Source organism: Crinia signifera, chromosome 2 (genome assembly GCF_055691185.1).
Source record: "Crinia signifera chromosome 2, ASM5569118v1, whole genome shotgun sequence".
NCBI lineage: Eukaryota > Metazoa > Chordata > Amphibia > Anura > Myobatrachidae > Crinia > Crinia signifera.
In genome coordinates, this window is record NC_139218.1 from 203,670,441 (window position 1) to 203,814,619 (window position 144,179).

The window sequence follows — 144,179 nt, forward strand, 5'->3', positions numbered from 1 at the left end:
GGGCCTTTGTCAATAAGTAGTCAATAAGTTTGTTAATAGATAAAAGATTAGGAATGTGACGGGAAGACTTGATCTTGCACATGGGGTATGTCCTCTGCAACCTCTCTTTTTTTCCCCAAATAGCCAGAGTCAGAGGAGATGCAAAATGGGAAAACAGTGGTTGGGCTCAGTTTAGAGCCCAACGATAGGTGCCATGTCAGGGCACCTCAATGACGCCACCATAAGAGGGATAAACCTTCTGTTTACCTATTGTTTTTTATCCCCTGTCCTTGTTCAATTCAAAACCCTGCTGTATGATAATAAAAAATAAAGTGTTGTAACTGTAACTACAGTATAACAGATGCTTTTGTCTATAGAGGACCTGATGCTTGAAGCATCCCATATGTAATCACTAACCACATAATGGGCCTAATTCAGGCCTGTTAACTATGCTGCAATGCAGGGGGGCAAATGTATGATGTGCAAAGAGAGTTAGATTTGGGTGGGGTTTGTAGTTCAAAGTAAAATCTAAATGGCAGTATAAAAATAAAGCAGCCAGTATTTGCCCTGCACAGAAACAAAATAACTCACCCAAATCTAACTCTCTCTGCAATTGTTACACTTGCCCCACCAGCAGTGCACATGTATTGTCCATCTTCAAAAATTGCAGCTTTTCTAACAGGTCAAATTAGGCCCAATGTACTTTGTGAACCATTAAAGTGTAATTCCAAAAAGTTTTTGGTTATCGAACCTGCCCTATTGACCTGCTTCTATAAGCTGTGAATGGAGTTTGCCTCAATATTGAATTGCAATTATTAGGGTGCCTCTTCATCCATTGTATGTCGTCTATTCGCGTATGGCAGACTATGTGGCCAGTTTAACTTGATCCCTGGGTATATTTGTACTCATTCTCATTTTCAGTATGCCAATGTCTAAATTGCAGTTACTCATCTCTCCATAGAGATAATGATTTTATTAAGTAATTTGTACTCAAGTTGAAATATTTGTAAATATATTCTGCTGTAATGGCATTCCAAACCCTCTCACTGACCAGTATACAGTAGATTTTGTATAATCGTTTATGTCTCAATACAATGCATCCGGTAATCGCTTTAATTATACTCAAGAATTAAAGATGTGTATTTATGTAAGCGCTGTATAATGCTAACATTGTCAAGGAATGAACCATACAAGAGTAAGATATCCAAACATTTTTTTTCTTTTAATATAAAAAGCAGATTTTTGCACAGGCATAATTGAAAAGCAGCTGAGAAAAATGATGCTATCAATCTTCTTGACAAGTAAGGGCTTTAAATTGGTGTTGCTCTCCCATTTATGTACTCATACTTGCCATTGCAAGTCATTTTTCCATGGTTTTTCTTGTAATATCTACAATAAAAGCTGAAGCCATCACCAAATATTAAATTATTATTTATAATACACTATTTTCTGCAGAAAATACTTAATCATACGCATGAAATAGAAAGAAATTTGCCCTTCACAACAACCTCTTTGGGTTGCTAGCCTGCTTTCTGGGGATTTAACGTCTAACAGCATAGCCTTAATACTACATGACTTTACTCAAGCATTCTGGGTAATGGTATCTATGCAAGTTAGTTAATGATCCAAATGATGCTGCATACATTTTTTCTCAATTTTTTTAAATTTCAACTTTATTTTTCCATTTTATCATCAACAATTCAAGATAAGAAAAAGAAAATAACAGAACATTTATGATCATGCTTCATTTCATTTCTCCTGTCGTTATTTCCATATAGGAATGCTTACTCTTCTCCAGATTTTTATTATATTGTTAGAAAAAATGGTAACAACCAGAGAGCGCACTGTATTGATCTAATTTTCTATTTTTATTTATATTTATTTGCATAAGTAATTAAATCGCATACATGATAATAAAAATGTATTTTTGGGAGCAGCAATTAAGCTGTGGTTGATAGCTAACGATATTAATTTAATTACATCAAAGTAGTGCGCCTGATTATACCTTGGATAGGTATATATCATATGGTTATTATATTGTTACACTTTGCTTTTTGTATCGTCGTGTGAGCTCCGCCCCCACCCTTATAGTCTCGAAGTATCATTTGTTTCATATTTGTGTTCTAACACCTAGTGATTTATTTCTAACCTTGGTTTACTCTCCCTTATCCCAATTTACCTTCTTTATATATTCCCACACTCATTTTCGGAGTAGGAAGTGCTCTTCCATCAATTTCCTAGTGATTTCAAGTTGTCGTAGTGACAACCTCACTAACTAAAAAACTAATGAAAAGATGCCCTAAGAGACATGAGATAGCCAGGAATTACACAACGACGACTTAATGGAATTAAGGGTTAAATGGGAGGGGGATGTAGGTCCAATAACCAGAGAAGATTGGCAGGGAGTTCTAGCAGATATCCAGTTGGCAACCAATCAAGCACAATTCCAACAAGTCCAATTTTATATAGTGCACTGCACCTATATGACTGGTTAAGATCGGAGGCAGAGAGAATGCTAACTGCCCTAGGTGTGCAGCTAACATGGGAACTTTCTGGCACTTGCTCTGGACTTGCCCAGAGGTGGCAGAGTTTTGGGAAGCGGTGATTAAGGAGTTAACTGCCAGGGGAGTCCCTAGGGAGATCTGAACACCGGTAGCATGTACTTTATCTATTATAGAGAGGGGCTTAGTGGATAAGTATTTAAGACAATTTGTTATCATAGCCTGCACCCTGGCTAAGATCTGCATAGCCAGGAAGTGGCTGGCTAAAGATGGGCCAGAACTAGAAACCTGGAAAACGTTGGTTAATGCAACTAAGGCACATGAAAAATATATCCATTTGTCGAGGGGCACAGAATACACCTTCTATAAAATCTGGAATATCTGGAGGGAAAGTATATAAGGAGAAGATGTAAAGAGGTCTAAAAATAATGGTAAAGTTAAGTCAATCTAACAGGGGGCAGGGAGGTAATAAATAAAAGTTTAATATGTTTTAATGGTTTTAATGGTTTTATAGTTTATGTATATGCATATCTGGAGGGAAAGTATATAAGGAGAAGATGTAAAGAGGTCTAAAAATAATGGTAAAGTTAAGTCAATCTAACAGGGGGCAGGGAGGTAATAAATAAAAGTTTAATATGTTTTAATGGTTTTAATGGTTTTATAGTTTATGTATATGCATAACCCCCCCCCCCCCCCCGAGAAAGGGGAATGGATAACTAAGAACACTTTTAGCTCACTTAAAGTAAAATCACAACACATGATCTATATGATTAATAAGTAAAGATAAATAGGAAAATATAATCAAGCCGAAGCCCGGCAAGCACTGTAAAATAAAATTATAGTCACTACATTTTTTCTTAATTGATATCAATCCTTGACACATAACTTTCTTGGGTACTAATACAACAAACACTTATTAAGGCCACTAATTTAACAGGATGAATCAAATATATATGTAGCAAAAACGATATTGGCATATTTATTATTGAGGTTTGGATAACTAATGTTTCCATACATTTATATTAAAATATATTTTGCAATAGTAAAAACAATGCCCTCAGAAACAAGAATGGCCTACTTGCAAAAGAGAGATGTGGATGAATTATTATGGGGGCAGGATCTGACATTTTGGTCAATAGTCCATGCCCCCTCCTTTCAATGGCAAAAGGCTGTCAATTATGGGTCCATGAAGAGTGGTGGGCCAATCCTGGTTTCAATAATGTCAGGGGTACATCAATTTAAGAGATTAGTGCACCTTGATTCAAATGATATGATCATCACACACTAACTTCCTGCACTGCAGTAAATATTACTGTACATTTTCAAAAGAATGCATCTAGACCAGTGATTTTCAACCTTTTTCAGGTCGCGGCACACCAGACAAGACTTCAAAATTGCCAAGGCACACCAACATTTTTTAATCAAATATAAGACATACTGTATCCCTCATAGTAATTCCACACACCTGCCCCCCCCCCCTAGTTATTCCACATACAGTACCTGCCCCTCCTTCAACAGTCCAAGCATCAACTCCCCCTTACAAATTACATAAACAAATGCCCCTCCTTTGTTATTACAAGCACTCACCTGCCCCCTCAGATATTCCAAAAATATTTTGCACTTGTAAGTAGGGTTACCACCTTTTTGTTGAGAGATTCCCGGACATTGGCCCACCCCTTGACAAACCCACTGACCCGCCCCAGTCCCGCCTTATGTTGATTTTGGTACTTGTGTATTTTGGCGGCACCCATCGCATCGCATACCATAAGGGATGCGATGGTATGCGATGCGACGCGATATCGCGCGATATTGTACAATGTCATACAATTTTAAAATTGTATGACATTGTATATGGCATATAATGCCATACAATGCGATGCGATGCGATTAAACATTGTATAAGCACCCTAATGGGTGCTTACAATGTTAAATGCACCCCCACGCCACCCCCCACTATAAACGTCCCTCGCCACACTTCGGGCTCAGTGGCTCGCTGCGCTCGCCACACTTTCTATTCTAAACTCCACGCCGTCGTGGATAGTGGGGGTATGAAAAGGTCGGAGGACGCGTACCGCCGCCCCTCACGGGCTCGCTGCGCTCGCCACGCTTCGGGTTCACGTTTATAGTGGGGGGGTGGCGTGGGGGTGCATTTAACATTGTAAGCACCCATTAGGGTGCTTAAAAGTACCCTTTAGGGTGCTTATACAATCTTTCATCACATAGGGGGCAAAAATCGCGTTGCATCGCATCGCATGCCATCGGGTGCATGGCATGCGATGCGATTAAAACATTGCGCGATGGACATTGGGGGCGCCGCCAAAATACACAAGTACCTTGATTTTTTTAAACCTTTGCTTCAATTTCATTCTTGATTTTGCATACCATAATGCCAGTTACATGTTATATCACACACATTAATGGCCATTACAAGTTATGCCACACATCGTGATGCCAATTACATGTTATGCCATATACCGCAATGGCCATTACACAACATAATGCTGACACACCGCACACCCATTATATAGTATACCACATGCCATAATGGCGATTACATGTTATGCCACACACCGTAATGCCCATTGCACATTTTAGTGAACTTTGTAATTTCCGATTACACATAAGCCCACACATGATGCCCATGATATACTATGTAACACTCCGCAATGCCCATGACATACTAAATAACACACCGCAATGCCCATGACATACTATATAACACTCCGCAATGCCCATGACATACTATATAACATACAGCAATGCCCATGACATACTATATAACACTCCGCAATGCCCATGACATACTATATAACACTCCGCAATGCCCATGACATACTATATAACACACCGCAATGCCCATGACATACTATATAACACACCATACACATTTGACACATAAGTGCCACTTACCTATATGCTCAATGCCAGGGGCTTCATGCTCGATGCCAAGGTGGACTGAATTTGCTCGTTGTCAAGGGGGACATGCGTCCATGTGCACACCGCCCGTCCGCTCACGGCTCCCCCGCTATGTACGGGAGAGAGACGTGCTGTGCTGCTATGTAATATTCATATCTCCCGCTGCTGGACCACTAGCCAATGGGCGCTTGCGGTCCAGCAGCCACCAGTTGATTGGCTGCTGGACCGCAGGCGCTCATTGGCTAGTGGTCCAGCGGGATATATGATTATTGCATAGCAGCACAGCACGTCTCTCGAGTCCTGGACAGTGCACAGCGGAGGAGCCGTGAGCGGGCGGGCGGTGCGCACATGGACGCACACTGACAGGGGGGACGGTCGGGGAAGCATTCCCGAACATTGTATAGTCCGGCTCAGCCACTCAGCGCCGCGCGACCACACACACAACCCACAACGTCCAGTATGATGCCGAGCCGCCCGCCCGTCCGTCTCCCCTGTCAAAGTGAAACTCCGCTGGTGAGTCGCCGTGACCCGAGGCATGGCGGCACACCAGTCAGCTGGCCGCGGCACACTAGTGTGCCGCGGCACACCGGTTGAAAATGTCTGATCTAGACACTTGAAGTGTCCTGTCTCACCCATGTTGGCATGCCTGCACTAGTGGGTAAACTAGGGACATATACACTGCAAAAATACATGGGTGTAGACTCTTGAGAAAGAGATGAAATGTTACACTTCAAAGTAGTACACCTTTATTCATGTTACACCACACAGTAGAACATCTTATGCACGTTATACCAAAATCAAGGCCAAATTTGCATGGAAATCCCATGTCAAACCCGACTTGACAGATTATAGTAATAATCACTATCTAATTAAACATTGGAAAAATAATATTGGTAATATGGGGGGGGGGGTATAGGGGATCTATGCATCTCCAAGACCAGCATCAGGCTCTTACTTATGGTGGGATAATGCCACAGCTAGGGGAGATACTTGATGGGGTCCCCCAGCCAAAGCATTCATCCCCTCATATGGTCACTCCAGCCTTGGGATTCCTCGGAAAGAGGGAATCCCCAATAATGGAGCCATCCTTGATGATAATCCCCCAGGTCTAGGGTGTAGCCTGGGGCTTTATCCTACAGCCTGGGTGTTGGGTACCGAGTTGATAGCAATTATAGTCAAAGTAAGAGTAATATTGTCTTTTATAGTAGGATTACAGGTTCCAGCAAGTCTCCAACACATGCCGATACTTGGAGAACCACAAGTTCAAACAAGTGTGTGCTGTACACCACACATAGATGCAGTGGTGTATGTGTGTGGTATATTAGGTTGACAATGTCTAGCTCAACTCCAAAAGGTTGACATGCACAAGGTCAATGCTGAAAAAAGGTAAGCATGAATAAAAGGTCAACACTGAAAAGGTTGACACCTGAACACATAGCCCCCCCAATTAGAATACCTCCTCCACTTGCATTGCTCTCTTTTCTCACCATGCTTTGGGTCTATACTGGGTATACTGGGTCGATACTGCTCCCAGTCCACATGGATGGTAAAGTGTGAAAAAGTAAACAAAAGAGAATGTAAAAAACATAACCTTTTCATGTGTCAACCATGTCCATAGACATTGTCTGCCAGCATTGGTGCCAAATGTATGTTTTTGCTGGTGGGTGCTCAAGCCAAAAATATATGGGAGTGGCTTCATGGTGAAGGGGCATGGCCAAAAAATAATACCAATTTATGTTATGGCAGCAGAGTCCCCCTTTTTGCACAATACGGCCAAATACATAAATGCCCCCTAAGTGCCAAATACATAAATGCCCCCATAGTGCAGGTACATAAATGCCCCCACAGTACCTGTGCCGGCGATGACAGAGAGGGAGTGTGCTAGCAAGTAAATACGGTGGCCCAGCAGTGGGACTCGAGCCTGTGGGTGCTCATCCATTTCTGTTGGTGCTCGGGCCTTTGAGCTCCCACAGAATCGGCGCCTATGCTGTCAGCCATTAGGATACTGTGGTATATAAACCAATATGTAGAGGTTCAAAAAGATGCTGAGCACCACAAACAACCAGTAGCAGAACTACCGAGGGTGCAAGGGGTGCAGCTGCTATGGGGCCTGAGATGTTTCCAGGGCCCGCAGCTCCCCCTGCACTTTCCTACCCTCTGCAGAGTTCTGCCGCTGCCCCGCAAACTGAATTGCTTCTTCTCTCCCAGCTTCTGCTGCTTGCGTGAGTCCGACATACTAGTCAGTGAAGCAAGGAGCACAGCATGAGCCCCCGTACCACGTGACTCAATCTGCTCTTCAGGCCCTGTGCTGGGCTGGTTGCTCCAAGACTGCTCCAAGAAATCCCCTGCAGTTCCCGGCCGATGGCAGCATACACTAAGACCTCAGTGACCCACAGGATTTATATAACAGAGGGTAGGCTTCTGTTTACAGAGATTTTTAACTGTGATGTCTTGCTTTTACTTTTTCCCCCACCCGCAGCACCCCCGACCCCCCCCCCTCCCCCACCCATGGCTATTTTGCTATGGGGCCCACAGTGATCTAGTTACGCCCCTGCAAACAACCTAACCCTCAGCCGCACTATGTATAATATAACAAATGCATCCAATCATACAGTTATCTGTTGTAGGGTAAAAACTAGCAAACATCACAACCATGAAAACATATTCCATCTCTGAAGAAGCATGACATTTGTTAATGTGTGTTCTTTGTTTTCTTGTATTTGCCATGCAGATGAAATGAATGTGAGGCAAGAAAGAAACTGAAGCTTGAAATGGAGAAAGCCATAAAAGTGTTAGTTGTAGAGAAAATACTGCTTTGTATTCAACAAATTGTTTCTCAAATGCTTACACATATGATAACTGAAGATAGTAATTAAGTATGGATTAAACAGGCAAGAAGTAATGTTGCCTGAAGTTTTTGTTTTACCATATTTTAGTTGGTATTTTTGTAGAATAAAATGATGACACTTGTAAGCACAATAAAAATGAATAAGAGTTAAACACTGTAACTTTACTAAAACATCTAAAAATTAAGAGGTGATGTTGTCCTTATCAACCAATCAGATTCTGGCTATCATTTTTCTATTGCATCCTACCACCTTTTTTATTTTTAGAATCATTATTAAACATACATATATTTAATATTCCTACTGAACAGCAACGCAAGTGTGTGTGTCCTGAACCACCAAGGCTGCAGCGGTATTGCAGGACTGGTCCAGGTCCCTTTGCCGAACTGACAGCGGGTGGATGCTGATACCCTTAAAGGGTAACCCTTTGCTGGCAAGATGTTAACCCCTACCCTTTATGTATGTGAGCTTTTATTTTTTCAAGTAAAACTATTGAACTGATTGCTCATTGGTGCGCTCTTTCTCCTAACTTCTTTTGCATGTCCTGTTGGGAATCGGAGCCGTGGTCTGGCCCCATGGAGTGAGCTGCACACATAATTTAACAAAAGGACTGATCAAATTCGGCTGTGCGCGCTGGAAACTTCTCTATACATATATTTAACTTGATAAATAAAAGAAGGAGCAATGTTATGTTTGTACAAAGGTCGTCTTATTCTGTGAAGGGTCAATTTTGGAGTAAAAATGAAAAAAATAATAATTGGGGTTTAACAAAGAAAGCAAAATACAGTATTTTTCAAATACAATTACCCATAATGGGGTGTATTCAATGGTTTCTGCAAGCTGTGACAGCGAGCAGCGCTGACTGCTCCATGTCACATCTCGCATTTAGCCACAAGACTCGCTGTATGGAGGAATCCTCACTGTCCTCTGACAGTGAGAATTCCCCCGGAACGTAGAATAGGGTGAGTGACCCGCCGTATAACCCCCTCGCTGGCTTAATTGAATACGGCCAATGTCTTTGCAGATGCAAGTAAGTACGGATGTATGATGCAGTTACAAGCAAAAATGTGCAAACTGGGCAAACAAGGGCTACAATAGCAAGTCACATCCTTCATGGATAATTGGATTGACACCTACTGTAAGTAGCAAAAAGTATTGCACAGTGGATCAACTCCAAATGGAAAAATAGCAAACACTAACATACTGTACTTGAGAATCAATTTTGAGATAAAATAGTAGATAGAGTGAGATTTTTTTTAATGGGGAAAAACCTGCTCAGAAATTAAACTTGGCCATGATAACTGTGGTAAACTATGTTTGTACATGTACTGTAAATAGGTTATTCTGTGAGACCTCTTTTGGGAAAATGTTGCCAATGGGCTACAATGAAAATGGACAAACTCAGAGAAATTAATCTGTGGTGAGTTTTACACATCTGTTTTAACAACATTCACTTGTTTCAGTAGATTGCTGCTCTCTCCCAATATACCAAATGGATAGAAAATCAGTTAGTATATACAAAACTGTATGCTAATAGTGCATGTGTATTGTGCTATGAGGCTTTATTAAAGCTGGAAAGGCTTTTGTTGAGTCCCCATGGAGACCTAACCACTAGTACAATCAATAGATGGTGTCAGCAGTACATTTAAAAGCAAACTAAGTATACAGTTATTTAATAAGCATACTACTCCCCCCCCCCCCCCCCCCACTTCCCAGTTATTCCACACACACCCACAGAACTGGCCATACCCTTGCAGTGGTACATAATTTGCCCTTTAGAATTTTCTGGACTTGTTTCCTAGAACGGCACCCACGAATTCCATCGTATGGGCTCCTAAAAATCTCATCACATCGCATCCCCCTGGAGTATTGCGGCATGCGATGCAATGCAATTCGATTTTTAATTGTAGAAGCACCCATGCCATGAGATGTGATGGGTGCTTACAATGAGATGCAACCCCCAGTATCCACGCCATCCCGAAGAGTGGCAAGCGTAGCGAGCCTCACGAGGGGCGGCGGTACACATCCTCCGACCTTTTCATACCCCCACTATCCACGTCGGCGTGGATAGTGGGCTCGCTGCGCTCGCCATGCTTCGGGATGGCGTGAATACTGGGGGTTACATCTTATTGTAAGCGCCCATCATATCTCATTGCATGGGTGCTTGCACAATTAGAAATCACATTGCATGCCATTTGCTGGCATGCGATGCTATGCGATATTTAATTGTACAAGCATTGCACGCATCGCACACTACTAAATAAGGTACACGATGCCATGCGATGGGTGCCATGCTAGGAAACAAGTACCGAATTTTCAGCTCCAGTTGCACCTTGATCTGGCCATGTTTAACAGTTAATAAAGACATTATATGGGCAAGACAATCTATCTTTTATATTTTATTTTGGGTATCCCTTCTCCTTGTTCTCCTTCCAACACACATATCATCATTTTGTTACCGAGCAACAAAATAACATGAACTCACTGTCTCAGTCAAAGGTTCCTTAACAGGGACAGATTGATGCCTTGAAACAGCCTTGGAATGATTAGTGGGGTTTGGGCAAGGCTCACAGGTGTTTGCCATGAGTCAGGAAGATCTGGTCTTGTAGCTTCCCCTATATACTGGCTCTTGGTATACAGGGCAAGTAGGCTGTGCTGTTCAGCCAACCCTACAACCCTCTTTGTGGCCAGACCTACCCACCCGGCCAGCAGCCCTTCTGGCATTTGCCAGAAATGCCATTTGGCCAGTCATGCTTTGTTCCCATCCACAGTTTTCAATCCACACTAACAGTCCAGGTTTTAAGGATAGTCCTACTTGAGCACAGGTACTTCAGCTATTTTGATTCATCCATCTGTGCTCAAGCACTGATATCACTAAAACCTGGCCTGTTAGTGTGCCTTGAGTACCGAGGTTGGAAAAATCAATTGGATTAAATCATTTCACTTTTAAGAACATATTTTTAAAGACACCCATCATCTGTAGTTTCCAGATATGGAATATTAATATAGGCAATCAAAAATAAATCTTTTTCAATCTTGCACTCACAAACCTACAAACTACAGATTAAACCAAAAAATTAGAAGTGAACTTTTAAATACTGTAGACTCACATGCAAGGGCATTAAAAATCTGGAGGGGGCCATGTGCACCTATCCTTGGGCCCGCTCCTTCATAGAAAAAAACTTGTGCTTCCAAAAAGGTTCTGGTACATGTGCATATTTCCAGTATTGTCTCCAGAATTCTGGCACTGATGCCAAATTTCTAGTGATTCATTACAGAATGCATTGTGGGGACTTCCAGTGGGTGGAACATCATGATGGCCGCATCTTAGTCCCCTCTCCATCTCCAGCATATTGAATCTTCCACCATCTCCCTCTTCTCCTCACATTCGGGAGATAATATTACAAGAAACTCTGTGTTACCCAAATTGCCATTTATTGTGGAGACAGGAGCAGCATTTTCCCTGGAATCCTGCCTAAAAAGTTGTAAGTCCTGCTGCACATGGGACGCTGGAGGAGCCATTACAGTTGTTGCCTATGGGCTCCCATTATTTCCCCTGTGGCTCCCCTCCTGCCGCAAACCCCCCACCCAACGGTGCCTCTTACCAAGATCGGAGATGGAGGAACTGTGAAGGACGGCTCTCCAGCACCCCCCTGGACGAGGTGCCGGCTTTGTTGCGGGGATGAGCCTGAGAGCCGCTGATGTCAGACACAAAGCAGTCGGCAGTTGAACATCCGGCTGCAGAACGTGGAGGTGCTGCCCGCATTAAGCCCCCTGCCAAGCCTGCTGGGACCGGAGGCAGAGGCGCCGCAAAAGTCACCATCTTGGTACCCTCTGGGCAGAGGAGCAGCCAGGCTGTGGCGGAGTGGTGGAACAGCATCACCTGGTCAGGCAGCAGGCTGTCACCGGGTCAGAGGGAGAGATTGCTGTGCAGTGTCCTGTAGCTTGGTGTCCTGCTGAGCAGCAAAGAGGGGGACACCGAGTCGACATCTGGTGGTGAATCGGCACTCTGGGAGTCCGGGTGGTGCTGCTGAGTCCCGTGAAGTGAAGTGCGGTAGAGTGTGGCAGGGACGGAGGCTGCTGAAACGGCTAGTAGATTCGCCTGGCCACTGGGGAGGGGACGCTGACCCTAGTTCTGACTAGTGAGGGCTTAATATTTTTTTTCACACTGGTCACCACGTTCACACTTTCTTTTGCCTAACTGGGCTGTATAGCCCTTGCACAGTGCTTAAACCCCCCTTTTTGGGAGACACTGCAACCCCATATAGATCCAGGGGTGACCTCCAAAGACTCCCAGCTCACTGGATCATAATTACCAGTTTCCATCCCCATTAACAACACTGGCTACCTTAATTGGTAAAATTATAAAGCACAACCCTGCTTGCTGTCGGTTCTCATCAGGGTAGACTCTACCAGCAAAGATCTCTATTACCCCTTATTATAAGGTTATTACTACAGACAACTTCTATCTTGCAAAATACAACTGATACTCCACTTCAGGGACAATTAAGTGGAAATCATTTGATCCTGCTCAGCCCCCCACAATGTTCAGAAGGTAAAATATTTGAGGTAAACCCCCCAGACAGACTACCAAGAAACTCATTGACACTTTCCCATTATTAATGATGTGATGAGAATCCACAGATTCACTGAATGTCACATACTATGCTATAGTTTGTTTCTGGATATTTCCATGTTTTACTCAATTATGGAAAATTACAATTCTCTTACGATATCTGCTGTTTTTCATACACAACTTATTTACCCCCTATCTTTCTCTTTTTCTAAATTGTTTCCTTCTATATCTTTTCTCTAAGCACTGGGTCTGGCTGTGTAAACTCATGTCCTTAGAGCCAAGTCGTCCAGCTTGTTGGGACAGGAGGAAGGCTCTAATATGGTATGAAAACTATACTCATAACAACTTTATAATTTCAGGTGGATAATCCCAACACGAACCATACACCTACTACGGTAACTAACTCCACTACTTCCATCCCCTACTTGTCATGGAACGTGGCGGGATTAAACTCAGCTATTAAGTGTAAAAAAAATTATATCTCACTTGAAATCTATGAAACTAGATATTATGTTGTTGCAGGAGACATACTGGTTAGAGGGTCCATATGCTAAACTAACAAGTCCTTGGCTGGGAGAATGCTTTTACGCATTCTGTATTCAAAGGAAAAGAGGAATGGCAATAATTTTTAATAAAAATCTACAGTATGAAGTAATTGACAAAATCATTGACTCGGAGGGTGAAATGTTTACCATTCTGAACATATATGCCCCTAACACTCCTAAATTTGAATTTTATTCCAAAATCTCTAACCTCCTAATGTCAAAAAATACTCCAAATCTTATTGTAGGTGGAGACTTACTCTTTGATCAAAACTTAGACAGATCCCCTTCACTTCCAAATCACACTTCTAAACACAAAGATGGCTTACGTTTACTACTATCCCACCACAATCTTATTGACCCGTGGCGATTATTACACCACAATAACAGAGAATTCACCTTTATTTCACACGTACATAAGACCTTCACTAGAATTGATTATATCATAGCATCAGATACCCTTTTACCAAGATTTCAACAAGCCAAAATAGGTAATATCCTGATTTCAGATCATGCCCCCATAAGTCTAGGTATAACACTCCAAAATCCCCTGAACAAAGATGTTACATGGTGTTTTCCTTCTTAGTTATATAATAACACAGAATATTGCACCTTTCTTAAAACTAAATGGAATGATTTTATAATCACAAATTCTATTCATCGTTCAGATCCGGTCCTTTTCTGGTCCACGTCAAAAGCAGTTATGCACGGCCATATTATTGCTTATATCTCTAAAATGAGGAAAGAACATAGAAAAAAAACACAACACTTACAGATAATTTAAATGATGCCTATCAATTATACCTCAATGACCCTTCTGAACCTAATAAAACCAATTACATGCAACATAAACTACAAATGGAAACTTTCTTGACCAACGACGCTCGTTTGATACTAGAGCATACAAAACATAAATATTTTAAATGGGGAGGCAAGGCCTGGAAATTACTGGCTTATATGGTACACCAGCAGACTAAAAGAAAATTGATACAAGACTAAAACATCTCCATGTTTTAGTCTTGTATCAATTTTCGTTACTTGTTTCCTAGCACGGCGACCACGATTTTCAATCGTATGGCATCTTATGCATTGTATCGCATCGCATGCCATATAGACGCATGCGATGCAATGCAATTTTGGCCCCCCTATACGAGCCAATAGGGGGGCCAACGAGCCTGAAGTGTGGCGAGGGGACGCGTATTACTTTTAATGTATTCCGCGTCCCCTCGCGGGGCTTGCTGCGCTCGCCACGCTTCGGGCTCGGTGGCTTGCTGTGCTCGCCACACTATCTAAAATCAACTCCACGCTGACGTGGATAGTGGGGGTATGAAAAGGTCGGAGGACGCGTACCGCTGCCCCGCTTCGGGTTGGCATTGATACTGGGGGTGGCATAGGGGTGCTTTTAACATTGTAAGCACCCATTACGGTGCTTATACAATTAATAATCTTATAGGGGGGGCATTTAACATTGAAAACCCCCATTAGGGTGTTTATACAATTTAAAATCGTATACCATTGTATATGGCATACAATGGCATACAATGTGATGGTATACGATTTTAAATTGTATAACATCGGGTCGCATACCATTGTAAGGCTTATGGTATACAATGTGATGGGCGCTGTTCTAGGAAACAAGTACCCAATTTTCTTTTAGTCTGCTGGTTTTAGTCGTTGATTTTTTTAACATCTCAGAATGATATTGCAGCTAAATTTCATTCATACTTTTCTAATCTATACTCTGCTGCACCAGACTACACTCATCTAGCATCGTATTTACTTTCTGAAACTTTTTCTGCAAATAATTCAAGAAACAAAAACAATATGTTTTCAACGCTGAAAAGGCATTTGATAAAATAGCATGGTCACATTTATATAGGGTTTTGGATAGGAGAGAATGTGCCCCTCGATTTATAAACCTCATTACATTTTTTTATAATAATCCATCTACAAAACTTTTAGTGAATGGATTAATTGGCCAACCTGTCCAACTTTTTAGAGGAACTCAACAGGGATGTCCCTTGTCGCCTCTGTTATTCAACCTCTGGACCCATTCCTACGTATATTAAACACATTTTCTATTCATAAAGGTATTCAAGTGGGAAGAAGGGAAGTAAAATTACTAGCATTTGCTGATGACCTACTACTATGCTTCTCTAATCCACAAGATAGTCTTGCCAAAGTGATGGAGAAAATCTCACAATATGGGGAAATATCAGGATTCACAATAAGCATTCAAAAATCTGTGGCATTACTCCTTTCACCTGACAGATACCGCCGATGGACACACAATTTAACTCTTACCTCGGGTTGTACTAATATCCCATATTTAGGCATACAACTACCTAAACACCTATAACAACTTTATTCTTTAAACATAACACTCTTTATAAACAAAGTTATCACCGATTTGAAACACTAGCATAACATTCAACTATCTTTTTTAGGTTGTGCACAAGTTATCAAAATTATCTCCTTTCCTAAACTTTTATACCCTATTCAGGTCTTGCCTCTATTAATTTAAATTAAAAAATGAACAAACAATTAATTTGGCCTTTTCATAGATTCATCTGGTCTGGTAAAAAAAACTAAAATCAGCATAAAAATCTTACAACGAAATAAACAGGAAGGAGGTATAAACTTCACTCAAATTTATGTGAGGATATACATCCTTTTATAATCAGGTTGCTATTTGCCATTATATTAAAGACTGGTTGTCATCTACAAACCAATATGCATATTCTGACCTAGAACAACAACTATTACCAAACATTCATATAATTGCTTTCTTACACATGCAAAAAAAAAAAAAAATACCTCCCCCAATCTTGGAAAACCCAATACTCTCATCAACTCGAGCGGTTTGGTATAAAATAAGACGCTCTAGGAAACTGTCTCCATTATACTCATTGGGGCAGATGTATTAAATGCAAGTTAGCAGGTGATTGGCTGGGCGTTTATCTCTCCTTATCACCCTTGCATTTATTTCTTGTTAAAGCTTAATACATCTGCCCCATTATTCCTTCCCTTATATCATATAGTAACCCAGCTTTTCAAAACAGAGGGAATAATTACCCCTTCTATATATGGGATAGCTCTGGCCTAAAGACAATTAGTCAATTAGTTGATACACACCTCCAAAAACCATTTTCTATAAACCAGATCATGGAAAAATATATTTTCACACCTAATAATACTTTTGCCTTGTTCCAGGCAACTCATTACATTCAAGACCTCTTAAAAAAAGAAATGCAGTGTGGCACCGAAACCATATTTGTAGGGCAGAAGTTAAGCAAAACTTTGGGTACAGGGTGTGTCCCCCTGGACTTAGGGGCCCATGTGCATCTATTATTGATATGCATCATTACAATCATGTATGCTAATAAATCTCTTTACTTGTGGTTACCGGATGCTGAAGATTGCATGTTTAATCTTTTTGAAACATATTGATAATTGTTCTCTGGTTGGCACTAAGTTCTGATGGTGACCAACCGCAGATAATTTTAGATGGTCCATTTGAACATAGATTGTGATGGTTAACCCCAGAATATTTCACCAAATCTAATTTGCTAGTACTTAAGGCCTGGCCATATAGCTAAATATGTGTAGAGCTATAGTACCAGGAACAAAGGCATATATATACTTTGTTTTGCATTAACAGTTCAGTTGCCTTCCCCAAATGGTGAATGCAGCTTAGAATGATTTTACCACTGGCTCATATAAATCCTTTGTATCTATATGACCCCCTAATGTTCATTTTGCTTGTATATAATGTACTTTAAATGCCAGGAGCCGGCTATTTCAGAATATAATCTTTTTCTTTTCCTTTCAATGGAGACTTCATAGAAACTGAAATCCATCATACTCGGATCCTGATAAATTAAGACACATATCTTGTAGATAAATTATGGATGGGACAGATGAGGTGGCTGGGATGAGCAGATGGGTTCGCAGCATGAATCCATTACAGGCACAAAAGACTCGCTTTAAATGGTTCTATTGACTTTTTACAGTGGAACCTCTCCTTATATTTAGCTTTGACCACAAAGGAATGCAGCAAAGTGAAGTAGCCTGACACAAACTGATTGAAAACCCTACTGTCATTATCTGTCATTGTGTATTATATGATATACTTTGTTAACCTTTTTAATTATTTCGTTTTTATGAAAGTATATTATATGTTTCTTAAATTGATAAATTAGCTGCAAGATATATAATACAAATGATGTTACTCTTAACCCCTTCCTGACAGAGCCAGTTTTTGCGTTCCTGACAGAGCCCTTTTTTTCAAATCTGACATGTCTCACTTAAGTGGGGATAACTTTTTTTTGCTTTTACTTATCCCAGTGATTTTGAGATTGTTTTTTCGTGACACATTGTACTTCAAATTAGTGGTAAATTTGGGTCGATACAGTCTGTGTTTTTTTGTGAAAAATACCAAAATATCGTGAAAAAATGGAAAATTTAGCGATTTGCAAAATGTTAAATTTTCTGCTTGTGAGACAAATAATCTTACCACTCAAAATAGTGAATAACTAACATAGACCATATGTCTACTTTATGTTGACATCATTATTTCAACTTCCTTTTAATTTTTTGGGACACTAGGAGGCTTCAAATATGAATAGCAAATTCTCAAATTTTCAAGAAAATTTCAAACACTGATTTTTTTAGGGACCAGTTCAGTTCTGATGTGACTTTGAGGGACTTGTATGTGAGACACCCCCATAAATGATGCCATTTCAAAAACTGCACCCCTCACAGTATTCAAAACAGCATTTTGGAAGTTTGTTAACCCTTTAGGTGTTTCACAGGAATTAAAACAAAGTGTAGGTGAAATTTCAAAATTTCTTTTTTTTTGCAGATTTGCAATTTTAATACATTTTTCTAAGGAACACAGTACATTTTACTAGAGAAATGTGACTGAAAATTGATTCCCCCAATTCTTTTGTTTTCATAAATATCCTATATGTGGCCCTAGTGTGCACGGTGACCAAACCACAGGCTTCATAATAGAAGGAGCACCTACTTGATTTTGGAGCCTCCTTTTTATGAGATTATTTTTTAGGCACCATGTAGGTTTCTAGGCACCATAAGATGCTAAAAGTTAGGAACCCCCCCACAAGTGACCCCATTTTGCAAACTACACCCCTCAGGGAATTCATCTAGGGGTATAGTGTACATTTCAAACCCCCAGGGGTTTCACCAATTGTGGTACAACTGGGCAGTGAAAATGAAAAATTATTTTTTTTACACAAAAATACAGTTCTGGCTCCAAATTTGTCATTTTCAGAAGGTATGAAGGAGACAAAGCACCCCAAAATATGTGCCCCAATTTCTCCCGAGTACGGCAATGCCTCACATGTGACCAAAAAATACCAGTTGGGTGCATGGCAGGACTCAGAAGGGAAGGAGTGATTTTTGGATTTTGCAGCTCAGATTCTGGTGGAATTTTGGTGGGTGCTATGTCGCATTAGCAAGACCCCCAAAGCACCAATACAGTGGAACCCCCCCACAAGTCACCCCATTTTGCAAACTACACCCCTCAGGGAATTCATCTAGGGGTATAGTGTACATTTCAAACCCCCAGGGGTTTCACCAATTTTGATACAAGTGGGCAGTGAAAATGAAAAATTAAATTTTTTTACACAAAAATGCAGTTCTGGCTCAAAATTTTTCATTTTCAGAAGGTATGAAGGAGAAAAAGCACCCCAAAATCTGTGCCCCAATTTCTCCCGAGTACGGCAATGCCTCACATGTGACCAAAAAATACCAGTTGGGTGCATGGCAGGACTCAGAAGGGAAGGAGTGATTTTTGGATTTTGCAGCACAGATTCTGGTGGAATGAATGGTGGGTGCTATGTTGCACCAATACAGTGGAACCCCCCCACAAGTCACCCCATTTTGCAAAGTACACCCCTCAGGGAATTCATCTAGGGGTATAGTGTACATTTCAAACCCCCAGGGGTTTCACCAATTTTGATACAAGTGGGCAGTGAAAATGAAAAATTACATTTTTTTACACAAAAATGCAGTTCTGGCTCAAAATTTTTCATTTTCAGAAGGTATGAAGGAGAAAAAGCACCCCAAAATATGTGCCCCAATTTCTCCCGAGTACGGAAATGCCTCACATGTGACCAAAAAATACCAGTTGGGTGCATGGCAGGACTCAGAACGGAAGGAGTGATTTTTGGATTTTGCGGCTCAGATTCTGGTGGAATTTTGGTGGGTGCTATGTCGCATTAGCAAGACCCCCCAAGCACCAATACAGTGGAACCCCCCCACAACTCACCCCATTTTGAAAACTACACCCCTCAGGGAATTCATCTAGGGGTATAGTGTACATTTCAAACCCCCAGGGGTTTCACCAATTTTGATACAAGTGGGCAGTGAAAATGAAAAATTACATTTTTTACACAAAAATGCAGTTCTGGCTCGAAATTTTTCATTTTCAGAAGGTATGAAGGAGAAAAAGCACCCCAAAATCTGTGCCCCAATTTCTCCCGAGTACGGCAATGCCTCACATGTGACCAAAAAATACCAGTTGGGTGCATGGCAGGACTCAGAACGGAAGGAGTGATTTTTGGATTTTGCAGCTCAGATTCTGGTGGAATTTTGGTGGGTGCTATGTCGCATTAGCAAGACCCCCCAAGCACCAATACAGTGGAACCCCCCCACAAGTCACCCCATTTTGAAAACTACACCCCTCAGGGAATTCATCTAGGGGTATAGTGTACATTTCAAACCCCCAGGGGTTTCACCAATTTTGATACAAGTGGGCAGTGAAAATGAAAAATTACATTTTTTTACAAAAAAATGCAGTTCTGGCTCAAAATTTTTCATTTTCAGAAGGTATGAAGGAGAAAAAGCACCCCAAAATCTGTGCCCCAATTTCTCCCGAGTACGGAAATGCCTCACATGTGACCAAAAAATACCAGTTGGGTGCATGGCAGGACTCAGAACGGAAGGAGTGATTTTTGGATTTTGCAGCACAGATTTTGGTGGAATGAATGGTGGGTGCTATGTTGCACCAATACAGTGGAACCCCCCCACAAGTCACCCCATTTTGCAAAGTACACCCCTCAGGGAATTCATCTAGGGGTATAGTGTACATTTCAAACCCCCAGGGGTTTCACCAATTTTGATACAAGTGGGCAGTGAAAATGAAAAATTACATTTTTTTACAAAAAAATGCAGTTCTGGCTCAAAATTTTTCATTTTCAGAAGGTATGAAGGAGACAAAGCACCCCAAAATCTGTGCCCCAATTTCTCCCGAGTACGGCAATGCCTCACATGTGACCAAAAAATACCATTTGGGTGCATGGCAGGACTCAGAAGGGAAGGAGTGATTTTTGGATTTTGCAGCTCAGATTCTGGTGGAATGTTGGTGGGTGCTATGTGGCATTAGCAAGACCCCCCAAGCACCAATACAGTGGAACCCCCCCACAAGTCACCCCATTTTGCAAACTACACCCCTCAGGGAATTCATCTAGGGGTATAGTGTACATTTCAAACCCCCAGGGGTTTCACCAATTTTGATACAAGTGGGCAGTGAACATGAAAAATTACATTTTTTACACAAAAATGCAGTTCTGGCTCAAAATTTTTCATTTTCAGAAGGTATGAAGGAGAAAAAGCACCCCAAAATCTGTGCCCCAATTTCTCCCGAGTACGGCAATGCCTCACATGTGACCAAAAAATACCAGTTGGGTGCATGGCAGGACTCAAAAGGGAAGGAGTGATTTTTGGATTTTGCAGCTCAGATTCTGGTGGAATTTTGGTGGGTGCTATGTCGCATTAGCAAGACCCCCCAAGCACCAATACAGTGGAACCCCCCCACAAGTGACCCCATTTTGCAAACTACACCCCTCAGGGAATTCATCTAGGGGTATAGTGTACATTTCAAACCCCCAGGGGTTTCACCAATTTTGATACAAGTGGGCAGTGAACATGAAAAATTACATTTTTTACACAAAAATGCAGTTCTGGCTCAAAATTTTTCATTTTCAGAAGGTATGAAGGAGAAAAAGCACCCCAAAATCTGTGCCCCAATTTCTCCCGAGTACGGCAATGCCTCACATGTGACCAAAAAATACCAGTTGGGTGCATGGCAGGACTCAGAAGGGAAGGAGTGATTTTTGGATTTTGCAGCACAGATTCTGGTGGAATGAATGGTGGGTGCTATGTTGCACCAATACAGTGGAACCCCCCCACAAGTCACCCCATTTTGCAAACTACACCCCTCAGGGAATTCATCTAGGGGTATAGTGTACATTTCAAACCCCCAGGGGTTTCACCAATTTTGATACAAGTGGGCAGTGAAAATGAAAAATTACATTTTTTTACACAAAAATGCAGTTCTGGCTCAAAATTTTTCATTTTCAGAAGGAATGAAGGAGACAAAGCACCCCAAAATCTGTGCCCCAATTTCTCCCGAGTACGGCAATGCCTCATGTGTGACCAAAAAGTGGCAGGACTCAGAAGGGAAGGAGTGATATTTGGATTTTGCAGCACAAATTCTGGTGGAATGATGGTGGGTGCTATGTCGCATTAGCAAGACCCCCAAAGCACCAATACAGTGGAACCCCCCCACAAGTGACCCCATTTTGCAAACTACACCCCTCAGGGAATTCATCTAGGGGTATAGTGTACATTTCAAACCCCCAGGGGTTTCACCAATTTTGATAAAACTGGGCAGTGAACATGAAAAATTACATTTTTTTACACAAAAATGCAGTTCTGGCTCAAAATTTTTCATTTTCACAAGGAATGAAGGAGACAAAGCACCCCAAAATCTGTGCCCCAATTTCTCCCGAGTACGGCAATGCCTCACATGTGACCAAAAAATACCAGTTGGGTGCATGGCAGGACTCAGAAGGGAAGGAGTGATTTTTGGATTTTGCGGCTCAGATTCTGGTGGAATGAATGGTGGGTGCTATGTGGCATTAGCAAGACCCCCGAAGCACGGTGAAATTATGAACCTAATATTCCATAGATGTGTGGTATATTTTAAAACACTCCTTTATACATAGGCCGGGTTTGTCGGGGCAAGTGTCACACTGGAAAATAGTTTGCTTTCTTATTCCCTTTTTATAGCAAACTTTGCACCTTTTTTGTGTCCTGCCCTTTTTTCCAGTGGAGGGGATTTCATCAGGAAAATGCTGCCCTGGTACAATACGGGGGCCAGTACTAGAAGTACTGGGGCCCTCTGCCTGCTGGTTCCCAAATATTAGGCCCTTTATGACTTCCTCTTGAAAGTGCATAAATGTCCCCCTCTGGCCGGTAGAACGGAATAGCACGTAAGCGTTATACAGTGCCATCTGGATGATATACACGGCCACCTTCTTGTACCAGATTTTTGTTTTCCGCAGGGCACTGTACGGCTTCAGTACCTGATCTGAAAGATCCACTCCGCCCATGTACCTATTGTAATCCAGGATACAATTAGGTTTGGAGGTGTGGGTACTGGTACCTCGTACAGGGACGGAGGTGGTACTGTCTCCGTGAATTGTTGTCAGTATAAGGACATCCCTCTTGTCCTTATATTTGACCAACAACATATTTTCGGTGCATATTCCCCTGCTTTCACCCCTTCTCATTACTTGGGCAATGTGCGTTTTTGGGAGGCCTCTTTGGTTCTTGCGCACAGTACCGCAAGCTGCTGTACCTCTTGAACCAAGGGCCTTAAACAGGGGGATGCTAGTGTAAAAGTTATCCACATAGAGGTGATAACCTTTATCCAGGAAGGGGTGCACTAAATCCCAGACAATTTTCCCACTAACACCTACGAGGGAGGGGGGGCATTCTGGCGGTTGAATTCTTGAATCCTTCCCTTCATAAACCCTAAACCTGTGGGTGTACCCTGAGGTGCTTTCACACAGTTTATACATTTTTATGCCATACCTTGCCCTCTTACTGGGAAGGTACTGGCGGAATTTAACCCTTCCTTTAAAATGTATAAGGGACTCGTCGATACAAATAAATTTTTCAGGGATGTACACCTCTTCAAATTTGGCACTGAAATGATCAATGACCGGCCTGACTTTGAATAGCCGGTCAAAGGTGGGATCATCTCTGGGTGGGCACTGTGCATTATCGGTGTAATGTATAAATTTAAGAATTGTCTCAAATCGAGTCCGGGGCATGGCCATACGGTAAAATGGAGTACTGTACAGAACATCTGTACTCCAATATTGCCTAATTTCTGGCTTTTTTACTATGCCCATATGAAACACCAGACCCCAAAACGTCATCATCTCTACTGCATCTACAGGGGTCCACCTAGCAAATGATGACGTGGGGTTTTGAGCAATAAACTGCTGGGCATATAAATTAGTTTGGTCCACCATTAAATTTATAAAATCATCAGAGAAAAATAATTTGAAAAAGTCAATTTCTCTGAGACCTGTGGAATCAAATTGGATTCCTGGCATGGCCAAAAACTCAGGAACCTGGGGCTCAAAATTGTCTGGTGGTGGGGTCCATACTAGATCAATTATTGGGGGGGGAATCTCAGCTGATCTACGGGGGCGTCTTTGAGGGGGTCCCTCATCACCAGAGGAGGAAGAGGAGCTTAAGACGAATCCTTCAAATTCCCCGCTTGCATCACTGGCTGTGTCAGAGTCAGAAGCAAGCATGGCATATGCCTCCTCCACTGAATACATTCTCCTGGATGACTGGGAGGACATTTGGGAGGACATTTGGGAGGACATTTGGGAGGACATTTGGGATGCCATTTTTATTTTTGTGTTACTGGTAGTGAAATGTTTCAACACGTGTATAGTGTAGGGGGGGGTACAAACTTTATTTCAATCCGGGGGGTATGTAGTGTGTATGTGGTGCAGAAAAAAAAAATACTTTATACCAATAAAAAAAAAAAAATGAAGGGGTTAAAAATAAAAAATTGAAGGGGTTAAAAAAAAAAAAAAAGGTCCTGCGCCAAAAATTGAGCACAGATGTTGGTCAGTAACGTCTGTCACTGAACAGCGCTCAAAGGCAACAGGAATCTGATCAAAAAAAAAAAAAAAAATTGATCAACCCTGTACCGAAAAAGCTGATCAGTGATGTACGTCACTGATCGGCGCACAGTGGCCACAGGACACCCACAAAATCAGTGTGTGTAAAAAAAAAATTAAAAAAAGACCCCACAGCACTCACAAAAAAAAAAAAGGTGATCAGTGATGCGACACTGATTACCAGTGAGGGACAGCAGGTGCACAACCTTTGGTGCAACTGACAGTGCAACTGGCAGCAACTGACAGGTATATATATAAAAAAAAAAACCTCTGCGCCCCCAAAAAGTTGCTGATCAGCACAGATATACTGATCAGCACAAAAGGGGGGGTAGCAGACACAAAATATACACTCTCTATCACTCTCTGTCACTATCTCTCTCTATCTCTCTATCTCTCACTATCTCTCACTATCTATCACTCTAGGACACTGCAGCAGCAGCACTGACAGTTATATGTATAAAAAAAAACTGCACCCCCAAAAAGGGGGGGTAGCAGACACAAAATATACACTCTCTATCACTCTCTGTCACTATCTCTCTCTATCTCTCTATCTCTCACTATCTATCACTATCTATCACTCTATGACACTGCAGCAGCAGCACTGACAGTTATATATATAAAATAAAACCCCTGCACCCCCAAAAAGGGGGGGTAGCAGACACAAATCTCTCTATCTCTCTACCTCTCACTATCTATCACTATCTATCACTATCTATCACTGTATGACACTGCAGCAGCAGCACTGACAGTTATATATATATAGAAAACCCCTGCACCCCCAAAAAGGGGGGGTAGCAGACACAAAATATAGCTCTCTCTGTCACTATCTCTCTATCTCTCTCTATCTCTCTCTATCTCTCTCTCTATCTCTCTATCTCTCTATCACACTGCAGCAGCAGCAGGAAGTCTCAGGAAGTCAGATCCAGGAAGCGTCCAGCACGCTACAAGCAGTGATAAGGTGATCAGGTAAGGTATTTGCAAGGATCAGGTAAGTATTAGCAAGGATCAGGTCGGTATTCACGGCAGGCAGGCACGGTGACCGTTCTGCACGCTATTCCAGACCGGAATGGCGTCTGCAGCGCAGTCACCGTCAGTTTAAATGTCGCGCCTTGGCTGTGATTGGTCCGTGGGTCCCACGGACCAATCACAGCCTTGGGGGCAGGTGGGGTGAGGGTGGGGTGAGGTGTCATCGTCACCGATGACCCCCTCATGCCCCCTGACGCCCGGCGGTGATTGACACCTGTGTTACCGAGCGTCCGATTCGCTGGTAACACAGGAAAACGCTGTGAATGGCTGTTCACACTGAACAGCCAATCACAGCGATCGCCGACGGGGGGGCGACATCGCAGCCCCCCCTGGGCATGCAGGGACATGTCTGCTGTCAGGGACAGCAGACATCGTCCCTCTGTCACTGCGTCTCGAGACGCAGTGACAGTTTAAAGTCATGACGTACATTTATGCCATGTGTCGGGAAGTACCTCCCGGCCATGACGTAAATGTACGTCAAATGTCGGGAAGGGGTTAAACCCCTCAGTTCTGCGTAAACAGTCACTTGAATGCAAGCTCTTTTGCAGAGACGTGACTGTGTTCCTGTACATTTCTCAGCCGTCTTCATGACACCTCATGCAGGCATTTCAGTAGAACACAGTTTTCTATTTTCACCAGAGGAGTCTTGGGAGAGACATTTTTAGTGAGTAATATAGAAGTAATAATAATCTGTCAAATCGAGTAAAAGGTATAGAAACTCATTAAACGATAACTGATCTAAAGGGAGAATACATTTCAGAAGCGGTTCTGTTTTGTAGCTTGAGAGGCTGTAATTGTACCAGCTCTGTGTTATAAAGTAATGTAGTAAACAGTCCCTTGGTGAGCTGGTTAAGGAGGCACCAGTTGTACACTGATCACTTAAATTCACCCCACCTCCAATGCACTTGTCCCAGATAACTGTAATGGCTAGTCTCCCTGTGCAACATTTATGATGCTGTTTGTTGGCAAACACATGAATTATTGTATTTATTAAATATATACTTAATACAAAACGTATGGCAACATGTAATTACCTAGATAAGTTTTGACCTAGTATTTTTATTCTTAAGGTACAGTATATCTAATGTAATTGTCTAGTAGCAGCATCAACACTGTTGGCATAGGGATTAGCAGTACGGTCTGTGGATATTTATTTTCAGGTTTGGTTTTGTTTCAAATCAAGGGTCAGTATATCAGCAAACAAATATACAATAGTGGGAGAACTTCATTTTCAAAGATATCATCAAGAAGGGTCTTCAGAGGAACTATTACACATGAAATACATTTCTCCCTTAGTTTATATGAGTTTCCTCCAGGTCCAGTGTCCATCCACACTCCTAAAACATGGCTATTGGTTTCTGACAAAACATTAACCCTAGTGCATGTGTCTGTGTCCATGTAGTGGGGAATATACACTGTAAGCACCACTGGGGAAGGAATGTATGTAAATAAAATATATTCTATAAAGCTCTGCATAATGTGTGTGTGCTATGTAATTAACTGTTGGTAAATAATACAGACTGAGTATTAGTAAAAGGAAATGTTTATATAATACATGTCCTTTTTATGACTCTAACACAAAGGTGGGTATTCAATTGTTGTTGTTTTCCCCTTTTCACACTTATTCTCCCTTTTTCTCACAACTTTTATATGTTGTGGTATTAGTGTGATATTCAATTCTTACTCGTCTTTCAAAAGTTGACAGTTATTTGAACATCTTTTATGTTAAAGTCATTTTCAATGATATTCAATATTCAAATGTTTGGTGATAATTTTCTTTTTATTGGACATCTTGATAATTTTCTCATCTTTTTATTCACTTGGGTGTCATGTGGTGATAAAAGTGTTTTTTATTTTTTTTATAATGAATGAAGTTAAGGATAAACTTAGACATTTTTGGGGGGGCCCGGGACTGAAGTCCTAGTATACCAGTGTATATTCAATGGAGCTAACCCCCCAAGTGCACCCTGTGCTAATACAGTTACTGAAGTCACGATATGTGATATAGTAAACAGAACTACTCAGTATAGAGGAGCCCACAATTGGAATCTCTCCAGCTATAGTGCACTTCAAGCTGCAGAATGCACAGCCATGCTGTGATTTGTAGTTGTGCTAGACATAACGACTAGAGACACAGGTGGCCTATCTGTCCAAACAGACCACCTTCTATTAGGATGTCACTCTCAGATGAGGGCATAAAGTGATGGAGTGCAAGCTTTTGGGTCAAGGCTTAGGCCCCCACACAGAAACACAAGGCTGGCAAACATTTTTTTTTTTTACCAGTGTTATAAAAATGTTCCTCTGTAAGTAATGATGCAACGGTTTTAACAGTCACCATGCCATGAGCAATATATTTTAAATGTCAATAAAACAAATTAAAAGTTCTGCCCTAATAGAAAGAAATATTCCAATACAATACAGAATCAATACAGATCCCTTTCTCAGAATCCTCTGCTGGAACCAAAGTAAGGGGCAAAGCTTCAAGCTTGTGTCGAGCTTCTCCATGTTTCAACCTAAGCTCTGTCGACCTTCAGTGGTAGACTCATTGCATGTCGACCTTAATAGTGTCGACCTAATGCCCGTATACCAGGAACCCCCCCCCCAACTCCTTCACACACAAGTCTCACAACTGTGTGTATGACAGACGGATCACCCTGCTGGGTCATCGATGGCAGGCTCTGGCTACCTGCATGGCGCAATGGCTCTTCATTGCTCCTTTGGGAGGCAGGCTGCAGCGCATATCCTTTGCTCTTCAACTTCTGCAGCGGCTCCCGGAATGTGGCACCTGCCTGCTCGCACATCTGCTTTTCAGAATCACGGTGCAGGACACATCAGGGTGTAGTTGTGTGAGGGCCACGTGAATTAAATGGCATCTATTTAATAGGGGGTGGGTGCTGTTATAATAGAGACAAACTTGTATGGCCATTAGAGGGCATGTAATTATGGGCAGCCTATGGGAAAACCTTGTAAGCCTCTCTTCAACAGGGACAACACTTTTCATGCAGGAAGCCACTCTGCACATCCTCTCCCACAAGATGCAGTACTGCAATTAAACAGATTAGAAGGGTGGAGCTAAACACAGTGGGTGGAGTTAAACACGTGGAACAAAATAGGAAATAAAAAAAGGGAATAAAATGGCATGCAAATTAAATTTATGCCATCTGTAGTATTTAAAAAGGGATAAAATGGCCGTGAGATTAAAAAGGGGAATAAATGGACATCTAAGGAAAAAAATACATTTGAATAGCACACCCGACCGTTACTTCAAAAGACTTCAGATGCGTGAATTTATTCTAGTTCACTCTTTCTGACAAAATCCTTCTTAGATGGACAAAACCATGTGCACTGCAGGGGGGCAGATGTAATATGTGCAGAGAGAATTAGATTTGGGTGAGTTATTTTGTTTCTCTGCAGGGTAAATACTGACTGCTTTATTTTTACACTGTAATATAGATCTCACTTTGAAGTAAAACCCCACCCAAACCTACTTCTCTCTGCACAAGTAACATCTGCAGTGCACATGGTTTTGTCCATCTAAGAAGGATTTTGTCAGAAAGAGTGAACTAGAATAAGGCCCTAAGTGTCTACAAGGGTGGGCATCCACTGCAACCAGATTACCTTGTATCCAAATACCTTATCCGGTATCGGGACACCAACAGATGACCGGGGGTGAGGATGCAGGCAGTGAGAATACCGATACTGGCATCCCAATGGAGGGAATCCCAGTAAGTATACTAAAAAGATTAATTAGAAACAGCTCTCCCTTCTCTATATGCCTGCCTGAAGCTATGTCTGGCTTCACATCCCGTCACTCCCATTAACTCAGTGGTTCACAAATTTGGTCCTTAAGGATCCCAAACAGTGCATGTTTTCCAGGTGTTATCACAGAATCATAAGTTAAATTGACTCCACCTGTGGATCTTTTAAAATGTGTCAGTGGGTAACAAGTACACCTGTGCACCGGCCTAGTGCGGTGCATGGTTGAGAGTTCTTGAGCAGCAACTTTGGGAACCATAGCTTTATGAGAATTTGCAAGGCCATTTTGCCACCCAGTTGTCGCAAGAGATACCCATTTCCCAAAAATGCAAACCATTTGCATCTGCACATGGTAAAAATAACTGTGCTCAAAGATGCGTTTGAGTCAGAAGGATTCCCAGTCTATAGACGTTGTTAGACAAGGTAAGAGCCATCAAAAAAGACTTTGACGCAATGGGTGGTGAGATGTACTACCAAAGCTTAGTACAGTACATCCCATCCTCAATGTGAGTACCACGGTAAATTTTTAGTTCCAACCTAAAGAGAGGCAGCAGCTTATAAAAGCCACCACTTTGTAAAAATAGCCCAATAGGTTTATAAATGTCTTTTTGGGGTTTGTTGTGGTAGAAGAACTCACTTGCTTTACCTTGAAAGGGCTAAAAAAAACCTATGGGTACATTAAAGTGTATAAAGGGTAAATATCTTGTTTCTACAGTATATATAGTATTTGCATGCATTATAGAGTCTGCAACTTTTAAAAAGACCATCTTCAAAATAGACCAAAAAAATGAAACAAAAGCAAAGTACATGAAAGAAATTAAAGTTCCATATTACATGTTACCTTTAGCACTATTTCTTTTAGGATTTTTTTTTTAAATGCTGAGAAATGAAATGCTTTGGTTGCCATAATTTAATAATTTTACCTCATCATACATTTAATATGATTAAATTAAGCTTGTCAATTACCAAGCCACATGCTCCCTAGAATTTGCATGGTTAATTAAGAATTTTCTTCTTAATGTTTAGTAAAAGTACGTACATATGTTCAACTATGTTCATGGAATATATATACTAACTATATATATATATATAACCAATAATCCACCACGCGCTTATACAGGTTAAACGGTCAATTATGATCAAATAAGATTGGCTGCCTCACCAGAGTGTCCCCCGAGGGCCAAGGGACCAAAAGAAACAATATAAAACACAATTGTGGTGTGGCCAGGGGTGCCGAGAGAGGGGGGGGAGCAGGTACAATTTACCCGGGCCCGGGCCTGTCAGGGGGGCCCTGGTCTGGACACACAGAGTTTTTTTTATTTGGTGGCAAGCAGCGGTGTAGCTAGGTGCCACGGTGCCCGGAGCAAGGGCATGTTTCGCGCCCCCCGATTTGTAGTAGGCGGGGCTCTTGCATGGCAAAAAGGGGACGCGGCATAACATTATACCACACACTGTAATGCCAATTGCACATAAAGCCACATGCTGTGATGCCAATTACACATAAGGTCACACATGATGATCATTACATACTGTATAACAAACCGTAATGCCTATTAAATGTCATACAGACATTACATAGTATACCACATGCCATAATGCCCATTATACATTATGCCACACACCATAATGCCTATTACACGCTACGCCTCACACTGTGATGCCAATTACACGTTGCGCCTTACACCATGATGCCCATTACACATTATACCTCACACCGTGATGCCCATTAGATGTTGCACCTCACACCGTAATGCCCATTACACATTATGCCTCAGACCATGATGCCCATTATACAACACATGGTGATGCCCATTACATATTATGCCACACACTGGGATGCCCATTACACATTATTTGACACACATGATGCCCATTACACATTATTTGACACACTGTAATGCCCATTACATAGTATACGGCACGGGACAGACAGGGGGGCAAAGATGGACAGATAGAACAACATAGATAGAAAGATGGATGAGGGGAGGGGGAGCACAGATGGATGGATCATAGACAGATGGGGACAAAGTACGATGTTGGGGGACAGACTGACAGATGGATGGAGGGGCAGCATAGACAGAGGGAAGAGTTGGGGGGGCAAAGACAAAATGACATACAGATGCTGGGATGCTCACCATTACTTTCTCTCTTTCTGTCCAGCAAAGGCATCAGCTGTGGGTCCTCTCCCTCTTCTCCTCTCTTCATGGTGAGGCTCTGGGCAGCAGTGTCCTCATGATGCGGCTCCGGGCTGCAGCTAGTCCACCCTCCCCCCTCACACACACACCGCGCGGCTCCGGGCTCGATGACAGGAGCGCAGCAGCGATTCCTCTACTCCCACCATGACCAGCCCTGGCTGCAATCATGGTGGGGGGCCTGGCTGCAATCGTGCCAGCATAGCTCTCTGTGTGGTGCAACCAGCTTAAGAAGCCATGGTCCTATCTGGATTTCTAAAAAGCCAGCCTATGAATTAAACAGTGCCCGCTATGTCCTCCATATTACGTTTTAACATTCAAGGAGCGTGCGCACGCACTATGCCTAATGACCCGCACCCTCGTATGCACGCACTATGCCTAATGACCCGCACCTCCGTATGCACGCACTATGCCTAATGACCCGCACCCCCGTGCACACGCACTATGCCTATGGAGACATGCACTGCTATTTAAAATTCACATCTCCCGCTGGACCGCACTAGCCAATAGGCGCTCGCGGTCCAGCAGCCACCAGTTGATTGGCTGCTGGACCGCAAGTGCCTATTGGCTAGCGGTCCAGCGGGAGACGTGAATTTTAAATAGCATCACGTCTCCCGGACACTAGCGGGAGAGGGAGATGGCGCGGCAGAGAGAACGCAGGGGAGCGGGCAAGCTGGCGGTGCCAGCACAGCTCCGGCGCCATGATAGCTACCTGCGCCCGGAGCTGGTGCTCCACCGGCACCGCCCTCGCTACGCCTCTGGTGGCAAGTACCCCCAACATGACCCATTCCATTAGGTACAAAATGCTCTGTTCCTGGACTTCCCTGCCAGTGGCAGTTACAGAGGTTGGACTCCAGCACAGTCCAAAATTCAAAGAGGGGCAGTCACATAAACTGCCAGTGAGTCCAGGACAGTGATGCTTGGGGTGGCAGTATATATGACCCCCCTTTTTGAATATTGGACTGTGCTGCAGGCTCACATCTGTAACTGCCAGGAACAGAGCATTTTGTAACTAATGGAATGGGCCATGTTGGAGGGTATGTGTAAATCCTTTGCAAAGAGCATGTAACCCCTGGCAGAGCATGTAAATCAGGACAGACAGGTTAATCCCTGGCAGAGAATGTTAACCCCTGGCAGAGCATGTTAAACCCATATGCAATGAGCCTTACGGTGTGTGGCATAATGTGTAATGAGCATTATGGCATGTGGTATAATATGTAATGGGTGTGTGACATGTGTAATAGGCATTACAGTGTAAATTGTTGTACGTGTATCCACCTTGGAAGCAGTGGCGTAACAACGGGTCCGTAGAGTGTGCGGGAGCTTCGTCCGTGGGGGCCCCAGGAAGTTGTTGTACCGGGGCCCAGGATTTCTCTTGGCGGCCCTGGGTGTGGCGCCTATATTTTGTAGATAATGTCCATAAATAAGATGAACTGTTGTCAAGTGAAGCAAATGGATACAGTTCGTCCAGTAACTTGTTTATTTTGTAGATCTTGTTTGTCAAAGATAAAACATAATAACAAAATAAACAAGTTACTGGATGAACTGTATCCATTTGCTTCACTTGACAACAGTTCATCTTATTTATGGACATTTTCTACAAAATATAGGCGCCACACCACAATTGTGTTTATATATATATATATATATATATATATATATATATATATATATATATATATGTACTTTATTATCCGTGGCACTTGGGATTTAGAAAAAAATCAGACAAACAACTGCTGGCGTATGTTGACATTTCAGCCTTTATAGGCTTTTTTCAAAACAGCTACATTGAAAAAAGCCTATAGAGGCTGAAACGTCAACATACGCCAGCAGTCGTATGTCTGATTTTTTTCTAAGTCCCAAGTGCCGCGGATTATAAAGTACCTGTATCTGTCCCACATATTGGACACTACCGAAGGCATGGGGCCATTCATCACTGCAGGGCTGAGTGCCGGCTACACGCTGTTTATATATATATATATATATATATATATATATATATACCCTGTTTCCCTGATAATAAGACCTACCCCAATAATAAGCCCTACCCTTATTTCTGGACAATGGTCCAAAATAAGCCCTACCCCGAAAATAAGCCCTAGCTTAATCCCCATTTTGCCCAGTCCCTGTGCTAAACTCCCAGCTCCGCTAAACCCCCCCACCCACCCGCATGAAATGGATGCTGCTGCTACGGTAGCAGCCCTGGTACCGCTGAAGCCTCTGCTGGCATCAGCGGTCCCAGGGATGCATTGTGCATGTGACGTCACTGCGCACCTCAAGGACTGAGTGGCGTCTGTTCACAGACGTAGCGGAGTGACAGTGCGGCGGCGGAGGAAAGGCTGAGTGGCTGAAAAATGCAGAAGGAAAGGAAAGCGGCAGTTGTTCTTAAAGTATAAGGTGATTGAGGGGCATGATGTAGCTAAAAGAAGGACTGAGGAGCTAAAATAAGCCCTACCCCAAAAATAAGCCCTTTGGTGTTTTTGGACTGAAAAAAAAAATAAGACAGTGTCTTATTATCGGGGAAACACGGTATATATATAGAAGCAAAGGGTAAGGCGTCACTCCAGGGCTTAGTAGAAATCAATTTTATTGTGAGGCGGTCAATGCCGTTTCGGGTTTCCCCGTCGTCAGGACCAAAAGTGCAGTGGTTGAGCACTTTTGTTCCTGACGACGGGGAAACCCGAAACGGCATTGACCGCCTCACAATAAAATTGATTTCTACTAAGCCCTGGAGTGACGCCTTACCCTTTGCTTCTATCATATCTGGTGGATATCCCACCTTGGATGGCACCCAGGCAAGAACATTTAGAGTGCGGGGAGCGCCGGACATCAGCGCGACATATATATATATATATACATATATATATATATATATATATATATATATATAGTACTCCATCTCGAACAAGCAGCGGCACTCCACAGGATATGTCAACAACAATAAAATTTAATGTCAAAACCGACGTTTCGGGGCCATAACAGAAACCCCTTCTTCAAGGTGTACAGACAAAACAGACTGACAGTCCCGCACCCAGCTCCCGGCTAACCTACTACAGTGTGTGGCAGCCATGACAACCGAGCAGCCCGCAGTAGCATCAGGTAACCACGGCAACCATATTACATCCTGCTCCACACGCCCTCCTTGCATACAAGACCGGAAGTGAGGTCAGACGCCACAGCAGTCTCCAAGCATGGATGAGGAGGCACTTACATTCCTCCGGTATTTAAGGTAGGATCTTATATCACTGTTTTGTCTGTACACCTTAAAGAAGGGGTTTCTGTTATGGCCCCGAAACGTCAGTTTTGACATTTGTTGACAAATCCTGTGGAGTGCCGCTGCTTGTTCGAGATAGAGTACTACACTAATGGTCCAGGGGGCACCCCCGGTCCTCAGGGTACAGATCAATAACAAATACAACATTGTGAGCCAAAGTGTCTAATTATCTGTAATAAGGCAGTTGTGGCTACATTTATATTAGATTTATCCTTGTAAAAGCTTTACCACATTTCAATTTAAGACTTTTCGCCTGTAAACCTCAAACACATGGGAGTCAAATGAAAACAACATCTTGTTCTCTCGCAGATATATATTTAAGTGTTTCCCCAGAGAACTTGTGATATTTAAAGGGTTATCCTTTTCTTTCCCTACAGCTTATTTTACTGAAACACACTAGTACTTTGTAACTGCAATCATGTACTAATCACTATCCGTAGTCTCCAAGGCCCGATTAAGGGTTCCAGTCGCCATAAGCTTTTACACTTGTAGTACCCCCTGTAATGCTGCTAAATACAGAGCACAGTGGGTATAAATCCTCTGGAAATCTCTATTCATTTTGCATATGTGTGGGTAATGCACGTTATATAACTAATATGTATGATACTGGCATCTAATGATATTTACGGAGTGTAAAGGAGATTTGCCTATGGGTAAAGAGATGAAGACTCTAATCACACAAATAACCCACAGAGTCACTGTGCGGTGTGAAAAGGCCTTTTGAAGAATCCTGGGTCCAGAAGTAAAGAGGGGTTAATCCTGAGCGATCCAGGTCCCGTTCACACTATAGGGCGGAGGGAGCATAACCTCAAAGCACTGCCTCCTCCACGCCTCCCGATGATGTGCCGCCGCTCCATCCTACCTCCCGATAATGTCAGTGACCTGGCTTATGTGAATTGGCCATAAGGGATCACTTAATTTAGCTGTGTACCCCCTCACAGTACAAATAAGCATAGAAATATATGCCAAATTTATGGTGCATCAAGACTGGTAGGACTTATAATTGCTTGCTGTTCTTCAGATTACCAAGAAGGTGCTGTAGAACAATAATATTAGCAGTAAGTTACATGGTTACATAGGCACAGCCATCAAGTAGTCACTTTTACTTCATTCAGATAAATTGAGATAAATTGGTTTATTAAATCTCTGTTTTATTGGTTTATTAAACCAATTTACTGTATCAAAGGTAAATATCTTGTTTTCAATGGATCAGTATTTTCATGCATTATGGGTTCAGCAACTTTCAGATAAATTGGTGTATTAAATCAAATGGATTTAACCAATTTGTTTGAGTGTCCATTTTTGTTGGGTTTCTAATGTTTGGGGGGCAAATGGTCAGCTGTTATTTGCCCTCGTACATTACCAAATTTCCATTCCAACCAGACAGATTGGACACATAATCATATAGTACAGGTATGTATCCAGTTTAAAGGTTTATCAGGTACTACTTATCTCTTTTCATTTCTCTTGGGGCTTAAATATCATATAATTTTACTAGACTGTTCCCTGGTTTTGGCTTTCCTTCAGGGAATATTTCCAGGACTATTTATCAATGGTAGGAAAAAAACTCACATCAACTAAATGTGCTGTGTTTTGCATAGATGAGTAAAAAAGTACTATGGCAATGTGGGATGAATAAAAGCTATTTTTCTGTAAAGCATCCAACAAATTGCAGATGTTGGACATTTTAATACATTCATACAACTCCCCATATGTAAGAACAGGGATCATAGCTTATATATACTGCAGTCCCCATAGAATTCTATGGGACTTTGATTTTGCTGCAAACATAATTCTCATGAACATGTCCCCCATAGGCAGCATTATCTATAGATGGTATTGCCTATATAAGCCTATGGGTTATATAAATTCAGACAGATTGCAATTCCCTTTCCAAGTATGGGAAATGAGATCTGGAATGTGAATTCAAGAGCTTGGAGGAGAATTTTGGTATTCCTCCTCCAAATCCCATAGAGTACATTCTGGTGGCACTAAGATAATGTGAAAAGGGTGTGAAAACTTTTACTAAATATAATTTTGATAAATATGCCCATAAGTGTTGTGTCCAAATTATAAATGTTCCAAATGCTGATAGTATGAGTTGCATTAAATCACCACATGTTTGAGTGCTGCCACCATTAATAATACTGTATGCTGATAATTTCTCCCTTAAAGCAGTAAGTAAAAACTATTTTTAACAGGCAATAGAAGTTAAGTGGGGAGGAGTTTATAGTTAAAGATGGTGTGAGGCAGAAAATGCCACCCTTCCCACACTTTTTGTGTATGGTTAGTTAGCATGTGTGTGGCAGTAAGGAACAATAGTGTGTTTGCTAAGTTTTGGCTTAGTGTGTGTGCTCTCCTTTGATTGGAGTAAGTAGGGTAGATGTACAGTATAAAGCAGTGATAAGGGAGGAAAAGTGAGCCCTATGAGAAGTGGCATATGGCAACCAATCAGCTGCTTTGTATAATTTTGTATTACGCAAATGATATATGTTACTTTAGTGCTGATTTTTTTGCCATAGGTTAGTTAAAAGGAATAATGCCTCAAATTCTAAATTAAACCACTGAGCCTGAAGATACAAATATTGATGCCCAGATCCTAACGCTATCAATATTATTTTCCCCATACCCAAAGCTTTAAATAGTATTGCCACCATTGCTTAAAATATAAATAATAATCCTCCCATAAATAACTTTGGCAATAAAGTACATCTGCTCCCATTATATATAGTTACCTGCCATATTCATACTGATCCATTGGAAGAAAGGTACCTCATGGGATACTGTATTGGAAAGGAAAAAGATAAACCTTTTTGAAACAATGGACAGCTCCCAATAAGAATGCAATGCAAACTGATTCAATTTCCAATGAGCAGGCTCAATAATATCTGAGGCACCCAACAAGGAGTAGTCTTTTACATCTCTCACCCAATCACAGAGTGACTAATCGAACCAATTATTTAAATTTTTTATTTTTTTTGTTGTACTATTAAGCTACAGTTTGTCATTACAGTGGTCTTGTTGACAAGTCATGGGTCAACCCCTGAAAGGATGCCACTGGAAGATTGACAATGACATTTATGTTCTACTGGAGCCTGTGGAATTAATTTATGCTTTCCATATAGAAACTTTTTTTTTTTTCATTTTATTTACAGTTTCTTATATAGCTCAAACAATAAAAAAAAAACCTTAAGCGCTGGTCTTAGGCTAAAGCTGTTATATTGGATTTAGCTGTTGCTTCAACTACTGAGGTAATTGTAAACCTCTAATAGACTAGCAATGGACTATTCTCAACAGAAATATATAGTACAGCAAATTCCATTGACCTTTACAATTGTAAATAGTGATTAAACAACTGGGTAGTAACAGACCGATATAGACATAGGAGAGCCCTGCTTGCAAGCTTAAAATCTATAGGGATAATAGGGAGGATACATAAGGATAGGAATCTATAGAATGACAGTCCTTCCAGATTGCAAGACAGACCTGATGGGATGCAATTAGATACCAGCGCTACTGGAGGTTATGTGGCATTTCCATAAAATTATAATCTTGCCTGAAGATGTGATTTTTCAGGGAACGCTTGAAAGTTTGGAGGCTAGAAGATAGTCTCAATGTGCGTAGAAGGGCATTCCGTAGGGTGGGTGTTGCCCAACAAAAATCCTGCAATTGTGAATGGGATCTTGTAATGAGTGTGGATCACAGATGCAGATCTTGTGCAGAGTGAAGAGGTTGGGCTGGAATATATTTTGAGCTATGCAAAGAGATGTATGTTGGTTAAGTCAGGTTAATGGTTTTGTTTGTGAATAAAAGTATTTTATACTGAATAGGATAGACTTTAGGCAACAAGTGGAGGGATTGACAAAGCGGATCAGCAGACAGTTCAGAGTTAAAGATTAAAGCTAGGCTGTGAGCTTATGGAGCAAGATTGTTTGTAGTGTTCTCAACAGTGATAGAGATATCAGGTTGGTAACTACTCTTGGTTGATGGAAATACAATTAATTCTGTTTTGGAAATGATGAGTTTAAAAGAGAATTAGGATCAGAATTGTGTTTTTTCAGAATGCGGATTATAACTGCATGCTGCATGCTTGAACAGGGAAGAAAAAGTACCAGTAAAGAAAGAGAGAGAGGTAACAGATTTTAGATAAGTTTGGGATAAGCACAGGAGACACAGTATTACCAACTTGTGAGGGTATACGATCAAGAGAAGAGGTAGGAGGATGAAAAGAGTGTTGATACTTCATCCTCACTTGTGGGGTCAATTTAGGAGAAAGTGCCAGAGGGCTCAGGAAAGGAAGTGAGCAAGTCACTGGAAGAAGAGGACCATGCGATTTCCTCTTGGATTTTATCAATCTTGTCCTTGAAGAAGGAAGCAATTTTTGTGCGTAGAGTACAAACATTTTTTTTTTAATTTGGACTTAATTTATAGTGTAAAAAAAAACAATCCTACCAGTTTTGAATTTAAAACTAGGAAAGGCGCAGGAAGAATAATGTAAGCATGACTTGTTTTGCAAAAGCCATAAAAATGAATGTGTCTTCTTTTTGCTGTAGTCTTCAAATTCATCTGTTGCTCAGCTTATCGGTATGTTCAGGCTGATTGCATCCATCAGGTATAATGTATAATCGGACATGGAAGCTTGTCTGTAACAAGAACTGACATTGTTATAGCACATAACAAAAAAGAAATACTGTGCCAGCATTTCATAACCAGAGTTCTCTATCAGCTCCTCAATAAACAATGTCAACTATGAACTACAAAGTCAATATCTATTCCTTACACATGGTGGTGATGATGCAAATCAAGGTGCAGCACCACCCTACATTTGCTTCTGGGACCCATCTGTTCTGGGACAATCTGCTAAAGAGGCGTGCCACAAAGGGCCTGATTCTGAGTTGGACACAAGCAGAAATAAAAATGGATCTCGCAGATATCTACGTACAGATGGAGCCATCCTCATCGAGCCCTTTAATAAAGTTAAGTGAGAAATAGGATAACTCTGCTATCCCCTACTGTATTGGTCTATGCATTGTATTGCAGCTGAGAACAATAAGCCTTGGTGAGCCATGGCTCACCATGGCTAGATGAGGATGGCTCCATCTGTACTGTTCATACACAGTAGAAAGAAATTGGCGCCTGTCCATGGAGAACATTTTCAGTGACACAGGCATTTCATGGCTGTTGCATCTCATTGGAGTGTCATGTGTGTGTGAGCAATTGCAGTGAGCAACTTTGCAGCATACATACTAAGATGGGACTATCTTTTGTACCATTAATGAGGATGGTGCAATTGCAAATACTAATTATGACAGCTGCAGACATAAAAGCAGTGGGCTGAAAGCACGGATCTCTGGAACATGGGCAGATTCGAGCATTAGCATTTTGTAGCAACAAGACTGCAGTGGCCATATGGAAAAAGTCTTGGATGCATTCAATTCAGAATCAGGCACAAATAAGCAGCTTCTGCTCTATTAAGGACAGAGTAATGGCCCAAGTGGTAAATTGCATTGCCGGTGTCACAAGGGTGGGTTTGCCTTGTTTCAGCATGGGGTGCTGAAGTTGAGGGTGTGTGAACAAAGCTGGAAGGCTTGAATCAGATCATAGAAGTAGGTAGAAGTGGGTAATGCTAGCTATGACTGATGTACTCAGGCTATTCTAGCAGTGTATTGCCCAAACGTGTGTACAGAATAGGGATTATCTTTATTGTATAGGAACAGAAGCTGGAGAGGAACTGGAACTGAACTGGCTAGAACCAAACTGGAACTGGACTGGAGTAGGAATGTTAGCTGAAGATAGACAAGAACCAGAATATGAAATGGAGACGGACTGGCAGTATCCATTCTGGTTTTTTGGTGGGAACTCTGGTGTTCTGGTCACTCAGTAGAATCAGAGTGGAGTGGGACAGGGGGCATGGCTTTGTCATAGGTTGACAGGGGGCATGGCTTTGTGGGTGGGGGTGTGGCTTCAGGAGGGAACATGGCTCAGCATTCAGACCCTTATTTCTGATACTCCAGGAGATGTTTGCTGTCCCCAGAGACTGCTTTGTTACCTAAAGGGTAAATTTACTAAAGCTTCTAAAACTGAAAATAGGTGATATTGCCCATAGCCACCAATCAGTTTATGACTATTATTTTCTAGGATACAATAGAGAAATGATAGATACAATCTGATTGGGATGTGTACAGTATATGTTACTGTGACTACTGGCTATAACCCTCCACCTGAAGAGTATTCAAGTATCCTGGAGGCTGGGAGCCCACTGCCATGTCGAACCAGTGCTGCCCACTTTCTAAGTAATGTGGGCAGTCTGGCCAGTGGATGACACTATTCATACTAAACTACATCATTGTAGCCCCCACTTTGATACAATCATGTCATTGCCATTGCCAACTGTACCTCTTGGCATGCCACATCCCTCACACCCCACCCCCATCTGTGCTGACCTGGCTGCCTACTTATAGCAGTCAGAAAGTTGCTAAAAATGCTCCTAACATATACTGTACTGTATGTGCCTAATATCTGAGTGTGCATCCATATAAGGCCATATAGCACATACAGTACAATCAAGGCCAGCTCCACAGTTTGGCAGCTTTGGGCAGATGCCTAGAGTGCTGGGATATGGTATGCAGCCCCCGACAGTCAGAATTCCAATGGTCGTTTCTCTGACATTAGAAACCCAACTGTCAGTAGTCTGACAGAGGGGCGAATGCGTCAGAGCCCATTGTGGTCTCGCTGCACTCGCCACAGGTTCTTTTCAGCCCTAAAGTGGACCCCCACAAGGAAAAATAGCCCGTCACTCAGGATCCCAACTGCCGGGCATTTAGCAGTCGCAATTCCGATGTTGCAGAAGCGACCATCGGAATCCCGACTGTTGGAATGTCATCCAGCACTCCTGGAGGGGGCTGTAGCAAAATACCATGTCTGCCTACAACACAATCAAGGATGTCTGCGTGGATGCTATACTTATTGTACTTAATGCAAGTGGCAGCTTTGGAACTTCTGAGATGTCACCTCCACACTTTTACTTGATGTGCAAAAAACCCTTTGTGAACGGCATTGGCAACTTGCATAGTCGCAGACCTGTTCACAGTGATCGGGGTGGGCATGGTGGTGGGGATGGGGCTGCCCATGGGAACATCCAGCTTTTCATGGGTACACGTAGGGGATGATTTGTGTGCTGAGGGCAGCGGCTGATGTAACAGGATGTATCAGCCACCCGCCCTGTCAGTTCCCACTGACTTTTATTTGACTTTTATCCGCTGACCATCGAATGATTTCTCCTGCCTAGGAGACATGCGAGGGGAAGTGTCTTCGTTACACATCCCCTCGCATATTAACACGGGGACAGGCTGGTATTTGGCGGGGCGACGTTACAGGCACTTGGTAAGCTGTGAGCTTCGCAGTTTACGAGCCAACCAGAATGACCGCCTGAGTGCCATCTGTCCCTGTAAGAAAATAGTTAAAGAACATTTTTTAAATCATTTCCCCAAAGTGTTTTTACCCCTTGTGTGGCCAGCCATCAATTAAAGGGCACTTTGACTAGGAAGTCTACCTATAATCATTCTTCTTCTTGTTTCCTGTGAACCGCTGACTGCTACTGTTTACATGTGTGTGAAAGTAGAAAGGAATAAAGAACTATTGATGTAGAACAGCTCCAATTCTCTCTCGACACTTGAAAGCAGCGACAAGCTTATATTATGTTTGCTGTTTGTGTTGACACACAGAGAACTTGAGGTTTTACCCAGGGCCAGAGCAAATAATAATAATAATGAGGAAAGGAATTATATTAGACAGTCAAATTTAAATGCAAATTGGAGCACCACAGAGGCTAGATGCAAATAAATTTAAATGAATATTAAACGGGCTTCATAAATTGATATGCTAACATTCTGTGTTGTGCAGGGCATCAAGCCTAATTTCACTGTTATACAAAGGCGATTCAGAACTGCCTTATTGTTCAGTGCTCAAACATAAGATATGTAAAATACAGAGCAGAATTTGAAATTGTATATACTCCTTTCATTGTCAGTAATATTTAAAACAAAAATAATCCATTATTATTGTTGATGTATATAGGCCCTTATTCTGGTTGACTCAGAAAACTGCAAACTTTGCAGCTTTGGGAGTCCACCAAACGCCTTCAGCCGCCCGAATGGCCACCACCTCCCCCCCCCCACATGCCGAGTTCCCTGCACGGCTGCGATTGGATGTTTAGCCTACCTCTGCGAGCACCCTGTGCAGGAAGTGGGCGGGCAGCTGACATCCGCTGACATCAGCTGCTTGCCCCCGGCACTCACGTCACCGGGCCATTTGTATGGGAATGCCCATGGAATGCAGCCCGTCGACGCGACCCCACACCCACACTAGCAGTTCGCCATGCCCACTCGTACTGAGTGTCTGCACATACACAGGCGCAGGCGCTCCCCATCGCTCCAATGCGCAAACACACAGGGGAGCAAAGCAATCAGAATAGGGAACATACTTTCTCCAATTCAAGTAGTGTCGTAGAGGGAATATGCACTGCTCAAAAACATAAAATACGTATTAAATACTGTGTTCTTTACATAGTTGAATGTGCTGACAACAAAATCACACAAAAATGATCACTGGACATCAAATTTATTAACCCATGGAGGTCTGGATTTGGAGTCACATTTAAAATTAAAGTGAAAAAACACACACTACAGGCTGATCCAACTTTGATGTAATGTCCTTAAAACAAGTCAAAATGAGGCTCAGTAGTGTGTGTGGCCTCCACGTGCCTGTATGACCTCCCTAAAATGCCTCAGCATGCTCCTGATGAGGTGGTGAATGGTCTCCTGAGGGATCTCCTCCCAGACCTGGACTAATACATCTGCCAACTCCTGGACAGTCTGTGGTGCAATGGCGTTGGAGGATGGAGCGAGACATGATGTCCCAGATGTGCTCAATTGGATTCAGGTCTGGGGAACAGGCCGCCAAGTCCATAGCATCAATGCCTTTGTCTTGCAGGAACTGCTGACACACTCCATGAGGTCTAGCATTGTCTTGCATAAGGAGGAACCCAGGGCCAACCGCACCAGCATATGGTCTCACAAGGGGTCAGAGGATCTACCTCTGGCAAGCACATGGATGGCTGTGCGGCCCCCCCAAAGAAATGCCACCCCACACAATTACTGACCCACTGCCAAACCGGTCATGCTGGAGGATGTTGCAGGCAGAAGAACGTGCTCGTTGGCATCTAGAGATATCTGGACCTGCCTGGAATACCTGGTACAAACATACTGTATTTGGCAGTGCATCATCAGTTGATGGTACTTAGCTGATTACAATGATGAGTCCTCATTAACTAAATTTAAAGACCCATACACACTGGGCAACTTAGAGCTGAAAGCCTCGCTAAACAGCATGTTTGAGCGGCTTTCAGCTCAAAGCGCCCAGTGTGTATGCCCCGGCGATGAGCGATGAGCGGTGAACGCTTCTGCGTGCTCCTGTATCATCACCGGGAAAGCTGTTAATCTGCTGGTAATACCAGCAGAAGAACGGCTTTGAGGATGGCTTTGCATAGCGCTGCGCTATGCAAAACCGTCCTCTCCCTGCTGACAGCGCCGGGCAGGGGGAAAGCCGCTCAGTGTGTGTGCACTGAGCCGTTCCCCCCCCCCCCCCAGCAATGATAGCTGTCCATACACACTAGGCATAGTCGTAGGACCTTAAGTTTGGCCAAGTTTAGAAACCGTGTATTGATCATTTCTGGTTGTCTTTTAGCAACTTTGGCATCGATTCTTTGTGGCAGCCATTTTTCTGCTACTACAGGTTTTCTTTCAACAGGGATACAAGCTCTTTTTGGGGGGGTTTTATTGTTCTTCTGGGCTTGTTCTCTGCATTCTAACCAGAGGTTTTGGACAACTCATTGCCATTGCATGAATCGGTGAGGGATTTTTTTATGCACATTTATACATAGAAAATAACCTAATAGGAATTTTAAAAATAACAACTGGTGTGGTTATCATGCCTGTTAGTTTAACTAATACTGTTTTTATGTTCTTTTGTCTTTGTAGTTTTATTGGAGTTTGAATGTTGTTTTTGTTGGTGGTGGTGGTAAGGGATGGCCATTGACCATCAATGATTCATAATCATTGATGGTTTAAAACCAACGTAGAATAGTTTTGCCATTGATGGAGGAGAACCAGATTGTTTCCTTCCAACAACAGCTCAGTATAAACTAATATTTTGAACATTGATAACTGTTTGCACTATGATTTTCGGTTGTTGACCAAATGCAATTGGTCAGGTTTTAAGGGGCATGTTGTAGAAAGATGTTAGGAGTTTTGGTTGGGCAACCATTTTGAATAAACATTTAGGCAGCAAAGATGTGTGCAAGCACACTGATATGTATAGATGGCCACTGTGCAAGGTTTAGAGCTCTTACATCAAGCATGGCCATTTTGTAGACTTTTTTTTAGTCATAGTACCATGCAGCAAATGGCATTCCTGTAAGTTGGGTGTAGTGGCGGAGACAGCGAAGCAGAGAGTAAGTTCTGCAGTGGCTCATTTCTTCAGCCCCAGCTAAGTGTACCATCTTACTTGCGGTTATCTTGTTTATGGTTACAGTCCTGCTTATTGAGTCATCTTCATGTATTGTTACAGTCCTGCTTATTGAGTCATCCTTTTGTATTGTTACAGTCCAGCTTATTGAGTCATCTTTGTGTATTGTTACATTCAGCATATTGAGTCATCTTTTGTGTATTGTTACACCCGTGGGGTGGTCCCATCCAGACACTGTTTTACACCAGGTTCCTAGGGTTTCTTACGGGAGCCCCGTAGGTATTCTCGCCAGCAGGTGTCAGTTAGAGGTTCCCCTTGTTAATCACTGGCCTTGGCGTGTGAGTTGTCATTTACATAAGACCAGGTGGCATCGAGGTGGGAGCCTGACTAACGGGCTCCCACGAACGCGGCTATTAGTGGTGAAGCTTAGCATCCTGCACTCACACGCCAATTACATCTGGTAGCAACGGAGTTAGGTTGGCGAGGCTGCCCTCCATTCCTGGTCAGATCTCCTACCAGCCAGTGCCACGTAGTGCTTCGCCAGGCAGCGTGGCACGGGAGATCCTAACATTATAACCGGCCAAATAATTTATATTTGTCCTCAGTCACGGGTCATACTCCATTATGGATCCTTCCCAGCAGGCCACGGGACATGCTCTGGTGGGCCAGATTCACACTCTCACACTGGAACTCCAAAAACTGACTCTCCGGGTCAAAACTCAGGAGGAACAGGTACATGGAGTCCTGTCAGCATCTAGACACCCAGAGCCCAGACTCGATCTCCCTGATCGCTTCTCTGGAGATCGCTCACTTTTTTATAACTTCAGAGAGGCCTGTAAACTATATTTCAAACTGCGTCCATTATCCTCCGGGTCAGAGACCCAGCGGGTGGGGATAATCATTTCTCTCCTACAGGGGGATCCTCAGACCTGGGCATTTGGGCTCCCTGCAGGAGATGAGGCCCTCTCCTCCGTCAGTTCTTTTTTTTTAGCCATGGGGTTGTTATATGATGATCCCGATAGGTCTGCTTCAGCTGAGGCCAATCTCCGAGCCCTCCGTCAAGGGCATGGTACGGCAGAGGGGTATTGCACACAGTTTCGGAGGTGGGCCATTGATTCCGGGTGGAATGACCCAGCTCTACGCAGTCAATTTCGGATTGGCTTGTCCAATGGCCTCAAAGATGCACTGGTGCACTACCCATCTCCCACATCTGTAGATGAGATGATGCAATTAGCCATCAAGGTGGATCGACGCTTTCGGGAGCGTCAGCGAGAGAGAGAGTCTGGGATCTTTCCCTCATCTCCTTCGGGAGATTCTTTTGACCACTCAGGGGAAGAACCCATGCAGCTAGGGGCTACCCGCCTTTCCGTTTCCGAAAAGAATCGGAGAAGACTCAAGGGATTGTGTCTTTATTGTGGGGGGTCCGGTCACCGTGTGGTGGGTTGTCCGCTTAAGGCGGGAAAAGACAGGGCCTAGGTAACCTTGGGGGGGTTCACTTAGGCCTTACCTGTTTTTCCCCCATGGAATCCATTTATATCAAGACCACCATCTCCTTTGGGAAGCAGTTTCTGGAGGTGTCTGCCTTCTTGGATTGTGGCGCAGCTGGCAATTTTATAGACGCCACATTGGTTGAATCCTTAGGGTTCAAACCCATTCCCCTTGAGGGGTCTTTGGCAGTTTGTGGGTTAGATGGCATACCACTATCCAATGGCAGTATTTCCTCCCGTACTCCTTCCCTCAGGTTGTCTATAGGAGCTTTACATTCCGAGGAAATCTCTTTTTTAGTTTTTCATTGTCCGGTTGCACCTCTTGTTTTGGGTCTGCCTTGGCTAAGGAAGCACAATCCCAATGTCGATTGGGTTACGGGGGAGATTACCCGTTGGGGGTCAGCATGTTCTGACAGCTGTCTCTCTCTCCCTCTACGGGCGGTGTCTCCTGTTTTGTCTTCTTTACCCTCTTCGTATCACAATTTTCTTGATGTTTTTTCTAAGAAAGAAGCAGAAACACTGCCTCCCCATCGGCCATTTGATTGCACCATAGATCTCGTCCCCAATGCCAGGTTACCTAAGGGGCGTTTGTATGCTCTCTCCGCTCCTGAGTCCCGCGCTATGGAAGATTATATTAAAGAAAGCCTAGAGAAAGGCTTCATCCGTCCGTCCAAGTCTCCGGTAGGGGCAGGGTTCTTCTTTGTTGAAAAGAAGGACGGGTCCTTGCGCCCCTGTATTGATTATCGGGCCTTGAATCAGATCACCATTAAGAATTCTTATCCTTTACCTCTCATTTCTGTGTTATTCGACCAGATTCGGGAAGCCGTTGTTTTTTCTAAGATCGATTTGAGAGGAGCATACAACCTCATAAGAATCAGGCAGGGGGACGAGTGGAAGACGGCTTTCAACACGCATACTGGCCACTACGAATATCTTGTTATGCCTTTCGGATTGGCCAATGCTCCGGCTGTCTTCCAGGATTTCATTAATGAGGTACTCCGGCCGTTTTTAGGAGTTTTTGCTGTGGTGTATCTAGACGATATCTTGATTTTTTCCAAGACTCTGACCGAACATAGGCAGCATGTCTGTATGGTTCTCCAAAAATTACGCGAAAACCAACTGTACGCCAAGTTAGAAAAATGTGAGTTTGAAGTTTCCCAGGTTTCTTTCCTGGGCTATATCATTACTCCCAAAGGTTTTGCCATGGAGCCTAAAAAGGTTCAAGCCATCCTGTCATGGGCTCGTCCCTCTAACCTCAAGGCTGTTCAGAGGTTCCTAGGTTTCTCTAACTATTATCGTAAATTTATTCGTTCATTTTCAGATATCGTGGCTCCCATTGTGGAACTCACTCGCAAGGGAGCAAATCCACAAGACTGGTCTCCACAGGCCATTGACTCCTTTGAACGGTTGAAAAAAGCTTTTTGTTCCGCTCCGATTCTTCACCATCCTGACCCCCGGAAGCCGTTCTTAGTGGAAGTTGACGCCTCCGATGTTGGGGCGGGAGCCGTGCTCTCCCAGACTTATAGTCTGGATAACAAACTGCATCCCTGTGCCTATTTTTCACGGAAATTTTCCGCCGCTGAAAAGAATTACGATGTAGGTAATAGAGAGCTTCTGGCCATAAAATGGGCCTTTGAAGAATGGCGCCAATGGCTGGAAGGAGCAGAACACATGATCACCGTTATCACAGATCACAAGAATTTAGCATATATCCAGTCAGCCAAACGACTCAACCCTCGTCAGGCTAGATGGGCTCTTTTCTTTACCCGTTTTCGATTTAACATCACCTTCAGACCCGGTCCTAAGAACGTCAAGGCCGATGCGCTTTCCCGGAGTTTCCAGTCTTCTCAGGACCCGGAATTGGGGGATGAGACCATTATCCCGTCAGCTTTTATCTTGGCCGGGTTAACCCAAGATTTGGCTACCCGTGTTCTTGCTTTCCAGCCCTCTGCTCCCCAGTCGACTCCTCAGAACAGACTCTTTGTCCCCAAGGCTCTGCGAGATTTAGTTCTTAAGGATTTTCATTCCACCAAGTTGGCGGGCCATCCTGGCATCACCAAGACCCTCGAAAGTTTGTCCACAGCAGTCTGGTGGCCCTCCATGAAACAAGACGTCACCCGTTTCGTCTCAATTTGTCCCGTATGCACTCGACAGAAGTCTCCCAGAGCAGCACCCATGGGCCAGCTTTTACCCTTATCCATTCCAGACAGACCCTGGTCACACATTTCTATGGATTTTATCGTCGACCTTCCTTTGTCTTCCCGTTTTTCCACCATTTGGGTTACGGTCGATCGCTTTAGTAAAATGGCTCATTTTGTACCTTTGCGCAAACTTCCCTCGGCTCAAGAATTAGCGCAACTTTTCATTACTCATATTTTCAGACTTCATGGTCTCCCCAGAGATATCGTCTCGGACAGGGGACCCCAGTTTGTCGCCAGTTTTTGGAGGGCATTTTGTTCCAACTTGGGTATTCAGCTCAGCTTATCCTCCGGATACCACCCTCAGTCAAATGGACAAACCGAGAGGGTTAATCAGGCCTTGGAACAGTATTTACGCTGCTTTATTGCTAAATGTCAGACTGATTGGGCAGACTTGGTGCCGTTAGCGGAATTTTCTTATAATAATTCCTATCACGTGTCTACCAAGACTTCACCATTTTTCTGTAACACCGGTTTTCATCCCAAATGCAATTCCTTTGATGTTCCGGTTAAGTCCTCTCACTCAATTCCCTCGGCAGTTACTGTCCTTAGGGATTCTTGGAAGAAGGTGCGTCGGGCCTTGAATCTTTCTTCGGCCCGTTCTAAAGTTTTTTATGACAGACACAGGAAACCCTGCCCATTCAGGGTGGGCCAGAAAGTCTTTCTTTCAACCCGATTCATCAAATTACGTCAGAAAAGTCATAAGTTGGGCCCCAGATTCATCGGACCCTTTCTCATTACCAGACAGGTTAACCCAGTGGCCTTTCAGTTACAATTACCTCGATCATTGAGGATCAATAATGTTTTCCATTGTTCCCTTTTTAAGCCGGTTTCCACTCTCTTTCATCAGAAACAGTCTAAGAGACCTGTGATTATCAGAGGCCACAAGGAGTTTTTGGTAGAACAGATCCTTGATTCCAAGTTTGTCCGGGGTCAGCTTAAATTTCTTGTTCATTGGCAGGGATTCGGGGATGAAGAGAGATCCTGGGTTCCGGACAGACTTCTTCATGCTCCCAGACTTAGGGCAGAGTTCTTTAAGAAATTTCCATTTAAACCTGGGGGTAAGGGTTCGGTGACCCCTCCTCAAGGGGGGGGTACTGTTATGACCCCTGCAGTCAGCTCTGACACTGACGTAAGGGGTTCTCTGCGCTCCGGTCCGGCTGGAAATGCGGCCACCCCTGCAGCCGGCTCTAGCGCTGACGCAGGGGGTTCTCCGCGGTGTCTCCCGGCTGTGATGTCACAGTCAGGGCGTCGTCGCGTCAGGGGACGTGGTCACGGTAACGACACACGCCCCCGTCTGACGTCACGTACGGCCAGGAGTCTCGCGCCCGGCCACTTCCTCAGCGCACGCCCCGGTTGCCTAGGCGACGCGGGACGCCAGGCGGCCGGGCGGAAGAGGAAGCGCGCAACGCAGCCTCGTCCTCCTATGGAGGCGCTACTATTTAAACCCTGATGCCGGGACACTCAGACGCCGGTTATAGTTCTGACCCAGCGTCCTGAGTGTTCCCGGTCCCTGGAGCTTTGTTGGTCTTTCTGGGTGTACTTTCCAGCTTGATCCTTCCGTCAGCTGGTTCCTTGTCTCACCCTGCCCGCTGCCGCTCAGCCCCAGCTAAGTGTACCATCTTACTTGCGGTTATCTTGTTTATGGTTACAGTCCTGCTTATTGAGTCATCTTCATGTATTGTTACAGTCCTGCTTATTGAGTCATCCTTTTGTATTGTTACAGTCCAGCTTATTGAGTCATCTTTGTGTATTGTTACATTCAGCATATTGAGTCATCTTTTGTGTATTGTTACACCCGTGGGGTGGTCCCATCCAGACACTGTTTTACACCAGGTTCCTAGGGTTTCTTACGGGAGCCCCGTAGGTATTCTCGCCAGCAGGTGTCAGTTAGAGGTTCCCCTTGTTAATCACTGGCCTTGGCGTGTGAGTTGTCATTTACATAAGACCAGGTGGCATCGAGGTGGGAGCCTGACTAACGGGCTCCCACGAACGCGGCTATTAGTGGTGAAGCTTAGCATCCTGCACTCACACGCCAATTACATCTGGTAGCAACGGAGTTAGGTTGGCGAGGCTGCCCTCCATTCCTGGTCAGATCTCCTACCAGCCAGTGCCACGTAGTGCCTCGCCAGGCAGCGTGGCACGGGAGATCCTAACAGTGCCCATATTATAAAATGTAAGGATGTTCATTTCTTTAGGCCAGCATTTGATGGCGCATTGCATTTTTCAGTTGGAGGAGGCTCTGTTGATGGGCATTTTGTTTATTAAAGAAATGTAAATATATTACAGTACATCAAATAAAATTTGACTAAAGCTCACACAAATTCCTTTTGTCTGGTGTCTTTGTTTTTAGATAAGCACTAAGAATACTTTTTAAGTATTAAGCTTCAATCTTCAACCATTGAGGAATTTAGGTGAACATAAAGCATTGCCAAAAGCATAGGAAAATGCTGGGGGGGGGTCAGTTGCCCAGATACCCCTCCTCTTGTCAAGTGTCTCAAATTATAACAATAGTAATGGTGTATAATATTATTACTAGAGCTGCTGCCGCATCATACAGTGTAAGGGACAGAGCAGAGCTGCTACCCATGACCAGTGGTAGCAGCGTTTTCGGTACTTGTGTAGTTTCACGGCGCCAGCATGGCCGTGCATCTGAGTCCCCTTGCGGGGCTCGCTGCGCTCGCCCGCGCTACGGGCTCGGTGGCTCGCTACACTCACCACGCTACTGTATCTAAAATCAACTCCATGCCAACATGGATAGTGGGGGTATGAACTATCCACATTGGCATGGAATTTATTTCGTTTATTTTAGAAAGTTTGGCGAGCGCAGAACCCGGAAGTAGCATGCGGCCATGCTGGCGCCGTGAAACTACACAAGTACCGCTTTTTCTACCAAGTTTAATGTATTTGTGGATCTGAGTCCTCAATCAGTGCACTTGACCAGAGAGTAGCTACCAGGAAGAAGAGACTTAAGCTTTACCATGAGGTTGGAGAATATGTTCTTAGAAAGTGCAGTACTGGTTCTATTATATTTTTGTATTTATTATGGTATGTTTAACCGTTTTCTGACCACTTATTTATATTATTTAAATGTATGATACAGCCAATACTAAAGAACATTTATAGTATTATTACTGTATTCCATACAAAATCCAGTGTATAAAGTGACCAATGTTTACATTAATATGAAGGGTCGTTACTTGGTTCTTCTACCGCTCCACCAGACTCCCATAATTGCTCCAATGTTATGCAGTGGGTGATTGTGGACTGCGTTTGGAGACCCCTCTCTGGAAATCCTGCATTTGCCACTGAAAGTTGGAGGATCAGTGCCCCTGTAAGAATTCTGATTAACTCCTTTCCTTCTGGGGTGACTTACTTTTTTTCACTGTAGTCTTTACTGTTTTTAGGGTTATGTTTAGGGTTGTTATATTAGAGCATGTTCATTGATAATAATCTGATCCTACTGATGTTAACATTTTCTTTTTTATATGTTGGAAAGAACGGAAGTTTTAATTGATCGATTATGTGCTATTAGCTGAATGTGCTCTCCATAATTTTATTATAGGCCGATGGTCCCTGCCAGGAAGTTACATAGCCCATCTGGATGTGCTTTTGCAGGAGAGTTGTATACCAATGATTGATTTATATACATGTATTTGTTTGCAGTGTTATTCGTTCCTTTATCTACAGATGGAGTAGGTCTCATCCTTGCTGCTGGGTCGCCAGGACGTCCCCTCTGGCGACCCGCCAGCAGCCTCGCCAGCGAATATACTGAGACGCGCGTGCGTCTCACGCGCACGTGCGTCTCAGTCTCCGTCGCCAGCGCGACGGAAACCCTGTCCGTCTCCGCCTCAGGGAGACGGACAGGGTTAGGAGGGGTTAGGGGGGTGCGGGCAGGCGGCGGGGACCCGGGGGAACGGATGGAAGCGCCGTTGGAAAGGGGACGTGCGCGCCTCTTGTGCGCGCGCGTCCCCTTCTCGCCACCGCCATGGCGCTATCGGGGGATGGCGGCTGGCGACACCAGCGCCATCCCCTGCCAGGATGAGAGCTGCTCCATCTGTACCACCATACTAACTTTAATTATTACTTATTCAAGAAATTATATATAATTATTTCAGTCTGACTCAAATGAACTCCAACTCCTGTTGTCTGGTGTCTTTATCTTAAGTTGAGATGAGTGTACTAGGTTCTCCGAGAGCCGAGTCTACCTGAATTTTCTGGATCCAAGAAAATGACGACCCTAGCTCAGGTAGTTCCACCATACTTGGATTCCAAAACAAGGCAAAACGTTATCTTCCCTGCGCCGGTTTTGTGTATTTTGGATTCAACATAAATCCCTCCCACTGTGATTCAGGTGCCATTTCACACAGAACCTCCAGAGAGGAGGAAGAATTACAGTAACGAGGACTTAAAGTACGGATGATGTTTGATGGGCACCCACATGTCCCTAGTGCTCTTTAAAAAAGTCAGTCCACACAGTCTCAAGCGCTCTCCCCCTGCAGCTGCTGAATCCCAGGTGAAAATATTCAATCAATGATTATTTCAATGGACAATCTCTATGCAGAAACAGGGATTATCTGCAGCGCTGGGTTAATGTGCAATTCTTTATATGGGGTTCGCAGGTTTTCAAAAATAACAGATTATTCCAGAAGTTTTTTCTTCTTTTACTTAAAAAAACTTTTATTTATGAAGCCAATATATATGCAAAAAAACTTTTGCCAAAGATATAAGTAAAAAACTTTTCCCAAAGATATGAATAAAAAATTGCAAAAAATACAAAATATAAAACACAATATACAGTCTCGTTCCTTGCAGAAAAAAAGTTTTAAAATAGGCTCAACGGACCTCTCGGGGGCAGAATCTCCTACCACTTAGATATTTCTCAGTGGGATTTCTTTAGCAGGATGAAATGCTGCTCCTTCACTGGTACTCTTCCCTTCAGGCACCACACTGCCACTGTGGTGACCCTTCGGGTTTTCCCTGTGTTTGGATAAAGTATTCCCTCGTGTGTAGGAGATAGGGACAGGTAATCCTTAGGGCAAAAAGAACACACAGCCTGCGTTCCTCTCACCAGCCAGCACCTGCCTGCGCTCGCAGTCTGGCAGGGTCACTGGGACACTAATCTTTAAATGTATGCTGTGGGGCTCCAATGTTATCTGGATAACTCTCCCAGGCTTCACTTGAATGTATGTGAGCCTCTCGGGGTGCGATTGTATATACCCCGGTACTGCTCCCTTGTGTCTGGCGGCTTTTTACTTTTCTGTGAGCTCCAATCTCCAGCTGCTCATCTACTAGTTTCAACTTCTTGGGTCTTTCTCAAGAGCCTATTTTAAAACTTTTTTTCTGCAAGGAACGAGACTGTATACTGTGTTTTATATTTTGTATTTTTTGCAATTTTTTATGTATCTTTGGGAAAAGTTTTTTACTTATATCTTTGGCAAAAGTTTTTTTGGTACTTGTTTCCTAGCATGGCCACAATCGCTGGCATCGGGTGTTATTTTTAGTGGTATACGACGCGACCGACGCAATGCCCCCGATTTTCCCATTGAAATGCATTGTAAAAAGTCAAAATCGCGTCGGTCGCGTCGTATGCGGCTAAAAAAGGCTTAAATGGTCCAGACGCGATGCTCCCGATTCCCCCATAGGAAACAATGTTAAATGCCTCAATGTACCCGCGATGCCCCCGATTTCCCATAGGGAACAATGTTAAATGCCTCAATTTCACCAAATCAATGGTAAATGGGCCAGAAAGCACCAAAAACACCCCAATTCAGTTAAATCTCCCCCAAAAAATATTTGACGCCACCCCACGATCAACGCGAACCCGAAGCGTGGCGAGCGCAGCGAGCCCGCGAGGGGCGGCGGTACGCGTCCTCCGACCTTTTCATACCCCCACTATCCACGTCGGTGTAGAGTTGAGAATAGAACAGTGTGGCGAGCGTAGCGAGCCACCGAGCCCGAAGCGTGGCGAGCGGACGCAGATACCTTCACAGGTAAACGCGTCCCTTCGCGGGCTTCACAGGTATCCGCGTCCGCTCGCCACACTATTCTATTCTCAACTCCATGCCGACGTGGATAGTGGGGGTATGAAAAGGTCGGAGGACGCGTACCGCTGCGCTCGCCACGCTTCGGGTTCGCATTGATCGTGAGGTGGCGTAAAATACTTTTGGGGGGACATTTCACTGTTCAGGGGTGTTTTGGGGGGTTTATGGCCCATTTAACATTGTTTCCTATGGGAAATCGGGGGCATCGCGGCTAAATTGAGGCATTTAACATTGTTCCCTATGGGGAAATCGCGGGCATCGCGTCGCGACCATCGCACCCGATTTTTTAGTGCATGCGATGGCCGCGATGCCCCCGATTTTCCCTCACGATGCCCACGATCATGATCGTTGTGGCCGTGCTAGGAAACAAGTACCGTTTTTTTGCATATATATTGGCTTTATAAATAAAAGTTTTTTTAAGTAAAAGAAGAAAAAACTTCTGGAATAATCTGTTATTTTTGAAAACCTGCGAACCCCATATAAAGAAGTGCACATTAACCCAGCGCTGCAGATAATCCCTGTTTCTGCATAGAGAATGTCCCTAGTGCTATTAACCCTTTGAGTGTCATCAAAGAGAAAAGATGTGAAAGATGCGCAAAATATGAGTGTCATCATCTATGTGGGAGATGTGCAAAATACCGTCTAAAAATGCCAGCATCGCTCACAGCTGTTATATAGATTCAAATAAATAATAATTTTGTGTAAAAAAAGATTATATTTTCTTATGGTAAAAATGACAGGTTATTATGATGAATAAAAATGTTTGCTTGGCAATTTTCCCACCAATTTTGTCAAATTCACTTGGCACTCAAAGGGTTAATAATAATGGCAGCACATGTCCCTAGTGTTATTAAAAATACTGGCCACACATTTCCTTAGTGTTATTGATACTGGCTAAGTATAGTACAGGAAGTGCACATCTAAAAAGCCAGGCCATGCCATTGCATTAGTAATGTAAGTGTTGTGAGTCACAGTGTGAAGTTGTTGTCATTTGTTTCAAAATAAACATTAAAACAAAAATTATGTGTGGTTAGGGCCAAGGGATGTGGGTCATTGGATCGACCCAATTAAAATCGGCATGGATTGGGTCACCCACTCAAGGCCAACAGGCCTTAGGTCGACAGCTGAAATAGGCCGACATGGCTAAGGTCAACTGGGTTGGAAGGTTGACACAAGTATTAGGTTGACAATGGTAATTCAAAAGGTTGACATAAGTGTTTCACATTTCAACCTTAATAGTGTCTATCTAATGACCGTATCCCCGACCAAGCCATGACACTGCATTAATAATATATAAATGCTGTGAGAGTAGCAGTGTGAAGTTGTTAATAAAAAGATGTGCTATAAACTGACATGTGTTTATGCCACTGCTGTGTCGCTTAATAATCAGCCAGCTCGCTGCAGCATTTTGCCAATGTGATGAAAACAATATTAAGAGCTGTGAGGCGGTCAAAACTGACTAGAAATGACTGGAAATTAAAGTTATTGAGGTTAATAATACCGTAGGAACAAAAAAAAACAACGAAATTATGTGATTTTATCTGGTTTTGAACATTCTTGAAAATAAATACAAAACCAAAACACAAGGGCAATTTTGGGAAAACCAAAACCCTACGACGAATTAGAATTAAAACACAGGAGTGGGGTGCACATCTCTTATATTAAGATAAGTATTTGCAGTTATTTTAACTGATGATTTGCAGATTTCAACTGTTAGGGAGTTTATTAAACCAGACAGTGAGAGATTTCGAAGCAAGGCATTGGTGAGCTTCAGCGATTTTTAATTAAGTACTGTACCTAAAAATAATTAAAATACATTTCATTAAAAAACACTATAATTCGAATAAACCATATTTTGGTGCTTCTGTTCTGACAGCACCATCTGAGGAGAGTGTGTACCACCTGGGTACTTGAAATTAGGATAACCTCTTCAATGCTATTAGGAGTGGTAACCCTATTACTGTAAGATATATTGCAAAGGGAATGAAACCCTGTTTTGTTGGTGAAAATACTATTTTGTTTCCAGTTAAGCAGCTTTTGTCCTTTGATAAATCAACATTGCTGCGTATGAGCCAGTGCATTTTATGCTTGCCGACATGCTAAAACTGTTGAAGGGAAATAAATCCTTCTGGCAGCTATATGTTACAGTTCATAGCCACAGTACTTCTATTATTATGCACTGAGCTCCTCTAATCAGGACTCAGAATTTTCTCCTCTGACAGGAAGATGTGCTTTGATATTATGGGCCCAATTCCTAATGTGACAATTGATTACATCACATGGCTGTATCTATAATTGTATGCAGGACCGGCGTATTGCGAATAAGACCCGTCCCTGTGATACCACTCTGCAGCCATATCGTGGTACTGTATTGTTTCACAAAAAATACCCCAATTATGTGCTGCGCATGCCTTGCTACTACCGATACCAGCACTACATCCCCATTGCAACAACCCCCCATCCTACCTAACGTCCCCCCCCCCCCCCATCCTCCTACAGATCATGCTCACCAACATTCAGAGTTCAGTGATCAGAGATCCTGCAGGACTGCCCGTCAATGGGGCTCCCTGCTGCTGTGGCTTCCTGTGCTGTAACATGAGCTGCCACTTTGCAGAATCACTTTACTGCACCAGGGGTTACAGCAGCCGAAGCCATCACCAGAGCACCGATCACCAGTTGACACCCTTTTCTCACATTATTTTAGTAACCAAATCAAATTTCACATGGGAAATGCAATCTGGACATTTTTTGTTTTAAATTGTAAAAAGATAATGCAGATCACAGTGGATCCCCTGCCATAATTTCTGAATAAGGACTACATGTGCGACTGGAGGGCAGTGGGTAGTAGAACATTACTTTATTTTCTATCTATAACATTCTGCAATAAAATAAACATGTTTGTTTATATGTAAGGATTATTTTAATTATCCCCTTTATTGATTTCTGTGTCAGCTGATGGCAGTTATTTGGGAATGTGATGGTGGGCAAGGGATAGCAGAGAATTGATGTCTCTGATATCTAATACCCCTTTCAGACATACTACCCGGAATTTTAGACCCGGTTCAAAGCCGGGTTTTTAAAAATCACAGGTCCATTGCAGGTACGCACACCCGGGATTTTAGAGGACTAAAATCCCAGGTAGAGCCTTTCAGACATACCCTGGTCCCAGGATTGTGCTCGTGCACGTGAAAAATCCTGGGATTTTGCCGTATGACTAAAAGGGGTATTAATTATAGTTTGTCTGTTAAACTGCTGATGTTAGGTTTTCATGGCAAGGTTCTATGAAAAGCGGAATTAGAGGGAGGGGGAAATATTATCATGTGTGGTCCCGACAAATCCAACTGCAGTAGTTGTATCAGAAGGTAAACATCCAAGGTACCCATATCAAAAGACAGTGTTTGTGAGCTAGTGATGTTTCTTTTTTCTTTTTTGTCGAGATGGCTTCAATTGCACTGGTGCCAACTGGATGACCATTAGTTTTTCTGGGTACTGCTGAGGTAGGTATCAATTTGGGATCAAGTCCCTAGGACACTCCTCTGCAGATTTAAGCCATATAACTACTTAAACCCTTGTGTTGTTCTGCTAAATTGCTCGTTTGCTGTCATACTAGGATAAATGCTTGTGCCGATGTGCTGAGTTTAACCTCTTGTGCCAAAATTGGATTAATCCCATGTACTGCCATGGTTTAGCTCATTGTGCCACTGAGCTGGGTTTAAACTATTGTGTCATGATCCTGGGTTCAAACTCTTTTGCCATGGCACTTGGTTTAAACCCTTATTCCATCACATCACTCTATACTGCTCATTGTTTAAATGGTTTAAATACAATTTAAATTTAAAATTGAAATGTAAAGGATTTAAATTTAAAGGATTTAAATTTAAAGGATTTAAATTTAAAGGATTTAAATTAAATCCTTGTTCTACCGCACTGAAATTAAACCCTTGTACTGCCACACTGAGTTTAACACCCTATTGTCACCATGTTAGGTTTTATTCTTTGTTCTGCAGTGCTAAGTTCAGACTTTGTGTCACCACATTGGGTTTAACTTTTACCCCTTGTGCCATTATGTTAATATAAATTTTCCACTGAAAATCAGTTTCCACTGAAATTAATTTCCAGCTCTGTAGGTCCCCAGTGATAGCGGCAGCAGCAGTGTGGATGTGAAAGGCCATTGTACTACAACCTGTGTGTCCATAGACTTTCCTCCAGCAGTCTGTTTCCACCCATCATGCCATCCTGTATAAACATGCTATTGTGAGGACATCAGACAGTGGATCACAAGAACCCAGCTTTCCTCTAGTGGAGAGAAAACTTCCAATAAGTTAATATATTAAATAAATTGATATAGGTGGAATTTCATGCAAAAAGAAACACAACGACCATCTATTTAAAGAACTGGCCAATCTTAAATATTTCAAAACAGCCACACTTATTTGATATTGTTTTTATTATTATTATTGATGTATTCATTGTTCATTTTTTTTAAAGACAATCCCACATATTAATTTATAAGCACTGCAATATGTTCTTTTACATATTGTTGTACAGTTAATATACACTGCCTAGCGAGCAGGTCTGTATCAGGCACAAGATACGCTATGCAAGAGGTTGTATTTTCAAGTCTGCATCGGCCCCATGATTTTTTTTCAATTATACATTTTTCCAGTGATAATTACAAGGGGGTTATTCTGATTCACTCCTTCTGGCAAATTCCTTCTTAGATGGACAAAACCATGTGCACTGCAGGTGGGGCAGATGTAAAATGTGCATAGAGAATTAGATTATGGTGAGTTATTTTGTTTCTGTGCAGGGAAAATACTGACTGCTTTATTTTTACACTGCGATATAGATCTCACTTTGAAGTAAAACCCCACCCAAACCTAACTCTCTCTACACATGTTACATCTGCCCCCCCTGCAGTGCACATGGTTTTGTCCATCTAAGAAGGATTTTGTCAGAAAGAATGAACCAAAATAAGGCCCATTATTTTAGTAACCAAATCAAATTTCACATGGGAAATGCAATCTGGACATTTTTTGTTTTAAATTGTAAAAAGATAATGCAGATCACAGTAGATCCCCTGCCATAATTGCTGAATTAGGACTACATGTGTGACTGTGGAGGGCAGTGGGTAGTAGAACATTACTTTATTTTCTATCTATAACATTCTGCAATAAATTAAACGTTTATTTATATGTAAGGATTATTATAATTATCCCCCTTATTGATTTCTGTGTCAGCTGATGCTGCTTTGTAATAGGAACAGAGTAGTAAACAGGGATTATTTTGAAGTAAGGAGCAAATTAAAATGATCACTTCCTAACTGGAGGGCAGTTATTTGGGAATGTGATGGTGGGCAAGGGATAGCAGAGAATTGATGTCTCTGATATCTAATACTCCTTTCAGACATACTACCCGGAATTTTAGACCCGGTTCAAACCCGGGTTTTTAAAAATCACAAGTCTATTGCAGGTACGCACACCCGGGATTTTAGAGGACTAAAATCCCGGGTAGAGCCTTTCAGACATACCCTGGTCCCGGGATTGTGCTCGTGCACGTTAAAAATCCCGGGATTTTGCCGTATGACTGAAAGGGGTATTAATTATAGTTTGTCTGTTAAACTGCTGATGTTAGGGGCAAGGGGCAGTGTTTAGGTTTTCATGGCAAGGTTCTATGAAAAGCGGAATTAGAGGGAGGGGGAAATATTATCATGTGTGGTCCCGACAAATCCAACTGCAGTAGTTGTATCAGAAGGTAAACATCCAAGGTACCCATATCAAAAGACAGTGTTTGTGAGCTAGTGATGTTTCTTTTTTCTTTTTTGTCGAGATGGCTTCAATTGCATTGGTGCCAACTGGATGACCATTAGTTTTTCTGGGTACTGCTGAGGTAGGTATCAATTTGGGATCAAGTCCCTAGGACACTCCTCTGCAGATTTAAGCCATATAACTACTTAAACCCTTGTGTTGTTCTGCTAAATTGCTCGTTTGCTGTCATACTAGGATAAATGCTTGTGCCGATGTGCTGAGTTTAACCTCTTGTGCCAAAATTGGATTAATCCCATGTACTGCCATGGTTTAGCTCATTGTGCCACTGAGCTGGGTTTAAACTATTGTGTCATGATCCTGGGTTCAAACTCTTTTGCCATGGCACTTGGTTTAAACCCTTATTCCATCACATCACTCTATACTGCTCATTGTTTAAATGATTTAAATACAATTTAAATTTTAAATTGAAATGTAAAGGATTTAAATTTAAAGGATTTAAATTTAAAGGATTTAAATTTAAAGGATTTAAATTTAAAGGATTTAAATTTAAAGGATTTAAATTAAATCCTTGTTCTACCGCACTGAAATTAAACCCTTGTACTGCCACACTGAGTTTAACACCCTATTGTCACCATGTTAGGTTTTATTCTTTGTTCTGCAGTGCTAAGTTTAACCCTTTGTGTCACCACATTGGGTTTAACTTTTACCCCTTGCGCCATTATGTTAATATAAATTTTCCACTGAAAATCAGTTTCCACTGAAATTAATTTCCAGCTCTGTAGGTCCCCAGTGATAGCGGCAGCAGCAGTGTGGATGTGAAAGGCCATTGTACTACAACCTGTGTGTCCATAGACTTTCCTCCAGCAGTCTGTTTCCACCCATCATGCCATCCTGTATAAACATGCTATTGTGAGGACATCAGACAGTGGATCACAAGAACCCAGCATTCCTCTAGTGGAGAGAAAACTTCCAATAAGTTAATATATTAAATAAATTGATATAGGTGGAATTTCATGCAAAAAGAAACACAACGACCATCTATTTAAAGAACTGGCCAATCTTAAATATTTCAAAACAGCCACACTTATTTGATATTGTTTTTATTATTATTATTGATGTATTCATTGTTCATTTTTTTTAAAGACAATCCCACATATTAATTTATAAGCGCTGCAATATGTTCTTTTACATATTGTTGTACAGTTAATATACACTGCCTAGCGAGCAGGTCTGAATCAGGCACAAGATACGCTATGCAAGAGGTTGTATTTTCAAGTCTGCATCGGCCCCATGATTTTTTTTCAATTATACATTTTTCCAGTGATAATTACAAGGGGGTTATTCTGATTCACTCCTTCTGGCAAATTCCTTCTTAGATGGACAAAACCATGTGCACTGCAGGTGGGGCAGATGTAAAATGTGCAGAGAGAATTAGATTTGGATGAGTTATTTTGTTTCTGTGCAGGGAAAATACTGACTGCTTTATTTTTACCCTGCAATATAGATCTCACTTTGAAGTAAAACCCCACTCAAACCTAATTCTCTCTGCACAAGTAACATCTACCCCACCTGCAGTACACATGGTTATGTCCATTTGAGAAGGAATTTGCCAGAAGGAGTGAACCAGAATAACCCCCTAAATTCATTCCTTCTAATTTTGGATTTTCTGACTGAGGAAATATTTATCACACATGACAGAGGGTTGATATAGGGAGTTGATGTGCCAGTTTTAAGAGGCAAAATTGGATTATACTTTGCTTAGAGCAAACTGAACTTGCTTTACTGGTCTCTAACAAACTATAAATACTTGGTAATGCCTTGTTTTCAGAGCTTTTAAAGATATTTTTCCAAAATCAGAAATAATATTTCACAGTTGTCTTTGGTGTATAGTCTAAACGTAACTACTCCAACCACAATATACTTAATTTTACAACAGCAATCCCTCTAACAGTCTATTCTCTTTCACCTACCTTTATTTTTATTGCTGCTTTTTTATGAACAACCAGGATCTCTTTATCATCAAAATTATTTCTCATGCAGCATTAACCCCGAAATATATATATTTAAATAGCCACAGTAAACACTCTATAAATGCACATTGAATATTCCAAAATAACTTTATTCAAATGCATACCTCCCAAAATAGAGTTTTCTGTGACGTGTGACACTTGTGCGCCAAAAGTGGAGTGGCTTCACGAAAATGCCACTATCGAATTCCATGTTCATTGCCAGCACTGAACATCCTTCACATTGCTTATCTGATGTCAGAATATATAAAGTGTTTACAACACTTGTAACACTTGCAACAGTTGTAATAGATACCTATTGCTACTGTCGCTGTAGCTTCAAAAATAAAACATCAATAACATAAGTTGTTGTTCAGTGCCTTCAATAATATAGACAAGTTCTATGCAGGAAAACTGGTAGCTATTGTTTAAAAGGAATGTCCCTTTAAATCCCGGCCTATCACTCTCTTCCAAGTGACTGGTTTGAACTCCTGTCTTCTGTATTTGAAAGCTAGAAAAACATTTATCTTCAGAGCAACTGATATTTACAGCACAGTTATTGTTTACAACATCTTTGAGAATACAGTCATGCCCCAGAGGCTGCATAATCAATACACACTATCACTATTTAATGGTGCTACATTTTATGTTGTAATAATCACATTTTTTGGAATTGCTGCTACATTCACATCCAGATAGCAACATTTTCTGAATGGCATTTTGACTAAAACGGAAGATGCGTGGATGAAGCTGGAGGAAATACATTGTGAGGAATTGGCACAACCTCGAAGGCAGGGTTTTAAATCAGGCCTCATTTATATCATCAGCTGCAAGGCACTAAAACAAAGATTTATCACTCAGCTGATGGACTGTGAAAGCATGTACGGTTCTGACATTTTTTTTGTTCTACTAAAGTCCCTTAAAAGCCATCTATTTTCATTGGGGATTAATCCATAAGAAACAAAAAATCAAACACAAAGTTACAGTAAATATAAAGCAAAACTTTATTGACAAGAAGTTGCAGAGCGAGCAACAAAAATAAAGTTTATGGATTTTCTACACACTACATTCAAAACTTTAATATGAGAATGCAGTGAACAACTTATTCTTGATCTTAGGGCCATATTGGGAGATTGTAGGTACTTACTTCCTATTCTTTTTCCTATTATTATTATTATTATTATTATTATTCTTACAAGATAATGCAAGTAAATTATTCTAAACAATGCTGCATCAGCAGTCATAATACACAAATAAGAAACTGGATGGCACCAAGCAGGGGCGTAACAAGCACCTTCAGGGCCCCATAGCAAAATCCTGAAAGGGCCCCCCCAATTGTCACTACAATGCCCCTCGGGGTGGCATGAAGAGAGAAGGAATTAAGAGTCAAAGAGGGTGTCAAGGAGAGAGAGAGAGTTTAGAATGTAGATGGATGAGAAGCGCAGGGGAGAGCAGAGGAGAGGAAGGAAGAGATAGATGGAGAGGGAGTGAGAGGTGGGGGTAGAGAGTGCAGGAGAGAGATAAAGAAAGGTTAGATAGAGCAGAATGGGGGGCAGAGAGAGAGGGGGGTGAGAGAGAGAGGGGGGCAGAGAGAGAGGGGGGTGAGAGAGAGAGGGGGGGAGAGAGAGGGGGGATGGAGAGAGAGGGGGGGATGGAGAGAGAGAGGGGGAGAGAGGGGGAGAGAGGGGGAGGGAGGGAGATGGAGATTTGAGAGAGGTTAGATGGAGAGCCTATCCTAATCTCATCCTCCCCCTCCCCTACACCGTCCATATCAGTACATGCTGTGTTGTGTAAACATAAGTGCTGCAGTTTACCTCCAGTATTGAGGGAAGGCCAAGGTCTCCTTATCGGCGCCGGGTCTTTCACGCATCGGCGCCGGGTCTCAACTGCTGCAGAGCTGTGCTCTTTTCTGTAGTCGGCTCCCTCCCATGCAACTGCGGCGCACAGCGTGATTCACGCCGGGGCTGGTCACTAGGTAGTGACGTTGAGCCCCGGCCTGCACCACCAGAGAGGTCAGAGGGGCTGGATCACCACTTCTCCGTCCCCGCACTGCACGCTGCTCACAGGGAAGGGGAAGGGTGTAAGGGACAGCGCTGCTGAGCCTGATACTGCCCGTGTGGCATTACTCGAATAGAATAAAAGGGTGCAGGGGGTGCCTGCAGAGCCATCAGGCCCCCTAAAGGCCCGGGCCCCATAGCAATTGCACCCCCTGCACCCTCCATAGTTCCGCCACTGGCACCAAGGATGCCATTGTAGAGAGAATGGAATAGATAATAATATAACGGGGTTATCCAATTACCTGCAATTAACGATCAAGGGCAGTTGCTTCGCCCGCAGTTATTCAATTAGCCCCCACAAAAAAAGGATTTTGTTTTGCCTGTCTCAGACAAGCAAAACCAAAGCCCCAAAAGCAGCCTAGTTTTCATGTGAAAATGGAACAGCGATCAACCAAAACACACAGGTTTCACTAAACCAATGTGTTTCCAGGAGAATATTCTTTTTGTTTTCAGATGACTAAATTGTAGTCAAAGTAATATCGGAGATACATCAAGAGAAATCTCAAAAATCAGATTTGTGCTCACAATGTTTCTTTGCAGGAAACTGGATGCCTAGGGCACCAGGACAAAGTGGGGGGTGGGGCTTGCATAAAGGTCTAATTTATTCCATGCTCCTCAGCTCTCACATATCCCAATGTCCTGTGGGGGGTGAAGTTCTTAAAGTGACTGCCAGATGGCTGCGCCAATGTAACTTACTGATGGAACCATTACTTTTTGTTCATTGTGCTATAGTGCCAGTTGATTAAGTCTCCATCACTCATCACAAGATTGGGTCCTACATACATATGTGTTTAACAGCTAGCTACATGTGTATTAGCCTAGGGCACCTTGAACATTTAAGCAAGCCAATATGGGCAATATTTAGTAGTAACAGCATTACTTCTTCTAGTGCTAGTTGGATGACTAATACCGAAGACCAGAAGCGCTGGCTATTGCTATTGCTATACAGTGCAAGGTAAATAAATATGTGGAAGTCATCCCAATCTGATTCCCAGGGAGACTAGAAATATCCCGGTGTGGTATGGCGCTCCGACAGGGGGATCCCGACGGTCAGTATCCTGGCGTCAGAATCCCGACTGCCGGCGCTCCAACAGGGGGGTGAGCACAAAGAAGCTTTTCACTTTTTTTTTTACACTGAAGACTGCACGGATCTGACTAATCCATGCAGGCTTCTGCCAAATATGGCTGGAAAATGAGGTGTATTTTCCAGCCGTATTTTCGCAGCAATTAGCGGCCGTATATAGCGATATACAGCCACTTAGTTATTTAGAATGAATGGTGATTCCTAGTCATATTCATTCAATGGTATATACATTCATATTTGTAAATAAAAATACGAATGTGCCATGAATGCGAATACGAATTTATGTATTTTCGGCATAGTAAATGCTGAAAATACTTATAGGCAGTTGTATTTGCATAGGACTGCCTATGAGTACACCTAAACTAGGCGTATTCGGCTTAGTAAATTTCCCCATTATCTTTCACGCAGAAAAGCAAATAGAAATAATTGACCCGATAAGTTGCTTTTCTGTGTGAAAGGGATTGGAAAACAACCAGGGACACAAAAACATAGGGAAAGTGTCCACCGAAGGCGCGCGTTAAAAATTTAGGCTGTGGTTTTTTGGGGAAGGGGAATGGCCACACAATTGTATCAATTGACATTACACCACACATTGCACCAGGTAGAGCAGTGGTTCCCAACCCTGGTCCTCAAGTACCCCCAACAGTGCACGTTTTGCAGGTCTCCACACAGAATTACAGGTGAGATAATTAGCTCCACCTGTGATCTTTTCAAATGTGCCTGAATAATGAGTGCACCTGCCGGGTGACCTGGAAAACGTGCACTGTTGGGGGTACTTGAGGACCAGGGTTGGGAACCACTGAGGTAGAGCAACTTATACACATTGCAAAGAGTGTTACATTTGGGTGGGGTGTGTTAAAACTGAAATCTAAATTGCAGTGTAAAAAAAATGCAGCCAGTATTTACTCTGCACAGAAACAAAATAACTCACACAAATATAAATCTCTCTATACATGTTACATCTGCCCCACCTGCAGTGCGTTTTGCCCATTTTGAGAACAAATTTGTCCTGTGATCAGACCTGAATAAGGGCCATTGTGCCAGGTAGAGCTCCCTAGACACACTGCACCAGGTAGAGCCCCTTAGACACATCATGCCAGCATTATGCACACCTTAATGCCCATTACATATAATGCCACACACCATAATGCCACAAAAGACAAAATGTTGGGGAACCACTGGCGCTATGTAAATGTGCAGTTCTCAGAGCACAATTGATATTGGTGTCCGGCCACCTACTCCAATATAATTCGAGTCGGCAATCAGTCAGGTATCAGTAACTGTTACTTCTGCACGCGGACAGACACTTACTTTAAAGTTCTGTCCCGCATGCACGTAACGGTTTCTTTTCAAGCCGGGCTCCACTGCATACATATATTTGAGAATGCTGACACTTACTTTGTATTTCAGTCACGCGTTCACGTAACAAGTTCTTTATCCACCACAGGATTCTTCTGTTCAAACAAGCAGGTTTATTCACATACTGTACACTGTAAAATCATCACACAAGGGCTGTATATACAGGAGGTGCTACAAAGCAGACAGGAAAGCGAAACCCCAGGTCCGTACAGATGGTCCGGCGGTCAGACGCTGCAGACGTTACCGCTTGGTGTGCAGTCACTGGAGTTAAGCTTCCGTCCTCTTTGCTTGCAGGCTGTCTTAGTGAAACGACAGGGGCGGCAAACATTATGCCACACACTGTGATGCTCATTATACATTATACCACACACACCATGATGCCCATTACATATTATACCACACACCATAATGCCTATTACATATTATGCCACATAAGTGTCACTTACCTACATGCTCATTGCTAGGGGTTCCTTACCGGGGGTCACAAGCTCTTTGCCAGGGTTTTATGCTCCATGCCAGGGGTTACATGCTCATTGGCAGGGGCTTTATGGGGGGGGGGGGGATTACTTGCTAGTTGCCAAGGGGGATAACCCCAATACAGATGGGCAGTGCGGTGTGCTCTCTGTGACTAGTACAGCCAGTCAGAGCAGTGGGCAACCCAGCTGTATCAGAGCAGGGCCGCGGCTATTTCAAATGTTGCAGAAGCTCCCGAGTCATTCAGAACTTGCGGTCCAGCAGACAATTAGAAGCCACCACTACCTGATTGGCTGCCAGGCCAATGCAACATTTGAAATAGCTGTCGTACTGCTTTGATACATACAGCTGGGTTGCCCACCCTTCTTTCCGTGTTTCCTCATTACAGCTAGAGCAATGCTCTGCCAGTGAGTGCACAGCTCTCTACAGTAACTGTGTAAGGTGCCATAGTAATCAGGGAACTGAGAGCAATGGAGAAGACACTATCAGTGCCCTAATTATTATAGTGCCACATGGCCCACGTAGCAGCCGGCCCTGCCTGGACCTCGGGGGCTTCAACCCATACACTGCATCCATTATAAATACACCAGTGCACAGATGTCTGAAATATGTAGCTGGTATTGCAGTGCATCCCCACTACTGTATGCGTCAGTGGGCCTGATTCAGACTCTCTTATCTGCAAACCCACCCTGTACAAATCTGAGTGACTTGCAAAAATGTCACTATTCACTATCATGCCACACATCCATACACAATTCACAAACCATCAAATGGTTTTCCGAGTCTGTGCAAATGTGAGTCCACACCTTCACAGAGACAGGCTGATCGAGGCCAGAGCTGACATCACACACCCTACCCTAAATAGCCCGGGCATGCCTGTGGTTTTTTTTACACTCACAGAAAATAGCAGGTTACTATCCCCAAACACTGACTTCCTGTCAGTGAAATTGCCAGGGGATTGCAGTCTTTTGATAATCGAACAGATTGTGGAGACCACTCCCAATTGACTGGGGGAGGACCCGATGAATGATATCACTGAGGAATCCCTCAGTCTCGTGGGGAGGAGCTGCAAGTGTAAACACATTTGTGGCTCCTCAGACCAGTGGAGCGGGAAACATTTTTTAAACAGACGTGGATGCCTATTATGGACTAAAGAGGATGCAATCTACACTGGAGGAGCTAATGAGTATTATTTATTATCACAGGTATTCTAAGGATTTCTACTGGAGAAGAGGACAGGCCATTTCTAGAGGCGGACAAGTCGTTCAGCCGCACGGGGCACTGCATCTGCCACCACGTGACTGCACAGCTTGTCCACCACTGCCTTAGCTGTCGGGATGCCAGCTCCCCTATGAGCCGCCGTAGAAGGGGGAGTGGTGGGTCAGCATGGGGGGATCAAGGCGCTAACCTCCGCTGGCTATTCTCTGCTGCCAGGAGCTTCCCTCCACCGGCTCCAGGCTCCTGGCAGCCGCGATCCTCTGCTATTTTTTTTAATTTGAGTGGCGGGGCACGCAGTGCGCCAGTTATCCTCTGGGCAATTGATTCCCCCCTAGGCAATGAGCATGTAATCTCCTCATGGCAACAAGCAGAAAATCCCTGTGGTAGCGAGAATTTAATCACCCCATGGTAACAAGCAGGAAATCCCCCTGTGGCAATGAGCATGTAATCAACCCATGACAACAAGCAGGAAATCCCCCATTGCAACGAGCATGTAACTCCTGACAACTACCACTACCATAGGTAAGAGACACTTATGTGACATAATGTATAATGGCCATTATGGTGTAATGGGCATCATGGTGTGGGACATAATGTGTAATGGGCATTACGGTGTGGGGTGTAATGGGTGTAATGGGCATCACGATGTGGGGAGCTTTGTGTAATGGGCATCACGGTGTGTAACATATTGTGAAATTGGCATCACGCTGTCAGGCGTAATGTATAAATTACTTGTGGGAGGTATTGTGTAATTGTCATTAGGGTGTGGGGCATATTCTGTAATTAGCATTATGGTGTGGAGCAGTTGTGGTTCGCCAAGTCCCTGCATGCAGCAGAGGCTTGCTAGGACTTGTAGTTCCACAACAAAACCCATGTTTTTTCTTCTATCTTTTACACTTTATATACAGTACCATCAGCTCAGTGCCCCGCGGCACTGGGGACAGCCCCGGAAGGGGGACCCTTAACAGGGGGTGTCCCCAATCCCCCAGGGTCCCAGCTCAGTCTGACCAACCACAGGTTGTTGCTTTGGCTGGGGGACCTTGTATAAAAAGTTTCCCCCAACTGTGGTATTAGCTTGCTGTGCTCTAAAATAGAGGGATCCTACTCGTTTTGTCCCCGTATTTTGAGTGCCAGGACTGGGCCATGATTCTGGTGCTGGACTCCAGCTTTTTTCCCCCTGTATTCCTGCAACCAGGTCCATTTTAATGAAGAGACCGCATGCCAGGATTTTAATATTATTTATTTATCTATTGTTTACACAGGGCAGCATCACACGGACTGACAGATCCTTATGATGCTGGTGGCTAATACTTATTTGGCTGCCGGTAATACGGCAGCCAAATACGGATCTCGGGAAAATGGCATATTTGTAAATTTGTCGTATTTTCTATTCCTATTGTCAGGCCGTTCAAGGATGATCCCGTTTGTACCTGTTCGTACCGGAATCTGACATTTACGGCCCATTTACCCCAGAGTTGGAGATTGTGAAAATTATGCTTCTCAATCAAGTGAAATATAAAACATTATTTATGTACTTACTAGCTAAAAGCCTGTCAAATTGAAATTTACTTTCACTTTGAGCTGTGACAGTTTTAAGGTTCACTTTGAGCTGTGACAGTTTTTAGCCCACAAATGATCCACCCCACCCTCACTCTGGGCCAGATTCTCTAAGCTTCAAAAGTGATAAAATTGAGAGTGATAAACAGCCAGCCAATCAGCTCTTACCTGCCATGTCACAGAATGTGTTTGAAAAATGTCAGACAGGAACTGATTGGCTGTATGTTTATCACGCTACTTTTTAACACTTTTGAAGCTTAGAGAATCTGGCCCTCTATCTGCTCCTAGATCCAGTTTCTGTATTCACAGCTCCCTCTCTCCATATCCAGCAAGTTTCAAACAGATTAGTGCCTGTCCAAAAGTTGCTTTCACTTTCTATGATGACATCTTTTAGCACACAAAGGAGCAGTTTAGTCGAGTGGCATTTAGTAGCCATACTCCACATCATAGTGATGAGGAGTAGTTAGCATTTTTTATATGTATATAGGCATACCTCCCAACTGTCACGATTACAGCGGGACAGTCCCGATTTTCGGGTCCTGTCCCGCTGTCCCACCCGCGGCAGGCATTGTCCCGCTGCGGGGGGTGGCAGTTGGGAGACCCCCCAATCTAATAGAATAGACGCTGTGCGCATGCGCACAGCGTCTATTCTCGTATGAAGATGAGGTTGCGGCTAATTAGCATAAGCCACGCCCCCATTTGCATACGCCCCGCCCCCTTTCCGGGCGCTTTTTCTTCAACAGAGAAGTTGGGAGGTATGTATAGGTGTGGATTTCCCATTAATTAGCACTCTTTTAATAAGGACAAAATAATAATATTAAATGGACAAAAAAGCAACCATACTTGCTATTGTACAAAACCTGTATACATTTGCTTTGTCCTCTACTATAACAAACATTAGGCAAGCAAGTAGGCACTGCATGGATAAGTTTTTTTATTTTATGACAAATCCAATATATATTGCTAAGAATCACTTCCAAGATCTACAGAGCCCTGTCAGTCTGCATGGCTAAATAGTATACTGAATACTTCAACGATCAGCCTAATTACACAGTTATGTTTCATTACTTCCCATTACGTTCTCTTCCTCTGAAGTGGTACAAAGAGTGTGTTTGTTAATAGAGCTTCTGCGGTTGAAACTAACAAGTTTGTATTTGAAGTCATGCCTGGACATTAAACAGTCTGGCTGTTCTAAAAGCAGGGTTTATGATAAGATGCTCCACACTTCCTGATCTTATCGACACTAGAGGCAATATATTTCCTTTTTCATGGATCAAGGTCAGAATAAATTGAAACTAAATAATAGAGAATTCATACACACTAATATGCACAGAAAGTTCTTATACTTGTTTTAAAACTTATTTTATATTTTGCTGCATTAGGAATGCGCAGTAGTATGAAAAATACCTGACATTTGCGCTCATGCATAAAAAGTTAACCATTTATTACCCCACATTGAATTATTTCCTGATTCCCCAGAATATTATACGGTATAGTAAATGGTACCATTACAAAGTACAACTTGTCCCGCAAAAAAAAAGCCCTCATGTGTCTATATAGCCGGAAAATTAAAAAAGTTACGCTTATTTGAACGCAAGGAGGAAAAAAAAAAAAATTACCTTAAAAGGCAATGTCGTGAAGGGGTTAAAAAAGAGAAAAAGTGTTTTATTCTTTTTATTAAAAAGGCAGCTCCCCAGGAACTGTATGGTTGATTTAGCAGCACCCCAGAAATTATATTACACACTTGGCCCACCCCAGAAATTATACGACACACTTGGCTGACCCCAATAATTATACAGCGCACTTGGCTCAACCCTGGGCTGATACAACACCACTGGTATGATGTGGCACACTTAACAGCCCTTGCAGTTTAAAAAAAACAACACTTTTTTATTTCAATCAAAAAAAATGAGGGGGGCAGCTCCCCTGGACTGATACGGGTCACTGGGCAGGACAGCTGGACTGATATGGCACAACACCCCTTGCAGGTAAAAAAAAAATCAACTTTTTATTTTAATTTAAAAATGGGGACAGCTCTCCTGGACTGATATGGGACACGTAGCAGCACAGATGGGCTTTTACAGGACACTGGGCAGGACAGCTGGACTGATTCGGGGAAGCCCTGAAGTAAAAAAAAAAACTTTTCTTCACAGAGCCCCTTAGATGTCCCCCACAGCAGTTCCATATGACAGCTCCCAATAGTTGTAGTCTTAGTTGTACCATCAATAGTTTTCCACTTCACTTCAATAGTCATTCCCCCTTAGTAGATGTACAAAAGTTCCTGCACCATTAGTTCCCCCTTAGTAGTTGTACCTTTAGATTCCCGATCTGTAGTTGTCCCCCTTGAGCAGCCCCCATGAAGTTAGGCAGCCTCTATTATTTCCCCCATTAGTTTATCCCCCCTTAGTTTGTTCGCCATTAGTGTTATTTTGTCCCCCTAAGCTTTCCCCTCTCTGCAAACAGCACGTGCTGTCTAAATTTCACATGTTGAATGAAGATGGCGCCGGTAGACGGGACTTATGGTGTGTACACACGGCATATATGCCGTGCTATGCAAGTCCCGAAACGATCAGATGGTATCGGGACTCGCATAGCACGGCATGCTGCAGAGGGACAATTTAGACTATATAGTACAGTGGTGGCCAACCCGTGGCTCTTGAGCCTCATGCGGCTCTCCCCCTTGTAAAGTGAGGCTCCTGCTCCCACTGCTGCCCGCCGCCCACCGTCCGTCCGTCCCAGTCCCCCTGCTGCCAGTTCCCTGAATCCCTTCTCCTTCTGAGGGGAGGAGAGCATGCATTGCGCATCTCTCCTACCCCTTACTGTGCATCCTTGTGACTGGGCCGTCCGCCAATCAGAGCTCGCGGGCCAGCAGCCAATCAGGAGCCGGCCAGCGAGCTTTGATTGGTGGACAGCCCAGTCACAGGGAAGTGAGGGGGAAGGAGACACGCGGTGTTCTGTGCTCTCCTCCCATCGGTGACATGACAGGAGGACTGCAGGGGGACACCAGACTGTCCTCTCCCCGCCCGGCAACAGCAGCAACAACGGCGAGTGCTGCTTCTGGGAAATTTGCACTGTGGGGGCATAGCAGTTTGTGGCACTGTGGGGGCATACCCGGCACCGTGTGGTGCATACCTGGCACCGTGGTGGCATATGTGTATCTGGCACTATTGGGGGCGTAGGTATATATAGCACTGCACTATTGGAGGCATATTTGTATCATACCCACACAAGGGTTCAAAATAAACTACACCCTTTTTTTTGGCGCATGCGCCTTCGGCGCGCGCATGATGTCGGCTCTTTAGCTTGACTACCGATATTTTTCGGCTCTTTACCTTTGACCGGTTGGCCACCCCTGATATAGTAGATCTGCACTATATAGTCTTGCCTGCCCTCACTATATCGCTGCCGATTTGCGCTCACTCGGGAGAGCGCGTCGGCAGCGCATCAGGCTTATTAGCTCTAAAAAGCCGACAATTAATATGCGATATGGCTTCCGATGTTCACTATATCGGGAACATCGGAAGCCATATCGCCCCCGTGTATACACACCATTACATAGAGTTCCGGTCTCGCAAAAATCCGACAGCGGGAATATGACGTTCGGATGGAAGCGGACAGCTTGGGATGGAAGCGGACAGCTCGTGATTGCCTCGGATCAGGTACGTTCGGGGGGGTGTTCGGATCTCTAGGGTCCGAACACGCTCATCCCTAGTACATACCAGGTTGTGGCCAGGAGAAAATAGTCATACATGTGCCAGGAGATGTGGTTTGGCAGTGGCAACAGTAGTAAATTTTGCAGTACACATTTGTACACAATTTTGTACTTTAATGAAGTGTACACTAAATAATAGATAGTTGCCAACAATACTACTTACTGACGGGATACGGTCGTATTGTTGACCCAACTTAGGTCGACAGTCATTAGGTCGACACCGTTGGTCGACAGGCAACATGTTGACATTCGGGTAAAAAAACGGTGAAAAAACCCATGTCGACCTTGCGACCTGTCGACCTAACCCATGTCGACCTACAACCCTGTCGACCTGGCTGCCTGTCGACCCAACGGTGTCAACCTAATAACTGTCGACCTAAGTCTGGTCGACAATATGATCCACACCCTTACTGACAGGGTAAAAACAGTGGACAGGACCACAATGACAAAATTCAGTGCAGGAAATGACTGGCAGATGGGGGATTCTAGGAGACCTGCTCATGTTTGCCAGGCATCCAGGAGAGCCACATATGATTCTGTAGTTTCCCAGAGATTCTGGAAGAGAAGGAAGGTACACAGTCTATCAGGGTCTTGCTGATCTTATTAATATGCAGTAGGACTTTCAGACACATGCCCCAAGGATTAAGAAGTCCAAACGTATCTGTATCTTGAATCTACTAACGAATTTCTTTGAGTGACATTAAACATCTTAACATAAATGAATCATTAAGCTGAAATATGCATAGGATAGCATTGTGTGTTTCAATGGCACACTGCCCACTTCCTCAGACTGATAGTAACCATTTTAAATGAAGATCAAAATAATTATATATCAAAATTGAAACGATAATTTCTAAATTACTTGGACTGTTTCTCGCCTCTTCAGTCTTATTAATATATAACGAATAGCATATACCATGTCAAATGCATCCAAAACACAGGTGCAAATGCAGCATTAATGTATTAATTATGTTTAATTAAATAAAAACATCATTAAAAACAAAAATAACAAATTAAAATTTGCTTTTCTTTCAAAACTATTGCAAATATATAATAAATAATATGAATTAATCACATGATAATGGAGACCTACAGTGGCTTCTTATGGGCTTAGTGCTTCTTGTTGTCTCCCATTTACACTATTTTTAGTATTAGTGGGAGACAACAAGAATCACTAAGCTTATAAGAAGCCACTGTGGAGGCCTCGCAAGTAATGTACCTCCAAGTGCATGTGTCCTTCTTGTGGGAAGCATAAACTCACCCTTATGGCAGGGCCATCTTTCCCACTGGACTGAGTAGGCTACTGCCCAGGGTCCCCCAAGCATAGGGCAGGGCAAATAAATAAAAAATGTTGCATATGGCAATCCCGTTAGTATTGACCAGTGTTGGCCTGCATCCCTCCTCCCTCCCTGTCCACCTCCACCAGTGGTCACATTGCATGTCGGATGTGACATCATTACACCCAACTTTATCAGTGAGGAGCTGAGAGGGGTGATATTGTTTAGGTAGGGGGCTCACTGCACTGGGGGGGGGGGGGCATAATGCTGTTAATATGGCCCTACCTTACAGTACTTTATATATATATATATATATATATATATAGTATAGAGGAGACAGGAGTCCTGACGTTTCGGGATTTGACTCCCTTTATCAAAGTGAAAAACAATGTGCAAACATGAGGAAGGTAACAGCAAACTTACCTAAATACTGTGTAAAAGAACCTCCCCTTTCCCGCAGATGCCGCCATAGGGTCCCCCACACCTGCCACTGCCATGCCAGAGTCACCCGGAAGTGCAGGGTCGTGAGCCGCGTCACATCCACTTCTCCGTGCTGACCGGCCAGCTTGTGTTGGGATTGCGTGTTTGAAGAAATGGACCAGGGGCGATGAAAGGTTTGTATACACAGTTATCCGATGTTCCTCAAGAAGATGGAATATGCAAAGTAAATAAAAGCATGTGTGAGAAATCCTTCTGTTAAACCGGCAGAGTATAAATGGAAATCTGGGATTCCCTGGTCCATTTATACTCTGCCAGATTTCCATTTATACTCTGCCGGTTTAACAGTTGGATTTCTCACACATGCTTTTATTTACTTTGCATATTCCGTCTTCTTGAGGAACATCGGATAACTGTGTATACAAACCTTTCATCGCCCCTGGTCCATTTCTTCAAACAAGCTTCCCGATTTAGAGGTTCAGTGGTGACCCTGTATTGGTGGATCCGGCTGAAGAAAGGCGATTGCGCCTTGGGACTTTTGTCTTTTTTTTGTTTGTATTGTGCTGGGATTGGTCTGCTTCTCCAGTGCAGGGTTGTGAGCCGCGTCACATCTGCTTCTCCGTGCTGACCGGCCAGCTTGTGCTGGGATTGGTCCGCTTCTCCAGCGTCTGGGTTGTCAGGGAGACCACTGTAAACAAAACAAAGCGGTGATCACACAAGTGATAAAAGTGTGAAGCGTGTCAAAAATTAAGCAAGCGATAAACATGGTAATGAAGCGCACGCAACTCTAATGGCGTGACCATAGTAATAATGGTGAATAAAAAGGTTAACGCTGACTATGGATAGACCTGTTAGAAAAAATGTTAGAAGAAACAGACATAGAAATAATCGAAATCTGTCCATATGTATGATCTAGATTAGAAAAACATATTAAAGGATAACTGTTCATTCAGTCCTCAGGGGCTGAGAGTGTCGAGTCTGTGTATCCATCGTGTCTCAGTTTGAAGAAGTTTTCTACCTCTGTCACCTCCCCGGATGTCATCAGGTACCTGGTCTATGATGGTACGGTATATCTTAAAGATGCCAGGCTGTGCTTGGCGAGAGCAAAATGTTTTGCTACGGGTTGTTCGTGATCATTGCGTTCAATGGCAGATCTAATAGCTTGGTGATGGGATACCATTCTTTCTTTAAAGGCTCTAATAGTCTTGCCAATATAGCAAAGCCAGCATGGGCACCTGATGAGATATATAACATGTGTACTGGTACACATCAGCGGTTTCTTGATGTTTATCCTGATTCCGGAGTGAGGATGAGTAAAGAATCTCCCCAGTGTCATGTATCGACAGGTGGTGCACCCAGTACAGTGGTAGCACCCACCTAGTTTAGTGCGAGTGGTAGAGAATGTTCTTTTAGCTACAGTACATCAGTTCTAACCAGCATGTCCCTGATGTTCTTGCCTCTGGTGTAGCAGTGCATGATTCTTGTATTTTTAAGTATTTTGAGATCTTTATCCTGCTGTACCATGGGCCAAAGTTTGTTTGTTGTGGATTTAATGATGTTATCCACAGAATTATAGCTTCGGACCCATCGGATGACTTCATCTTTTTTGGCGATGTTAGATTGCTTGGTTTTGTTCTTCAATGTCTCTTCTCTCAAAGTCAGTTGGACTTTTTGTAGAGACTCATCGATGTTAGCCTGACTGTAGCCTCTGGTACTTTGGAAGCATCGCTCGTTATTCATTTCACTCGTAATAATTGCAAGTATAGTAAACTCTTTATCGTTGAAATCGGATGATGGCTGTCAGCAGCTAGCAAGGTGTTGCAGTCGGTTGGTTTATGATAGATGCTGGTCTGGTTTATGATAGATGCTGGAAACTTAGATTTATTTTTAAAAATCATCCAACTTCTCTTGATACAATTACGGTTGAAAATAAAGCTTCTAAATTTAAAAATAAATCTTAGTTTGAACCGTTCTCCTCGAATGTGGCCATCCCCAGTTTCATCAAAACCCTGGATTTCCAAATCAATGACACATACAAAAAATCCAACATCAAGCACTCCAATTTATCAGGAGATGAATTGAAGGAAATAAAAAAATTACAAGCTATGGATGATGTCATGATACTACCGGCGGACAAGAGGTGAGGCATTGTGCTGCTACCACTTGACATGTATAAGACAGAAGTCTACTCACAATTGAACAATGTGCACATCTATGATGGTCTCAAGAAGGATCCAACGCCACAATATAAACATGAACTTGACCAGATATTGGACCAAGCAGCCAATGAGAAAACCATTTCCCCAGATCTTGCCAAGTACCTCAAAACTGACTTTCCTTGGGTACCCATCATATACTGTCTACCCAAGATTCATAAGCATGCCACTAGACCACCAGGACGACTGATTATCATGGCACAGGACTCTATTTACAGCAAAGTGGCACAGGTAATTGACTATTATATACAATCTTGTGTACAGGCCCAAACAACATACTTACAGTACATGATACCAAATCCCTGATGTTAGCACTTGAGACCCTAGACAACATTCCAGAGAACCCTACGGCTTTGTACCCTGGACTTTACAAGCCTGTACACCAGCATTCCCCACAGTGAGGGAATACAGGCAATGAAAAGTCCCATGGATATGGATGTGAAATATGAAGGGCCTTCACCAGAGTTCATGATTAAACTCCTTGGACTCACATTACACCGTAACTATTTCATGTTCAACGGAAAATTCTTTCAACAGCGTAATGGGTGTGCGATGGGATCGCCCGTCGCACCCTTGTACGCAAACGTGTACATGCATCAGTTGGAACAGAGAATATTCCTTGCCTCAGAAATGATGACACACATCTTCTTTTATCGAAGATACATCGATGTACTGTTACTTTGGAGCGCTTCGGAGACATCCTTCCACAAACACATGGAGATGATCAACAACTTGGACTGTCCCATCAAATTTACCTATCAGATGAGCCAAAGTGCTGTAAATTATTTAGATGTGAACATCTACATTGAAGATGGGAAAATCCAGACCTGCATCTATCATAAACCAACTGACCGCAACACCTTGCTAGCTGCTGACAGCCATCATCCGATTTCAATGATAAAGAGTTTACCATATTTCTAATTATTGTGAGTGAAATGGATAATGAGCGATGCTTCCAAAGTACCTGACAGTTTGAAAAATATGAGTGATAAGTTCCTCGCCAGAGGCTACAGTCAGGCTAACATCGATGAGTCTCTACAAAAAGTCCAACTGACTTTGAGAGAAGAGACATTGAAGAACAAAACCAAGCAATCTAACATCGCCAAAAAAGATGAAGTCATCCGATGGGTCCGAAGCTATAATTCTGCGGATAACATCATTAAATCCACAACGAACAAACTTTGGCCCATGGTACAGCAGAATAAAGATCTCAAAATACTTAAAAATACAAGAATCATGCACTGATACACCAGAGGCAAGAACATCAGGGACATGCAGGTTAGAACTGATGTAGCTAAAAGAACATTCTCTACCACTCGCACTAAACCAGGTGGGTGCTACCGCTGTACTGGGTGCACCACCTGTCGATACATGACACCGGGGAGATTCTTTACTCATCCTCACTCCGGAATCAGGATTAACATCAAGAAACTGCTGACGTGTACCAGTACACACGTTATATATCTCATAAGGTGCCCATGCAGGCTTTGCTATATTGGCAAGACTATTAGAGCCTTTAAAGAAAGAATGGAATCCCATCACCAAGCTATTAGATCTGCCATTGAACGCAATGATCACGAACAACCCGTAGCGAAACATTTTGCTCTCGCCAAGCACAACCTGGCATCTTTAAGATATACCATCATAGACCAGGTACCTGATGACATCCAGGGAGGTGACAGAGGTAGAAAACTTCTTCAAACTGAGACACGATGGATACACAGACTCGACACTGTCAGCCCCAGAGGACTGAATTAACAGTTATCCTTTAATATGTTTTTCTAATCTAGATCATACATATGGACAGATTTCAATTATTATCTGTTTCTTCTAACATTTTTTCTAACAGGTCTATCCATAGTCAGCGTTAACCTTTTTATTCACCATTATTACTATGGTCACGCCATTAGAGTTGCGTGTGCTTCATTACCATGTTTATCGCTTGCTTAATTTTTGACACGCTTCACACTTTTATCACTTGTGTGATCACCGCTTTGTTTTGTTTACAGTGGTCTCCCTGACAACCCAGACGCTGGAGAAGCGGACCAATCCCAGCACAAGCTGGCCGGTCAGCACGGAGAAGCAGATGTGACGCGGCTCACAACCCTGCACTTCCGGGTGACTCTGGCACGGCAGCGGCGGCTGTGGGGGACCGTATGTCAGCATCTGCGGGAAAGGGGATGTTATTTTACACAGTATTTAGGTAAGTTTGCTGTTACCTTCCTCATGTTTGCACATTGTTTTTCACTTTGATAAAGGGAGTCAAATCCCGAAACGTCAGGACCACTATCTGTGTGTGGCTGATTTATTTCAAAGACCGAGCAAGTGCCAGCTGTCTCCTCTATACTGCATATCGCCCTGAGCGGGCACCCTGGCAGATGATTCTGGCAGCCTGAGTGCCGGTGCCTCCAAGCGCTATATATATATATATATATATATATATATATATATATATATATATATATATAATCTTTGTAGATTATGCACTCACGGCCAGCATTGAACTTTGAGGGGGTGCTCCTTTAAAGTAACACAGTGTGTCCCAATAATATACAAAGTGGGACAGATCCCAATAAGGCACTCACCAATATTTCACGTAAAGACAACTTCTTTATTGGTGATCCATTACCAGATTAGGTTTGTAGGTCTACGTTTCGGCCACTAGAGGGCCTTTCTCAAGACACCACAGCATTGACATCCACACAGCTCAGAGGTCAGGATATCTTTGTATATATATATATATATATATATATATATATATATATATATATATATATATATATACTGTATTTATGCAGTCCTTTTGCATACAGTATATCGCATGTGATCTTAGCCAAGCTTTTCCAGGCTCACAAGCAACCCAAGAGATTGCTTGTGCAGCTGGTGCCACTCACAGACTCCAGTGCAATGCGCACGTGACCGCGCATTGCATTGGACCTGCTGTCATTCATATGCAATTTGCATTATTTATCTGCGATTCATCGCCGCAAATGTAAAGGGGTTTAAATGTAAAATGCATCTGGATTTGGATCTACTGTACATAGTCATAAATGGATAAGATATTTGTGTGCACATGGCTCAGCATAAAGAACTGCAATTTTCACACTAAACACACAAAACAAAAGACACAATGGGCAGTTTTTATTCCATAACTCTAAACATTGTAGATCTAAGACTTCAAATAGGGATGGAGCCTTATGGTACCCCCATTAAACCACTGTGGGGATGTGCCCAGCAATCTCAGTGATGCTGGGCTGCACAGCATCTATCCATCCACTGCTCTGCATAGCTGCATTGCTGCCTCATGGCTTTTACTTTACCCCCCAACCATGAGGGCGGGGTGGGGGGGGGGTGGCTAACTTAAAAGGCAGCACTGCAGCTATGCAGCTATGCAGCTATGAGATTGCTGGGCAAGTCCCCACAGTGATTTAATGGGGGTACCATAAGGTGCCACCCCTATTTTGGGCACAAGTCTTAGAATGTTGACAGTTATGGCATAAAAACTAAAGCATGGATGCATGTGCCTCATAATAAAGCCCATTGTGTCTTTTGTTTTGTGTGTTTAGCGTGAAAACAGATGGGAGGTATGGTTATGCTAATGCCCCAGCTGATTTCTTCAAAGCTGAGAAATCTAATTCCAGCACCTTGCACCTGTGGAAATGAATCTGGAAATGTATTTAGAAACACTGTAAAGTGCATCATCCAGCCCAATGGCTATACTGTGTGAAGTGTTGTGCATCTTCAGACGCTGTCAGTAACACGCAATATACCTATGTAATGTATAATGCAAAAATATGCTTCAATTATAGCCTTACATGGCAGCATATTACCTTATGTTTACCTATCAGACATCGACTGCTTTTCTGTGTGCTCATAACCTTTCTATATTGCCAAGGCTGCCCAAACATTTCCCCTTCAAGTGGGCCGGGAAGACGGATCATAGTTTATTCTCTTTATCATATTGCCACTTTGTTTAACCCCTTCACGACATTTGACGTATATATACGTCATGGCCGGGAAGTACTTCCCGACACATGACGTATATATACGTCATGACTTTAAACTGTCACTGCGTCTCGAGACGCAGTGACAGAGGGACGATGTCTGCTGTTCCTGACAGCAGACATGTCCCTGCATGCCCAGGGGGGGCTGCGATGTCGCCCCCCCGTCGGCGATCGCTGTGATTGGCTGTTCAGTGTGAACAGCCATTCACAGCGTTTTCCTGTGTTACCAGCGAATCAGACGCTTGGTAACACAGGTGTCAATCACCGCCGGGCGTCAGGGGGCATGAGGGGGTCATCGGTGACGATGACACCTCACCCCACCCTCACCCCACCTGCCCCCAAGGCTGTGATTGGTCCGTGGGACCCACGGACCAATCACAGCCAAGGCGCGACATTTAAACTAACGGTGACTGCGCTGCAGACGCCATTCCGGTCTGGAATAGCGTGCAGAGCGGTCACCGTGCCTATCTGCCGTGATACTGACCTGATCCTTGCTAATACTTACCTGATCCTTGCAAATACCTTACCTGATCACTTGATCACTGCTTGTAGCGTGCTGGACGCTTCCTGGATCTGACTTCCTGAGACTTCCTGCTGCTGCTGCAGTGTGATAGAGAGATAGAGAGATAGAGAGAGAGAGATAGAGAGAGATAGAGAGATAGTGACAGAGAGAGCTATATTTTGTGTCTGCTACCCCCCCTTTTTGGGGGTGCAGGGGTTTTTTATATATAAATAACTGTCACTGCTGCTGCTGCAGTGTCATAGTTATAGATAGTGATAGATAGTGAGAGATAGTGATAGATAGTGATAGATAGTGAGAGATAGAGAGATTTGTGTCTGCTACCCCCCCTTTTTGGGGGTGCAGGTTTTTTTTTATATATATAACTGTCAGTGCTGCTGCTGCAGTGTCATAGTGATAGATAGTGATAGATAGTGAGAGATAGAGAGATAGAGAGAGATAGTGACAGAGAGTGATAGAGAGTGTATATTTTGTGTCTGCTACCCCCCCTTTTTGGGGGTGCAGGTTTTTTTTTATACATATAACTGTCAGTGCTGCTGCTGCAGTGTGATAGATAGTGATAGATAGTGATAGATAGTGATAGATAGTGAGAGATATAGAGAGATAGTGACAGAGAGTGATAGAGAGTGTATATTTTGTGTCTGCTACCCCCGCCTTTTGTGCTGATCACTATATCTGAGGTGATCAGCAACTTTTTGGGGGCGCAGAGGTTTTTTTTTTTTTATATATATACCTGTCAGTTGCTGCCAGTTGCACCAAAGGTTGTGCACCTGCTGCCCCTCACTGGTAATCAGTGTCGCATCACTGATCACCTTTTTTTTTTTTTTGTGGGTGCTGTGTGGTCTTTTTTTAATTTTTTTTTTACACACATTGTGATTTTGTGGGTGTCCTGTGGCCACTGTGCGCTGATCAGTGACGTACATCACTGATCAGCTTTTTCGGCACAGGGTTGATCTATTTTTTTTTTTTTAATCAAATTCCTGTTGCCTTTGAGCGCTGTTCAGTGACGGACGTTACTGACCAACATCTGTGCTCAATTTTTGGCGCAGGACCTTTTTTTTTTGTTTTTTTAACCCCTTCAATTTTTTTTTTTTTTAACCCCTTCAATTTTTTTTTTTTTTTTAACCCCTTCAATATTTTTTTTTTTGTATAAAGTATTTTTTTTTTCTGCACTACATACACACTACAGACTACATACCCCCCGGGTTGAAATAAAGTTTGTACCCCCCCCTACACTATACACGTGTTGAAACATTTCACTACCAGTAACACAAAAATAAAAATGTCATCCCAAATGTCATCCCAAATGTCATCCCAGTCATCCAGAAGAATGTATTCAGTGGAGGAGGCATATGCCATGCTTGCTTCTGATTCTGACACAGCCAGTGAGGCAAGCGGGGAATTTGAAGGATTCGTCTTAAGCTCCTCTTCCTCCTCTGGTGATGAGGGACCCCCTCAAAGACGCCCCCGTAGAGCAGCTGAGACCCCCCCCCCCAATAATTGATCTCGTATGGACCCCACCACCAGACAATTTTGAGCCCCAGGTTCCTGAGTTTTTGGCCATGCCAGGAATCCAATTTGATTCCACAGGTCTCAGAGAAATTGACTTTTTCAAATTATTTTTCTCTGATGATTTTATAAATTTAATGGTGGACCAAACTAATTTATATGCCCAGCAGTTTATTGCTCAAAACCCCACGTCATCATTTGCTAGGTGGACCCCTGTAGATGCAGTAGAGATGATGACGTTTTGGGGTCTGGTGTTTCATATGGGCATAGTAAAAAAGCCACAAATTAGGCAATATTGGAGTACAGATGTTCTGTACAGCACCCCATTTTACCGTATGGCCATGACTCGGACTCGTTTTGAGGCAATCCATAAATTTATACATTACACCGATAATGCACAGTGCCCACCCAGAGATGATCCCACCTTTGACAGGCTATTCAAAGTCAGGCCGGTCATTGATCATTTCAGTGCCAAATTTGCAGAGCTATACATCCCTGATAAATGTATTAGCATCGACGAGTCCCTTATACATTTTAAAGGAAGGGTTAAATTCCGCCAGTACCTTCCCAGTAAGAGGGCAAGGTATGGCATAAAAATGTATAAGCTGTGTGAAAGCACCACAGGGTACACCCACAAGTTTAGGGTATATGAAGGGAAGGATTCAAGAATTGAACCGCCAGAATGCCCCCCCTCCCTCGTAGGTGTTAGTGGAAAAATTGTCTGGGATTTAATGCACCCCTTCCTGGATAAGGGTTATCACCTCTATGTGGATAACTTTTACACCAGCATCCCCCTGTTTAAGGCCCTTGGTTCAAGAGGTACAGCAGCTTGCGGTACTGTGCGTAAGAACCAAAGAGGCCTCCCAAAAACGCACATTGCCCAAGTAATGAGAAGGGGTGAAAGCAGGGGAATATGCACCGAAAATATGTTGTTGGTCAAATATAAGGACAAGAGGGATGTCCTTATACTGACAACAATTCATGGAGACAGTACCACCTCCATCCCTGTACGAGGTACCAGTACCCACACCTCAAAACCAAATTGTATCCTAGATTACAATAAGTACATGGGCGGAGTGGATCTTTCAGATCAGGTACTGAAGCCGTACAGTGCCCTGCAGAAAACAAATATCTGGTACAAGAAGCTGGCCGTGTATATCATCCAGATGGCACTGTATAACGCTTACGTGCTATTCCGTTCTACCGGCCAGAGGGGGACATTTATGCACTTTCAAGAGGAAGTCATAAAGGGCCTAATATTTGGGAACCAGCAGGCAGAGGGCCCCAGTACTTCTAGTACTGGCCCCCGTATTGTACCAGGGCAGCATTTTCCCAACGAAATCCCCTCCACTGCAAGAAAGGGCAGGACACAAAAAAGGTGCAAAGTTTGCTATAAAAAGGGAATAAGAAAGGAAACTATTTTCCACTGTGAAACTTGCCCCGACAAACCCGGCCTATGTATAAAGGAGTGTTTCAAAATATACCACACATCTATGGATTATTAGGTTCATCATTTCACCGTGCTTCGGGGGTCTTGCTAATGCCACATAGCACCCACCATTCATTCCACCAGAATCTGAGCTGCAAAATCCAAAAATCACTCCTTCCCTTCTGAGTCCTGCCATGCACCCAACTGGTATTTTTTGGTCACATGTGAGGCATTGCCGTACTCTGGAGAAATGGGGGCACAGATTTTGGGGTGCTTTGTCTCCTTCATTCCTTATGAAAATGAAAAATTTTGAGCCAGAACTGCATTTTTGTGTAAAAAAATGTAATTTTTCATTTTCACTGCCCAGTTGTATCAAAATTGGTGAAACCCCTGGGGGTTTGAAATGTACACTATACCCCTAGATGAATTCCCTGAGGGGTGTAGTTTGCAAAATGGGGTCACTTGTGGGGGGGTTCCACTGTATTGGTAATGCAACATAGCACCCACCATTCATTCCACCAAAATCTGTGCTCCAAAATCCAAAAATCACTCCTTCCCTTCTGAGTCCTGCCATGCACCCAACTGGTATTTTTTGGTCACATGTGAGGCATTGCCGTACTCTGGAGAAATGGGGGCACAGATTTTGGGGTGCTTTGTCTCCTTCATTCCTTGTGAAAATGAAAAATTTTGAGCCAGAACTGCATTTTTGTGTAAAAAAATGTAATTTTTCATTTTCACTGCCCAGTTGTATCAAAATTGGTGAAACCCCTGGGGGTTTGAAATGTACACTATACCCCTAGATGAATTCCCTGAGGAGTGTAGTTTGCAAAATGGGGTCACTTGTGGGGGGGTTCCACTGTATTGGTAATGCAACATAGCACCCACCATTCATTCCACCAAAATCTGTGCTCCAAAATCCAAAAATCACTCCTTCCCTTCTGAGTCCTGCCATGCACCCAACTGGTATTTTTTGGTCACATGTGAGGCATTGCCGTACTCTGGAGAAATGGGGGCACAGATTTTGGGGTGCTTTGTCTCCTTCATTCCTTGTGAAAATGAAAAATTTTGAGCCAGAAGTACATTTTTGTGTAAAAAAATGTAATTTTTCATTTTCACAGCCCAGTTGTACCAAAATTGGTGAAACCCCTGGGGGTTTGAAATGTACACTATACCCCTAGATGAATTCCCTGAGGGGTGTACTTTGCAAAATGGGGTGACTTGTGGGGGGGTTCCACTGTATTGGTGCTTTGGGAGTCTTGCTAATGCAACATGGCACCCACCATTCATTCCACCAAAATCTGTGCTGCCAAATCCAAAAATCACTCCTTCCCTTCTGAGTCCTGCCATGCGCCCAACTGGTATTTTTTGGTCACATGTGAGGCATTGCCGTACTCGGGAGAAATTGGGGCACAGATTTTGGGGTGCTTTGTCTCCTTCATTCCTTGTGAAAATGAAAAATTTTGAGCCAGAACTGCATTTTTGTGTAAAAAAATGTAATTTTTCATTTTCACTGCCCAGTTGTACCAAAATTGGTGAAACCCCTGGGGGTTTGAAATGTACACTATACCCCTAGATGAATTCCCTGAGGGGTGTACTTTGCAAAATGGGGTGACTTGTGGGGGGGTTCCACTGTATTGGTGCTTTGGGAGTCTTGCTAATGCAACATGGCACCCACCATTCATTCCACCAAAATCTGTGCTGCCAAATCCAAAAATCACTCCTTCCCTTCTGAGTCCTGCCATGCGCCCAACTGGTATTTTTTGGTCACATGTGAGGCATTGCCGTACTCGGGAGAAATTGGGGCACAGATTTTGGGGTGCTTTGTCTCCTTCATTCCTTGTGAAAATGAAAAATTTTGAGCCAGAACTGCATTTTTGTGTAAAAAAATGTAATTTTTAATTTTCACTGCCCAGTTGTACCAAAATTGGTGAAACCCCTGGGGGTTTGAAATGTACACTATACCCCTAGATGAATTCCCTGAGGGGTGTACTTTGCAAAATGGGGTGACTTGTGGGGGGGTTCCACTGTATTGGTGCTTTGGGAGTCTTGCTAATGCAACATGGCACCCACCATTCATTCCACCAAAATCTGTGCTGCCAAATCCAAAAATCACTCCTTCCCTTCTGAGTCCTGCCATGCGCCCAACTGGTATTTTTTGGTCACATGTGAGGCATTGCCGTACTCGGGAGAAATTGGGGCACAGATTTTGGGGTGCTTTGTCTCCTTCATTCCTTGTGAAAATGAAAAATTTTGAGCCAGAACTGCATTTTTGTGTAAAAAAATGTAATTTTTCATTTTCACTGCCCAGTTGTACCAAAATTGGTGAAACCCCTGGGGGTTTGAAATGTACACTATACCCCTAGATGAATTCCCTGAGGGGTGTACTTTGCAAAATGGGGTGACTTGTGGGGGGGTTCCACTGTATTGGTGCTTTGGGAGTCTTGCTAATGCAACATGGCACCCACCATTCATTCCACCAAAATCTGTGCTGCCAAATCCAAAAATCACTCCTTCCCTTCTGAGTCCTGCCATGCGCCCAACTGGTATTTTTTGGTCACATGTGAGGCATTGCCGTACTCGGGAGAAATTGGGGCACAGATTTTGGGGTGCTTTGTCTCCTTCATTCCTTGTGAAAATGAAAAATTTTGAGCCAGAACTGCATTTTTGTGTAAAAAAATGTAATTTTTCATTTTCACTGCCCAGTTGTATCAAAATTGGTGAAACCCCTGGGGGTTTGAAATGTACACTATACCCCTAGATGAATTCCCTGAGGGGTGTACTTTGCAAAATGGGGTGACTTGTGGGGGGGTTCCACTGTATTGGTGCTTTGGGAGTCTTGCTAATGCAACATGGCACCCACCATTCATTCCACCAAAATCTGTGCTGCCAAATCCAAAAATCACTCCTTCCCTTCTGAGTCCTGCCATGCGCCCAACTGGTATTTTTTGGTCACATGTGAGGCATTGCCGTACTCGGGAGAAATTGGGGCACAGATTTTGGGGTGCTTTGTCTCCTTCATTCCTTGTGAAAATGAAAAATTTTGAGCCAGAACTGCATTTTTGTGTAAAAAAATGTAATTTTTCATTTTCACTGCCCAGTTGTACCAAAATTGGTGAAACCCCTGGGGGTTTGAAATGTACACTATACCCCTAGATGAATTCCCTGAGGGGTGTACTTTGCAAAATGGGGTGACTTGTGGGGGGGTTCCACTGTATTGGTGCTTTGGGAGTCTTGCTAATGCAACATGGCACCCACCATTCATTCCACCAAAATCTGTGCTGCCAAATCCAAAAATCACTCCTTCCCTTCTGAGTCCTGCCATGCGCCCAACTGGTATTTTTTGGTCACATGTGAGGCATTGCCGTACTCGGGAGAAATTGGGGCACAGATTTTGGGGTGCTTTGTCTCCTTCATTCCTTGTGAAAATGAAAAATTTTGAGCCAGAACTGCATTTTTGTGTAAAAAAATGTAATTTTTCATTTTCACTGCCCAGTTGTATCAAAATTGGTGAAACCCCTGGGGGTTTGAAATGTACACTATACCCCTAGATGAATTCCCTGAGGGGTGTACTTTGCAAAATGGGGTGACTTGTGGGGGGGTTCCACTGTATTGGTGCTTTGGGAGTCTTGCTAATGCAACATGGCACCCACCATTCATTCCACCAAAATCTGTGCTGCCAAATCCAAAAATCACTCCTTCCCTTCTGAGTCCTGCCATGCGCCCAACTGGTATTTTTTGGTCACATGTGAGGCATTGCCGTACTCGGGAGAAATTGGGGCACAGATTTTGGGGTGCTTTGTCTCCTTCATTCCTTGTGAAAATGAAAAATTTTGAGCCAGAACTGCATTTTTGTGTAAAAAAATGTAATTTTTCATTTTCACTGCCCAGTTGTACCAAAATTGGTGAAACCCCTGGGGGTTTGAAATGTACACTATACCCCTAGATGAATTCCCTGAGGGGTGTACTTTGCAAAATGGGGTGACTTGTGGGGGGGTTCCACTGTATTGGTGCAACATAGCACCCACCATTTATTCCACCAAAATCTGTGCTGCAAAATCCAAAAATCACTCCTTCCCTTCTGAGTCCTGCCATGCGCCCAACTGGTATTTTTTGGTCACATGTGAGGCATTGCCGTACTCGGGAGAAATTGGGGCACAGATTTTGGGGTGCTTTGTCTCCTTCATTCCTTGTGAAAATGAAAAATTTTGAGCCAGAACTGCATTTTTGTGTAAAAAAATGTAATTTTTCATTTTCACTGCCCAGTTGTATCAAAATTGGTGAAACCCCTGGGGGTTTGAAATGTACACTATACCCCTAGATGAATTCCCTGAGGGGTGTACTTTGCAAAATGGGGTGACTTGTGGGGGGGTTCCACTGTATTGGTGCTTTGGGAGTCTTGCTAATGCAACATGGCACCCACCATTCATTCCACCAAAATCTGTGCTGCCAAATCCAAAAATCACTCCTTCCCTTCTGAGTCCTGCCATGCGCCCAACTGGTATTTTTTGGTCACATGTGAGGCATTGCCGTACTCGGGAGAAATTGGGGCACAGATTTTGGGGTGCTTTGTCTCCTTCATTCCTTGTGAAAATGAAATATTTTGAGCCAGAACTGCATTTTTGTGTAAAAAAATGTAATTTTTCATTTTCACTGCCCAGTTGTATCAAAATTGGTGAAACCCTTGGGGGTTTGAAATGTACACTATACCCCTAGATGAATTCCCTGAGGAGTGTACTTTGCAAAATGGGGTGACTTGTGGGGGGGTTCCACTGTATTGGTGCTTTGGGAGTCTTGCTAATGCAACATGGCACCCACCATTCATTCCACCAAAATCTGTGCTGCCAAATCCAAAAATCACTCCTTCCCTTCTGAGTCCTGCCATGCGCCCAACTGGTATTTTTTGGTCACATGTGAGGCATTGCCGTACTCGGGAGAAATTGGGGCACAGATTTTGGGGTGCTTTGTCTCCTTCATTCCTTGTGAAAATGAAAAATTTTGAGCCAGAACTGCATGTTTGTGTAAAAAAATGTAATTTTCCATTTTCACATCCCAGTTGTACCAAAATTGGTGAAACCCCTGGGGGTTTGAAATGTACACTATACCCCTAGATGAATTCCCTGAGGGGTGTAGATTGCAAAATGGGGTGACTTGTGGGGGAGGTTCCTAACTTTTAGCACTTATGGTGCCTAGAAACCTACATGGTGCCTAAAAAAAAATCTCATAAAAAGGAGGCTCCAAAATCAAGTAGGTGCTCCTTCTATTATGAAGCCTGTGGTTTGGTCAACGTGCACACTAGGGCCACATATAGGATATTTTTGAAAACAAAAGAATTGGGGGAATCAATTTTTAGTCACATTTCTCTAGTAAAATCTACTGTATTCGTTAGAAAAATGTATTAAAATTGAAACTCTGCAAAAAAAAAAGAAATTTTGAAATTTCACCTACACTTTGTTTTAATTCCTGTGAAACACCTAAAGGGTTAACAAACTTCCAAAATGCTGTTTTGAATACTGTGAGGGGTGCAGTTTTTGAAATGGCATCATTTATGGGGGTGTCTCACATACAAGTCCCTCAAAGTCACATCAGAACTGAACTGGTCCCTAAAAAAATCAGTGTTTGAAATTTTCTTGAAAATTTGAGAATTTGCTAGTCATATCTGAAGCCTCCTAGTGTCCAAAAAAATGAAAAGGAGGTTGAAATAATGATTGCAACATAAAGTAGACATATGGTCTTTGTTAGTTATTAACTATTTTGAGTGGTATGATTATTTGTCTCACAAGCAGAAAATGTGACATTTTGCATATTGCTAAATTTTCCATTTTTTCACGATATTTTGGTATTTTTCACAAAAAAACACAGACTGTATCGACCAAAATTTACCACTAACTTGAAGTACAATGTGTCACGAGAAAACAATCTCAAAATCACTGGGATAAGTAAAAGCAAAAAAAAGTTATCCCCACTTAAGTGAGACATGTCAGATTTGAAAAAAAGGGCTCTGTCATGAAGGCACAAACTGGCTCTGTCATGAAGGGGTTAAATGCTCAATTCACATATAGTTCCATATCACAATGCACCCATATACTGTATTATATTTCTTTTTGCAGTGCAAAAGCCAAAGTCCTCAGCCCACCACCTGGTCACCAGAACACCCAAGTCCTTCAAGATGAACATGCTTAGAAAATTCAATTATTACAGTATACGCATATTGTGAAATAGTATTAAAAAACAAAAATCACTGAAAATAAACCCTCTTAGAAACACACATCAAATGAATGCTGTGCTTTAACCGGTCTAGCAAAAATATTAACATACAATCTATAAACACAAGTCACTGTCAAACTGCCATAAAGAACAATTCAGAGGGGTACACATTCTGACAAGTGGAGTCTTCTTATATCTAGTTAATAGTCAAGATGCTCCGATTTGGGAACTCTGCTGTTAAAGTTACAGAAAGAAGAAGATTCCTTGATTTCCACATCAATCGGAACTCACTTAGCTATTTATGACCTCTGTGTCTGTCTGTCTCAGAACACTTTAAACCTCCCTAGATTGGGGCAGCAACAGTTGAGGTGAGAAGTTCACAGCAGCTCTATAATACTACAAAATCTTCATAGCTGTAGGATGTTGAGAACACGCAACTTCAATCATATATAAAATACTTCATTAAATGTAATATAAATGAGATGCTTAACAATTAACAATTTGGTACTTGTGTACTAGCACGGCGCTCATCGCATCGCAGACCATAAGGCATGCGATGGTATGCGATGCGATGCGATGTTGCGCGATGGCAGCCGATGTTATACGGTTATACGCTTCGGGTTGCCGTTCATAGTGGGGGTGGCGTGGGGGTGCATTTAACATTATTAGCCCCCATTAGGGTGCTTATACAATTAAACATCGTATTGGGGGCTTATACAATTTAAAATCGCATTGCAGTGCATCGGGTGTATGGCATGCGATGCGATTATATGTCGTGCGACCTAATATCGTGGGCGCCGTGCTAGTACACAAGTACCAACAATTTCTGCCCTTATAAAAAAGTTGCTACAAACTTATTTTACAGTAGACTATAGACAGATAAAAGTTACATTTTAATTATATAGCATTACAGAATAGTGCCCTCAAAAATAAGTTTCGGTACTTATGTATTATCTGGACTCCCATGTTAAATGCACCCCATTTTTTCATACCCCTACTATCCAACTACGCATGGAGTTGATTTTATATAGTGTGGCGAGCGCAGCGAGCCACCGTGCCCGAAGCGTGGTGAGCGCAGCGAGCCCCGCGAGGGGACGCGGTCTCATAAGAAAATCGGGAGTCCAGATATTACATAAGTACCGAAGTTTCATCTTTTCTCTGTAACTTAAAGAGAACACACTTGTTGACTCTGTGAAGCACCGGCAATTCGGGATGCCAATCCCGAGATTTCGGGATTTAAATGTGCATGCACATTTCATCCCTTTCTGCCGGGCAGCATTGAAGTCCAGAAGCAGCTCAGGCTCTACCTATAAAAGATGCTGTGCGGCTGCACAGAATGATGTTAGAGGTCACACTTCGCAGACACAAACCGGCCGCCCAAACTCCTGTGTCACGGCTAAAGGGCTGGATGGAGTCGTGTGGTGCACATGAACCGGAGACGGACCAGGAGGAGTAGGATTGAAACGTGCAGGTTTAATAACGGATTTCATAAATGATAAACTTCACTCAAATACTTCTTTAAGTGACAGTTGGAATAAATTAAATAGAGTCCAGCACAATACTAATAACGGGCAGGGAAATCTGGAAACGTATACTTGGTGAGCCAGAGTACATAGATGAGGATCCGGAAGGAGTTTGATTTGATGACAGAAGAAATGGATCCGGATGACTGAAAGATGATGGAATGAATGAGTTGTATGAAGGAGGACAGCGGGAAGCTGTGCAGGGTAATTCTGGGACACAAGCAGGAACAAGCACTAGGTAGGACTTGCAGCATTGGTGTCAGGAGAAAACTTCCTTGTAGCAAGATGCAGGGAGCAAGGCACCAGAGTCAGGAGAGAAAGAGCCAGGATCCGGGAATCAGCTAGGAGTTGTGAATGACTCCAAAGACTCATTGCACTGACACTGAACAGCCTAGGCAGATCCCCTATATCCCCAGGGGATGGCTGCCATTGGCTGTCAGCACAGGATGAGGAGGGAACCTCCACTCTGGGCCAATCTGTCTCCTGCCCTCAACCAAGATGGCGACGCCGGCCTCCCGGCACCACTACTGCTGCCATCCCTACCCAGAGCTGCCGCTACCCGCACACCGCAGACCGGAGCCTGCACACGCTAGCCGGCGGCGGGCGCGGACGGGTGAGTACTGTACCCGCCGCGCTCCGTCGCGGCTACGTGTGACAGTACCCCCCCTTTTCAGGGTGACCCCAGGGCGCCTATGGGCCTTGTGCGGATTTCTCTGGAGAAATTGCTTTACCAGTTTTGGAGCGTGCAAATCAATGGAATCCACCCAAGAGTTCTCTTCGGGACCAAACCCAACCCATTCCACCAGATACTGGGTACGAGAATTGCGGCAACGAGAGTCTATAATGCGTCTTACCTCGAATTCAGCCCCACTTTCGGAGTTAATCTTGGGCGGTTTGGGAATCTTCTTTTGATAAGAGTTCAACCTTAAAGGCTTGAGGAGGGACACATGGAAGGAATTCGAAATCCTTAGGGAAGGAGGAAGTTGAAGTCTATAAGCGACAGGATTAATGACTTGGATGATAGGGTATGGCCCAATGAACCGGGGAGCCAGCTTCATAGAGGGCAGACGGAGGCGTATATGGCGGGTAGACAGCCATACCCGGTCTCCGACTTTCAATCTGGGCGCTGCCCTTCTTTTCCTGTCTGCCATCCTCTTGTATCGGGCGGAAGATTTAAGAAGAGCGGTGTGGACATCCGACCAGATTTTAGCAAAGCGTTGTAATGAAGTGGTTGCTGCAGGAACTTCGGAAGAGGATAATTCTGAGAAATCCGGAGACCGTGGATGTTTGCCGAATACTGTAAAGAAGGGAGTGGTTCCGGAGGAGGAGTGATAGGAGTTGTTATGCATATATTCTGCCCACGGGAGAAGATCCACCCAGTCATCTTGGGAAGACGAGACAAACAGTCGGATAAAGGCCTCCAAGTCTTGATTCACCCGTTCTGTCTGGCCGTTGGTCTGGGGGTGAAAGGCAGTGGAAAACTTGAGTTTGACCTGTACCGCGGCACAGAGAGCTCTCCAGAACTTTGCAACGAACTGTACTCCGCGGTCGGATACAATCTCTTTGGGCAGTCCGTGAAGTTTAAAAATGGTTGAGATGAATAGCTGAGCCAGTACTGGAGCAGAGGGGAGACCTTTTAGTGGGAAAAAATGGACCATTTTCGAGAATCGGTCGACCACTACCCAGATTGCGGTATGACCTTTTGAGGGAGGTAGTTCGCAAATGAAGTCCATTGACAGATGGGTCCATGGTTCTGTGGGAATGGTTAGAGGGCGGAGAGGACCAGCGGGAGTTGTTCTGGGCACTTTATGCTGAGCACATCTTACACAAGAGGCAACGAAGTTGGTTACGTCGTGGCGGATGGTTGGCCACCAATAAGAACGTGACAGGAACATCAAGGTCTTTTGTGCTCCTGCGTGCCCTGCGAAGCGGGAAGAATGTGCCCAAGACAATATTTTCTTGCGAAGTTCGGGGGGAACGAACGTTTTACCTGGAGGAGGAGATGGCTGTACGGTTACTTGGGCGAAGACCAGCGGATCGAGGATTGGACGAGGAGGTGTCTCTAGGTCAGAGGTCGTCTCAAAGGAGCGGGATAGAGCGTCTGCCTTAGTATTCGTGGTTCCAGGTCGGAATTTAATTTGGAAATCAAAGCGTTCAAAAAACATGGCCCAACGGGCTTGGCGGGCAGTAAGGCACTGAGCCTGTTTAAGAAAGGACAGATTTTTGTGGTCTGAATACACGGTGATCTTATGTCGTGCCCCCTCCAGAAGGTATCGCCACTCCTCTAACGCAGTTTTGACTGCAAGCAACTCCTGTTCCCCGATGGGGTAATTCTTCTCTGCTGGGAGGAATTTTTTGGAGAGGAAGGCACAAGGGTGTAATTCTTGATCCTCACCTTTTTGTGACAAGATGGCCCCGATCCCTTCCGAGGATGCGTCCACCTCGAGAATGAAGGGCCTGTCGAGGTCTGGTTGGAGGAGGATTGGTGCCGTCATGAATGCTCTCTTTAACTGCTGGAAGGCAGAGGATGCTTCTGGCGACCATCGGCTTGGATCAGCTCCCTTGCAAGTGAGAGCAGTGAGGGGAGCAGCGATAGTAGAGAAGTTCCGGATAAATCGCCGGTAATAGTTTGAGAACCCTAGGAATCTCTGAATTCCTTTGAGTGTTGTGGGGGCTGCCCAGTCTTGGATGGCTCTCACCTTCTCTGGGTCCATTTCTATCCCAGTGGCGGAGAGAATGTGACCCAAGAATGGAATGGACGTGACCTCAAAAACGCACTTTTCCAACTTGCAGAACAGTTGATTTTGGCGAAGACGTCGTAGGACTTCGGACACTGTCTGTCTGTGAAGTTGGAGATTTGGAGAGAAGATGAGTATATCGTCTAGATAGACTACGATGGAGTGGTACAGCAAGTCCCGAAAGATATCATTTACAAACTGTTGGAAGACAGCGGGGGCGTTACAAAGGCCGAAGGGCATCACCAGGTATTCATAGTGGCCGTCGCACGTGTTAAAAGCCGTCTTCCACTCGTCACCTGGACGGATCCGGATCAAATTGTAGGCCCCTCGCAGGTCCAATTTAGTAAAGATTGCTGCCCCTCTGATCTTGTCGAATAGTTCTGCGATAAGGGGTAAGGGATAGCGGTTTTTAATGGTGATGTCGTTCAGGCCCCTATAGTCGATACATGGCCGAAGACCGCCATCTTTCTTTTTCACAAAGAAAAACCCGGCCCCGGCCGGAGAAGTAGATGGTCGAATGAAACCTTTGTTTAAGTTCTCTTGAATGTACGAGGACATGGCCTCAGTCTCAGGTAGCGACAGGGGATAGATGCGGCCACGAGGAGGGAATTTCCCGGCCACCAGCTCTATCGGGCAGTCCCAAGGACGGTGAGGAGGCAGGGTGTCGGCACCGCCTTTACTGAATACATCTGTAAATGAACGATATGGTGCGGGTATCGACAAGGGTGGAGCTGAAGAGGATGAAGGACAGTTACCCTCACGTTGTGGATGGGTCTGGTAGACCGGAAGGATCTGAGGAATGCAAGTAGACTGGCAATCTGTTCCCCAGGCCTTGACCTCCATATTGGTCCAATCGATGTGTGGGTTATGTTTGGAGAGCCAGGGAAGGCCCAGGACCATTTGGTGTGAGGACTGTGGAAGAATGAAGAATTCGAGGGTCTCTTGATGTAGAGCTCCTATGAGCAGTGTCACCGGGGTGGTTTGATGGGTGATTTGTCCACTACGAATTCGACTCCCATCCACTGCAGTGAGGACCAGCGAGTGATCCAGGGGTTGCACAGGCAGGGCATGTTGGGTAACAAAAGAAGAAGAAAGGAAGTTTCCCGCTGCTCCAGAGTCCAATAGGGCCTGAACTCTTTTTCTCCCTTGGGGACACACAAGGGTAACCGGAATGGTGGAATCAGAAGAAGAGGGAGATGGAAGCAAGACTCCTAATCGGACCTCCCTCGGGGAGATTAGGAGCGGTCGTTTCCCGGCCGCAGCGGGCAGGAAGCCAATAAGTGAGCTGAGGAGCCACAGTACATGCATAGATTCTCTCGCCGTCTTCGGGACTTCTCTTCGAGAGAGAGACGGGAGCGGTTGATTTGCATGGGCTCATCTGTTGACACCGCAGGAGGCGGGGTTGGTTTGGAGGCTGGTGCGACATTGGAAGGAAATCGAGGGCGAAGGCGATCAGAGCGATTCCTTTCAAGTTGGCGTTCTTGGAGTCGCAGATCGACTTTGTTACATAATGAAATGAGTTCAGCCAGGGTGGAAGGAGAATCGCGAGTTGCTAACTCGTCCTTGATGCGCCCGGCTAGGCCGTTCCAGAAGGCAGACACGAGAGCCTCTTCGTTCCATCTGAGTTCGGAAGCCAGGGTTTGAAATTGTACGACATATTGTCCCACTGGGCGACTGCCCTGACGAATCCTTAGGATCTCCGTGGCTGCGGAGGACACTCTGCCAGGCTCGTCGAAGATGCGACGGAAGGAGGCCACAAATTCTTCATAGTTATTGAGGATGGGATCCGCACGCTCCCAAAGGGGGGACACCCACTCCAGGGCTGGACCCGCCAGTAGGGACACGATGTAAGCCACCCGAGTCTTGGGAGAGGGGAAATTGGAAGGCTGGAGGGTAAAATGGACGTCACATTGATTCAGGAATCCTCAACACCCCCTCGGGGACCCGTCATATTTACTGGGGGTTGACAGGTGTAGCTGGTGAGGAGCAGCTGGCCCAGGGGGAGCAGCAGGGGCCGAAGCTCCGGAGGTTGGTGCTGCTGAAACTGAGGGAGCCGCCTGAGGTGATGACAAGGTCTGGAGAAATTGAGCCACTTGACGCTGGGTAGTCTCTACTTGTTCCAATCGAGCCATGATGCCTTGAAGAACATCCGTCATGGAGGCCTGTGCTTCACCCGATTCCATCGGGTCAGTGCAAACTGTCACGGCTAAAGGGCTGGATGGAGTCGTGTGGTGCACATGAACCGGAGACGGACCAGGAGGAGTAGGATTGAAACGTGCAGGTTTAATAACGGATTTCATAAATGATAAACTTCACTCAAATACTTCTTTAAGTGACAGTTGGAATAAATTAAATAGAGTCCAGCACAATACTAATAACGGGCAGGGAAATCTGGAAACGTATACTTGGTGAGCCAGAGTACATAGATGAGGATCCGGAAGGAGTTTGATTTGATGACAGAAGAAATGGATCCGGATGACTGAAAGATGATGGAATGAATGAGTTGTATGAAGGAGGACAGCGGGAAGCTGTGCAGGGTAATTCTGGGACACAAGCAGGAACAAGCACTAGGTAGGACTTGCAGCATTGGTGTCAGGAGAAAACTTCCTTGTAGCAAGATGCAGGGAGCAAGGCACCAGAGTCAGGAGAGAAAGAGCCAGGATCCGGGAATCAGCTAGGAGTTGTGAATGACTCCAAAGACTCATTGCACTGACACTGAACAGCCTAGGCAGATCCCCTATATCCCCAGGGGATGGCTGCCATTGGCTGTCAGCACAGGATGAGGAGGGAACCTCCACTCTGGGCCAATCTGTCTCCTGCCCTCAACCAAGATGGCGACGCCGGCCTCCCGGCACCACTACTGCTGCCATCCCTACCCAGAGCTGCCGCTACCCGCACACCGCAGACCGGAGCCTGCACACGCTAGCCGGCGGCGGGCGCGGACGGGTGAGTACTGTACCCGCCGCGCTCCGTCGCGGCTACGTGTGACATCCTGTCTCTGCTGGCCCTGCATGCCCTCTCCGCTGTATCTGCTGTCCCCGGGCGCTCTCTCTGCCCACATCCACCCGCACTCACCGTAACATTTTTCCACTCTCCCAGCCGTGTCCACCAAGCCTGCTGTCTTGGTCTGCCTGCTGAAGGACAGCTTATAAGCAGTTCCTAGTGCAGCACCGCATCAGGAGGCCAATACCGGAATTGAGAGTTTTTCAATCCCGAATACCGAGATTGAAAAAATTAGCTGAGATTGGCCTCTCTACCATCCATTCTGTAACCTAGTGACAGTCACACCACTAAATATACCTCCTATTGTTGATCCATTTTAACAGTCCCCTACCTATTCCCTTAAAATTAACACAGAAGGTAAATACTGATTACTTTTGCATGAATCACATAATTACTGGACAAAGCAATTTAGAGTTCATTTGGGACACATCTTGTCTACCTCTGAGGGGCTTTAGAAGGCTTTGCCTGCTATCTAAAGCCTGCATCTTCAGCAAGTCATCTAAAGCAAGCAATGAGTTAGAACTGGAATGAAGTTTTAAAACCATCTCTCATCTCCTCTTTACAGGTACATGAATGCCATTTCCCCAAACCTGATGCTTTTTATTGAAAGAACAGTCTGCATTGAAAATGTGCTTTGTTGCTGGGAGCCTGCAACTTCCCCCACCCTTAATTAGCTAGCTGAGCAATGTGTGCAAACACCAACCCCTCCCCCTGTACCAGCTGACCCAAACTTTCCTTTAAAAAGGGAAATATTGAGAAGCTTGCACAAGGCTTGTCTGCCATCTAAAACCTGCATCTTAAGCAAGTCATCTAAAGCAAGCAAATGAGTTAGAACTGGAGTTTGGACTGGATTTGGACAAAAACCAAAACACTGCCACATTTTATTTTTACTTTTTCCCAAATTACCAGCAACAATCAGCACAGTGCACCTCAGATATTTACCTCTGTGTGCAGGATGTTGTGTCCATTCTTGCACCCTGCATGTTTTGGGGCATATGTTGTTCCTCTGTCCTGCATGGGGTGTTGCTCTCTGCCTTTGTGCTTCTGGTGCTCCTTGGTCTGTATCTCAGCACTGAGTTGCAGGCCGGGCACTGATGGAGGCACCGTGGAGGAGAGAGGCACCCTGAGTTGGGGGAGGGACTGGGTTTTGGGAGTTGCAGGGTGCTACAATGTACACAGAGAATGTACTACTTGTGGCTCTATTAATGCAGAGTTTATCATGCTATTATACATAACAGTCTTCCCATATGTGCATTGTGTCCATGTGTGGCTTATCTCCTACAGCATAACCATCGTAGTGCATCCAAAATGGCTGCCTTATTTGGTATGCCTGCGGATAGGATGAAAAACACATGGACCCGATGGTTAAGGTGGGACACTAGCACTAGGTTGCCAAAACCACCCATTTTGTGTTATCTCTTCTGGGTGTGACCTATTTCTCCCAAGGTAATCCTATGTTGTGTGCCCAAGACGGCTGCCATGCCTGGTACCTTTTATGGTTGGAATATATAACACATAGAAGTTATTACCCAAAATGTCTACACCAACTCAGCAGTATGCTTAATGTGCTCTCTACGTTAAGACCTTAATTCTTTCTGTTTTCCAACGTCATGCAATTATAATGCCTTTGTTCAATGTACCATGTTTTTGATGTATTTTAAGCGACTTTGAGTCCTATGGGAGAAAAGCGCTATATAAATAAAATTATTATTATTATTTTTATTATTATTATTATTATTATTATTATTATTATTATTATTATTATTATTATTCTAGAGGCATCAGATTTGAGTGCCAACGTTCTGTGAGAGATGTGCAAAATATCTGCTAAAAATGCCAGGGTCAAAGTAGAGGAATAAGATTCACTTTTTTTATTTCTGGCAAATGATCTCAAGTCAATAAATTACATTTTTTTTAAACACTGCGACAAAAAAAAGAACAGTCACTGTGAGCAACGATGTACCTGTATCTTGCTAGTAACAGCATTACTCTTTGAAATAGTGGGTATACAATGATCAGAAGTACCAAGTTTTACAATCCAGCACTTCTTTATGAAACCCTTAATATCTATGCTCTACATGCGGTGCATAGTGATAATGCCAAGGTGCATCTTTGTTCCTACTTTTTGCTTTGCTCCAAACGCTGAACAAGTCCCTCTGTTATATAGAGAGACTAGTTTTGTTTTTGTATCAGAATATGGGAGCCATACCAAGGGCAAGAGGGGGTTGATGGTCATACGCACAAGACTGTATATTATGAAGCCCCTGTAGAAATATCAGTTGATAATATCAATCCAGGTAGGGGTGTGCTACCTCTGGACACTTAAATTGAATGCATGAGGATGAAGAGGAGAAAGAGTGTCCTTGTGTGGGTGCACCGTAAAGAAAGGTAAGTATATATAAAATTTAACTTTTATTTCACTTTATATAAAAGGCTGCGAAAAAATGGTTAAAAGACATATAACTTGACAGGGTGGGGTAACACACTTATTTTAAAACTAAGGTGGCAGGCAGACGTGGCTGTACGTTTATTATGACGTATAAAGGCTAGTCAGTGTGTGGACGCCCCAGTTCGTGCAGTGGATCAGAGATCTCAATTAGCTGAACGAATGACTGGGGTACCCAGGGAGCTCGGCTATAGATATTTGCCAAAAGCTCTATATGGGGTAGGACCTCAGTATATATCAGTGTACCATGACACAGAACAGAATCATAAATGCTGTATATATCGTGAGTGAGCACATATGCCAGGCAGTAGGGTCACTAGGGTCTAGTGATAGGGTGTCGTCTCTGTCTAAATGGCAGAGAGACCTCGACCCTATGGCCAATAGTAGTGTGGCCCAATGCCTGAACAGCTAATGGTACAGATTCTGGGGTGAAGTGTGTCCCCGTCCGTGGACCGGGGAAAACACAGTCACCACTGATGCCTCTCTGACCGTAAGAATGCAGAATCACAGGTGCTGTGTAGGTCACCTGGAATAAGTATCTCACAAGCTGGGGTGTCCAGCAATGGGGTGTCACTTCCGTCCCAATGGCGGAGAGACCTCAACCCCAAAAAAACTGGTGACACGGCACGTAAATGAACCAGCTCGGAGTACGGATTCTAGGGTGGAGTGTGGAGACACAACCACCACTAGTGGCATTCAGGTGGAAAGTAGCAGAGAGGTTGGATATCCCAAGGTGGGGTATATCCCCTGAGGTACAGGTATACGTTGGAGCCCTAACAAGGGCTTCCAAGGTTACACACTGTAGTACACAAATCAAAATGCAATAATAAAGAAAATAATAAACAGCACAACTGCCTGCGCACCGCTAGCCGGCACGCGCTTCGCAGTTAAGCTTCTTCAGGCCCTGAAGAAGCTTAACTGCGAAGCGCGTGCCGGCTAGCGGTGCGCAGGCAGTTGTGCTGTTTATTATTTTCTTTATTATTGCATTTTGATTTGTGTACTACAGTGTGTAACCTTGGAAGCCCTTGTTAGGGCTCCAACGTATACCTGTACCTCAGGGGATATACCCCACCTTGGGATATCCAACCTCTCTGCTACTTTCCACCTGAATGCCACTAGTGGTGGTTGTGTCTCCACACTCCACCCTAGAATCCGTACTCCGAGCTGGTTCATTTACGTGCCGTGTCACCAGTTTTTTTGGGGTTGAGGTCTCTCCGCCATTGGGACGGAAGTGACACCCCATTGCTGGACACCCCAGCTTGTGAGATACTTTTTCCAGGTGACCTACACAGCACCTGTGATTCTGCATTCTTACGGTCAGAGAGGCATCAGTGGTGACTGTGTTTTCCCCGGTCCACGGACGGGGACACACTTCACCCCAGAATCTGTACCATTAGCTGTTCAGGCATTGGGCCACACTACTATTGGCATTAGGGTCGAGGTCTCTCTGCCATTTAGACAGAGACGACACCCTATCACTAGACCCTAGTGACCCTACTGCCTGGCATATGTGCTCACTCACGATATATACAGCATTTATGATTCTGTTCTGTGTAATGGTACACTGATATATACTGTGGAAGTCTAGTTGCACACACGCCATTTTAGGATAGTATGGCCGCCATTTTGGTTCGCAGAGTTGCGTAAATAAAGTTTCCATACCCGAGAATGCGTGACGATGTGGACCAGAAGAGTAGCCATACTATCACACATAAATTCATAATAACATACTTACACTAAATAAAATATAGTTAAAGGTTTAGAACGCCACACATAGCTTAGTTAGCCCTGCATACATCTGTCTGTATCATGTTTAGTATCGTTCCGTTCCGTTCATTATGCGCAGTATTCCGGTCATTGCGAAGATTTCGCAATATACACGGCCCGACTGTTATGGACATAATCCATATTACAGAGACAGTTTCTGTTGAAAGTATGTAACAAAGGAATCTGGATGAAACTGGTTCTTATCACTGCTGACGCCGAAACCATCAAACAAAGGACTCTTAAAGTTCACTCCCCTGCACCTAGTCAAACCAGTTGTATCATCCTACCCCCAATCACAGTGGACCTGACATACGATCTCTGACCAATGGGAATGGCCTTTGACCTCCCCCTTCTGACCCTATAAGATAGGTGACCCAGGGCTGCCCGGTCACTTCGGCACATCTACCTTTCCCTGACTATCCACCGGGCTATAGTTCATCCCTGAACGATAGCGAGCTCTGACCGGACTGCGCTTCGCATATTTGATGAGACGGTAACGGTTGCATTAATGGTATTTATCCTTAGTGTATTGTTGGCTGATTGTGTCTTGTATCTGTTTTTCTTCCCTTAGTAGAGCCTGTATAGTATATACATTGTTAGACTATTGTATAACTTGTTATACCTGTATTTTCTATTTCTGTAACCCCCTTTTGTCCATTAGGGACTTAAATACATCTTTTTGTGGAGTTCCTATCTCCTTACTTCTATACCGTGGTTGTGTCTGTTATTCGCATTTAGCGATAAAGGTTTATTACGGACTCTGTCCTTAAAAGGTATATTCGCAGATCAGAGTCAAAGTACTGCGAAAGGATCTCTTATTAAGGTATTGGTTCATTGGTGTATAATACACGATAAAGGTACGCTACGCTGCGCTACGTTTTGTTCGCACGTAGCTAGGCATAAAGGGTACGCTGGTTACGGACTTAATACGTAACTCGCGCTTTTCACTTATTGTTTCTTTGGTCATATTAAATCGCCATTAACAATTGAGGGCTCGTCCGTCCGTTACACATTCTGGAGCTCAGTACCAGGCGCGCAGCTTGACCTATACCAGCAAAAGGGTGGAAGTATTATTATCCATTGCTGGATAGGCCAGGTCCGCGGCGGTGCGGGGTTCGGGAAGTGCTAGCGTTAAACCCGAAGCACAATAAGTGAAAGCCACGTGTTTTAAAGCATATCATATCTAAGTGTTTAGTAAACTGTACTTCTGCCTGCCACAAGTAGTTTAACGGGGTATAGTGTCTTGGGTTGCTTGTTTATTACAGTATATGTGCCACGTGCGATAAAGTTCGCACACGTGGAAACAAAGGCCTGTGTTTTATTATAGTACATAGAGGATCCCTTCTGTGCAAAACTATAACTTTTAATGTTAGTTACTGCAGGGTCAGGGACTCCGCCACGTGGCGATAAGTTCTGGGCCTTTTACAGTAACGTAAAGCGTCTATTGTGTATTACGCAAGGTGCGCGCGCACGTGCCCACATCGGGAAATTTTCGCATCTTTGTACGTGATTTACGGATTAAGTGCGGGATTTATTTCGCATCTTGATACGTAACTTTCGGACGCAGTTATATGGGATTTATTCCACATTTAGGCGCAATTACTGCGTATAGCGAAACCCGAGTGCAACCTTGCAAATACACTATAGAACACGTGGGTGGCTGACTCATCGGCGGCCTGTGAACAACGCACGTACACACGTGGCTGTTCATTGGTACTGCACATGCAGCACACATAGGAACTCAAAGGTGAACAGTATTGAACCATCAGCTTTATTTAAAACAGTATAGCAATATACTGTGGATAAGGCGGTGATTAAATAAAGAGAAAATAATTTTTTTTCTTTTTGTTCATTTTCTCATTAAGCAAGCAACTCAAGCATTGTTTTAATAGATTCCTATAGCTTATTATAAGGGATTTATACCTGCATAAGTATCTAGTGAAAAGCTACCAGCCTGGGAAGATTTTCTGTACAGAAATATTTCAAATATATGCATAAGACCAAGGTGTAACCAGCGCCCAGTGTGAAACATAACTGAGGCGAACGGGTGTGTGACGACACGACTCAAGCGCAGTGTAGTCCAGTGTAGGACAGTCCAGTTAGGACAGGGTTCACGTGACGACGTGCCCATAGGAACTGCCCCTTCAGTGGAACTGATCCGCTAGGAGGGTACAAGAAGATACATCGGAACCCAGTGATCCGATTAGCTACTTTAGAAATCCAGTTTTTGGGGGTACAGGAAAACAAGTTTGTTGTACCCTGGAAAAATTGTGCCGCACCTTGCAAGTTGGCTAGAAGTTCGCTGCTAGTTGAAAGACTTGGTGATTGAGTATCATACCTCGTATCCTTCGCACCTGCTTGACTGTGGGATGTTCTAGGAAGCTGTAGAAGTGAGTGTTTGGGGAGCTCTCAGACAAGTAATAACCCACCGGTATCTATTAAGCTGTGAACGTTTATTCCTGTAATTATGGGTAATAACGGGTCACGCTGTGATAACGTGCATGTTAGGGAGGAAGCAAGCCGGCCAAAAGGATCGGCTGCTTTTATTATGTGCTGTAAGCACGGTGAACGCGCAGTTGTTTACCAAAATAAATGGAGAAGAATGACACAAGGCAGCAAGTTAGAATTTCCCAGCGTTGGTAGCTTTGATCCAGACATCTTATCGGCAGTAAAAGATGAAATATGTCTGCTCTCCAATCGTAAGAAGAGAGTTAAGCACATAGAAATTCTTAAATTGTGGCAGAAGGAAGGGCAGGAACAATGGGGAATCAGATGTCTGGCAGTGACAGATACAATCAGCCACAATAAAAATGCAACCGTAGCCGCAACAGCTCCCCCACCCCCATATGTGCCGAAGGGGTTAATGACTCATAAGAAAGACATGAGTAATAATGTATCCGTTACTAACTTGTACCCTGTCTTATCCCCTTATAAGGAAACCCGAGAGGAAAACGAGCAGCTGTTGGCACTGGCCGTCTCCCATGCAATTAATATGATTGAGGGAAAAGCTCAACCCGCTGTTGAGGTCCCAGCACAGGAGGAGGAGACGGCTGATGCCAACAGCGTAGTATTGGACTCAGGTAAGGATGCACCACACAGCACAGACACGGACGACTCCCGAGCAGGTCCCAGTAATGCGGATGTGGTACAAACATATCCTATGCGCACACTGGAGGTTCCCTATGGTAAGGCAGACAGAGAGGGTGTGATACCTACCAGAAAGATGACCATGCTAAACCCATGGACACGGTTAGAGCTGCGGTCCATCATTTCAGATTTCCCTGATCCTAGGAAAGATCTGGCATTGTGCCGGAAATTTGTAAGGGATCTGGGAAACTCTGATGAGCCCACCAACAAGGATTGGAGAATCATGTTGAGGGCCTGTCTCCCCACTCACATAGACATCCCGAAATTCATTCAGGATAGTGGATTGAAAGTGGACAAGGAGATAAATGATGAGATCAACCAGGAAAATATACGCCTAATCAACTTACAATTGGGAGTATATTTTCCTGCGGCAGTGGAATATAGCAAGATTTTCACCATCAAACAAAAGGATGGCGAAACTGCTGCTGATTATTTCACTAAGGCCTTACTGGAGGTATCAAAATACACTGGTGTCTCCGAGCCTAAGGACGACCCCCACCTGAGGGAGAAGATTGTCTCTGTGCTGGTGGAAGGGCTTAGGGAAAACCTGAGAGCCAGAGTCCAAACTTCTTTCCCAAATTGGCGTGGAATGACAGTGGATGCCCTACGGGAATCTGCTGTGGACCACGACCGCAACATTAAGAAGCACAGGGAACTGCAAACTGACAAACTGATGATGGTTAGCATCCAAGCCCTAACTAATGCCCCAAACAAAGCTGAATACCAACGAAACACCAGGGACACAGGTAGAAAGCCAATTATCTGTTACAACTGCAATAGGGAAGGTCACTACTCAGCTCATTGTAGGTCAGGAAACCCCAGGAGTTATCAGACACATAAGCGAGAATGGGAATCTCACAAAGGTGAGACACGGAGATACCCAGCCCCTAGACAATGGGAGGAGACAGACAGGTCACGCAACATGCCTCCTCCCCATCTGATGGCTGACACTGTGCTAAGGGCAACCCAGGTCAGACAATAGGAAGCAGGTCATACCTGTATCCTCCAGCCAGTTAGACTAACACAACACCTTAGAGAGGAACCTCAGGTGAAAGTTGATATAGCTGGAGTAAGACAAACCTTTTTGGTTGATACAGGGGCGGCCAGATCTGTTCTCAACACTCCTCTTCACTTGGGTTTCACTAACCAATCAGTAGCGGCAATTAGGGTAACAGGAAAAATACAACATTACCCACTGACGAAACCAGCAGAGGTTACAATCGGGCCTCTGCATACCAAACACTCTTTTCTGTTGGCTGCAGCGGCCCCGACCAACCTTCTAGGTAGAGATTTACTATGCAAAATGGGATGTGTCATCTATTGCACCCCCGATGGGGTATTTCTGGACACTCCTAGAAATCTTACACAAGAAGTGCAAGATATGCTGGACAGTCCTCAGAGGCTAATGTTGTATTCCACTGTTGTAGAGTCAAATCCATCTAGGGTAGCTGAAATTACAGCACAAATACCTGGTTCCCTTTGGACTAAAGATGGACAGGATGCTGGGCTGATGGCAAATGTAGCTCCAGTAGAGATCCGCTTAAAAGAAGGCAGGATAGCCCCAAAAATACCGCAATATCCTTTAAAACCCGAAGTTGAGCTAGGAGTATTCCCAGTTATCCAACGATTGCTCCAACAGGAAATCCTAGTTAGAACTTCCAGCACGGCCAATAGTCCCATCTTTCCTGTGAAAAAGAGCGGGGGGAGGGGCTACAGACTAGTGCAGGATTTAAGAGGGGTAAACAAAGTAGTTGAGAGCCAATTCCCCGTAGTGCCAAACCCAGCTGTCATCCTAATGCAAATCCCATCTCACTGTACTCATTTCACAGTCATTGATTTGTGTTCAGCGTTCTTCTCCGTCCCTTTGCACCCTGACAGCCAGTATCTGTTCGCCTTTACTTACAGAGGAGTACAGTATACCTGGACACGACTCCCCCAAGGATTCATAGACAGCCCCAGCATCTTCTCCCAGGCCTTGCATGATTGTTTACAATCCTTTCAACCCATGAGTGGTTCGATACTGATACAATATGTCGATGACTTATTGTTGTGTTCTGAGTCACTGGAGTCATCAGTGGATGACACTAGACAACTACTGATGCATCTCTCAGAGACAGGACATAAAGTATCAAAGGATAAGCTGCAATTATGCCAGACCAGGGTTAAGTATCTGGGCCACTGCCTTACCCAAGGGCTGAGACACCTCACCGACGACCGAATCCAAGCGATTCAGAACATGGTACTGCCACAGACCCAGCACCAGATCCGTACGTTCCTAGGCATGTGTGGATACTGTCGCAATTGGATCCCAGGATTCTCTATTCTGGCATTACCACTACAAGAGATGGTTTCCTCAACTAAGCCAGATCGGGTCTCTCATACTGAGGAATCTGAGCTGGCTTTCGAGGAACTAAAGGTGAGCCTAACAAAGGCCCCAGCACTGGGAATGCCAGATTATGGGAAACCCTTTGAACTGTACGGAACTGAATCAGGTGGGTGTGCGGCAGGAGTACTTGTACAAAAACATGGTGATGCCAACCGACCAATAGCGTACTACAGTGGCCAGCTGGACACAGTAGCACGCTCACTCCCAACTTGCTTACGAAGTGTGGTCGCAATAGCACAACTAGTAAGTAAGAGTGAGGACGTAGTGTTGGGACACGATTTAACTGTTCATGCTCCCCATGCTGTCTCTGCCCTCCTAAATTCTGCCCAAACACGCCATGTGTCCTCAGCACGGTTCACTAAGTGGGAACTGGCGCTGATGGCCCCAGTAAATATTACCATCAAAAGATGCAACACACTAAACCCAGCCACATTCCTTCCTCATGTGCCCTCCAAGGCACAAAGGGTGGAGTGTGATGGGAATGTTGCTGAATATGGTAAAGCAGAGTTTAGTGAGGGTGAGGACAAACATGATTGCATGACCTACCTGAATCAGACCTTCACAGCACGTCCTGACATAAGCGACAGCCCATTAAGTGAGGTAGACATAACCTTATTCACAGATGGTAGCTGTCATAGACAGACGGACACGGAAGAGCTGTGCACAGGCTATGCGGTAGTAGATGGAGAAGGTATTGTGGAAGCTGAACCCTTGGGACCACCTCACTCAGCACAAGTAGCGGAACTGGTGGCATTGACCAGAGCATGTGAACTGGCCAAAGGAAAATCAGTTAACATATATACCGACTCCAGATATGCTTTCGGAGTAGTACATGATTTTGGAGCCCTATGGCGCCTCCGAAATTTCATGACGGCGGCTGGCACACCAGTGGCGCATGCGACATACATTAGAAGACTTCTGGGAGCGATCCAGCTTCCAGACAGAGTGGCTGTTATCAAGTGCAAAGCTCATACATCAGAGAAGGACCCGGTGTCACTTGGTAACAGCCGCGCTGATGAGGCAGCGAAAAGGGCCGCATGCCCTGTAAATATTTTCACCCATCCTACAAACCTTTGTACACTGAACATGGTATCCACATCCAAACTGATAGACATGCAGAATTTGTGTTCCCCACAGGAAAGAGCAGTATGGAAGTCGAAGGGATGTGGCCAAGAGTCCACCGGACTTTGGAGAGATGGACACGGGAAACCAGTGGCCCCCAGGGCATACCTTCCTAGTCTAGCCGAGGCGGCCCATGGGCTGACACATCTTGGGAAGGAAGGTATGTGCAAGCTGGTAAAGGCCTACTGGTGTGCACCAGGGTTCGCTTCTCAAGCAGGTAGAGTGGCAATGTCATGCCTCACCTGTTTGAGGAAGAACGTTGGAAAAGCCATCCCAACAGAGCCATCCCACATCCCTCCTACAGAAGGCCCTTTCCAGGTAATACAAATCGACTTCATACAGTTACCACCCTGTAGAAATTTGAAATATGTATTAGTTTGTGTTGACATGTTTTCCAGCTGGGTGGAGGCTTTCCCCGCTGCCTCCAACACCGCTACCTTTACAGCAAAGAAAATATGTCAGGAGTTTGTCTGTAGATATGGTATCCCAAAGGTCATTGAGAGTGACAGAGGCACTCATTTCACAGGAGAGGTCTTCCAAATCATGTGTAAACTCCTGGGGATTAATAGTAAACTTCATACTCCATATCGTCCCCAGGCGAGCGCCAAAGTTGAGAGAATGAATGGTACTATTAAGAACAAATTGGGTAAAGTTATGGCTGAAACAGGGTTGTTATGGCCAGAGGCATTGCCTATTGTGCTGTATAGCATTAGGACCACTCCCAGGACTCCGCTCAACTTGTCCCCCTTCGAGATATTGTTTGGTCGGCAGCCACACATCATGATAGACCCACAGGATGATCTCAAATGTAATAATGAGTTAACTGTACAGTATATCCTAAAGCTAAACAAACAGCTAAGGAAACAACAAAAGCAGCTGAATTTACTGAACCCTGATATGCCTACCGAGAATTGTCATAATCTTAAACCAGGAGACTTTGTTATGATCCGAAATTTTTTACGCTCAGGTTGTTTGATAGACCGTTGGGAAGGACCGTACCAAGTTTTGTTGACCAGCACTACATCAATTAAAGTCGCAGAGAGAGAGACTTGGATACATTCGTCCCACTGCAAGAAAGCCAGTAACCCAGAGTTCCCGAGTGCAGAGAGCGAAAGAGAAGAAGTGTCGCTAGAAGCATTGTTCCGGGAAGACTGAAAGGCAGCCAAGGTCGAGCAACCTGAGCGAACAAGGGTCCAAGAGCAGAGCAAATAAAGGTCCCCTGGTAGAGATGATGGAAGGACTCCAAGCAACAGGTTCACAGTTATGCATACATGTCTTTGTTTTTTTCTGTGTTCTTTTCTTCATCCAAAGATACTCGGTGGCTGCCACATACTAGAGCGATCGGAGCGGAGTTCTGACAGTGTAATAATGGACCCAGATATGGGTGAGGTAGAATCCCTAAACCAGCTTGACACTTTGCCCATGACAGGAGAAGGTAAAAGGTATGAGGAAAACGTAGTTCAAGGGCTATGTGATGAGTTATTGTCTGGTGAGTACTGTGTCTGTAGATATTGTCAACCTAAAATGGAAGAAGAATGCATCCAGCGATGTCAGTCGACAAGTAAGGCAACTACAGGCCGTCATCCTTTGAGTGATTACCACTCACTAGTGGGTAAGGTCTTAAACCAAACAGAATGCTGGGTGTGTTCACAAGTGCTACATAAAAGGAGTAGTGTAGGCCTAGTCCCATATCCGCTTAATATTTCTGAGATTAGTGTACTAAATAAGGGGAGGCCACTGGATAAGAGATACCTGTATACCAGGTCCCCTAGTCTTAGATTACACCCATACCAAGTGGACAAATCCCTGGTATGTATGAACTTCTCTAGTTCCAGAACGATTGGTACTTGGGAAGTGACATGGCACAACCAGACAATAACTTACTCCCAGCGTCCAGATGGAGAGCCTATTGATAAGGAATTATTGTTAAAGATCCGAACCAGTGGGAGACACTATAAATATGTTTACACGGTGAAGAAAAGTAAAATGATGGCCGGCAGAGTATCAGCCGGCTACTGTAATATGACCCTACAGCCAGAAACATGTGAGGAACGAGTCAGGGAGCAGGGGACGGGGATGTTCTTATGGATAATGTGTGACAAGATCATGAAATACTCTGTCCCCTATTTTCTCCCTGACGATGTTTATTATATTTGTGGTAGAAGGGCATACAAATGGCTCTCCATGAACTACGTTGGAATTTGTTACCTAGGCAGAGTGTTACCTGAAGTGATGACCCTCACCCATGATGAGATGGTGAGCATACACAGAGGCATAACTCCTCCTTACACTCATACCCATTATGATCAAATCCATAAAAGGGATTTAACAATCAGGAAAGAACCCCTAGCTTCTGAAATGATACACGAGTCATTCGGTATCCAACTTCTCATTGCATTAGATATCACCCATACCGCCAGAGGAGTCATAAATTTTAAGTATATACAAGCATTAGCCAGCTTGGTAGATAACATCACTGAGATTTATGATGACACTTTTAGATACACTGGGAAGGAGTTGCAAGCATATAAAAGAGAGCTAGTCCAACATCGGATGGTGTTGAACTATCTGACAGCTATGACAGGAGGATATTGTGTCACCCTCTCTACACAGTTTGGGGTGAAATGTTGTACATATATCACCAACAATACTGAAGACCCAGAAGAAATCATCGATCATCAGATGGATGAGATTCTTCAGCTTAAATGGGAATTTAGAAGGGAACATAATATCAGCCTGGCAGAGATAGGTAACAAAGTTAGCGAATGGACCTCTTGGTTGAATCCAATGCACTGGTTCTCTGGTTTAGGAGAATGGGCGCAAGGGATCATAGCTAGCATAGGAAAACTCCTTCTCTGTATCGGTGGTGCCATCATAGTCTTTGTGCTGCTGTTCAAATGTTTAAAGGTGATGACCCGGGGAAGGACAAAACGTACCGAAATCATGAGTGTAAGAACGAGAGATGCAGAGGAAGACCAGGGTTTGGTATATGACCCTAGAATTGAAACCATCTTCCTTTAAAGAAACCATAATTGTGAACGTGTATATGTCGTAACCTCCCTTGTTTTTATTTTTATCCCAAAATTGTACATTATCCTTCGTGACCCTGAGTAGATTGTTCGATAAATGCGGCCCATCGTTTATCCGTGATCCTGGATCGGCCGAGAGCAGATGGTTTACTCCCCTTATATGTTTAATTCATGTATCCCAATTTCTCTGTTAGGATTATGAATTTCTGTATTGTTATGTAAAATGTTTGAATTGTAACAGTTTTATATTTACTGTTAAAGGGTGGACTGTGGAAGTCTAGTTGCACACACGCATTTTAGGATAGTATGGCCGCCATTTTGGTTCGCAGAGTTGCGTAAATAAAGTTTCCATACCCGAGAATGCGTGACGATGTGGACCAGAAGAGTAGCCATACTATCACACATAAATTCATAATAACATACTTACACTAAATAAAATATAGTTAAAGGTTTAGAACGCCACACATAGCTTAGTTAGCCCTGCATACATCTGTCTGTATCATGTTTAGTATCGTTCCGTTCCGTTCATTATGCGCAGTATTCCGGTCATTGCGAAGATTTCGCAATATACACGGCCCGACTGTTATGGACATAATCCATATTACAGAGACAGTTTCTGTTGAAAGTATGTAACAAAGGAATCTGGATGAAACTGGTTCTTATCACTGCTGACGCCGAAACCATCAAACAAAGGACTCTTAAAGTTCACTCCCCTGCACCTAGTCAAACCAGTTGTATCATCCTACCCCCAATCACAGTGGACCTGACATACGATCTCTGACCAATGGGAATGGCCTTTGACCTCCCCCTTCTGACCCTATAAGATAGGTGACCCAGGGCTGCCCGGTCACTTCGGCACATCTACCTTTCCCTGACTATCCACCGGGCTATAGTTCATCCCTGAACGATAGCGAGCTCTGACCGGACTGCGCTTCGCATATTTGATGAGACGGTAACGGTTGCATTAATGGTATTTATCCTTAGTGTATTGTTGGCTGATTGTGTCTTGTATCTGTTTTTCTTCCCTTAGTAGAGCCTGTATAGTATATACATTGTTAGACTATTGTATAACTTGTTATACCTGTATTTTCTATTTCTGTAACCCCCTTTTGTCCATTAGGGACTTAAATACATCTTTTTGTGGAGTTCCTATCTCCTTACTTCTATACCGTGGTTGTGTCTGTTATTCGCATTTAGCGATAAAGGTTTATTACGGACTCTGTCCTTAAAAGGTATATTCGCAGATCAGAGTCAAAGTACTGCGAAAGGATCTCTTATTAAGGTATTGGTTCATTGGTGTATAATACACGATAAAGGTACGCTACGCTGCGCTACGTTTTGTTCGCACGTAGCTAGGCATAAAGGGTACGCTGGTTACGGACTTAATACGTAACTCGCGCTTTTCACTTATTGTTTCTTTGGTCATATTAAATCGCCATTAACAATACTGAGGTCCTACCCCATATAGAGCTTTTGGCAAATATCTATAGCCGAGCTCCCTGGGTACCCCAGTCATTCGTTCAGCTAATTGAGATCTCTGATCCACTGCACGAACTGGGGCGTCCACACACTGACTAGCCTTTATACGTCATAATAAACGTACAGCCACGTCTGCCTGCCACCTTAGTTTTAAAATAAGTGTGTTACCCCACCCTGTCAAGTTATATGTCTTTTAACCATTTTTTCGCAGCCTTTTATATAAATTGAAATAAAAGTTAAATTTTATATATACTTACCTTTCTTTACGGTGCACCCACACAAGGACACTCTTTCTCCTCTTCATCCTCATGCAGCCATACCAAGGGGAAGATTGATTAAGATTTTGTGAGAAACTGCTCCAAACCCTTTCATTCTATTTTTTAGTAACCATATTTTCCATAATTATTAAGGTAAATGTGATCTGAATAAATTTACTAAAAAAAAAAAAGTTAAAAAAGAAAAACCCACAGTGATAATACCACTCCAGTATCATCAGATAAGGTAATCACAGGGCTTGCTGCTTATGCTGCACAGCTTTCTCTGGCTGTATGCAGAGAAAGCTGTGCTGGCACTGAGGCAGTGTGATCAGTTATCCAGCGCAGTAAAATCGTTTTTAAGGTTAATTAAGGTTGAAAAAAGGACGTTATTCCATTTAGTTCAACCTATTTGACTAGTCACTACTGACTTGACTAAGTTGTATCTATAGGATTCCCTTAGTGGCCAAAAAAAGTGTTTAGATTTAAATTCATTAACAGTAGTTGCTGTAACCACCCCCACCGGTAATGAGTTCCCGAATTTTACTGCTCTAATGATGAAGAATCCTCTTCTTAATTCAGTACGGAATTTATTTTCCTCGAGCCTCAGTATATGCCCGCGTGTCTGAGTATAGGCCTGTTAGTGAACAAATCATCGCCCAGTTCCATATGATTCCCCCAGTCCTGTATTTGAACATACTAATCATGGGCCAGATGCACTAAGCTTCAAAAGTGATAAAATGATAAACAGCCAACCAATCAGCTCCTGCCTGACATTTTTCAAACAGTCTGTGACAAGACAGTCAGGAGCTGATTGGATGGCGGTTTATCACTCTCCATTTTATCACTTTTGAAGCTTAGTGCATCTGGCTCCCAATCACCTCTCAACCTGCGTTTCTCTAGTGAAAACATATTCAACCTGGTTAACCTATCTTGTATTTAGTGATTCGATACCTTTTGCTAGCTTAGTCGCCTTTCTCTGTACCTGTTCCAATTAATTTATGTCCTTTTTAAGGTGCGGTGCCCAGAACCCAGCAAAACCTTGATAATGGAAACGCTGTAGATGTGATTTTCATAGATTTTGCTAAAGCCTTTGACACCGTACTACACAAGAGGTTGACAAATGAAATGGAGGACCTCGGATTAGGGGAAAGTATCTGTAGATGGGTAGGGAACTGGCTGTGTAATAGATAAAAAAAGAGTGGTCGTGAACAGTGCCGTTTCAAAAATGATACCAGTACTAAGTGCCACAGGGTTCGGTTCTAGGGCCCATTTTATTTAACATTTCTATTAACGATATTGGGATGGGGTTACTCAGCAATGTATCCATCTTTGCGGACGATTCAAAACTGAGCAGAGTTATTAAATCATCAGAAGATGTCACCACACTTCAAAATGATCTTGACAATCTAGATGAGTGTGCAAAAAAGTGAAAGATGAGGTTCAATGTGGACAAATTGGTGGTGGTCATGCACCTTGGGAGACATAACCAGTGTGCTAGTTATAACCTAAGCGGGGAGGCATTGGGTAATTCAGTACACGAAAAGGATCTAGGAGTCCAAACTGGGGTGTAGTGCTCAATGTAATATAGCAACAAAAAAGTGCAACAAAATTATGCCTCTTTACAAATCATTGGTTAGACTGCACCTCGAATTCGGAGTACAATTCTGGGCTCCACACTATAAAAAGTACATCATAGAATTAGAAAAAATCAAACAAAGAAGAGCAACACAGCTTATTAGGGGAATGGAGAATTTAAGCTAAGAGGAAAGATTAAGCAATTTGGGACTATTTACACTAGAGAAGAGACATTTAAGGGGGGACATGCTCAATATGCATAAATACATTAGGGGCCAATAAAAGGAACTGTCAAACACCCTTTTTTCTGCTAGACAGGAATCTAGGACAGGAGGGCACAAGTTTATATTAGAAGAAAAAAGATTTTGTTCATCTAGAAGAAAAAAATTCTTTGCAGTCAGAACAGTCAAACTTTGGAACTCTCTTCCTGAAGTAGTGGTGTCGGCAGACACTATAAATACATTTAAAATAAGGTTGGATAAACATTTATCGATTAAAAACATCCATGGGTACTAATAAGTAACATAATGGACGCAATTTAATAGGGTGCGTTTTTTTTTTTTTTTGCGATTTATTTAGCAAAAACATCAGTTTTCGGCCATTTTCCAAAAATCGCATTTTCTATAGGGTGTTATTTCCGGGGGAAAAAAAATCAATTTTTTTTCCCGCGAATTCGCACATTTTAAAGGTGTGGTTTTTAGTTGAACTAAAAATCGCATCCAGATGTTTTCCCATTAAAAATTATACAAATCGGCTATTTAATGGGATGCGATTTTTAGTAAAGGTTACTAAAAATCGCAAAAAAATAAATAGACCAGGTTCTGACTGGCGAGTTTGTCAGAAACACGCACAGATCATTGAGATCTGTGCATGGATCTGGTGTAAAAAAAGAGTTAAAACAAAAAAGTGAAAACAAAAAACCGGCGTGGGGTCCCCCCTCCAGAGCATAACCAGCCCCGGGTTTAAAGAGCCGGTCCTGGTTTCATAAATTCACGCGGCAGAACAAATACTGGTCCCCTAGATTTTACAAAACCAGCACCAGGCTCAAGGGTTCCCAAAATGACAAAATGAGTAGGGGTCCCCCGTATTTCAACAACCAACACCGGGCCCAACCAGCCAGCAGGGTAATGCCACAGCCGGGGGGAGACTTTTTATACAAGTCCCCCTGGCCAAAGCATTCATCCCCCTGACCGGTCAGCATGGGCAGGGATCCTGGGGAAGTGGGGACCCCCCCAAAGAATGGGTCCCCCGTTCCAGAACTTACCTGCCCATGCTGAAGCCCGGGGCTGTCCTCAATGCCCCAGGGCTGTGGGCATCAAGTTGATTCTGTGTAAAAAATAGATGAAAAACTATCCTCTTATACCATGGAACTATGAATCCCAGCAAGCCTCCCCCGCATGCTGGGACTTAGAGAACCACAAGTCCCAGCATGCGGGGCATTCAAGGGCCCGCTGGCACTTGTAGTTCCACAGTAAAAGAAATAGTTAAATAAACACACTGACACCCATTAAAAATAAAACTTTAATACATCCAAAGCCCACACATACTGCTACTTACCTATGTTGAGCCTGTAGGTAGGTCCCTGGGTCCGGGGTCCAGTGCTCCTGGCTCCGGGGCTCCAGGGCTGTAGAGTCTGGGGTCCTGGGCTGGTCCGGGGCTCCAGGGCTGAAGAGTCCGGGGTAGAGGATCCGAAGAAATCTATAGGGGGACCTGGGTAAGAAAATCCTACTCACCAAGGTCCTCAGGCGAAGATCTGTCCTCCTGATCCGACGTAGTTCAGGTCTTCTTTAAAAAAAATGTGTCTACTCCTGCTGGTACCCATCTGACGAACTAGCCGGAGAGACGCTGATGCTCCATCTTCAGCGTCTCTCTTCCAAATGATTCTATTGGCCGCCAAACTCGGCTCCTGATTGGCCGCTAGTCGGCCAATGGAATAATTCAGAGAAGAGACGCTGAAGATGGAGCATCAGCATCTCTCCGGCTAGTTCCTCAGACGGGTACCAGAGATGCCTTGTAAAGAGGCACTATCACATTGGTATCCGTTGAATCCATTCCCCTTTTAATGCATGCCAGTGTCCTGTTTGCTTTTGCTGCTGCACTTGAGCAGTGTGCACTATTGCCCAATTTTTCATCTACAGTATGATGACCCTCAAGTCCTTCTCTACAGCAGAATTCCCTATAATAACTCAATTTAGCCTATAAATAGCTTACTCATTTTTGTTTCCATAATGAATTACTTTACATTTATCAACATTAAACTGCATTTTCCACCTTTCAGCCCACCTTTCCAGTTTAATTAAGTCACTTTATAGTGTATACACTTCCTCTCCTGAGTTAATTTCCTTACTCAATTTCATGTCATTCGCAAATATTGCAATTTTACTCACTATGTCACTTCCTATATCATTAATAAATATATTAGACATGGCCCAATATTGAGCCTTGCAGGACTCCACTTTAGACCTTACCCCAGGTGGAATGTATACCCAGGTGCAAGGCACCGGAGCGCCCCAGGCGAGGGGGGGTGGGGCGCCCCGGTGCCTAGGGGGGGGTACCTGCGGCACTGTGTGATCTGGCGGCGGGGTCCCTGCAGTGATGCGCGCTATCCGGCAGCCAGGCAGCGCGGGAAGCGCTGATGGTTTGAAAACTCGCCGCACGCTGATTGGCTGAATCTCAGCCAATCAGCATGCTGAATGTTTTCAAACCCAGAACCAGCAGCGCTTCCCGCGCCGCCACCTGGCTGCCGGATAGCGCGCATCACCGCAGGGACCCCGCCGCCAGATCACACAGTGCCGCAGGTACCCGGCACGGACACCCCTGCAGCCTCCATGCGAGAGGCGAGGGGCGAAGTGCCGCCCTCCAGTGGCTGGCGCCCTAGGCAAATGCCTAGATTTGCCTAGTGGTGGCGCCGGCCCTGTGTATACCATTTACTAGTACCCTCTGTGCCTGATTGTGCAACCAGTAATCCAATGACAAATTTTAACTCCTAACCCTAAATTACCTAGTTTTATTAATAACCTTTTATGAGGCCGTGTCAAAAGCTTTAGCGAAATCAAGAAGTATTATATCAACAGATTCCCCTACTGACTTCCTCATAGAAGCTAATTAAATTAGTCTGACATGATCCTGTATTGCTAGTCTTGGGGATGGATTTGGGGCGTGGCTCCCCTTGGGTTGGTGTAGCCGAGTTGCTTTCAGGGTGGCACACCCTAACATTTATTTAGCACTATTTATTTTTCACTAATATTATAATTTCTCTAGCACTACACATTTTAACCTCTAGCTTCTGCTACTTTCTTATTAACACACTTATAGCTTAGTTTTTTCACTTGTGTGCTGCCCTGGGGCGACTGGCTTATGCTGGCCAATTTGGGGTTCCGCGCCCCAGATTCAAACTTAGCATTAGGGATCCACCAGAAATGAGGTCACAGTGAAGCTGGTTGGTGGGCAAATATTTCTTGGCCAATTGATATACCAAGAACCTCTATTATTGATTGATTAATAATATAGAGTGTGCATCTGCACCATGCTTTGCAGAACTACAAGTCCCAGCATGATAGCGCCTCATGTATATAGGGTGTGCATTCTAAGATCATCCCCCTCCCCCCCCCATGATCTTGTTTTGCCAAGCCCATGATGAGCCTTACTTGTCACCTTCTTCTGTTCTAAGAAATTTTGGATACTATCTTTTATTATTCCTTCTAATATTTTCTCCACAATGGATGTAAGGCTGACCGGTCTATTGCTACTTTTTTTCCATATTGGTACTACTTTAGCTATGCGCCAGTCCTTTGGTACTGTCCCCGAGTTTATTGATTTCTCGAATATCAGATATATTGGTAGTGTTATGACAGAACTCAATTCTTTTAGTATCATAGGGTGTATTTCATCCGGGCCAAGAGATTTGTTACAACTTAGGTTCTGTTAACTATTTTTGACTATTAAATGATGCTTAAAAGTGGCAGCTTGCTTTACAACCACAGGGATCACAGCAGAAAGAGGAACCAATTACCTTCAGCCCTCCTGGAGTACCAATCATCATCCCAGGATGGGTCACGTGCAGGGAGGTAGATGCATTGGGGGGATGTTCAGCTGTGGTAGTGATGCTATTAGTGGTAGCGCATGCTAGCTCATAGTCATTTAATTTATGAAAAAGATACCCCAAAAAGAGTGAGAAAGCTCTATCCCTGCATCCAATAATTGTAAATCCATGCATCCTCAAATGTGGATGGTAATGAATCAGCCACTTAATGTGTATATATAACTGTTCCTGTAGCACGCCATAGATTCATTAGTTCCTTGATCAAACTTTCAACAAAATCTTTAAATACTCCTAAAAACCCATGCAGTCAAAGAAGCCTACTCCTCTCCATCGTAATAACATTTGTTGTACCTACTCTTCTAAAGCCCCATACACACTAAGTAACTTTAAATGATATCCCTCATTTTGGCTCTTCTGGATAATATCATTTGCAATATCGCTTAGGCCCTTATTCTGATCGGTGCGGATATTCCCGCATTCTTACGGTGCGGTCCGCACGCCACGGTGTTTTGCCGCGTGCGGCCATCGTCCGTAGAAACGCCCACGTGTCCTCCGCATTCGGACGGACTCACTCTTTAAGAACAGGGCGTGTTTACGGACGACATACAAAGCATGCGTGTGCGGGAGAAACACTCCGATTCGGCACGGTATTACAGAGTATTACAGAGTATGCTCGGGAATACCGCATCCGAACGGGAGCCAAGCGGTGCTACCGCACGTAAGCGGAGTATTTACGCCAAACAACCCACTATTATGTCAATTCTGCAATGCATCACACTGGCATTGACTGTGACATGAATATAAATAAATGTGTTTACTTTACCCAAAATGTGTGGTTTCATGAGTACATGTCAAATACACATGTGTATTGCTAGTATTAATATTCTGTCATGTCCATTGTTAGCAGTTTGAAAGTGTCTGACAAGTACAGCATATGTGGGGGACTAGTAAGGTTTCCTTGAAGCAGCAATGGTTTCAATTAAAGCACTGACAAGCGGCCTATTAGTGAGTAATGAGTAAAGGAGTAGATTCTATTGGGTTCAGGTGTTAATGGTTGTAGTCATTAGGCGTACGTTCGCCTACCGCATGAACGAGTGGTGTCCGCAAAGCAATAGTACACTTGTGGACACCGCACATTTCTGCCCTTTTTGATCGCGTGCATTCGGAGTGGTTTCCGAATGTACGCCCCCCAACATAAGTGTACTCCCCCGTGTCCGCCCATGTTTCCGCCCCGTTTTGCCCACTTTGAAACTACGCCCATGTGTCATTCCGCATGACGCCCATAATACGCCCCTATTTCCCGAATGATAGCGGTGAACAGTTCTGGACGGGATCTGGCCGAACTGGTACCGAGTCAAGGCGTGGCACATGCGCGTTGCGTTCTCCACGCATGCGCAGACGCCGTAAAGACGCGATCCGAAAGTATGCGGTAAAGTCCGCGTCAATCAGAATAAGGGCCTTAGTGTGTATGCTCAATTTCATTAACAATATACTCTTCCATGGGTCGTTAACTACTGTATGTTCTCCATCATCTGTACATGCAGCTCAATTTGACTAAATCATCAATAACTGCATGTATGGTGCACAGGCCGGTGACATCACTGATTATATCATTAGCGTGCACTATATCATTTGCCTAGGAGTTCAGCGGGAATCGTTTTTGCTATCGCTCATGGAGCGAATCATCTACTGTGTAGCCAGCTTAACAGCTATTATATTATATTCCTCTTTTTGTTACAAATCAAGTGTTCATTCATCTTTTTACGTTATGTGATCTTGGGAACCTTTTCCTTTAATCATGTTATTGTATTCGTACAAGTAGCTTTGCCTGCAGAAAAGAATACACTTATATTAATTGATCACAGGTTTTATAATAATCTGTAGTACAGAATAATTAAGGCACATATCACTTCTACATATAGTTGTGCAACAGTGCAAGCCATGCCCCACAGAGACGAGTACATTTTAATATAGTGTTGACCTTGGAACCCTGCATTTGATCAGTGGTTTTTCAAAGGCCTTGATAAGGATCTGCAATATGGTACTGCCCCTGTGATGGATGTGGTAGTAAGACAATAATTCAGTACAGTCATCGTAAAAGGCTGATTAAAAATTAATGATAAATTAATCAAAGCAGCTTCAGCTAGGAAGCCGGAAAAGTCAATTAGCTGTTCGAGTGAGTGAAAAAGAAAGAAAGTGGAAAAAAAAGCAAAGAAGAAAAATGTGTCCGTAGCAGAAGCATTGAAAGAGATTGCCTCTTTTATTAATTAGGCCTAACAATAAATATTGCCAAATTAAAGGAGCAAGGCATTAAACAATTAAATTATTTGACATCAGTAAAAGATGGTTTACTTGTGTATTTGTGCATATAGTATGATATATGGCTATCATGAACCGACTCACCTGAACACGTGTTCTGATTTTCAGTTATACCAGTTAATTTGAATCATCCAAAATGGAATAAAACCTACGTTTATCAGCTTGTTAATGTAAACCCTTTAATTCCCTGCAAAAATTAATAAAACAAAATATAACTTCAATATATTCTAGTCTAAATAACATTTATGTCCCCCCCCCCAACAGTATTAAACATAATCACACACACTCATGGTGTCACCCCCCCCCCTTCCCACCCCCACATTGGGCTTCCGCCCGTCAGGCCCCTGTGCGCATTGCAAAAGGATAGCTGCCCTTTGCATTACTAATTGCATGTTAGTACATATGGTGGGGTTATTCTGGTTGATTCGTAAGGCTGCAAATTCGAGTCCATCCAACCCCGCCCAGTGAATGCCGGGCTGCCCGCCCCTCTCTCAGCGTGTGTTTTCGTACGCACTAGCTGCGAATGGATGTTTAACATAAATATCACTTCGCAGGCTGGTCGCCGACCATTGAATAATGTGGAAGGCACACGCACATCTAAGGTTTCTCTGAGGTATAGTTACATAGTTACATAGTAGGTAAGGCTGAAAAAAGACTTGCGTCCATCTAGTTCAACCTGGTATAGATATCCATTGCTGATTTGGTAGGTTCTGGTATTTTACAGACAAATTATATTTCTTATTTGTACCCATGGATGTTTTTCTCCAGTAAATGTTTGTCCAACTTTGCCTTGAACGCATTTAATGAGCCAGCCGTTACCACCTCTCTGGGAAGAGAGTTCCAGAGTTTGACTGTTCTGACCGTAAAGAAATTCTTTCTACTAGCTGAATGAAATCTTTTTTCTTCTAATCTATACTCATGCCCTCGCGTCCTAGATTCCTTTCTAGTAGAAAAGAGGGTGCGTGACAGTTACTTATATTGGCCCTTGATATACTTGTACATGTTGAGCATGTCCCCCCTTAAACGTCTCTTTTCTAATGTAAATAGTCCCAAATTGCTTAATCTCTCCCCGTAGCTTAAATTCTCCATTCCCCTAATAAGCTTTGTTGCTCGCCTTTGGACTTTTTCTAATTCTATGATGTCCTTTTTATAGTGTGGGGCCCAGAACTGTACTCCGTACTCTAGGTGAGGTCTCACCAATGCTTTATATATTGGCATAATTACCCTCGAGTCCCTAGTTTCCATTCCCCTCTTAATGCATCCCAGAATTTTGTTGGCCTTTTTTGTAGCTACATTACAATGGGCACTACATCCTAGTTTGCTGTCTATTTGGACTCCTAGATGCTTTTCAAGTATGGAATTACCCAGTTCCTCTCCGCTAAGGTTGTAACTTGCACACTGGTTGTGTCTCCCAAGGTGCATAACCTTACATTTATCTACATTGAACCTCATCTTCCATTTTTTTGCCCACTCATCTAGAATTGCAAGATCATTTTGAAGCATGGTGACATCTTCTGATGATTTGATGACTTTGCTAAGTTTTGTATCATCCGCAAAGATGGATACATTGCTGAGTAACCCTATCCCAATATCGTTAATAAAAATGTTAAACAAAATGGGCACCAAAACCGTACCCTGGGGCACTCCACTTAGTACCGGTATCATATCTGATACGGCACCATTCACAACCACTCTTTGTTCTCTATTACATAGCCAATTCCCTACCCATCTGCATATATTTTCACCCAATCCTAGGTTCTCCAATTTATTAATCAATCTCTTGTGTGGGACAGTATCAAATGCTTTAGCGAAATCTAGGAAAATCACATCTACAGCATTTCCATTATCGAGGTTTTTGCTAACCTCTTCATAGAACCCTATTAGATTAGTTTGGCATGAACGATTTTTCACGAACCCATGTTGGTTAGCACTGAGTAGACTGTGATGATCTAAATATTTCTGGATACCATCCCTTAAAAATCCTTCAAATAGTTTACCCACAATTGATGTTAAACTAACGGGTCTGTAATTAGCAGGATCTTCCTTTTTTCCTTTTTTTGAATATTGGCACTACCTCTGCTATTCTCCAATCTTTTGGTACTATACCTGACGATAGTGACTTGCTAAAGATATAATGTAGGGGGGTAGCTAGTTCATTCAGGTAACATTAGATCTGCGTGGGAATTCTGAAGGAAGTGGCTGGCAGCTCACATCACCCGGCGATTTCAATGGGAATGCTCAGCGTTTTCATGGGAACACCTATGAGACGCTAGGCATTCCCATGGGTGTGTCCTACGGCCCGTCGCCCACTACCCGCAATATTGGGTGCGTGCACCCGGCAAACAGTTCGTTCGTCTCCACATGTGCAGAAAACATTGGCCCCGTGCAAACGAAGGGGCCGATGCAAATGGACCAGAATAAGGTCCATGCAATTAGTATTGGTGCAATGGGTGGCGGGTATATATTGTGTGTATATATATATATATATATATATATATATATGTGTGAAAAAAAGCTATAGAGTGTGCCACTCAATATACCACCACCATAGAGTACAGTAGTAAAAGTCACTTTACAATTTGTTGAGGTAAATTATAACAGACATTTTAATAAAAAGTATTTAAAAAGAACCATTGGCGGATTCAGGGGGGGGCCTGGGCACATGCAATTTTGGGCAATTTTGGCTCAATCCATTTGGCATTATGTGAATTTTGGCTCAATCCGTGTGTGATTATGTGAATTTTGTCTCAATCCGTGTGGCATTATGTGAATTTTGGCTCAATCCGTGTGGCATTATGTGAATTTTGTCTCAATCCGTGTGGCATTATGTGAATTTTGGCTCATTCCATTTGGCATCATGTGTAAGGGGCAAGTATAATGGGGTCTAGTATTTTGTTGCATAATGTATAGAAGTTGTATATGGTGTTGTACACTACACTCAAGGACAAGCCCCCTGTTGAGTGGCCACGCCCCCTTTTCCAGCCTTCGGCTTGCGATCAACTACATCCTTCACTTTTGTCTCCATGGTGGGCCTGCGTATTTTAATTGCCAGGGCCTATTTTTAATCCCATTCCCACCCTCTCTCTGCCACTCTCTTAGCATGTACACTGGCACCACTAACACCGCCCCTCCCCCACCTAAACCCTCTTTTATCTTGGTGCCCCCCCTGTCATTTTATCCTGGATCCGCCCCTGAAAAGAACAATTTAGATAAAATCCTTTTTTGCAGTATAGTTTGATTCAGTAGTTCAAGAATAATCAGTTCATCACAAAAACCCGATGAGTTTCGTCAGTAAGACTTCATCAGGGGTGAGAAAGCACTGGGTGGCAAAGAAGAAAGCCTTAGTATTTAAAAAGGAAGTTAATAATTTCCTTTCAGAAATGTAAAAATTCAAGAGAGCATTGGAAAATCTGGCGGTATACATACTGATGATTGAATACATTTATTATTATTCAATGGTATAATTGTCTGGATCCTCTAGGACTCCCAAACAAGTTAAAGACGTTCACTGATCTCTGTGAATATTATTGTGCCAGTGTTATGGCCCCCATACACTATGCGATTTTGGGACGATTTCATCCGATTTCGGCACTTTGTGCCTATAATCGGGTGAAATCGGCCCAAAATCGTAGGTGTGTGATATCTGATCCGATCCGATGCGCAGTCCCGTGCGCATCGGACCGGATCAGGGAGGTCGGACGGTCTGTACATACGATCACGTCCGACCTCCCTGTATGCATATGCCTGCCACCTGACAGGCATATGCATGCAGACACCGGGGGAGCAGTGGGGCGGGCAGCGGGTCCCTGAGCGCCGGCGAGTGCTGCTGACTGACCTGGCCGGGCAGTGTACTTACACATAGCAGCAGCGGGGACTGGCAGCGCAGTGGCGGCTATTATATTTTTAAAATACTTGTCAGAGAGCGGCCGGTCATTTGACAAATATTTTAAAAATCTAATAGCCACCACTACGCGTCCCGTCCCCGCTGCTGCTATGTGTAAGTACACTGCCCGGCCAGGTCAGCAGCGCTCACCGCACCCGCCGCCCGCCCCCACCACCGCTGGCCGCCGCTGCCCGCCCCCACCACCGCCGCCGCTGCCCGCCCCCACTACTCCTCACCGCCCTGCAGCTCCCCGGGGTTTTTTTTACATGGAATAAATCGCATGCGATTTATCCCATGTAAAAAATGGCACCTCAAGTGCCAAATTGTATGTGAGCCTCCCGGGGAGCTGCCGGGCGGCTCGCAGGTAAATTGGGTCCGACTTGTCCCTAGGACAAGTCGGCCTAATGTATGGGGGCCTTTAGACGATGAGCATTAAATAGAATAACAAAGTAGGTAGATTAAAGTGATGGTACATACCAACTCCGGGATATTATATATGATAGGGGTTTAGCACAATCCCATTAATGCTAATCAGAGTGTCTACAAAATAGATTGATAACATGTCACTGTTGTGACAAGGGCTAGGTCATGCATACATTGAACAAATATATCAGAACACAATTATACATAGTTCAAAAAGAGACTGAATAAGTAGAAGTGTCTTATTGTCACTTCTGTAGCAAGGACTGTAACATGCATCCCAAAAAAAAATGTAACAAAATGTTCTATCCAGGAAGCAGATATACATATATATAACCATCAGGGCAAAGGTATAAATCCAACCAAGTATGGACAATGTTAAATCCAACTAGCGAGCCCCCGATCCCCGCAAGCTACACAAGTGCCATAATTACTCTCAGGGACAGAGAGGTATACTAATTATTTTTCACAGTGTAGCGAGATGTAACAATTTAGCATGGTGTAGCTTAGCACAACAATTCAATAGTTAAAAGTGTAACAGTTTAACAGTGAGAAACACACACATATAGAGGCACTGTGACCCAGAAGACATACCACTATTGGTATCCAAGTGAACTTGACCCTCTAGTGCTGCAAGTGACTGATACAGTGTATTGTGTTGCTATAAATAGCGCTCTGGATGTGACATCACTTCCAGTCACGGAATTAATGTGATAACTGAAGTCAGTAGTTTAAAGTAAACTAGGCAAATCGGCAAAGCCAATATAATAAAGTAAAAGCTAGGCAGTGCAGTTTAATGTCGCTGTGCAGATTCCCAATGTAGTGAGCGCACATATCGCCTCCAAACAGGCGTGCGTTCCAAGGTGCGCTCCAATCTCAGCTTCCGACCGAAAGCCTCTTAGCCGGAAGTGTTAATGCTTGCATTCCACAAGCCTTCTGTACGGCATAGCGGCCACAATGATGTTCATTGTAACAAATTAGTGAGTGGTACATATTGCGGAGGTTGCTGATCTAGAGTAGATGACAGCAAGTGTTAATATGGGTGATATTCAGAAAAATACAGTGAGGTGGGAATTGGTTACCTTGGTAACCAGTGCAACCAACTTAAAGGGTGATTTTTCTGGGACTGAATGCCTCTATATTTACAAATAAACAGCAAAGAAAAATGCACTATATGAATTTTATATATATATATAAGATAAGAATGACACATTGTGGTATAAGTTCAATGGAAAACAGTAGTAGACATTATAGCAGGGGTCTTCAACCCATGGCCCGCGGAGCTGATCTCAGTGGACCCCTGCCTGCCAGCCCGCCATGCACAGGATTTTTTTTTTTAAAGTAAAAGAAAACGCTGCCGAGGGAGGCAGCGTAATGGAGTCCCCCCGGGTGCCGCCTACCCGATTTCCATTGGCTGCAGGCAGGGTAGAGTGGATCCAGTGCGGCTGAGGGAGGAGGAGGCACGTCTGGTCACGAGCTGGGGAGTTGGGACCCGGCGAAGCTGCGGGAGGAGGAGGTACAGCTGGCGGGAGCAGGGGACCTGGCAATGCTGCAGGCATTACTGGGGGCATTGTGTGTGGGGCATTACTGAGGGCATTGTGTGTGAGGGGCACTGCTGGGGCATTGTGTGTGAGGGGCACTGCTGGGGCATTGTGTGTGAGGGGCACTGCTGGGGCATTGGGTGTGAGGGGCACTGTTGGGGCATTGGGTGTGAGGGGCACTGCTGGGGCATTGGGTGTGAGGGGCACTGCTGGGGCAATGGGTGTGAGGGGCACTGCTGGGGCATTGTGTGTGAGGGGCACTGCTGGGGCATTGTGTGTGAGGGGCACTGCTGGGGCATTGTGTGTGAGGGGCACTGCTGGGGCATTAGGTGAGGGGCACTGCTGGGGCATCATATGTATAAGCAGGAGTACTGCTGGCATTATGGTCTGTGGCATAATGGGCATCAGTGTGGGGCATAATGTGCAATGGGCATAATTTTTGTGTGGATTAATGTGTAATGGGCATCACGGTGTGCGGCATAATGTGTAATGTGTATTATGGATAAACAGTGTAACAGTGTATATTGATTTAAGTAGCCTTTTATTGTTTGGGTTCGATCTGTGAGGCGTACCAGGTCACTGTGTGGGCCTTCATGTTTATATGTCACTGTGCAGCCTTCAGTCAACTTAAGCGTGTGAGGACAACGACCATTCCTGCGGTAACCAATGTCTGGTCATGCAGGTTGCAAAAAAGGTGTCAGGTAATTGTTTTCCTGCTAGTTCACACTCGTTATAATTAGGCCACACCCCTTTTTTGGGAGCGCACCTGCGGCGCGTGCAATTTATTCAATATCAACTTATATATATGGGGGGGGGCACAAATTTTACTGTTTGCACTGGAACCCAAATTGGCTGCTGATAACTATTTGGGTATGTGTGTGTGTGGGGGGGGGGGGGGTTATGTGCTCAGTATGGGCGGCTGTGCCAACTATCTATGAAGGACTGTGCTGACGTTATAGGGGAGCTGTGATTCTATGAGGCTGTCCGAAATACCGCAGTAGAGTATAGTGGCCCTTGGGCTTCACTGGATTTTTTTAGGTGGCCCACGCTGTCTTAAAGGTTGAAGACCCCTGCATTATAGTGTTACATGACACACACATATCTGCATCATTTATGATAACACAGGGATTCAAATAGTGAAAGCTGTAGTGAAAGCTGTATTTACGATTTGAATAAATATTTATATATATATATATATATGATATGGTAGGTGGTATTAGCGCTATTCCCTTTAAGCAACACTCAATAAATATGAATAGTCCTTATTACAAAAAATATCTTAGCACACTCCCTCTCCTGTGGGTTTTTGTTCAAGAAAAAACCCATCAACAACGATCTGGAAAAAAGAATGAGATGGGCGCCTCCTAGTGCAACATGTCAAACAGTGTAATGGATCCCTCCACCACAAATTGATAAAGCACCCCAACAAATTAAGGAGTACTGTGACTAGTGGTATTCCACCACTAGTTTATGAGTCTGTCCAAAACAATTATTCTTAGCTGGACCAGGAACCACTTATCAGCCCTCTCAACCTAGAGATTTCACTCAAAGGTACATAGGGAGAAAAGCAGATGGGAACACGATAGTGTAATATTGTACACACAATTTTATTCGCTAAAAAGAAAAAAAATCTCCTTACAATGTTTAAAATAAAGTTTTGCTTATATGATAACCATGAAGTCAGCCATCTGCTCCTTGGTGTATAGAGTTCACTCAATGCTTTTCGTATAATAACTTCCTTAGGAGTGTATCTCTGAGCTGTACAAGGCTCCATATTTATAGTAATACTAACACAGACCCTTCCTGTCCCATTTCCCGTCATTCACGGTACCTCACTTCCGGTTTCCGGACATATGAAATGCAAATTGCGGCAATTCCAGAAGTCCTGGTGGAACGCACCGGACTTCCGGTTCCCCACTTCCGGTTCCCGGTCCTGTGGACCACAAATGCGTCATTCTGGAAGTCGCAGTGGATGCCGTGAAAGTGCCATGCAAATACAATTGGGCACTGAAACGTTGCCGTTAACTACAGCCGCTTGTTTGTTGTTGAAAACTTTGTCCCTTGGAGTGCTGCTTTATTTCTGAAGAAACAGTGAATAAGGGATACATACAAAATCTTACCTTAAGTAAGGTGAGAATCACCGCCCCTCCTTCTGTTCAGTCAGCGCGGGTTTCCCTGGTGCCTTCCGTGACGCATAGCGCCGGAAATGGCTGTGACGTGAGGTCTCTTCCTGGAGACAACTTGGAACGCAAGCTAGGATACTAGCTGAAGGGCGTGAAACGCATGATGTGATGCGATGATTTGCTGACACTTCAAGCTCCATGGGATAGACCGGCTGCTGAGGGGAGAAGGAGCGTTTACATATAAGTGCATGGAGTGACAAAATAAAACAGTGCATGCAAGATGACATGATAAACTATAATCATGATATCAAATGTGACTAATAAGTGAAAAAAATACTTATATGTGAACGGATAAAATGAAAGTAGAAAAAAATATATTAAAAATGGAATGGTACAAGTCCTGCACCATGTATACCAGCGACTAAGTCCCTTTATACTTATCAATGATGTTAATGAATATCAACTAATGGTATATGGGATGTGCACCTTAGCCGGATACATAACAGTTTATAAATATTAATACTCTGTGGGCTGCTATATGGCCATAATCTACACAGGATTTAAAGAAAAGAAAACAGAATATAGAATAAGACTAGATTTAAGAAAAACTGGATTTAAAGAAAGACTGAAAGAGGCAGCTTGTCGTTAAGTCCAAATGGTTTTGTTGAATTCAATCGATGAATCCAGGTGGCTTCCAGACGTAGTAACTGTCCTTCTCGGTCTCCTCGGCGTATAGATGTGGGTACATGGTCTATAGCCATATGTAGTAAATCAGATAATTTATGATGGGCTGAAGCAAAATGTTTGGCAACTGGTAAATCTGTGTTTTTTGAGTTGCCGGTTAATGCTTTTTTAATCGATGACCGATGATTCGCCATACGTTCCCTCATGGGTCTGTTGGTCTTGCCCACATATATAAGTCCGCAAGGACATTGGATGATATAAACAATGTATGGGGACATGCAATTGAGGATGTGATGGATGGGGTATTCCTTTTTGGTAATAGGATGAATGAAGGCCGGACCTGTAATCATATCTGTGCAGGTAGTACATTTTATGCACTTGTAACATCCATTTGATTTGGTTAGGATGTTAATATGAGAATCTTTTTTATGCTGGCCATATCCTGTAATATCCGTATGCACAATCACATCTTTAATATTGCGGCCTCGCTGATAACATAGCATGGGACGTTTATTGCGGAAACACTTTAGTTGTTTGTCCGTTTTGACAATAGGCCAAAGGGCCCGAGTTGCCCGCGGGAGAATCTTACTTGTGGGGGTAATTATATTTATATATACTGTATTTGTAAATATATAAATATAAATATATATAACCACAAGCTGTCCAGGCACTCATCAAAAATCAACGAAGGATAATGAAATAAATCAGCCCAATACAGTGGGTGCTTTGCCAACGTTTCGGGCCATAGACCCTTTATCAAGACATGCAAAAAACACATAAGGTACTCACATATATAGGTGCTCAGTGACAATGAACCCGGTGAATGCAAGCAGCTCCCAGTTAGTGCGCCAACCCAGAGCTCCGTGACGTCATCGGGGCGCCCGTGCGCCAGCTGGATCTGACAGAGCAGGGCAGGGGGCGTGTTTGAGTTTCAGGGGAGAATGCAAAAAAGTGCCCGCAACCTAGTGAAATAAAGTGTACATGTAAATTAAAATGATCATTAGCTGCTAACCCAGAACGGGTCGAGGTACAATGTAGAACAAAATAATACAATGAAAAACAAAATGTAATTGCGCTGCAATACTATAACATCATGAAAAAGAAACTACAGCAGTAGTAACTGCAAAGAGCAAATAGTTGCGGAGAGGTGGACCAAAGAAGTAGGGTTCACTAGGCAAACGGGGACGATTACACTGAAGCTGTCAGTGGTGGATGCACGGCTGTATGTCTGAACTGTCAGAGAACACGAAAATGTAGCTGTGCGTGGTGCTGAAAAGGTCATAGCTAATTAAAGGAAACAGGTTGATGATAATTGCTCGTTGAGGCCAAGAGGTTGCACTGTCTGTAGGCGATGGATCCAAAACGATTCACGCCTCAGCAGCGCATTGCCTCTGTCACCTCCTCGCAATATAAATATATAAATATATATATATATATATATATATACATATATATATATATATATGTGTGTGTGTGTGTGTGTGTGTGTATGTGTGTTAAATACCAAAGAATAGTATTTATATGTGCCATAGAACTATTTTTCTATTTAAATTTACTTGTGTATTAAATATGGCAACCTACAACATTGGAGACAAAAACTCCTTAAAAATGGAGGTGCCAACAAGGTGGAATTCCACCCTGTATATGCTTCAGCGGATGGAAGAACAGGAGAAAGCCATTCACAGCTATACAACAAGCCATGACTTTGGGAGAGAAGGGGGGATGTACCTTAGCCCAGCACATTGGAAACTCATATCTGTGCTGTGCAAGGTGCTGAAACACTTTGAAGTAGCCACCTGTGAAGTGAGTGCCAAGACTGCTAGTTTGAGCCAGGTGGTTCCCTTAATTAGGCTTTTGGAGAATCAACTTGTGACATTGAAGGAGGAGATCAATCAATGCCCATGCGCAAATTATGCTGGACTTGTAGATCAACTCTTTTATTGTCTTCAACAGGATACATGGGTTGCCAATATGTTGAGAGTGGAACACTACATTTTGGCAAATGTGCTTGATCCGAGGTCCAAGGTCCAAGTCCTATGCAGTGTCTTTCTTTCCAACTGACACAGATCTTATGTCATGTCTTCAAGTTGGAAGCTGAAGTGACATCTCCTCCTTCAATTTCGCATGAATCTGCCTGTAAAAAACTGCATTTTCCAAGAACATCTAGTAGGGGTGAAAAGCAGTCCACAAAAACACCTTTGCTTGGGTCTAAAGGCCCCCATACATTAGGCCGACTTGTCCTAGGGACAAGTCGGACCCAATTTACCTGCGAGCCACCCGGCAGCTCCCCGGGAGGCTCACATACAATTTGGCACTTGATGTGCCATTTTTTACATGGGATAAATCGCATGCGATTTATCCCATGTAAAAAAAAAACCCGGGGAGCTGCAGGGCGGTGAGTAGTGGGGGCGGGCAGCGGCGGCGGTGGTGGGGGCGGGCAGCGGCGGCCAGCGGTGGTGGGGGCGGGCGGTGGGTGCGGTGAGCGCTGCTGACCTGGCCGGGCAGTGTACTTACACATAGCAGCAGCGGGGACGGGACGCGTAGTGGCGGCTATTAGATTTTTAAAATATTTGTCAAATGACCGGCCGCTCTCTGATTGGCCGGAGAGCTCTCAGCCAATCAGAGAGCGGCCGGTCATTTGACAAGTATTTTAAAAATATAATAGCCGCCACTGCGCTGCCCGTCCCCGCTGCTGCTATGTATGAATGGGCAGCCTGTGATTGGCTGAGCGCTCTCTCAGCCAATTGCTGACTGGCTGAGAGAGCGCTCAGCCAATCACAGGCCGCCCATTCATTGTATGGGCTTTTTTTTTTTATTCCGTACTGACAGCTCCCGCCGGCTCCCCCTGCCCGGCTCTATGCCGCCTGTGTCCCCCGCAGTGTCCCCAGCCCCCCTGCTCCCTCTACCGCCGCGCCGCCCCACTAGGTCCCAAGTCGGGTGGTCGGACGTGCAGCAGGTCCGACCACCCGACGCAGATCCGATGCGCACGGGACCGCGCATCGGATCTGAGGGGACATCAAAACTAGCCGATTTTGGTCCGATTTCGGCCAGATCCGACTGATCTGGCTGAAATCTGACCAAAATCGGCTAGTGTATGGGGGCCTTAAGTGATTTGACCAGTATCAATGACACCTCTAGCGTGACTACTCCATCAGAGACGGTCACCATGCAGAGATTAGTGAATGACTATTTTCTAGCATCATTGTAGGCATGTCAGAGAGTCCTTTCCCATACTGGAAAGACAAAAAGACAATATGGAGGACCTTGTACAGGCTGGCTTTGTATTACTTAAGCTGCCCACCCGCCAGTGTGTACTCGGAGAGAGTGTTCAGCACTGCTGGGAACCTTGTGAGTGATTGTCGTCGGGGGCTACTTCCTCAAAATGTTGAAAATATGATGTTCATAAAAATGAACTACAAATTTCACAAGGAAGACCTTTCCCACCAATTCCATCGCAAAACACAGTCATCACTCATGGAGGATTCCAGCAGTGATGAACTGATATTGTGTGATGATGAGGACTCCAAGGATGTACACACTGATAAGAGTGAAGATTAGGATGGTAAATTATGACCTCAGTCAGTCTGTACCTTATTGTGGGGGCCCAAACAAACCAGTCATTTTAGTCACAGGTTTGGCAGTCCCTCTGCCTGAAATGACTGGTTTGTCAAGTGCACAATGTCCTATTACAACCTAAGGGCGGGTGGGCGCTTCCAGGAACAATTCCATCTCGCACCTCTTCTTTTTCTGGAGATTCTTCTTATTAATCAATGCGCTATTTTGAGCATTGCTTCTTTTATTGTTGGGGCCCAAACGAACCAGTCATTTCAGTCACAGTTTTGGCAGTCCCTCTGGCTGAAATGACTGGTTTGTCAAGTATGCAATGTCCTATTACAACCTAAGGGGGGGTGGGCGGTTCCAGCGACAAATCCATCTTGCACCTCTTCTTTTTCTTGAGATTTTTCTTATTAAATGATGCGCTATTTTGAGCATTGCTTCTTTTATTGTGGGTGTTCCCAGTGACAATTCCATCTTACATCTCTTCTTTTTATTGAGATTCTTCTTATTAAATGATGCGCTATTTTGAGCATTGCTTCATTTATTGTGTGTGTTCCCAGTGACAATTCCATCTTACATCTCTTCTTTTTCTTGAGATTCTTCTTATTAAATGATGCGCTATTTTGAGCATTGCTTCTTTTATTGTGGGTGAGCCCAGGGGCAATTACATCTTGCATCTCTTTTTTGCCATTATGTGCTTTTTAAGGCCTACTTTTTCAAACTGCCCTCCTGTCTGCTAATCACAGAGCTGAGCAATGAGATTATTATATGGATCGCTTTTCATTATGAAATTCAATTATTATATGAATGATGTACTATTTTTGGGGGATCATTGCTTCTTTTATTGTGGGTGGGCCCAGTGGCAATTCCATCTTGCACCTCTTTTGCCATTATGTGCTCTTTGGGGCATAGTTTATTAAATTTTTTTAGGCAGTTTATTGGGTATTCAACTGATAAAAACAGATACACACTTGCAGAACAAGTCAGTGCTGAACGAAACGCCCACTGCTCCTCGGCTGCACATTGTAAACATTATCAAGCCAGATAGGGGTTTTTTTGGGGCCTAGTTTTTTAAACTGCCATCCTGTCTGCCGCAGCAGTGCCACTCCTAGATGAGCCACGTGTTTGTGCTGCACTCTTGTGTGGCTTAGCATAGTTATGTAGTATAGGTATAAAGTGGTCAAAATAGTCTGAAAAGGGCTGAAAATTAATGTTCTTGAGGTTAATATTACTTTAGGGACAAAAAAATGCAAAAATTACGTGATGTTGGGCTTTTTTTACCATTTTTCCCAAAAAATCCAAATCCTATGCTTTTCACCGCCATTCGACAAAGCCAAATCCAAATCTTGTCGACGAATCCAAATCCAAATCCCTAATAATAATGTCCCTTTATTGCTTCAATAAGTGCATACCTCCCAAAATTACCCTCTCCAGGAGGGACACAATGCTCTGTTTCTGGACTTTTCCCTGGATGCATGATTGCCGTCACCTGTGCCAAACAGAGTACTTGATTAAAAAGGTGTTTTTCAACACAGGTGATGGCAGGTATTCATTCAGAAGGAAGTCCAGGAACAGAGCATTGTGTCCCTCCTGGAAAGGGTCATGTTGGGAGGTATGTAAGTGTGTCTCTGATTTCAGTCTCTTTGTACACAGTAAAATCCTATACACACCAGTGAAGGGTGCCAGCATCGTCAAGTACATACACAATTACGATGCCGAGAGATGGTGGGAGGATCGACGTCCGTGCTGCTGCTGCAGAATGGCCATCGTTAATAAGGACCTCCCTCGTCTCTACATGCTGGATGACGGTGGGGGTGCACAATGTTAATTATATTAAGCGTACACACTAGAAGATAAAGTAAAAGATATCTTTCAGAACGGGCTTTCTGAAAGATATCTTTTACTTTATCTTCTAGGGCTGGGGTAGCCAACTCCAGTCCTCAAAAGATACCAACAGTTAATGTTTTACAGTTCTCCTCACAGAATCACAAGTGAAGTAATTAGCTCCACCTGTGGATCTTTTAAAATGTGTTAGTGAGTAATGAGTGCAGCTGTGAAGCAGCTAGGTTGTCTGGAAAATGTAAACTGTTGGTAGCTCGAGGACTGGAGTTGGCTACCACTGTTCTAGGGTGTATGGGGCTTAAAAGCCTGTTGTAAAGATCCAATTTCCACATTTAAGTTTGAACATCAGGAAATATGTGAATGCAAAGTCTTTTTATCCACATATATGAAAAATACAGTACTGAAGAGAATCTAAAAGACCTAATAGAAAAGCCTAATACATTTCACATTACCAACAAATCTTTGCACACTACAGGGTAGAATTTTTTGATATATGAAGTGTATTCACCTATGCATATAAACTTAAACAGGTGTTTTATTATTGCAAAGACAGGTTTAATGCAGCAGCTGGTGCACACAGCTTGGTATATTCATTTTAAAATAGCATTTCTCTCTCAGATGCTAAACTAGGTATACAAGACAATAAGTCTAAGTAATGCTACACACACATAAATATATATTTATCAATGTTGTAAATATATAGCTCCAGCTTATTTTAGTACTGCCCCGTGTCTCACCCGAGACCGGCATTGTCCCACGGTGGGGCGTTGTCTACCACTGCCAAATCGTGGCCATGCGATCATGTCTGATTCAGCCCTATATTCACACAGATATATACATGCAGTCAAGGGGGTTTGGTTAGAACTCCGGCAGTCAGGATGCCGGAGTTCTCATACACATCCCCTTGCATAAGGGGATTCAGACGCCGGCGTGTGCTCGGTAAAACCTGAATCAGGACCAGAGCGAGGTACACAGTGCCCTCCTTTACTAAGGGGGATTGATCGTTGATTAGAAAATTCGCAGATCAAGCAATTATCAAACGACTGCACATGTGTACGGATTGGTGCCCGCATGCGTGGGCCCATATATTGACAGAAATTGCATATGGATTGTTAACACACAGCGATCAGAAGTTGAATCACAGAAAGTCGCCATTTGGGGGAGGACACCTGCCTTTTCAGAGTGTCTGAAAGAATGAGTGACCAGGTTTTTTAAGGGGAGGGGGGGGGGTCTGTGACATCAGCACAAGGCTCAATCAACCTGTCTCTGTCACAGATGACTGTAGGGTCAGACTTACGGTTGCACAAACTTGAGAGATCATAAGATGATTTGTGAATTGCGTATAGATTTGCAGTAGAGATGAGCTGGTTCAGTTCCTAGAGAACCAAGCCTCCCCCTCCCCCCAAACGTACCTGATCCAAGGCCGGCTCATGAACGGCTCGATACTTCGTGCCATTTTCCAGATCCAGAATGAGGCCAAACATCATAGTCCCGCTGTTGAATTCTCACGAGACTCGAACTCTATATGTCCTGCTGGTCAACGCCATCTTCATTCTGGCTGTGGATTTCAGACAGGACAGATGTAATATGAGGGACCACCATTCACTTTGTCCCCCATATTTTAAGAACCAGGGCTCGCTCCAAAAGTCCGGTGCTGGTTCTAAAAATCAGGGGGACTGCTACTTATTTTATTCCTACCAAAAACTGTATCCTGCTAAAATGCAGAAGAATACGCGTGATATGGTCATTAGGTCAACCTGCATTGGGTGGACCACTGAAGGTCAACATCTGAAATGTATCTATGTGGGGGGGATGTGTGCCTATACTCTATGGGGGGTTGCCTATACTCTAGGGGGGATGTGTGCATATACTCTATTGGGGGGATGTGTGCATTTTTTTTTTTTTAGGTTTATCCTTAACCTCATATATAAAAAAAGGAAATCTCATTAAATAAAACATTAATTTAAAAAAGAAAAAGGTGTGAAAATTATCACCATCTGAATAGGAAGTCCATTGAAAATGACTGTGCAATAAAAGATGTTAAAAAAACTGTCAATTTTTAAAAGACGGAGAATATCATTTTACCATTTAAAGTTTGCATGTCCTGTTTATACAATGTAAGGGTGGGTGGGAGGCCAAAGGAACTTTCCATCTTGCACCTCTTTTCTTTACATTATGTGCTCTTTGGGGCCATCCTGTCTGCCACTGCAGTGCCATTCCTAGACCCCTTTCACATTACAGCTAAAACACGGTATATTGCCGATTTTATATGGCTTTAAAACGTTTCTAGCTGTAATGTGAAAGGTGCAGAGAGAATTTACCGTTTTTAAAATACCTGTAATCCAAAACGGGTTAAAAGCAGTGTCCTACCCGTTTCAGAGCCAATCCATTTGTAGTGTAAATGGCTCTGAAACGGTATTTACAAGTCATGAGCAGGTCACAGACAGAGGGTGATAGGCTATCTCCCTTGTGATCTCACTAGGCACAGGCAGGAAGTAAAGAGCAGAGAGAAGACTTTTTTTACCCAGTGCATACTCTGCAGGTGTTGGGATCATTTGGTCAACAGTCCTTAGGTCAACACTGTTGGGTCAACATGCTGGAAGGTCGATAGGTGTCTAGGTCAACATGGCAGAAGGTCAACATGGCAGAAGGTCGACATGAGTCTAGGTCAACAGGGTTCTAGGTCGACATGGGTGAAGGTCGACAGGTGTCTAGGTCGACATGGGTTTAGGTCGACACATGCGTTAGGTCGACATGGGTTAGGTAGACAGGTCATTAGGTCGACATGGGTTGTTTCACACTTTTTTGAGCCGACATGTGTCGACAGGCGGTATTTCATGCCTTGCCATCCATTAGGGCATTTGGTTTTGGATCTGTATCTTCCTCCGGTTTTGGATCTGTATTTGGTTATGCCAAAACCACCCTTGTTGGTTTTGGATCTGTATTTTTTTTTACTATCATAAAATCAGCTAAAATCGTCACATTTTGGCCTGTTTTTATTCCTACAGTATTATTGACCTCAATGACATTCATTCCCACTAATTCTCTTGATTTGGACCACCTCACAGCTCAAAACAATAATGTTTTCATCCAGACAGGGTGGCACTTTAAGAAATTATGAAGCAATGCTCCAAACAGCGCGTAATGCAAAACAAAGAGGTGCAAGATGTAATTGTGCTTATGTTGTATGTATTAAACTGGATATGTTTAATTGGTTAAACAATCCATTAATTTCTGCGATAGGGACTGCCAAACTTGTGGCAAGATGTCGTCCTCATCCTATGATTCCTCACCCCATCGGTGTGTACATTCTCTTCTTTACACAATATTAATTTGTCTCCGCTGGAATCCTCCATTTCTGATGCCTCAGTATTTTGTGGATGTAAAGTGGATGTTCTTCCTGGTGGAATTTGTTATTTTTTTTAATGAACATTACCTCCTCCTATGGCGATCGCTGACAAGGTTCCCCACTGCATTGAAAATTATCTCAGAATACACACTGGAGGGTGGGCTACCTCATTAAAGCAAAGCCAGCCAATAGGCAAAATGACTGTCTGACATGCCTATTTGAATGCTATCACTAAAATAATCATCCTCCATTCTTTGAATGGTGAACGTATAAGATGGAGCCACTGTAGATAAGTCCCTAATTATAGGCAGTTCTTTTAGACCTGACCAGATGATATAAACTTTGGCTGAAAGATCTGCATTACCACCAGTGACTCCCTTAAGAAAATTTAGTTTTTTTCCTAGCAGCCTCAGGAGAAACAGAGGGAGGACATTTTGCGGTCACATGCCGCTTGAGCTGACAATTTGTTCACCAGGTTCAGATTTATGTCTGCTTGAAAAAAAGATACAATGTACTGTATGACCTAAACCCAGGATCAAGTATGGTCGTCCTTCAGTTTCTCCAGCTGCTTTAACAAGAGTTTAATAAGGGAAATGACCTGGCTAAAGCTGGCAGTGTCTGAACTGACTTCACATGTTGCAACTTCAAAAGGTTTAAGATTCTTTTTAACAACACTGAAAATATTCTCCACTGCACTTCTCCTCTGCATTTCCCCTCATTTACCAAAGTCATATGCCAATGTGTACCCTTGGATGGCCTTTTGCTGCTCCTCCATCCACTGAAGCATATAAAGGGTCGAATTTCACTGGGTTACTACCTCTTACTTCAGCTGATGGCTGGGCAAATTCAACATCACTTACAGCTGCTGCAATCTTTGGAATGCACTTGCTTAATGTCGAAAATGCCCTGAATTTTTTCTGGACACAGAGAGCATCTCCTGAATATTCTGAACCTCCAGGTTAATTGTGTGAACAAAACAGGGAATGTGTTGGAATTCAGCCAACTGTAATTCTCCCAACAGTATTGCTGGCATTGTCAGCAGTCACAAAACCCAAGAAGAGACCAAGCGGAGTGAGCTATTTTGACATAATCTCCCTGAGTTTCTCTTAGAGGTTGTTAGCAGTAAAATCGGTGATACTCAGAGGAGCCTTCCTCAGAATTTGCGAGTGGATGATGCTGTTGCTACTGTTGGTGCTGCTGAAGGCAATATACCTACCCAGTGGGTTTAAGGTCAGCAATCACTGTAACTGCACATTTACTTTATTCATTAATAATTAATTACAGTGTTGTAATTGTAAATAATCTGCAGAGTGAGCCAACTATATAGTAGAAATCACCAGCGGAGCATGCACTGGCATCACATGTAATGGCGCTGAGCCGCGAGCTTGGCGACTTATATGGGATCCAAGTCCCTGTACTTGCGTGGGTTTCCTCTGGGTACTCCGGTTTCCTCCTACAATCCAAAAATATACTGGTAGGTTATTTGGCTCCTTACAATATTAACCCTAGAATGAAAGTGTGTGTGTGCATGTGGTAGGGAATATAGATTGTAAGCTCCACTGGGGCAGGGACTGATGTGATTGTTCAAATATTCTCTGTAAAGCGCTGTGGAATATGGTTGCGCTATATAAGTGACTGAAGCTTGTAATAAATAATAAATAAATAAATACATTAGTCTCATGAGGATCCTACACCAGGAAGATGATGTCCGTACTCTCTCGATGATCCAAGTCAGGCAAGAATGGACTAGCCGCGATTCGGCCAGACTCGGATCACGGCATATATTTGTATAATACAGAACCCATAGCATTCTTTTTTTGTTAATTGTACAAGGGGATCTCAGGACTGGATTCCGTAGCTGACAACCTCACACTATACATATTCACAATACCAGATGTTCCGTTGTTGCTGATATATTGAGAAAATCTAAAATTGTACAGACAAAAGAGTTTTGGAACCTAAATTAGATATTAATTCATAATTACAGATTTCTTTAAATACAGGACTTGAAATAAATTCAATTTGGAAGTCATTACCAGAGCACATTTTAATATATTCCACGTGATCATCAGATACATCTGTAATTTTTTAATTATAGCAGACTTTACCAAAACAAGGGACATGCACTGAGCATGTTAATTATTTTTCATGCTTTTACATCTTGATGATTAGATCACTTAATATAAATGTGTCAACATTTCAGTGTAGCAGACAAAACAGCAGAAAAATGTGTTGTTGTCAGACACTGTAGTAATGATTCACAATTACATTCAGGATATGTTGATGCAATACAGGAAACTGATACCACCTAGTGGCAGAAACATTTTCGGCAACAATTTACTATAGAATAAATCAAGGAGAAAATAAAGTAAATTATTTATGATATTTATATAGCGCACACATTTTCCACAATGTTGTACAAAATGACAGATGTTTTGTCTCTGATCACGAATAATAGAACATGCTATACATCCTGCTTTACTGCGTTTTAACTATACAAACATCTTCACAAAGCTGTACATGAAAATGCGAAGTGTAAATAAACAAAAAAAAATGTTGATGATTAATGAGGGGAGACCAGTTTTGCGGCTTTCCTTGCCCTATACCCCCATATGGTGTGTGGCATTATGTGTAATGGGCATTACAGTGTACATTTTTGCAAGGCGTGTTCTGCACGCACTGCCCCCGTTTCTGGTGTATGTTTGTATTGTTTAATCCTTGCTGCATACTAGAGGGGAGAAGGGAGAGGTTAGGGTGGTGAAATGATGGCGATGGTGGTTGGCCACTTGCTTGTGTTGCCCCCCAGGCTGAAAGTTGCCAGCCAGCCCCTGAGTACCATCAGTCACAGTATCATAAAAAAAGATGGGGTACAGACAGCAGCCACAGTACCGTATAAAAAGATGGAGTACAGACAGCAGTCACAGTACCGTATAAACAGATGGGGTACGGACAGCAGTCACAGTACCGTATAAACAGATGGGGTACGGACAGCAGTCACACTACCTTATAAACAGATGGGGTACGGGCAGCAGCCAGAGTACCATATAAACAGATGGGGTACGGACAGCAGTCACAGTACCTTATGAACAGATTGAGTACCAGCAGTCACAGTATCCTATAAAAAGATGGGGTACGGACAGCAGCCACAGTACCGTATATAAAGATGGAGTACAGACAGCACTCACAGTACCTTATAAACAGATGGTACAGAGCTACGGAGAGCAGTCACAGCACGTGGGACAGAGACATTTATTTTTTTTTTTTTAAATAATTTTATTCATTAAAAAAAAACAGTGGGGTACGGCCTGCGGTCACAGCAGTACCTTATAAACTGGTATGGAGCTGTGGACAGCAGTCACAGTACCGTATAAACAGAAGGGGTACGGACAGCACTCACAGTACCTTATAAACGGATTGGTTACGGACAGCACTCACAGTACCTTATAAACAGATGGGGTACGGAGCTACGGAGAGCAGTTACAGTACGTGGGACAGAGAAATTTATTTTCTTTTTTTTTACTTTTAATAATTTTATTAATTAAAAGAAAACAGTGTGGTACGGCCTGCGGTCACAGCAGTACCTTATAAACTGATACGGAGCTGCGGACAGCAGTCACAGTACCCTATAAACAGATGGGGTACCAGCAGTCACAGTAACGTATAAACAGATGAGGTACGGAGCTGCGGACAGTAGTCACAGTACCGTATAAACAGATGGGGTACCAGCAGTCACAGTAACGTATAAACAGAGGTACGGAGCTATAGATGGCAGTCACAGTATCGGCATATACTACACACAGTGGATGTACAGTATGCAGTGCACTGCACACACTGGGTTATGTGGAGTTTTATACACTTTAAAACAATACTGCTGGGGGGCGTGGCCTGGCACGCAAGCCGAGAGGACGCAGCCATTGTGAGCTCCTGCAGCACCTGAAGCCCTATAGCCTGCCCTGCTTCATTAAAGCCCCCCTGAATCTCCCACCGACTTCTTCTGTGCGGGAGGCACCCACCGCAACCCCCGGTCCACGGCAGCGGAGCCGGGCAGTCCTTTTAAGGACTGTCGCAGGTTGCGGCCTGGTCCGGGATCTGAAGCCGGGTCCTCGAGTTTGGAGGCGGCGCGTTGGCGCGAACGGAGACGCGGCCACAGGCGAACCCCGCTCTCCCACCTTACCGACCACTGACGCCTCTGCCTGCGGCACGCTTGAGCCCAGCCCAGATAGCCGCATCCTCCCCAC